General features: G+C 39.1%; 1 protein-coding gene and 1 pseudogene across 1 annotated transcript; both read right to left on the bottom strand.

The window, feature by feature from the left end:
- Positions 1 to 76606: 76606 nt before the first annotated feature.
- On the bottom strand, positions 76607 to 143308 carry LOC143656862 (uncharacterized). The gene is made up of 7 exons (XM_077128634.1): positions 143180 to 143308; positions 141932 to 142037; positions 129178 to 129219; positions 106032 to 106123; positions 86081 to 86263; positions 78476 to 78566; positions 76607 to 77632 (listed from the first exon to the last, which is right to left on the bottom strand). Exons 1-4 carry the CDS (start codon positions 143306 to 143308, stop codon positions 106053 to 106055), a joined length of 348 nt encoding a protein of 115 aa, XP_076984749.1. The 3' UTR covers positions 76607 to 77632; positions 78476 to 78566; positions 86081 to 86263; positions 106032 to 106052.
- Positions 85265 to 101414, bottom strand: LOC143656863 (DNA primase small subunit-like; annotated as a pseudogene).
- Positions 143309 to 144179: the final 871 nt, after the last annotated feature.

Raw genomic sequence — 144179 nt, 5'->3', positions numbered from 1 at the left:
TATTGGGTTTCCCTTGTATGTGATGGATTGTTTTTCTCTTGCTGCTTTCAAGATCCTCTCTTTCTCTTTGACCTCTGACATTCTAACTAGTAAGTGTCTTGGAGAACGCCTATTTGGGTCTAATCTCTTTGGGGTGCGCTGCACTTCTTGGATCTGTAAATTTAGGTCTTTCATAAGAGTTGGGAAATTTTCAGTGATAATTTCTTCCATTAGTTTTTCTCCTCCTTTTCCCTTCTCTTCTCCTTCTGGGACACCCACAACACGTATATTTGTGCGGTTCACATTGTCCTTGAGTTCCCTGATACCCTGTTCAAATTTTTCCATTCTTTTCCCGATAGTTTCTGTTTCTTTTTGGAATTCAGATGTTCCATCCTCCAAATCACTAATTCTATCTTCTGTCTCTTTAAATCTATCATTGTAGGTATCCATTGTTTTTTCCATCTTTTCTACTTTATCCTTCACTTCCATAAGTTCTGTGATTTGTTTTTTCAGTTTTTCTATTTCTTCTTTATGTTCAGCCCATGTCTTCTTCATGTCCTCCCTCAATTTATCGATTTCATTTTTGAAGAGGTTTTCCATTTCTGTTCGTATATTCAGCATTAGTTGTTCAGCTCTTGTATCTCATTTGAACTATTGGTTTGTTCCTTTGACTGGGCCATATTCTCAATCTTCTGAGTGTGGACCGTTATCTTCTGCTGCTGGCGTCTGGGCATTTAGTCAGATTTCCCTGGGTGTCGGACCCAACAAGGTTGTAAGATTTTTCTGTGAAATCTCTGGGTTCTGTTTTTCTTATCCTGCCCAGTAGGTGGCTCTCGTGGCACATGTTTGTCTCACATGTTTGGAAGGGATCCCCCCGGTCACCGATCTCCGCGGCCTGGGGATTTCCGATCCAATTCTCTCCATTGGTTCGGGGGGCCGCGCGTGGTGGGGGCGTCAGCCGCCCCCTCCATTTGAGGGGACCCTGTGGCTGGTCGCCGGCTGCAGCGGGCCCGGGGAATTTGCCACCGGACCAGGAAGTCACCCGCGGGGGAGGGGCGTCGGTCACTGGCCGCCACGGCCTGTGGAATTCCCCACCGGACCAGGAAGCCGCCCGTGGGGGAGGGCCACCGCGGCTTGGGTAGCGCTCTGATCCGAGACTCGTAGCCAGACCAGGAAGCCGCCCACAAAAGAGGGGCGCCAGCCACCTCGGCTTGGGAAACTTGCCTCTTCGAGACTCTCAGCCGGCCCGGGATGGAGGGAGGGAGGTGCTCCGGCCACCACAGCTGCCGCTCCCTACATTGGATTTTTATAGATTGATTTTGTTTCTAGAAATCTTGCTCAACTCCCTTGTTAATTCTGATTTCTTTTATAGATTGCAGTTGACTATATAGACATCATATCCACTGTAATTAGTGACAGTTTTGTTTTAAAATACTCTATCTCTATTCTTTAATTTATTTTCCTTATGCTGGCAAAGGATCTCCAGTCCAGGGTTGAATACAAAAGTTGATAGAGGAACCCTGTTGTTGTTTTTCTTTCTCTTCCGGACATAAAAGGAACCAAATTTGGTCATATGTTATTGTCTTCTTTTTTTTTTTTTTTGTCTATTGCTGAACTTTGTTTAGCATTTCTGTATATGTGTTTGTGACTGAAATTTGTTTTTAATTTTTGTTTCTCATATTATCCTTGTCATTTTTTATTATGAAGGATATGCCACCCTCATCAAAGGACTTTGGGAATATTCCCTTGTTCTTACCCTAGAATATTTATGTAGGATTAAAATATTTGTTCTTGAATGTTTGCTAGAAATCACTGGTAAAGTCACATAGGCCTGGTCCATTTTTGGAAAGATATTAAAAGTTTTATTCAATTTACTTTTTTTCTAGAAATTTGTGCATTTTATCTAAGTTTTCAAATGTATTGGCACTTTTTTTCATAATGTCCTCTAATTTTCTTTTAATGTCTAAAGCATCTGAAGTTATGCCTTCACTTTCATTCCTTAGATTTATCTATTTATTCTGTTTTCTTCCTTGATCAATCTAGTCAGTTTTGGTCTTGTTGATGCTTTTTATTATGTTTTATTTGCCTATGATCTATATTCACTATTGCTACCAATTCATTACATTTGATCTACAACTAAATCATGTATCCTCAATGAGATTATAAGGGGCATAGAATTGTTCTACTTTCTTATTCTTGTCTTTGAAAATTATTTTAAAATTTGCACTTTTGGTGTATAGCTTTATAAGTTTTGACAAAAACATAAAGCTGTGTAAATCTGCAACAATCAAAGATATGGAATATTTTTATCATTGCAAAAAACTTCCTCATGCCCTTCCTTCTTAGCCAAACACTCTGTGATGCTAATTTCATATGTCAACTTGGCTAGGTTATGGACTTCAGTTGTCTGGTCAAGCAAGCACTGGCCTAATTGTTACTTGGAGAGTATTTCATGGATTTGAGTCATTAATTAGTTGACTGTATCTATGGCTGATTACATCTACAATCAACAAAGGAGATTGTCTTCAACAATAGGAGAAGTCTCATTCAATCAGTTGAAGACCTTAAATGGAGAACTGATGATATCAGCAGTCAGAAAGCAAAATTTCCATCTCTATTTCAGCCAGCCACCTTCTCCTGAGGAATTCACCACCTTCATTGGAGTTCCCAACTTGCAGCCTACCCTACCGAGTTCAGATTTACCAATCACCATAGTCACATGAGCCAATTCTCCTTAATATAGTTACAGAAATATGCATCCTTTTGGTTCTGTTCTTCTGTTTCTCAGGAGAACCCTGACTAATACATCTTTCCCAGCCTCTAACCTCTGCTTTTACCACTGAAATGTTCTTTGTACTATGGCTTGCCTTTTCCAGAATGTGTTTATTTTAAATTATAACACTTGTAACATTTTGAGTTTTACTTCTTTCATTTAGCAAATTTTGATTTTATTGTATCTTCATTCTTTCTGATTTCTGACACAGTACTTTATTTGAAGCAGAAATCATTGCAGAAGAAATAAGCAGTTAATAACTTGCTACACTGTAGTCACAAAGACAATTTCCACAGTGTTTGCTTATCTTTCTCTCTAATATCTCCATACACTCTTATCAATGTTATTAGCAAGTTTCTTTTTCCAAACCATAAAGTCATGTGTACTCATAGTGACAATTTAAACAATTTTAAGGAACTCCCAATCCCTTAGTCCCACTCTCTAGAAGTTTATCTCTCTAGAACCACTGTTCATTTCTTGAGTGTTTCTGAGTACATTTATTATGCATATGTACATGACCTTTTCTTCAGACATAGGATCGTAGCATACAATCTCTTCTGCTCCTTATTTACTTATCAGAATAGACTGCATAGATGTTGATTATCTTATACCTATTCTCTACTTCTTCCTTCATAATAAATCCTCAGACTTTTAGCTGAGTACATACCTACCCAGAATAAAGATTATATTTCTCAGTCTCTCTTGCAGCAACACTTGGTCATGTGACTAAACTCTAGCCAATGAGATGTAAGCACAAGTACTATGTGGTCATTTCTGATATCCTCATTTAAAAGACAGCTGGTGTGTACTCTTTCCCCCCATCTTCATCTCCTCTCTTGCCCTGATGCCTGGGATGCAGATGTTCTATCTGGATTTCTTGCCACCATCTTAGACCATGAAGACAAGGGATTATAAGGGTCAACCAAGACATTGTAAGGATGATAGAGCACTGACCTGGGAGAATCTTGGTCCCTGAAAACTTTGTGGAGCAGAGTACTATATTAACCTAGCATCCAACCTCTAGACTACATGGGAGAGAAATAACCCTCTGTATTAATGAATCTACTGATATATAGGGTCTCGTCTACTTGCAGCCAAATGTAACCCTAAATGATACAATTTACCCATATATCTTGAACCTTTATCTGCCCATGGCATCGTGTCAATCTAGTTCATTCTTCTTTAATGGCAGTAGAGTATTCCATTATATGAATATAGCATGATTCATTTACCCATTCCCCTACTCATGAACAGTTAGGCCGTTGTCACTTTTTCACTATTACAAACAATATAACAAATTGTACCCCTGTATGTAGATTTTTGTGCGCTTGTACAAGTATTTCTGTAGGATGGATTCATCAAATAGAATTGCTCAGTTGAAATTTTTAAGTGTTGATATCATCAAATTTCTCTCCTAAATGTTTGCACTGCAGTGTTTGATAGTGCCAGTTTCCACACATCTAAGGTGTTTTCAATTCACATCATACATAGCTAGAGAGACAGTTTGTTTCTTTGCCAAATTTAGTACAAAGGAAAGAAATGTACTATTACTGGGACTGGAAGAAATGCCTAAGGCTCCAAACAGGGGCTTGTCTAACTATAACCGGTCAACCACTGGCTTTTAGAAGGAAAATGCTCTTGGTGAGTATCTGCTAATACTCCTCACCTCTGATTTATAGATGAAGACACTGTCTACCACACAGCTTCAAGTAGCCTGACAAAATAGGCAGCACATATCTGGATTGCAGTTCATTCATGTTCTGTTTGCATGAGCTGAACAAATCATATCTTCTTCAGTGTTTCTTTACCTATAAATAGAGATAGTTACTAAAATCTCATAGAGGCATTATGCATATTAAATCAGCTTAAAAATAGCCTTTCCCTCCCCCATGCTGCCAGCTCACCCACAATTTTACAGCATATGTCTTTCATGTGCTTCCCCCTTTAGCTGTTATTTGCTCGTAAATGGTCTTAAAGGATTGTTTGAAGGGTTGTTTGGCTCTTCAACTGTACTTCTAAACCTAGGATCAGATTTCGTTCATGTAATTCTGCAGAGTTAATTCTTAAGTAAGATCTCAGCAACTATGATAAACCTGTGATTGGGAATTAAGTTTGGCAATAACATGATAAAACAGATTTCATCAGCAGGTGCTTGAAGCCCAGTGTTTGGCTGAGTTTTCTCTGTTAATCTCTGGTTTCAAAGAAGGAAAATAATCTTTGCCTATTTATTTTGCCTGAATGGCCTGCTCAGGTCAGCAGAGTTTTTTCAGTTATTGAATAGGACAAATAATTGTTTTTTTGTTTTTTTTCTGAAGTTTCCTGCTCTGGTGAAACTCTGTATCTTAGAGGATTAGTTTAGATAGTTCCTGAATTGAAGTGGAGGATATGTCCAAATTTAGGCTGTATCGTGGATTTATAAGCTCAATCTACTGTAGTTTGTTACCTCTATGTATTGTCCATTTCCTTAATATCAGCTTTTCCTTGATGACCATTTCCTATGTTTCCAAATTATAATTCCTTTCAGGGCAGGCATCATATTGTTTGTTTTGTCCTCTACAAAATCCATGACAAGACCTTTGTTTGTAGCAGGTGCCAAATGTCTAAGTGAGTGAATAGAAGAATGAATTAACAAGCAAACAAGCTTTGCTCCAGTACTGTTTCTTATATTAAATATTCAAGCCTGTCATGAAACTAGGTCACAGGTCAGTGTTGAGAAGGCAAGTGGCTTAACCAAAGTAAGATGGATGCTGTTATAGTTTGCTAGCTGCTGGAATGCGATATGCCAGAAATGAAATGGCTTTTAAAAGGGGGAATTTAATAAGTTTCTAGTTCTAAGGGCATGGAAATGTCCAAATTGAAGCAAGTCTGTAGAAATGTCCAAATTAGGCACCAATAAGAAGTTACCTTCACTCAAATATGGCAGATGAAGTTCAGGGTTTCTCTCTCAACTGGAAAGGTACATGGCAAACATAGCATCATCTTCTAGCTTTTTCTCCAGGCTTCTTGTTTCACAGAGCTCCCCGTGGGGCATTTTCCTTCTTCATCTCCAAAGGTCTCTGACTGTTTGGGCTTCCATGGTTCTCATGGCTCTGTCATCATTCTAAAGCTTTCTCCAAAATGTTTCCTCTTTAAAAGGATTCCAGTAAACTAATAAAGACCACCTGGAATGGGTGGAGTCACATCTCCTTCTAAACAAAAAGTTAATACCCACAATTGGGTGCACTGCATCTCCATGGAGATAATCTAATCAAAAGATTCCAACCTACAATATTGAATAGGGATTAAAAGAAAGGTTGCTCCCACAAGATTAGATCAGGATTAAAATGTAGCTTTTCTAGCATACATAATCCTCTCAAACTAGTACAGATGCTGAGACAGCACACACAAAATTTTGAAAATTGTAACATTTACCTACCTTCATTTTCCAAAAAACCACCAGGCTCTATCCCACCTCAGTGCCTTTGCACATGATCTTGCTACTAAGATTTAGGAATCCTAGATTTGGCTCCTCCTCTGTCCCTGTGATATGTTCTAATAACATCTTTCACTTCCTCTTTGTAGCACCTACCACAATTTCACTGATAAGTTATTTGTGTTATTATTTGCTTCACATCTCTCTCTTCCACTAATCTTTAAGAAACATGGGTACAGGGACTTGTTTTGTTCACATCTATTTTCCTAGCACCTAACACAGCATTTGGGACACCTTAGGCACTTACAAAACCTTTGTTGAATAAATGAACTTTCTAACGGAATGCCCTCATTTTACAGATTAAGTATTCATTTAATCAGATACTCAAGGAATCTGGACTCTAATTTCTTTAATCAGTTGCTTAAAAATGAAGGTTTCAATTTATATTTCTGAAAAGTTCTTGCCTAATTTCTTGCCTTAGTAAAAATGGAGCATCAAATAACATTTATTCTTCCTTTTATGGTCAGGATCTTAATGTGTGTGAGGGTTAACATTATAACCATTGATCAGCATTGACCCAAATCACAGAAGCAGGGCGATAAAGTAATCTTGTGGGACACAGCCCAGAACCTGCTTTAAGCAAATGTGCTCAACACCAGCTTGTTTTCTTCTCAATTGCTTCTTTTTTCCCAAAGTAGAGTGCCAAAAATTCTAGCGATTGTGTTTCCCAGTTGATGGAGGATTTTTTTTATGTGGAATTGTCACCCTTGTTTTTAAAGAGAAAATAGCTTGTAAAAAGGTGTCAGCCACACGCTGGGGTTGTGAGTGACAGTCTCGTCTGAGTCCTACAATTCTGTTTTTAAAACAGCAGAGGAAAAAAAACACCAAACACCCAGTATTATTTCCTATTGCCCTGATTTTTAAATACCAGCTGCTAGAATCAACAAGGAGGGAAACCAGGAAGAAGGACACAGGTCTCTGGAATATCCTACAAATGCCAGCAATGGCCCAGAACCTTGCAGGATATCTTTGTTTGCAAGTTTAAGTTGTTTTGAAAGCTGTGAGTCCCGGTTTTGCTGAGATATGGGAATCTGAGGGACTGAGGAAACAAAATCTTTATATTCATCACATGTTCCTCAAACCACACATACTCTTCTTGGCATTTGTTCAAGAGTTTAATTTAATAAGGCATGTCTGCACCTTTAAAGGTTTAATTTAAAAATGTTTTTAAAAAATTCACAGTAACTAAAAATGAATATTTTCTTTCCAAGCACTTAGTGTACTATTTCCCTGTTATGTATTTCACCAAGGTCAAGGCTCCTTCTCCACCCAGCCCCTCCCTGCCATGTTGTCAACATTGGCAAATCTGGCCTTTGCAATATAGCAGAATTAACAAATCATGGGGCTCAAAGTAGGAAATGAAAGGGTGTGGAGAAAAAATATATGATAGTGAGAAATTTTAATTAGAACTGAAAAGCCAGTGCTATTCCGAAGCTGTTCCCCAACTAATTTGTCTTCTAGAGAAATTTAGCCATTAAAGTCTAAAAACTAACCAGGAGTAAAGACTAAACCTTTACCCATTTAAAAATGCTACTTCAGTGTATTTCAGCAATTAACACTTCAGATGGGATTGGCATAGTTTAAAATATACCTCTCTCTCTTCCATCAGCTGAAGGAAATGCCTGTGAATCTAATCTTAGTAGCTTTACCGGAGATTTGAATGATAGGTTTTAGAGCAAGGTAGCTGTCAGTCAAATGAATGTTCTGGCTACTTGATATTCAGTATGATAGGATCAAATAGGAATGCAATCAATCAAACAGGGCTAGAGCTGAGGGTCGGGGAGAGGAGTGGGAATAAGTGTTACCCAGGGTGATGACAGGATTCAGGTAGGTTCTGGGCTACAGTGTTCCTGCCCAGTGGGGAAATCTATTTTCAGCTTGGATGCCAATCAGGAAGCAAGTCTCCCTGTCACATGGATGTTAAATCGTCCCCCATTTTGCCTTGACTTCACGGCAGATGCCTCCCAAATGGAGGCAGAGTGCTTCCAGTAGAAAAGAGAGAGCCTGTCATGGAGCTGCTCTTCCTGGGGCATTAGGTAAAGGAGGCAGCCAGCATTTTCGGCATGAAAAACTTATCAAGGAAAGCAAAACTTCTTTAGCAACACTATAATGAAGGCTCAATTCCTTTCCACACACCGAAATGAGGAAGCAGTTTGGGGGTATGGGGAGGGGGTGGGTGAGGGCAGAGCATGGAGCACCCAAAAGAAAACCAGCCCACCTTGGAAACAGAGAAGGGTGGTTTTTAGCAGGGCACTCAAAGTGTGGTCTGCAGGCTGTTGGCTACTGGTCTCCAATGAGAGAAATACAGAAATTTAAAGAAAGTGTTTAGAACTGTTTAGAGGAACTTGATATTGCCTCAATATACATGTACAGTCCTGGATTCTTGTAGTTTATCTTGTGCTACACCTATGTGTTTGTTTGGATTGAAAACAACAAGAAAACATGAGCGATATAAGCCTAAGATTTCTCAAGCCATGCAGAAAGCTATGAGTCTATTGAGTGAGGCACTTGATTGAATTTAGGGCTTAAGCTAAGGAGCCTGAGGGAGCAGAGACAGGTGGAAAAAAGAAACAGAGGGCTTGTATCATTGAGCAGGGTATAGACCAGCTTGGAAGTTGTCAAATTCATTTGGTAAATCCTGTGTAGAGTGATATTTTCAGGTTAGTTTGTCAGTTTTAACCCATGCATGTATACAATCCAGAATCCATTTTTTTTTTTTTTTTTTTTTTTTTTTTAAAGGAAAGACAGAGAGAAGGAAGGAAGGATAGAAGGAAGGAAGGAAGGAAGAAAGGGAAACATTTTTAAACATTTTCTTGTTTTATTGTATTCTGTTTCTCCGTTTTTGTTACATGGGCTAGGGCCGGGAATCGAACCGAGGTCCTCCGGCATAGCAGGCAAGCACTTTGCCCGCTGAGCCACCGCGGCCCGCCCTAGAATCCATTTTTTAAATAAAAAAATATTATGAATTTAATTACCTCTTGGAAGAACTAACTACAGATGAATTATGATGGGATGACAAAAGTTGTTGAGTGTAAGAGTGCTTCTCAGTATTAATCAGCCACATTCACACTTCCATGAAATATGGGTACAGCTTTTATAATCTTTTCTTTCATTCCTTGAAAATATTTGTCTTAGACAGCTATCTAGACCATGTGGTCCCATTTGGCTTTTTCAAACAAGATGCTCTTGCTTGGAATGGCCACAGCTGGATGTGTCAAACCTTTCTGGAATATTTCTTTAACTGATGAGACCTAATTCCACCCGGGTCTGCTACAGATAAATCTTCCTACTCCTTTGCACTTGGAAGGCATAAATTTCCGCCTTGATAAATTACAGCTTATAAAAAACAACCACCTACATTATCAAAATTTATGGCTTTGGTCCTGGATTCTTGAAATTTATTTTGTAGTAGAGCCATATGTTTGTTTGGGTTGAAGGCAACAAGGAAAACATGAATGATATACCTGGAATTATGCAAGCCATGCAGAAAGCTGTGAATCTATTGAGTGAGAAGTTGTCTGAATGGGTGCATATTTAGGTGTTAAACTAAGCTCAGGCCTGAAGGAGCCCAAGGGAGAGAGATGAGTAGAAAAAACACTAGAGTTGAAGTCAGAAGATATGAATTTGAGTCTTGACTCTGCCTCTTAACCATCTGTGTAATCTTAAACAAGTCACTTACCCTCTCCATGATTCAATTTCCTCATCCATAAAATGGGGAAGACTTCATAACTCTGATAAGTTGCTGTGAAGTCTAAATGAAGGAGTGTATATGAGAGGACATTGTAACTATATATAATGCAAGAGTTAGGAATTGGGGGATAATGGAATCAGCAACAGCCTTGAACGGGACAAATTTTTCCATAGACAGCCAGATAGTAAATATTTTTGGTTTTGTGGGTCACATGCCATCTCTGTTGCTTCAACTCTGTCACTGTAGCTTGAAAGACATGATAGACAATATGTAAATGAATGAGCATGGCTGTGTTCTAGTGAAACTTTATTTACAAAATCAGGAGGTGGACCAAATTTGGCCCATAGGTCATGCTTTGTGAACCACTAGGCTAGATGCCTGTGACCTGAATTCTAGTCTTTGATTTCATCCAGCTAGGTGACCATGTGTGTTATTTGTTACTTCTGAGCCTCAGTTTCTCTGTTGCCATTTGACTCTCCCAGATATCCTCAACTCTATGACATGGAAAAGAGTGAGGAGAAGACAAAGAATGTTCCAAAAGTGAAAGGATTGTAACAAACAACATTTTGATCAAAAACCAAATTATAACAACATGTGACATAAGATGAAGCATTAACTGAGGTGTAAGTGCAACATCCGTACAAATAGGAAGATAGTATAAAATTTGAACTGAATTTGAATTGAACAAAGATTTGTGTAGCTTCCTTTGTACTAAAATAGATGAGTGAAGTCATACAGGGTTGACCTCAACCTCCCTGCCAAAAGGAAATCTCCCTTAGCCCAAGACCACATAGTGTTCTGGCACTTAGAGGCCTGATACTTTCTGTCCCTGTGCCACATGAGCAGGGTGTAGGGCCTAACTGGGAGGGAACCTGGAGCAGATACTATGGGTGCTGACCCATAACCTCTCAGCACTTACCTTATCCATAGGTGGTTGGCTTCATGCCCCAAGTACCCATGACTCTATTTTCTTTGGCCATGAGTGCTTCCATTGTCTATACATGGAATAGGCCAGAAATTCTGGGAATTAACCTCTCCAACCAATGAGAGAGGGCAGTTGTTGGATAAATACCCCAGCTCTCTCACTCCTTGGATGGACCAACTCCAAGGTGTTTTCTACAATATTTCCCAGGAGCCCCAGTTTCAACTTCAATAGCAGTAAACTCCTCACTAACAGACCATTTACTGGCTTCTTTCCCTTTCCTGTCTCACTTTCCATCTCCAGTACCAGTGCTTCCTGGGATCACCTCTCCAATAATCTACTTGTGTCCAAATCTTTGTCATAGAGTCTGTTTCTTGGAGACCTCGAAAGAAGACAAGGCCCTTTAGATATACAGTTGTTAGGAGGTAGTTAAAAGTTCAAAAATTGTGGAATTGCTTCAGTATTTAGGAAAACAGGAAAGTTCCCATCAGTCTGACCATCCTAGAGCACGGGGTCTTGTAGAGGAAAACTGAAATTTGCCCATGTGCCAAGGGAAATGATAAGTGTGCGGTATGTGCTAAGCTACTTCTCTGTAAAAGCAAGCTAGTTCTCTGTGGTCATCAAGATAAGAAAACCATAGCCCTAACTGGCTAGGCAGTTTGGTCCTCTCAGAATGGCAAGTACCGTTTTCAGCTAACACAACCCTTTTCAGTTCTAATAGCGATAGATCTTCCTCGGAGTTGTTCACACTTGTTTGTGGTTCAGCCTATGGCCCCATAGAACATCTCTCAGTTTCCAAAACTCTTTCAGCTTTTCTTTATCTCTGGGTCTTTGATAAAGACCACTCATCCCTGCCTACTTTGCCTGGCTGCTGCTCACACTTAAAGTTTCAAGCTCTATAGCATTTCCTATGGGAAATCTTTCCTGATCTGCTCTTGCCATGGTCCCACTGTGCCCTGTGCCTCACCATCACTGCACATATCGAACCCTATGTGATTGCTTGTTTGGATTATGAGAGGTCAGGGTCACATCTCATTTATACCTGTAACTCCAGTACCTAGCACAGGGCCTAGGGTGCTTAATAAATATTAGTTGACTGAATTAACCATGTACTTAATAGATAGAGAACCATCCTAGGGTTCCACAGTGATTTCCAAAGCAATTCCAGGAAATGTAAGTTGATACAGAAATGACTACTAATAAAGGTTCAATTTTCTTTCTACCCCTCACCTACCTAACTTCAGAGGCTCTGGGCCAAAGTTTCTAAGTACCAGAATAGCAAGCTCATGTTTGTGTGGCAGCCTTGCCAGTCTTCAGGAAGCCAAAAGGAATTGTTACCCAGCCAGCCAGCCTGACAGCCATCCCTTTTATCTACCCATTCATCATTGAGTTTCTGCTTTCTTTCAAACATCATGTTAATCACTAGAGACATAAGGATATCTGATCCCTGCCTTTTAGAAGTTAAACTGTAGTTCAATTGAACAAATAATTAAAACTGCTGCAATAAATGGATCAATAGAGCTATTATTAACTATTTGGACAGCATAGGGCAGGAACAGCTACTTTGCGCTGGGTACCTTTATCCTTATTATCCAACAGTGTATAAGTTGTACCATAAATATGGCCCCAGGTTTTGAGGTTACCTCTCTCTCATGGCTAAATGCTCGGCTGAGGTGGCACATACTTCCCACATGTCTTTCATTCTTATGCCTTCCTGCCTTCATCTTTATTAGAAATTTATTCTTAGAGCTACAAAATCTAATATGTGACTGAAAGTCAGAGTACAGTGGATGGAGTAGTGAGAGTTCATCTTGCACCAATACCAGGATGACCCAGTTGTACCTCTACTAGCCATATTAGGATACTTTATTTCCTTGTCTTGACTTTCAGCTACCCACATGCTATTAGATTGGAAAGGTAGGAATGCACTGATGATTATACGTATCATCTGCATGATATTCTATAGTTTTCTAAGAACTTCCTTATAGAATTTCAGGATTGAAAGGAACATTAAAGGTCATCCTCTAGTGTAGCCATCCATCCTGTGTTCAAATATCTTCTATAGCAGATACTTAAACTGTCCCACTGCTTCCAAGACAGCTTCTTCTGCCTCACTGATCTGGAGCCACTCCTTGCTGCAAGGCAGGCTGCTGTTTTTTTTGTTTGTTTGTTTGTTTTTAATTTTTTTTTTAATAATCAAAAAAAAGAAAACAAATTAACACAACATTTAGAAATCATTCCATTCTACACATGTACTCAGTAATTCTTAGTATCATCACACAGATGTATGATCATCATCTCCCAGTACATTTGCATCAATCCAGGAAAAGAACTAGCAAAACAGCAGAAAAAGATATAGAATGTTAACATAGAGAAGAGAATTAAAATAATAATACTAATAAAAAATGTATATATATATATATATATATATATATATATATATATATATATATAAAGGAAAAAGAAAAAAACAAAAACAAAAGATACAAACAAACAAACAAACAAAAAACTATATTTCAGGTGCAGCTTCATTCAGTGTTCCAACATAGTTACACTACACTTAGGTATTATTGTGCTGTCCATTTTTGAGCTTTTGTATCTAGTCCTGTTGCACAGTCTGTATCCCTTCAGCTCCAATTACCCATTATCTTACCCTGTTTCTAACTCCCGCTGGTCTCTGTTACCAATGACGTATTCCAAGCTGATTCTCGAATGTCGGTTCACATCAGTGGGACCATACAGTATTTGTCCTTTAGTTTTTGGCTAGACTCACTCAGCATAATGTTCTCTAGGTCCATCCATGTTATTACATGCTTCATAAGTTTAGTCTGTCTTAAAGCTGCATAATATTCCATCGTAGGTATATGTCACAGTTTGTTTAGCCACTCGTCTGTTGATGGACATTTTGGCTGTTTCCATCTCCTTGCAATTGCAGATAATGCTGCTATAAACACTGGTGTGCAAATGTCCATCTGTGTCTTTGCCCTTAAGTCCTTTGAGTAGATACCTAGCAGTGGTATTGCTGGGTCATAATCCATTCTGCCATTCTATGTCTTTTGATTGGGAAATTCAGTCCATTAACTTTTAGTGTTATTACTGTTTGGATAATATTTTCCTCTACCATTTTGGCTTTTGTATTATATATATCATATCTGATTTTCCTTCTTTCTACACTTTACTCCATACCTCTCTCTTCTGTCTTTTCGTATCTGACTAGTGCTCCCTTTAGTATTTCTTGCAGAGCTGGTCTCTTGGTCACAAATTCTCTCAGTGACTTTTTGTCTATAAATGTTTTAATTTCTCCTTCATTTTTGAAGGACAATTTTGCTGGATATAGAAGTCTTGGTTGGCAGTTTTTCTCTTTTAGTAATTTAAATATATCATCCCACTGTCTTCTAGCTTCCATGGTTTCTGCTGAGAAATCTACACATAGTCTTATTGGGTTTCCCTTGTATGTGATGGATTGTTTTTCTCTTGCTGCTTTCAAGATCCTCTCTTTCTCTTTGACCTCTGACATTCTAACTAGTAAATGTCTTGGAGAACGCCTATTTGGGTTTATTCTTTTTGGGGTGCGCTGCACTTCTTGGATCTGTAAATTTAGGTCTTTCATAAGAGTTGGGAAATTTTCAGTGATAATTTCTTCCATTAGTTTTTCTCCTCCTTTTCCCTTCTCTTCTCCTTCTGGGACACCCACAACACGTATATTTGTGCGCTTCATATTGTCATTCAGTTCCCTGATCCCCTGCTCAAGTTTTTCCATTCTTTTCCCTATAGTTTCTGTTTCTTTTTGGAATTCAGATGTTCCATCCTCCAGTTCACTAATTGTAGCTTCTGTCTCTTTAGATCTACCATTGTAGGTATCCATTGTTTTTTCCATTTTTTCTTCTTTGTCCTTCACTCCCATAAGTTCTGTGATTTGTTTTTTCAGATTTTCTATTTCTTCTTTTTGTTCAGCCCATGTCTTCTTCATGTCCTCCCTCAATTTATTGATTTGGTTTTTGAAGAGTTTTTCCATTTCCGTTCGTATATTCAGCATTAGTTGTCTCAGCTCCTGTATCTCATTTGAACTATTGGTTTGTTCCTTTGACTGGGCCATATCTTCAATTTTCTGAGCGTCATCCATTATTTTCTGCTGGTGTCTGGGCATTTGATCAGATTTCCCTGGGTGTGGGACCCGGCTGGTTGAAAGGTTTTTCTGTGAAATCTCTGGGCTCTGTTTTTCTTTTCCTGCCCAGTAGGTGGCGCTCGTGGCGCTCGTCTGTCTGCGGGTCCCACCAGTAAAAGATGCTGTGGCTCCTTTAACTTGCCAATCCGAATCTCGCAGTCGGCCCGGGAAACCGCGCGTGGAGGGGGGGTCGCCAGCTGCCGCAGCTTGGGGGAGTGCCGGTCCAAATTGCCCAGCTGGCCCGAGATGCCAAGCGTGGCGGGAGGGCCCCACTATCCAACGTTCCCAGTCAGACCGGGGAGCCACGTGCGTGGAGGGGACCCCACTCGCCAGCCGCCCTGGCTGGGAAAACGTGCGCCCCTCGGGTATCTCACCGCAGCAGATTCTCCCTGCCCGTTCAGCCGTTCCAGAATGGGGTACGCTGTCTTTTTGGTCTCTGTCGTGGCTCTGGGAGCTGTTTCATATTGTTTCTGTTTCTTTAGTTGCTGTTCTGGAGGAGGAACTAAGACCCGTGCGTCTTACTAAGCCGGCATCTTCTCTCAACTCTCCAGTTTGACGCTTTTATGGCTGCTGTTTTTTAATGCCCCCTTATTGCATGTCTAGGGTTCTCAGGTTCTCAGATTTAGTTCCTGAATTGTCTGATTCAATCTGCTGCATACCATGATCCTTACTTTGCTCTCCCAGTGCCCCTGCCCATCTCTGGATACCCCTTCACTCCATCCCTCCAGTCCAATGCATCATTCAAACTCCTTCTCCCTTTCTTTTGGCCAGCAAGAGGCATGGGCACAATAGTCCTCAGGTAAGTCTCCATTGTTCCAGTGAATTCGATTGCTGTAACGAAGTACTTCAAAATATAGTAGCATAAAAACAATCACTTATCATGCTCACAGATTCGGTGGGTCAAGATTTCAGACAGAACTCAAAAGACCCCCTATTGCATGAATCCATGTCTATGAAAGGTCCAGAAGAGGCAAATCCATAGAGACAGAAAAATCATATTGCAAGCACCTATGGAATAGGATATATATTGATGAGGCGGTCTTTGGAAAATATAGTCTGCCACATCTTCCTAGTATCCAAGCGCTCTCCTTCCATGCTCTGCCCCAAGGAAAGAAAGCCCTATGACCCAGACAACATCATGGACCCAGTTCTGTAGTAGAGTCAATATTCAATTGGAATGAAAGAAATTCCTCTTCATGGAACTGCTACACTTTGGTTTTAGTTCTCTGCATTTGGGGTCACACAAGACTGTTTTATTAATTCTAGTGTATTTAAGTAATGTATTCAGTCCTCTGAGAGTTTTTTGGTCCAAGTTTGGGTCTTCTTTACATTATGGACATCTTTTTAATGCAGAAGTTAGTTGTGTTTTAGCACTTTTAAATTGTTGGGACCTTCAAATGAATACATATCTAAGACATGGGTCCTCCATTTCAGATTAGAGAAGAATGAACACCTCTCTCTAGCTGGACTCCTTTTAATCATCCCAAGGTTGCTTTGGCTTATTATTATTATTATTTGGTAGCCAAGTGGTCCTGTTGAGTCATACCCAGGCTACAGTCAATAAAATTAAAACTACCAAATCCTTTCCCATGTGTTGCTACTAATTCATGTTCCTCATTCTGTACTTGGGTTGTTTTTGTCAGGCCAAAGTTCAAAATTTTTCATGTTTTCTGTTAATTGCCATATCATTAGATTTATCCCATCATTCCAGTCAGTTAAACCTTTTGGATATTGAGTATTATCTGATATATTAACTCTCCCTCCAAAGCTGCATATAGCCTAAAACTTCTTTTATACTATGAGGGTTCACATTGAGTCATGAATAAAAATACTGAATAAACATATGATTTTTCATTTAATGTACACATCAGCTATCAGGAGTAGGCAAGCAGGTAAAATCATCCCTGCTTTCAAGATGAGGGAACCAGGATTCAGAGAGATCCAGGGATCTGTTTAAGTTACATTAGTAATAAATGTGGCAAAAAAAAAAAAACAACACTTGATTTCTGATCTTTCTGTTATACTGAGATACTCAACCATTTGGTTTGGGGGGCTGGGGAAGAGCAAACAAAATGCAAGCCATGACTGAATGCAGTGAGAAGGATAAAAATGATAGCTCTAACAGTGAGCTGTGGAAAAGACAGAATGGGACATTTGTTCCTTAATCTTCCTTTTCTATGATAGTGCCTTTTCTTTTCCTTACTTGTAAGTACCTATATTTACCAAAACCAGTCTCAGAAGGCTCTTTCCTATCCCATTTCCTTGAACTACACACCTGTGTTAATACAAATCTCCTACAAGAAGACACCAGAATGCAAAAATGGCAAGAACCTGATGTGTTTGTTAAGAATGGAGCTAAGTAGGTAGGGTGACCAACTTATTCATTTGCTTGAATTATCCTGATTTTTGCCCTGATTTCTTGGGAAATCCCTTAGTCTCATGCAAACCAGGATTGTGAGTAGGACAGTGTTCCACTCTATTCTCCAGTCTCCTCTTTAATACTATAGCAGGTTAAAGATGGCCACAAATTCTTTGACAATCCTTCCATTGCGAATTGTGAGGGGAATTTGGAAAATCCCCTCCCCTTGAACATGGGCAGCTCTGTGACTGTATAGAATGCAGGAGAACTGAGGTTGTGCCAGTTTCTTGGCTCAGTTCTTAAGGCACTGTCAGCTTACATTTCCTACCTCTTGGAACACTTTCCCTTGGAGCCCTGGGCCACCAAGTAAGAAGTCCAATTAGGCTGAGACCACCATGCTAGTGGTGGGCATGTGGGCGTTCCTATCACCAGTCCTGACTGAGGCTCCATCATGGTATCAGATTTGTGAGTGAATCTGTCCTGGATCCTCATTTCCAGCCTGTTCACTAACCTGATACTACCACTGAGACCACCAAGTGGAGACTATGCAGAATAAGGAAATTGGCTGGCTGAGTCATACTCAAACTCCTGGCCCCCAAAAATTCTAGTTTAAATTTTTTTATTATGTTGTTGCTTTAAATTGAAAGCTCCTTACTGGTCCTGCTTCCACTTAAGTGGCTGAGGGGAAAAGGGAAGGGAACTGCCTGGCATGGGATGGGGTCATCTCTACCATAGTCCATTTATCACAGAACTAAGTAGACATAGTCACTATTGCAGTCAAACATTGCAGCGTGGGAAGGAGAGAAGGAACTATGGGGAGTAGGGGGTGTTGAAATAACATGTTCCTCCCTCCAAAAACCTGCTAGGTGTGGGATAGTTTGTTATTCAGCAAGATATTTATGGAACAAATGCTTAAACTGGCCTAAACAAAACTTACTAATCTTTCTACCCAATTATAAATACTAGCTCATCTTCAAATACATGTTCTGCATGAGCTCTATCTCATCTTTTGCACAACCTTTGCAAAGCCTCTTCTGGGTGGGCAAAAGGCACAATGTGAGTTGAGATATTGGCTTTGACTGCCTTCATCCCTTCTTCCTGCATCACTTTGGCAAGCCATCTTGGCACATTTCCTTCCCTACGAGCTGGCTCATCTCTGTGCCGTGTGCTCCAAAAACTCCTTCTTGATGGTATTTCCATCTTTCATTCCAGTCTTTGGCATATTTTTGGCAATAAAAGACTCAACCCCTCTAGGCTACAGTCTCTGTGGAGTGAAATCGCTTGCAGGTCTCATATTTATCTAAAGCAGCAAACACTTGACTCCTTCTTTCCAATTTGACTCCGTGATTGAAAATCTGATTCATGAAACTATAGATTCCTGGAGGGCAAGGGCTGTGTACTAAATGTCCTTGAGCCCCCCAATAGCTTATCTTTGGATGAATGAATACATTCTTAACCACTGTAGCAGTAGTTGTCAGCTTTGCTTCTGCTACTTCTCTTGCATAAAACTTTCTCTTAAGCTCTCTCAGCCTCTCCTTGTTCCTAGGAAATTTATGTCCTACAAACGAGCAGAGTCTAATGTTTCTACTTTAAAATAGAAAAGGAAAAAAAGGATTTTCCATCATTTTGAGACTTTTCAGGACTTAGTTCTCACTAAATAATTTGCTTCTGATTCTCTTCTTGCTTGAAACCTTTAGAAGGTACCTGGGCAGTGGGAAGATTGCACAAATATCTTTTTGTGATACATTGAGATAGCAGGAGGAGATGTCAAGGAAAAGCTTCACAGAATCAGCTGATAGGTACCAGCTATATGGAAAAACATTGGAGAATCTTGGAATATTGGAGCTGTAAAGGAATTGATGAAGAAAAGAAGTATAATAGCATGGTGTCATAGATGGTGATGGAGTTACCTCCAACCTCCCAGTCAAGTGCCTTTGACATTGTAGTATGTTTTTAAAAAGTAGATTTCTAGATCAAGAAGCCCCATGGATTTGACTCCTCATCCTTTTTCCAAATCCTGTTGAGATTATGGCACAAAAGTTCCAGAGGAAATAAACCTCCAGCAGAATGGAGAGTGGGAGCAGACTTATCATCACATGAGAGTTATTAATGAATGTCTGGATAGCAGTCAGTGAATGGAAACATATGGACAGGTAAACAGACAGAAGCATCCACCACTGCCAGAATGAAGACTGCAGCTCAGCAGGAGCCCATTTCCCCCAGGAACCCCAGGAATTCTGGAAGCCTGTAGTCACCAGATAGAGCTAATGTAGGAGGTGGGATAGTAAGCTCTGCCAACCTCTTCACATGTATAAACACTCCCCTCACATTCAATAGCAGTCTTGGCTTCATCCACAGGCAAAAACTGGGAGTACTGTCCCTTAAAGACATCATTGGGTGAGAGTGAGGGCTTCCAAAGTGGAGGACTGGGTTCCCAGGGCAAAGCCCTCCTGATTCTGGCACTTTGTTGGGGGATGTCAGTAGTGGCCAGCTCCCCAGTCTTACATCCTACAGTGAAGCCTGCTATCAGAAACACATGCCTGGAGATACCAGTGCACCCTCACTTTCAGGGAGAAGCTTCAGGAAGAAAAGACTCACACACTGAAGAGGAAATCAACAGCCATCTGTATTAACCAGCATGATCCTTTATTATTTTTAACATGAATGGACAGCCAAGGACGCTCAGCTGCTTGTAGGAAACCATATGTACAAGAAAGACAGACCAAGAAGAGCAGACAGAAAAACTGACCTTGGACAAGAAGGGAACATTTAAGGATTGCTGTTTCAACCAATGAGAACACTTACAGAAAGAAAAAGCAGTAGGGGTAAGAGAGAGTTCTTAGAAATAAAAATGTTTGCCATGCATCAAAGTAAATGATAGTAATAAATAATGCATTATAGCCCATAGAATAAAATAGGAATCCATAAACCTGTATGGACCTTAAACAAACAGAAGTAGAGATAGAGATAGAGATGCAACAGGGATAGAGAGAGATAGAAAGTTATAGGGATGAGAGAGAGAAAGCTTTCTCTAAAGTAGAATGCTTGTTAATAATTAGAAGAAATGTTGAAATTAGAAAATCACTACATACATTATAGTACTAGTTCAGATAAGAATTATTTATGAAAGCTAAAACTTTTATGTGAGAGTGTAATGAGGAACAGGATATGTACATTGTTCAAGGTATTTCCCGGAAATTACTTGTTAATTACAAAGGGAAGATTGTACTTGGCAGTGGAGAAACCTCATAGTTACCAGTTGAACAGGTGATCAAAGTGAATGTTAAAAATACTGGGACAATACCATGTGCCTCCTACTGTGCTGATATCATTTCTGTGATATTGCTGCCCCCAATATGTCATCTGAATCTCAGCACGAGGACTCCTTAGACAAGCTCATACTGAAAGTCACTCTACGAAACGAATGGCTTATGTTTCTCAAAAATGTCCATGTCCTGAAAAACGAAGAAAACCTGCAGAACTGTCCTAGATTCAGGAAGACGAAAGAAACAACAAAGACTAAATACAAAGCATGTAAAATTCCAATAGAAAAATAGGCAAAGGTCATGAATAGTTCACAGAAAAAGATATTCCAATGGCCCTTAAATGTTTGAAAGGATGTTCAGCTTCATTAATAATAAGAGAAATGAAAAATGGAAACCATACTGAGATACCGTTTTCCACCTATCAGATTAGCAAAAGTTTTAATTAACTTTGCAGTCTGTTGACAAGGTTATAGAAAATCAGTACTTACGTGTACTGTTGTTGGAACTGCAAGGTAATACAGCCCCTATTGAAGAGAACTTGACAGTATCTGGCAAAACCACTGTAATTATTGCATTTAAACTTGGACCCCAAAATTCCACTTACAAGCATTTATCCTGAGAATACAACTCTAAACATCTGAAACCAAATTTGTACAAAATATTAATTATAGCATTGTTTATAATAGTGAAACATGTTGGGACCACCTAAATGCCCATTCACAGGAGAGAGGTTGAGAAGATCATGGGTTGACCAAATGCAGGAGTGCCAGGCAGCTGTAAAAAGCTGTGGGGAAACTCTCTCTGGACTGACATGAGGTGATTTCTAAGATACAGTCTTAACTAATAAAAACAACGTAAGAATTACTATATATGTTATCTAGGAAAGAAGGAGAAAAAAGTATATGCTTATCTATGCTCACATGCAGTACAATTTCTGAATTTTCCCTGAATATGGAGTTTTTTAGCATCCAAATTAAGTAATTGACCTCTAATATAGGGCAGCCATTCTTTACCTTTAGGTCTTCCTAATTCATGAATCAACGGATTACCATACTTGCTACAGTTTAACTGAACTTGACTTGAACTGTGAGTCCTCTTAGGACTTAAGTTCTAATTAACCCAGACTGTATTGCTTTAAAATCCTTCTAATTAGTTGTCACTGCTGCAAAATCATATATATTAGTATTTTTTTAAATAACTTGAGAATTTAACTTGTCAGATAAAGACAAGTTTTTTTTTTTTGCATGGGCAGGCACCGGGAATCAAACCCAGGTCTTCAGCATGGCAGGCAAGAACTGTGCAGGCTAAACCACCATGACCTGTCCTGTTGGATGAGATTTTTATAGCCACAAGTCACCTATATTTGGAGAGCAATGGTTTTCTGGAACCTTCAATGAAGAAGTTAGTTTATATGTAGATTTCAAGCCTTGAAAAATAATAAATAGACAAAACACACTCAATGTACCTCTAATTTGATATAGAGTGTATAGTTAATTTTAATTCTGAAAACTGCAAATTATATTGATCATTGTTCATTTTTTGTTCTTGTGTTTTAAGAAACTAAAGCAAGAAAGAGTACACCAGTGACGAAACCTGTTAAAATGGTGGCATTAAATTGAAATGGGCATATTTTTATTGGATTTTCAAAGATTAAAACAGTTGTTTAGATGTTATAGATGAGTCAGTATCTTAGAATTCAAATTAAAAAACTGAAAATAAATGACAGCTTTCCTATAAAAGAAGTAGGCAAAAATTCCCATTTATAAAAATTTTCTATGGTGCTAGTCAAATTGTAACTGTGTAAAGCATTTAATTATTAGTAGGGTTATTGACTCTGAACATAGTCTCTCTGGAGACTAAGGACATAATTTAGATGTCTACACATGAAACTTTGGTTCCTGATACATTCTCAGGCCTAAGGATGAAATGGAGTGAATCATCCAAATCATATTTTGAAAACATATAGACATGACCATAGCGCCAAGACACTCTTGCAAAAATTCTTTAGGCAATAGGTTTCATGGAGCAAGACCATTATTATCTAGAATAATTATTTAGAAAATGCCTAAAATTCTCATTTATAGTTGAAATAATATGTAAAAAAATAACCGAGATCAGCAATCTCATATAGAATTCCAAATTCCAAACATTGGCAATGGTATGAGGTGATTTTCTCCCTGCATCATTCCCTGGACTTTCTTGAACCCAATGGATCCTTAGGGAATTACAGATATACCCCAGGGGACCCTGAAAGGAGGTGAAAGAGAAGACTCCAGTCAGAGCCATATCAAGTTCCTGCTGCTAAAGGAAAAAAAAGTTTGAAAACTTCTAGTCTCTTACATATGTCTTCAGCTGTAGGCTTAGTTAGGATTTTTGAAATCTGTCCCTTAAGTCTCATACATAGCTTTTGTGTATGATTTAGGAGAGCTTTAGGCTGCAGGTAAAAGACAACTCAGCTACAAATGGCTTAAACAAATGGAGGCGTTTTTGTGGGGGTTTTTTGTTTGTTTGTTTCTGGTCTTTTGTTTTGTAACAAACATTGCAAATTGCTTAATGTACACAGGCTCTTCCTATCTTTCCACTTTGTTGATGTGCTGTCTCATAGTTGCAAAATGTCTGCTGTAGCTCCAGGCAACATGTTAGCATTTAATTCATAAAAAAAGAGATGGATAAGTGACACCTAATCTGTCCCTTTTTAACAGAAAAGCAAAAGTCTTCTTAGAACCTCTAGCTTTTCCTTCTATCTCATTGACTAGGACTAGTTACATGGCATCACTTAACTGCAGGGGGTGAGTAGTGATGGAGGCAGAATTGTCATGGTTGGCTTAAACCAATCAAGATTCAACATCAGTGAGCACATTGCCACTGCACATGAGGTTGTGTCTTTAGCAAGAAGAAAGGAATGGGGTTTAGGAAGGCCACTAACATTTTGCCATAATTCTAAAGAAGGGAAGTGAGAGAATATTCTTTTCTGAGCACAATTCCATCTTTACTTATCTCTGCCTGTCACCTTCCTTTTCTTTACATCTTACCTTTTTTAGTTAGCCAGTGAACCACTTCTAATCCCTCTTAGCTCTATCCTCCCAGTAAGCATTTCTAAGGACTTTCTTCTCAGTAAGTCCTGCAATAATTTTGCCCTTTTTACCCAAATCCAGCTGTACAGTATATTTGTATTACATAGCTGATTCCCTTGAGTTTCTATAGTAGGAGCATAAGGACAACTTGAAGGTAACCAAGAAAACAACAAAATAGTGGGAAAAAAATTTTAATTTAAAAACAAATTTTAAAATTCCTCCTCACAAAACAAAACAATGTCAGAGCTGTAACCAACATGGAAAGATTGACTGGTGAGTGTTGTCTAAGTCTGAGCTTTTCCCCAGGAGACTCTGGGAAGAGGAATTGAGTAGAAGTAGTGTATTTGGGAGATGATCCCAGGAGACAAGTATAGAAGAGTGGAGAAGTGGAAGAAGGAAGGAAAGACTCTGAAGACAGGTACAACATCAAGCCAGTGGGCAACTAGAAGTTAACTCCCCTGGGGAGCCTTCTAGGAGTTGGTATAGAACATGCACCTTAGAGTTGCTCCAACTGAAGGGAGAAAGAACAGGGATATTTATCCTTCAATGATCTTCTGTCATTGGCTGAGAACTGCAGAAGAGTGGGCATTAATTATCTTCCATAAGACCTCATGGGCTGAGTGGGCTCCAACCACCCAAGTAAACCCTTAAGTAGTTGATTGTTAGGCAGTTGTGTACTACAAAATAAGGCCAACGATGAATGTCAGGGCATTGACAGCTATAGGTATACTCTTCTATAATTCTCAAGTCCAGTTGTTCATGGAACTGATAGTTAAAAAAAAAACAAAAACAAGACATGAGCAGCTATTGAGAGGATTAAGAAAGCAGAATCTGGCAGCAGAATCATTGAGCATTGGCTGTTAGGTTGAGATGTTTAGAGTCTCATAATATCCCAAGGCTAGAGGAGGGTATTGTTCAATACCCACCACAGGTAGGGAACCAGTTCCTGGGGAGTCACCTGGCACAAACATCCAAACATGGAATTGGATGAGAGCTGCAAATCCAGCCAAGATAAAATTAATCTGCACCAAATAGACATCTTTATCTCTGGTATGCTACAGAAGACAATGCTTGTTAGCTAAGAAGCCGAAGACTTTGTACCATAATATAGTTGGCTTACCTAAGCCAGTAAAAGAGGCAAAGTGTGTCTGGAATCCTGGGTTCATGTTTGACTTAAAAAGCCAATCAAAAATCTTTTATGTTGGTGCATATTCTGTTTAATGACTCCAAGGCTTTGACTACTCACATGGTATGTGGTAGCCTAAGGGAAACAGGTTTTGACAAAGGGTTTTATGGTTCTTAAATAAATTTTATTCTGCAATAAAGTTACACTTTTCATCTTTTAACCCACTCTGAATGCAAAGCTCTACTTGTGTTGTCCCTCACTCACCTCTCAAGTGCTTGTCTGCTGCCTCTGTCCTCTGCAAACTCGGCATTCCAGAGACATTGGCATATTCCAGATTTGATATATCCCCCAAACCCTCATGCCTTTTCTTTTTTGTGTTTCTGTTAAGTCTATTCCATCTCCCCACCTGGGGAACTCTCAATTGAACTTCAAAGCCTATTTCAAATGTCACCTCTTTTCTGCAACTTTCTGCTTTCTCCCACTTTTCCTTCTCCGTGTCCAATATCTTAAAGTTTGAGTGCCTTCAAAAGCAGAGCTTGCAACAAGGATTTCGACACGGTTTATTTAGGACAAGTGAGAGAATGGGGAGTATGAGATGGGGAAGAGAGAAAAACAATGAAGCCTCTGTCAGTCAATGGGTTACTGCTGTGGACAACAGGGATTCAGTCCTGCTGGGGACCCTCTGGGGACCGTGTAGAATGTGCCCTGGAATTGTCCTACTGAAGGACAGTGAGGCTGGCTATTTACCTGCGGACTCTGTCCCTCATTAGTTGAGGGTTGCCTCTGGGGACAGTTGATCCCCATTATTTTCAGGCTACCTGTCTGAAGTACAGCCTATGTAAGACCCAACCTGGTACCAGAGAAAGCGCTCCCTCAGGAATAAAAAGCAGAAAGTCTCAGGAACTTTAGGAGGGAAGCTGTCAGAGTGCATAGAAATGTCCGCTGTAACTTCAGGTGAACTCTAGATGGACTGAAGGGATATGGGGCTGAAAGAATGTTTAGCATATCCTATACCTGCCATCCCCTAGTTAATTCTTCCCCTATAGTGACATTTTACAATGTCATGACAGGCTAGATTAACCTGCATTAGAGACATTTTGTTTGTTTAGCATGTATTAAATACATTCTATGTTTCTGTTTTACCTTTAACCCTCACGACAACTCAAGGGCAGATACTATAAATTAATCATGTTTAATAAATGATAAAACCGAGTCACAGAGAGATTTTTTTTTTATTTATATGCGTATCCCCCCTTCCAGACTGTGAGTACCTGAAGGGCACAATCTTTGTGTTATTGCTGTTTGTATACTCATATCACAACACGTTGACTAACATACAGTGGGTACTCAATAAATTTATCACTTGAATTGGATTATTCAGAAGATTCAAGCTCACTGTGGAAGAAATGCTTGGCACTGAACAATGTCATTTTTAGAATTTCAGCCACCAGATCAATCTCATGGTAATCAGGGGTTCTAATAACACTTCTAGTAACCAGTACGAAAGATTTGTTGAAAAAAATGGAATGACTTAACAGGTTAACTCAAAAAATGGGGGGAAAGGACAATATTTAAAAATTTTAATTTATTCTTTGTTTTGTTGATTTCAAAATGTTTTATCCTATCTCAGTTGTGGATTTATCTTGCAGCCAGTGCCCAAAGCATTGCCAAAAACAGATATTGATTGATGTTATCAGACAAGATAGGCTATGATGTATTGTGGTAACAAGCAACACCCAAATTTCAGTGGCTTCAAAGAACAAAGATTGACTTTTCGGTCACATTCTATGTCGATTTGTGGTTCACTGGGGGCTCTGGTATTGTGTGGGACCCTGATTGATGGGTTATTGCCAGTAGTGTTAATGACTGCTGTTTTAGTTTGCTAAAGCTGCCAGAACGCAATATACCAGAAATAGAACAGTTTTTAAAAGGGGGAATTTATTAAGCTTCAAGTTTACAGTTCTAGGGACATAAAAAATGTCCAAACTAAGGCATCCAGGGAAAGATACTTTGATTCAATAAAGGCTGATGGGTTCAGTACACCTCTGTCAGTTGGGAAGATACATAGTGATGTCTGCTAGCTTTCTCTCCTGGCTTCTCCTGTCATGAGGATTCCCTGGGGAGGGAAGGGCGTTCTCCTTCTGCATCACCAAAGGTCTCTGGCTGTGTGGCTCTGTTGGCTCTTTCCAAAATGGTTCCCTCTTAAAGGGCTCCAGTAAGCAACCCCACCTTGAATGGGTGGAGACACATCTCCAAGGAAACCATCTAATCAAAAGTTACCACCCAGTATGTAGCAATAAATTACCATAGTTTTAATTCAGATTTGCCTAATTATGAATGGGGTTGAGCACATTCATATGTATATTGGGAAATTAAATATTCTCTTCTGCAAAGTGTCTGTTCAGTACTCTTGCTCATTTTTCTACTGCGTTGTCAAGCTGTTTCTTATCGATTTGTAGAAATTCTTTATATATTCTGATTATGAATCCTTTATTAGTTCTATGTGTGCTGCAAATACTTTCCCTTCCTCTGTAGTGTGCTTTTTCATTTTCTTAACAGAGTTTTTTAATGAATGGAAGTTCTTAATTATAATATAGTTCAACTTATGAATCTTTTCTTTTATGACAAGTGATTTTTATATCCTGTTTAAAATTCTTTCCCTCCCTTGTATTACTTCTAAAAGCATGATTGTTCTGGTTTACAAATTCAAATTTTGGTCTACAATTTACCTGGAATTCATTTTTATGAAGGGATGAATCAAAAAGTTGGGATAAGCCAAAAAGTTGACTTTTTCTGGCATCATTTATTAAAAAGGCCATCTTTTTCCCACTCCCCACAAGCACCACTTTTGCCCTTAATTGTATATATATATATACACGTCTGTTTCTGGACTCTTTCAACTGATTTAATTGTCTATCCTTGTGTCAATATCACACTGTCTTAATTACTATTAATGAATAAAAGTCTTGATATCTGATAGAGTACATCTTCCCACCTTGTTCTTCTTTAAGCTTTCTTGTCTATTCTTTGCCCTTAGAAATTTAAATTTGGATGATCAAATTCCATGGGGAAAAAATCCTGCTGGGATTTTTATTGGGATTGCTTTATATCTATAGACCAGTCTGGAAAGAAATGACATTTTTGTAATATTGAGTCTTTCAATCCATGAATATGAGATATCTCCCCTCATACTTAGACCTTTTTAAATTATTCTCAACAATTTACTATAGTTCTCTGAATAGAAGACTTCAGCATCTTTTGTTAGGTATTTGATTTTTTTAATATCTTATAAATGGAATATTAAAAAATTTCTTCCTGTTCAACTGTTTGTATTCTGTTACATGGAAATAGACTTGATTTTTTTTTTTTTTTTTTTTTTTTTGTATATTGGGAAAAAAAAGTTACCACCCACAGTTGGGTGGGTCATATCTCCATGGAAACAATAAAAAAGGTCCTGCCTAGCAATATTGAATGACGATTAAAGGAGATGGCTTTTCTCGGGCCCATAATAACTTCAAACTGGCACAGCTGCCAAGGCAGAGGGAAAGAAAACACCATGGAGGACATCACACTGGCAATTAAATATTCAACTTGGAAGTGAGAGACCTCACTTCTGCTCACAATTCATTTGCTAGAATGAGTCACATGGCAACGCTAAACCATAAAGGAGCCCAAAAGTGCAATTTTGCTGTCTGTCCCAAAGAAGAGGGATATTGGACATGGATTTAACAGAACTGATGCTTACCACAAGCATCCATTTTCATCAGTATCAACCTGACACCTTCTGGCTGGTTTTCAAAAACTCTTCCCTGTCATCCACCCTCCTCACAGCAACCAGCATGATATTTCTCAAATACATTAGACCTTAACAGACAGACAGACAGAACACCCTTGATGTATCTTAATTGCTGCCAGGGGTAAAATCTGCCCTCATGTTGACCTGGCCCCCGCTGACTGTCCTGCCCACTCTCACACATCTGTCTCTCTGTATGTTCTGTTCACCCTGCTTGAATGAAGTACAAGTCTCCCGTTTCTCTGCCTCCTTGTTCTGCCTTGCACAGTCTCAGGGGATTAATTCTGTACCTTGCCTAAAATAGCTAGTGCTCAGCCTGTTTGGCTTCGATTGGCACATCTGACTGCAACTTGGCTTTGAGGGAGAGGAATGAAGAAGAGGAAGGGGGAGGAATAAGATGGCATGAGGTCTCTTAGTATGAAAATCGAAAGAGGCACCCAGGCCAAGCCAGGACACCTTGGAATACTTGAATCATGCGCACATATAAAGTACAGTAAAAAAAAATCGTTTGTAAGACATGATGCTCATAAAGGTCCACTATAGATCACTGTGTTAAAATGTTTCAATTTCCAGAATCCAGCTTGTCTCTCTTAAGACTTGTTTCAGGAAATAAATCCATTCTTCATCATCTGCTTTCAGATGAGTCCTGAGTCCAAGTCTACCTCATGTTTGGTTTAATATTTGCTATTATTTTAGGGATTCAACAAGGATATCTCCTCCATTCTAGGGTTACCTCTGACTCAACACAAAATGTAAGGGGGTTTCTATGGTCTGGAAGTGGTGGAACCTCCATTTCCTCAGCAGCTATCTCAAATTCCTCTTGAAGAGGAAGTGAAGGTTAACTCCCAGTTTTCTGAGCACAAGAAGACAACTGATTGGAGAAAAAAAAAAGGATAATATTCAAGAATGCCTTAGAAAACAGAAATACTGAGCACTTACTCTGCAACATTTATTTAGCACTTCCCTTGTGCCCGGCACAGTCTGAATGATCAGATTGGGCAAAGGGGGTCTGCCAAAGGACAGATAATCAGACAACTGGAGTATCAGAGAGGAAAACCATGTCATTGACCACACATATCCAAATATCTGCTTTTTCTTGTCTTGGGATCGGCCATGAGTTTTAATAACTATGTTTGTGCTTGCACTTTTTGAAATAATTACAAACAGAATTAATCTTCAGTACTTACCCTTTGATGCAATACTAAGTTTCTGCTTGGAACACAATTTAGTCTCAGCCCAGTGTGTATTGAAAATAGCCCAAAGTAGCTGTCAAGGCATAAACAACTCGGGAGGAAAGCATTGCTGTGGTTTTACTGAACAGATGGTCCAATGACGTCGGTGTCTCCAAATTACCTGCAGCCAAAGCAGATGGAAAAATTAACATTACAGCCCAAGCTTGATGGCAAGCAGGGAGTCACAGAGAACTTCAGGGGAGAAAAGTCACATGACGTGCTTTCTTTGTTTTGTTTTCAGTTTCTGTAGAGGATCCTTTCCTCCTAGCAAATTCCTCGAATAAAATAGCAATAATTATTATAGTTGATCCCACAAACAACACTCCCGAAGAAGGACTGGAAGACATGGCATTCAGTAATGCCACTGCCACTAAAAAACGGGACTGATTTTTAAAAGAGCTTATTTGATGTGAAAAAGAAGTATATAGATGGAGAGGAAAACCTCAACTCTATAGTTGAATATGATGGTTCTTTGAAAAATCATCATAACGGCTACATATTTAATTCCAGGTCCTTCGTAGTTTATGAGATTTACCTTCCTCTTGCTCCAAGAGTCTGCCCTGTATTTAACATTTTCACCTGGCTGACTGCACTCCCCTTTTTCTCTTTCTATCTATTTCCTTTTTTTAACATTATGCTTTATCTTTTTCCTGCCTGTGGGTGCTCTGGGCCTTTATTTCCTTTATGCAAGTTGTCAGCTGCATAAAGTGACATGTACCAGCCCTATCCATGGCTCAGTCAATCTGTGCTGGATTACCTTGAGCCCAAGATCTGAAATCCCAGAGTCAAAATCAGCTTTCTCTTTGCAAAGGAAGGAGGAAGGCTCTGGAGGCACCACACTTGCCTGAGGGCAGGGTGGGGAAGTAACTGAAAGCTGAACAAGAGCCCCAACCTACTCTATAAAGCCCCAAGCCCTTCACGGTTCTACAGACCCTCAGTGTCCCGAAACTTTTCTCTAAAAAGGCACAGACCTTGTGATAACTGGCTTATACTCTTTGAACTCAAAGGAAAACCACTAGCACCTGAAAAACAATTTTAAAATATACTTTCTAGAACACTCTGATCCATTTTCATGACAGCATAGTATGTGCGAAGTTATCTTGGTTTACGTTCCAGGAAACAAACCTTGAGATAAGAATTTGAGTACAAAGAGTTGAGGGGAGGTGATACCAGGAACCACAGGTAGGGGAGAGAGGAAATGAGACAGAGAAGAGGGAAAAAATGTAACTTAGACACCTAGGGCAGTATGTAAGATTCTACAAAGGTTTCATGCACTAAGGTAACTTTTCAGAAACCTGCAAATTCCACATGGGTCCCTGGACCAGGTAAGTCCTGAAATGCAGACGGGCCAGCCTCTCCAGAACATCAACTAGTTCCATCCCCCTACTCCATGGTATCGACAGCCCATTCCAGCATGAAAAAGTTAGAATAGGTATAGTCCAAACACCCTTAAAGAGTGGGAAAAAGATCAAAGGTGATGGTGGAGTTGTACAGAGAAGGTAGGGTTTAACAAGTATGATTGCTGAATCATTATATTGATATTTCTTTTAGTCTCCAATATCTTAGAGCAGCTAGAAGTAAAAACCTAAAATTGTAGAATTGTAACCTATACCAAACTCTGAAATCTGTTCTACAATTAATTGTTGTGATGTGCTTTAGAAATTTACTGATTTTTTTGTATATATGTTATTTTTTCACGAAAAAGCATAAAATATGTAACTGTAACAGCCAAAACAAACAAACAAAAAATCAAGGTGTTTTTTTTCAAATTACCGGTTGCCAAGGCTTAAGGATAGTGGAGGGTGAAGGGGAAAAAGATAGCACAAGGGAGATCTTTATGGTGATGGAATCATTCTGTATTTTTTTAAGCTGATAGTTACAGGAATCTGCATAGGTTATAAAGTGACACAAATACACATACACGGTGTACCAATGTCAGTTTCCTGCATTTGATATTGTAGTATAGTCATGGAAGATGTGACCCTTGAGGTAGTCTGGGGTGAAGGGTACACGGGACGTCTCTGTACAATCTTCTGTGAATCTGTAACTGTTTCAGAATAAAAAGTTTTAAAATAAACAAACAAACAACAACAGCAAAAATGTAACTTGGAGTCATCCCCAACAATAGGTGAGGGTATGTGAATGCTCCAGCTTCCATCTGTCATTATCTCAGGGCTGCTTTCGGGGGGGGGGGGGGGTGTGCCAGTTTGAAAGGATTTATATACCCCAGAAAAGCCATGTTTTAATCCCAATCAATCTTGTGGGAACAACAATTTCTTCTAATCCCTATTCAGTACTTTAAGTTGGGAACTTGATTAGGTTATCTCCACAGAGATGTGACTCAATCATTTGTGGATATTAAACTTAATTAGATGGAGCCTTGTCTCCACCTATTCTACGTGGGTCTTGATTAGTTTACTGGAATCCTTTTAAAGAAGCAGCATTTCAGAGAAAACTTCAGAATGCTGCAGAACCATGAAGCAGAGAGTCCACCAACCAGCAACCTTTGGAGATGAAGAAGGAAAATGCCTCCCAGGGAGCTTCATGAAGCAAGAGACCTGGAGAGGAAGCTAGCAGATGCCGTGTTTGCCATGTGCTTTTCCAGATGAGAAACTCGGACCGTGTTCGCCATATGCCTTTCCACTTCAGAGAGAAACCCTGAACTTCATCGGCCTTGTTGAATCAAGGTATCTTTCCCTGGATGCCTTACATGGGACATTTCTAAAGACTTGCTTTAATTGGGACATTTTCATGGCCTTAGAACTGTAAACTTGTAACTTATTAAATTCCCTTTTAAAAAAGCCATTCCATTTTTTGTATATTGCACTTTGGTAGCTGGCAAACTAGAACAAGGGGCATTAACTCCTTGGTACTTATGGTACTACTTGCCTGCCCCACTGGGGTGAGAGAAAGCTCTGAGATGGAGTGTAATAGATGCTCGCGCTAGGGGTAGGGGTTGGGGGGAAGGGGGGAGTAAGGGTGGCATTTGCTGTCGTCAAAGTTGAGTTCAAATCCTGCCTCCCCTGACTTGCTGGATAACTTCCCACAAGCTCCTTCCCCTCACAAATCTTCAGTTTCCTTGTCTATAAAATAGGGGGAACAATACTTACCTCATGCGATGTCTCAGAATTATTCATAGAATTTAGATCTCGAAAGAATGACGAATTATTATCATGTCCTAGTAAAGCAGGATAGAATAAGACAACTGCAGTCCCCTAGTTTTCTGTCCAGTTCTGAAAGAGTTAATAGACAACTGCAGGCCCCTTGTTTCTTATCTAGTTCAAAGGAATTAATGCAAACTGCAAATTTCAGCTGCAAACTTCCTGGGACAAAAATTTCCCTTAAAGCCCTTGAAACCTCCCCAAACCATAAAAGCGTATAAAATCCTGAGCCTTAAGCAGAGTCTTAGTTAATGACAGAGAACATGGGGTCACAAAGATTGTTAAGCATCTGCCCAAAGGCCAATTTTAGTACATGATAGAACTCCACAAGCTCCGATAACTATCTCCTCCTGAAGAAGACATCTGGCGTTCAAAGGTCGAGATGGAAATCACTGAGAAGTCTTCCCTTTTAACAAGCTAGCCCCTTGCACCCAGTACATGTTCGTCCCTTGAACACATCTGGGTTAAATTCTTTGACATGTACTTTCCCTCTCTCTCTTTCATAAACTTTACAACTTACTCCTACTGGCCCCTCTTGTCTCTGAATTCTTTGTGCGACGAGAGTCATGAACCTGGAACAGGACTCAGCTGGCACTATTGCCACAGGGCACTGGTTACACTAGGATAGCAAATAGATTTTTTTTCTCACAACTTTGATAAATTAGTGGTGGCTGCTTGTGGGTCTAAGTTAAGGATTCTGTGATGATTCTGTGCCTAACAAAAAGTGTGATTGATTAGTAATGTCTGCCACTGGCCTGGGAGAACACAGTCTTGTATATGCTGATCCAGTTAGTATTGAATTAATTGAGAAAGTTGACTGTTGGACTTAGAGTTGGCACCAAGGGAATAGATAACCATTTTGTTTGTTTTATTGTAATAACAATGCATAGTCACTGTAGAAAAATTTTAGAGGTATAAATGAGAAAAAAAAAGTATCTCCAAGGTGCAGCACAGAAGAGAACTGATCTCTGAAACAGACTCTAAATTTCCAAACTCGGAATTAGAAGACTTGGGGATGAGAAAGGAGACTGAAAAGAGAAATTAATTGAGGGTCTGTATACGGAGTCATCTATTCCCCATATCTGAATGCAGAAGGGCAGGCAGCCAGGAACTCAAGTCCATGACCAGAAAGAAAGAGAGAGAGAACAAGCACATGAGAGCACAAAGTCAAATCTTGCCAAGTTGAACTATAGATTCAGTGCAATTCCAATTGAAACCTCACAAAATTAGGAGGCTAATTCTAAAATTTATCTGGAAAAGTAAAGGTGTCATGGATATCTAAGAAACTTCTGAAGAAGGAGAATACAAAGGGGAGACTTGCCTTACAGGTAATGTTACTTATTGTGAAACTGTAATAATTAAGACAGCATGGTATTGGCAGAGCAACAGATAAAGTGACCAGAGTTTTGAAACAGACCTATGTCTGTATGTAACTTTGATATATGATACGGGTGGCTTGGCAGTGAGAAAAAGAGGGACTCTAGGATAAATGGAGCTAAAAATCTCAAATGGGTAAAAGGAAATTGGATCCCTACCTCACATCGTAACCCATGATAACTCCAGCTGAATTAATAGATTTAATTACAAAAGCAAAACTTTAAAATTATTAGTAGAATATATAAATATTTTTCTGACCTGGAAGAAGGAAAGGATTTCTTAAATAAGTTACAAATAGTACTGCTCGGAGAAAATCTCAGCCAGACTGATGGGGAACCCCAGAAGGGAAATCCTGGTCTAGTACCCCCGCCATGCTCAGTTAGTGCCTGGGAGCAGCACCCCTGTGAACACTGTGGTGGACCCCAGATGTGTTGGAGGTAGAGGCTGTTAGCTAACTGCTCTCCTCCCAGTAGGCTCTCTCTTAAGGGGAGATATGAGTGACCCATTCCCATGGCTACCATATGCCAGGTTTGAGATAAGCTGGTTTCATCTGCTAAATTATCTGAGTAAACTGACAAAACTGCTCTCGTTCTATAAATGTTCCAGTGAGGCTTTTCATTGCAAATGATAGCATACAATTTAAACTAGTTTAAGCAGAAATGGAAATTATTACAGGACATATAGGTAGCTCACAGAATCTCTATGACAGCTAGAGAATAGAACTCAGGCCATGAAGCCAGAATAATTTCCAAATGATCTCACAAGACTGCTACAGTGGAAATCACATGGGCACAGATGCCATAGACCACTCCACTGAGTAGAATCTCCTGCAGGCTCTGGAAACTGGGTATCTCTGCTCTACCAAAAAGGATTCTGTGTGGTACCCCCTCCTTTGCAGCACTAGTTTACAACTTGAAGTCTCAGGAGGGAGTTTCTGATTGCAAAGTCTAGGCTCATGCTTGGACCCTGGCTTGAAAGGAGGCCGGGAAAGCATATTTCTGCTTTCTTGGGTATGTTCTGGTTTTTATTTTTAAAGGCTTTCATGGCAGTTTAAATCCCCAAATTTATAGATTATTTTTCAATAATCACGTATTTTAGGCTGATTATTTCTGATACCAGTAGGACTGCATGGCTCCATAAGTAAATCAATTCTAAAGCCCCATGTTCAGATTATTTTGGGAAAACAGATGGCCCCAAATATGAAACATGGGTCCTTGTTAACTTCTTTCTTGAAAAATGGCTCTTTCCAGATTTGTTCCTGGATTTTGCAACTCCCTTACTTCAGGGCACAAGCTCTTAGTCTACTGACTGACTACATGATTCTCCATCTGCCACTGGCCACAAGGAAGCTGTTTTTATTTCGTGAAATGATTTAATGATCTGTGAGGTGGTAGTGAAGGATTGGGAAAGCATAATCCAAGAAAAAGTGTAAGAACGTGTCCCTTTCCAGTGTGCATGGCCCTTTGCATGTTCTTCCATTCACAAATGAGGTTTATCTCTACACCCTCCTGAAACTGGGCTGGCCTGTGACTTGTTTTGACCAATGGAATGTGGTGGACATAAGCCTCATCCTCAAGAGGCCTTCAGCTTCTGCCTTTGCTCACTGGGAGCACCAGCTGGGGTTACTACACCAGGAAGGAGCCCAGAATGAAAGAACTACATGGAGAGGGAGGCTAAGCCACTTCAACTGTGCCAACAGGGGCCTAGTTCCCAGCCAACCTTTCATGAGCAAAGCCAGGGGAGGCCAGCAAAAGACAATGTTCCATTTGACCCACAGAATGATGAGAAATAATAAATTCTTGTTATTTTGAGCCACTAAGTTTTGGAGTGGTTTTTCATACAGTAATAGATGACTGAAACATATATTCAAGTTCTGCACCCTGTTGGTAGAAGAGTAGAGTAGCTACAATTAAGTAGAGAGTTTGTCTTTCTAACAAGCGCTTTGTGTGTATATCTCGGGTAATCTCCCAGACAGCCTTAGGAAGTAGGTATTCCCATACAGAGGGAAATTGAGACAGATGGGTGAAATAGCTTGCCCAAGGTCACACAGCTAGTAAGTAGTTTGAACTGGTACCTGCCCAATGCTGAAGTCCCTGCTCATGGCCACGGCATTACTCTGCCACTGGCCATTTATAATGGGCCAATTTGAGAATAGTAAAGGAGAATAGAGAAAGGGAAAGAACACTCAAGTTTTATCAATCTTGCTTTCAGCATTTATTTCAATAGCTAAAGATGACTTTCTACAAGGAGAGAAGAAGAATTTTGGAAATGATAACCTGCGTTCCTATTTAGCCTCATTCCCATTTCAAGAATTCCTTCTTTGTGCTATAAATGTATAAAAAATGGATTTTTCTGAGACTGACTGGGTTCATGAGAAATATAAAGATGGGAAGATTAAAACACACTTGTGAAAAATCAACAGGCTTGCATTTACTAATAATTCTTATCAAGGCAGAATGCCTTCTAAACCACTCACTGACATCGCTCATTCGTTCAGCAGAGATACGCTGAGCAATAGTGCCCTGCAGATATGGAGACAAATATGATATGCTTTTCAGTGCTCAAGTGCTGTGTAGTCTAATTAGAATAGAATATTAAACAGAAGTCCAGCACATGAATTTTCTAAGTATTCCTGCTAAATTTAAGGAAAAATCCAAGATTTTTTAAAAGTTGTTAAGAGTTCATTTTCTGATTAAAGTGATAAGAGCTGTATATCTCCTATATAACCAACGACTATCAGGTTATTGCCACATGTTTATTTCATTTCCAGTAAATACTAACTACTCTCCCAAATGTATAAATCTGGACATGGTAAGAATTTGTTTCTTTACTGAACAGTAAAAAAAAAAAAATTCAAATTATAGATGAATCTAAAAGAAAATAAGTCAGACATTCCTGGAAGGCAATAAAGTTTACTTCTACCTCTCTTTTTTTTCTCTTGGATTGCATATAAGCCATTACCTTAGAATTGTATCCATCTTTTATGACTATCATTTTTTAAGTGGAATCATATTAGAAAATTGGCCTCAGTGGGCTGTTCCGTAGTAGTGGGCAAAGAATGTTCTAGCACCTGCTGAGGGATATTGCACATGTTCCTTGCTTTCTCTGAGCTTTGGTTCCTTCATCTGTAAAGTAAGGCCATTGGATCAGATGACCTCTGGGATTTTTTCTAGACGTAAAATGATATGGTCCTTTAAAAGATGTTTTTAAATGAACTTCTTATTTTGAAATAACTTCAAATTTACAGGTCAGTTGCAAAAATAATGCAAAATCCATACCCCCTGCCATGGCTTTCTGGACAGCAAGAGCCACCAACCTTAACATTTTGCCACATTTGCTGCATCATTCTATCTATGTATCTATGTTTCTATCTAATCTCTCTGTCTCTGTCTCTCTCTCTCTCTGCCCCTCACTCTCTTTCTCTCTCTCTCTAATAGATGCTTTTCAATTGCTCTTGTTAGTTATTGGCTTGCTTTCTCTATGAATTTGGAGACAGAGTTCCTCAGGATTCTTGGTATAAGCATGACTTCACACTCCTCTCTTGACCTTCACCTGGAGTTTAGAAAGTTTTTTGAAGCTAAGTTTCCTATATTATTTTCAAGGATGAGGAATGTAGGTTGTGTATGTGTTGAGTTGTGTTGTAATTTCTTTCTTTTTTTTTTTTTACATTTTTTTATTGTAAAATATAACATATATACAAAGCAAAGAAATAAAATAGCAATAATTTTCAAACCACACTTCAATAAGTAGTTACAGACTAGATCCCAGAGTTCTCCATGGGCTACTCTTCTGCCATCTCAGATTTTTCCTTCTAGCTACTCCTAAACCCTGGAGGCTAGATGGATATTAATATAGTGATTCAGCAGCCATACGTGTTTGTCAAATTTTATTCTCTCTGTTATACCTCCTCCTTCTCTCTTGATCCCTCTCCCAATCCATACGGATCCCTGAGCAATGCCTGTTCTGACTTTTTCATATTGAAAAAGGGTGTCGGCCCTAAAGGATGGGGGATGTCATTAATTGATAATCTTAGAGAAGCTGGTCCCTCTGGGTTTCAGGATTTATCTGACCTAGGAATCTTCTGGGAATTATAGATTCCAGGAAAGAAAACTTCATGCATGAAACCTTTATAGAGTCTTAGTTAGAGCCTTAGGTGTTCACAAGAGTCAACAGGAGTGGTGTTGGTCAGGGTTTAGCAAACCATGGCTGTCAGCACTGTCTAATTGAAGTTTGCATAACAGTTGCCTCCAGAATAGCTTTTCAACTCCACTCAATCTCTCTTGGCCACTGATGCCTCACCTTATTAGGCATCTTTTAATGCCTCTTTTCCTCCCCTTGGACTGGAAGGTGTTGTCAATTCCATGGTGCCAGGACCAGACTCATCCCTGGGAGCCATGCCCCATGCTGCTAGGAAAGCATTCACACCTGAATGTCATGTCCCATGCTGTGGGGGGCGGGGGCGGGGGGCAATAACTTTCCTTATAGAGTTGGGCCTAGAGAGAGAGAGAGGCCACATCTGGGCCACAAAGAGGCAACCTGGAAAGAACTCCCAGGCCTTGCCACGGGCAGTCTTAGCTTCTCCCTCACAGAAACAAGTTTCATAAGGGCATCAAAATCAAGGGCCTGGCCCATTTTCCTGGGAGTCCCCAGTGGTTGAGAGTGTACACAGGATTTCCCACATGGGAAAGTTCAATAGTTTTTTTCCTTCAGACCTTCAAGGGACTCCACCAACACCTCCCACTTATCAGCCCACCACAGTCTGAGATGTGTCCCAGCATTACAACAAGCTACACGGAATTACGAGTCCTCGTTCCCACTATGGACTCTAGGAGGCTGGGTCACGCGAATGAGCTACCCAGACAGATTGATTTAGATTGTGTGTTACAGGAAATTTAGGTTCTATACGTAATGAACCTCTCTGCCTTTGGTCCCATACAGTAGGTATACACCATCAGCTTTTACCTGCATTCTGATTTACCTTAGACCCAGCCAGACTGGCTTAGTTTTTAACACTGATTGAGGCCTGATCTCCCCTTTGGTTACTTTAGGTGTTATTATGCATAGCTGTGCCAGTCTGCAGGGCTGCAGCACTCCATCTCTGGGTCTTAGGTGTCACAGAGTTACTCAAAATCCCAGGGAAATATGAACTGACACACATATAGCTCAGCCTCTCAGCATCCAGAAATACATTTATGACTTCAGACTAAATGTGGCTGCTATCAGGACTTAGAATCTAGGCTCTAGTTTTCTTATAAATATTTTCTGAAACAGACCTTAGCATATTTGTTCTTTTGTTTCTGGGTTATTTTCATAACCCATTGTCCCCAAGGTTAATTTAGTTTGTTGCATGCCTCTCAACAACCTTCCTTTTCGTATCCACACAATAGCCTAACATATATATATATATATATATGCATATATCTCACAGTTCACCCTTCTGCTTCTCAGTCATTGTACCTTTCGGCTCCATTCATCTAATGGGCATCAAGAATAATGCCCAAAATAAACAATCCATGTCTTACAGTATCCTCACTTGGTTGTACAGTCAGCAACACAATCAAGTTTAGGATAATTTTCATTGGTCTTTAGTAGAGTCATAATGGCAGAATCATGCAGTCTCTATCCTTTTGTATCTGGCTTATTTCATTCAGCATTATGTCCTCAAGGTTCATACACATTGTCATATGCTTCGGAACCTCATTTCTTCTTACTGCTGCTTACTATTCCATCATATGTATATACCACATTTTGTTTATCCACCCATCTGTTGATGGGTATTTGGATCGTTTCCATCTTTGGCAACTGTGGAAAGTGCCACATAAACATCAGTGTGCAAATGTCTGTTTGTGTCAGACATTTGAGCTTTCAGTCTCCTGGGTATATATATACCAAGTATTGGTATTGCTGTGTCATAGGACACCTAAATATTTAGTTTTCTAGGGAATCGTCAAACTGTCTTCCGCAGCATCTACATCATTTTATATTCCCACCAATAGTGAATAAGGGCCCCAATTTCTCCACATCCTCTCCAACATTTGTAGTTTCCTGTTTGTTTAATAGCAGCCATGCTTATAGGCGTGAGATGGTATCTTTTTGTCATCTTGATTTACATTTTCCTTATGGCTAATGAAAACGAGCATCTCTTCAAGTGCTTTTAAGGCACTTGTATTTGCTCTTCAGAAGAGTGTCTTTTCATATCCTCTGCACATTTTATAATTGGGTTGTTTGTGCTTTTGCTGTTGAGCTGTATCATTTCTTTAGGTACACAGGATATCAAGCCTTTATCCAATACATGGCTTCCAAATATTTTCTTCCATTGAGTTGGCTACCCCTGCAGTTGCCTTTTAAAAGTACAAGGGAAGATGGCACAGTTAACCATAATGAAATGACAAAGACTTACTAGGATTTAGGGATTTTGAACAACTGCTGGCTTCAGTGTAAGCCATCTGCTGGGCTTATAGAATCCACCTAACAATAAAACACTGGATTCTCCCATAAGTTCCTCTCTGTGCCCCTGAGCACAGGTGTAATGGGTCTGGAGTCCAGGTATCTGTGTCCCCATCCCCATTGAGCCCTCACTAGTTGTGTGATGGAGAATGGCTTCCTTATTGGGAGGCTCAGGTTCGTCCTCTGCAAAATGAGCTACATTGAAAGATCTTGTTTACCTAGAATGCCTGGGACCTCTTTAGGTACCTAAACGCCATTTTGGGAGTTTAGTTAAATTTAGTTTGAAATAGTACAATTAATCCCAAATGATTTTAGCACATAATAAACAAGTGCTCAATTGTACTTCGGTGGTTACAACAGCAGTTACCTGCCCAAACATGTGAATGATTGAGAACCATCACAACTCCTGTCTTGCCTGTAGGACCTCCATATTTCTGCAGCTGCTAATCATGCTCCATGTCCCCAACTCCGAATGCAAATGTGGGCCCCTGTGATATCATCTCTCCCCTTTCACATTTGCAGCCATAGCAGCTAATCCATCACCACAGCCCAGGAAAATCCCCTTTCAGTCATTAGAAGCAGAACGAAAGCTGAGATGGCATCTGTGGTTCTTCTTCATTAGCGCATTCTCCAGGAGTGAGCCCTTATACAACTTTTCAGGTGACAAGTTGAGCTGATAGTAGTTAGGACTTGCTGAAAAAATGTTCGAGGAAGAACTAGTGGAGCAGACATGCTAAGGTAGGATGTCCTACCCTTCACACTGACATTTTGGGTTGGATAATTCTTTGTTACTGATTTCTACCCACTAGATACTAGAAGCACACCCCTCCCCCTCAGCTGTGACAATCAAAATTTTCTCCAAACTTTCCCAAAGGTCCTCTGGGAGCAAAATTGCCCCCAGTTGAGAACTACTGTTCTGAGGTTCTCTGCTTTTTGATGTATTGTCTTTTCATGGTTGAAAGCAGTCCTTAAGGCAAGGACTTGGGTGCAGGTAGTTTATTTGGGAGGTGATCTCAGGAAGCATTGTGAGGGAGTAGGGAAATGAGACAGACATGGGAGGAAAGCCAGTAAGGGGGGCCTTAGTGGGCAGGTTAGAGCCGTGGGCAGTGAGGGGTCAGTCTCATTGAGGACCTGGACCCTGCAGAGCATACCTCAGGCTTGTCTCGGGGGTGGAAGCTGGATCATTTATCCTCCATTTGCCACTGCTCCATCATCCTGATTCACCCATCCCCAGAATTTTTCCTTTGGTTCAGAATCTTTCCAGTCTTATAACAATGCATGATGTTTTTTAAGTGGTTAATAAAAATATGCTTTTTGAGCAATTCTGATTTTTGCATGTGCAGATCCTCTAGTGTAGCTAGGCTAGACGATCTCCAAAGCCCTCCCCGGCAACAATAGTCAAGGACTCTAGGCAGCGATTTAAGGCCAACTCTGAGAATGCTATTGAATCAACAGGCAGAGCACTGCTTCTATCGCAGAAGTACCGGTGGGTGGAGAGACACTCATCCTTTATCTTGCAAATTGGATACTGAAATAATTGCAAGAGAATAGGTAAGCCTTCCCACATTGTCATTTTTCACTAAAGGCTCTTTTGTAACCATGACTTCACTTCTGAATTGACATTGCATTGGCTCCTCTGACAGCCTGAAAAAGATAACATCAAGACTTTGTCACATAAATTGAACAATTTAGACAGAGCTTAGGTGACAGTGGAATGAACTTCAGCTGGAAGGCAGTGGGGGCAGAGGGATGAATCCTCAGAAAACGAACTCAGCCAATTCAGTCTTCCTGCATCCCCTTTTCCTGCATCCCCTTTTCTCATAACCCACCTTAAACCTGCTATTGAACCATTTATCAGTTTGGAGCAAAAGGAAGAAATGTTGGGAAAATCAGTTTTTAGCAAAAGAAGATCGAAATAGCTGCCAATCATCCCAGCAAATGGTAGACTGGTAAGTCTCTCTCTCTCTCTCTCTCTCTCTTTTTGTTAAATAGCATTTGTTTTCTTAATATTAAACTGTTAAAGAAAAAAAATCCTTGGAACTCAAAAGGTTGCATTGCTTTCTAGCAAGGAAGCCTTCAATAAACAGTTAAGTTCAAAGCACTTTCACTTATGCAGTATCATCTTATTTAGCTTCTCAAAGTTGAGTTGAAAGAAGAGAGGGAGGATGGGCACATATATGGGTCTTTCTTTGACAAATGGGGATATTAAGGTGCAAAAGGTCAGCAGTGTGTCAAAAATTATCCAGAGTATCTGAGCGCGAGGACAGGAATCTCTCAGATCTTAGGCCCAGACACTCCACGGGTCCAGATGGTATCCCTGGTGGGATTTCCTCTTTAAGAAACCTGCATGTAGGCGGGCCGCGGTGGCTCAGCGGGCAAAGTGCTTGCCTGCTATGCCGGAGGACCTCGGTTCGATTCCCGGCCCCAGCCCATGTAACAAAAACGGAGAAACAGAATACAATAAAAACAAGAAAATGTTTAAAAGATGTTTCCCTTTCTTCCTTCCTTCCTTCCTTCTATCCTTCCTTCCTTCTCTCTGTCTTTCCTTTAAAAAAAAAAAAAAAAAAAAAAAAAGAAACCTGCATGTAGGGAACAAATGTCCAGGTTTCTGAAGCAGAAAGCTCTGCCTAGCAGTTTGAAAAGCCGTTCCTAAGCCAGATTTGAGGTGTTAAGCTTAATTCTCATCCTGATCAGAACAAAGAGGAAAGATTTAACACCGGCTGAAGTGTTTTGTTTTTTTTAATATCACAAAACAGGAAATAATCATCCCTTTTCCTGGCAAGCCTGGCAACACAAAGGCCGCCAAGCCCACCTTTCTTGAAAACCCATGATTTGCTTTTCCAAGGGGAAGATGAAAGCACCCGGAATAGACAATGGTTCTGAAGCACTGGCTTACTTTTGAATATTCATGAGTATTCTGATGCAAATGAATATTTCAAATTGAGCTTTTTTTGCAGAGGTACTGTTGGAAATGTATAGCTTATGAAATTGCTTTTCTGATTCTGCAGATCCCCAAGAACAACTTCCCTTTCGTATTTATAATTCTTTTAGAAGGTTTCCCACAAGTCAGCCTTGGGCAGGAGTTTCAGCTGGTTTCTTTTCACCAAAAAGTAGGGCTACGGTTCAGACTAACCCCCCGGGAAAGTCTGACTTTGTGCTTAATTGGAGCCTGGGTTTGTAGGGCCTCCTTGTTCTGCCAGCGGCCAACGGGGCTTATCACACATCAGATTGTTTTTCCTTTGAGGTAACCTCAAACCAAAGCTCACTGTTCCCTGAAGAACAAAGAGAGAGTGAGAACATTGAGCCAGGCTTGGGAGTGCTCAGATGGTCAGGAAGTCAGGAAGCCTGTTTGGACTCGCTGACTTTGTGCATCAGAGAGGTCTCACCCTGATGGCCAGTGGGTGTGATGGCTTTGCCAGGCCAAAGGCCCTTGAAGGGGATTCCTATATCCCATGTGTTAATGGAGACTTTAGAGACCTTCAAAGCGCAGTGAATGTTGACCTCCCTCTGGGACCTCCTTCCTTCTGGATGGATTCAGAAATAGTGATTGCTGTTCAGGCTCAGAAGGAAGATTGGGGGTGGGGATGGCAGATCATTGCTGGAAGAAGGAAATGAGTCATTGTGAAGCCAAGGGCAGTTTCTAAAGGGATAGGGTAGTCATTGACCTCTATCTAAGGCCAATGGAGGAAGCTGTCCTGGAACTTCCTGTGCCCTTCAGGGTGAGCCTCTGTATCTCAGACATCTGCTGGGACAGGCAGGGAAACCCTTGTCCCAGGCCGGCAGAGCTTTGGAGGAGAGGATGTTCTCTTCTAGGTCTTTTAGCTACCTGGTCCCCCTGCACAACTCTAGGAACCCTCCTCAAAGGTTCCATTCCTCTACAGGGCTCTGAAAGTGTGTTTATCTTCCTGCCTCCAATTCTTACTCTCTCCAATCCAGTTCTCCAACCACAAATGCTCCATGAGGCACTCTCCCTGTGCCCAGCTCTCAGGACCCTCCTTTCCCCACCATACTCTTTTTTCTTCAATGAGTACCTACTATATTCATGCCAGGCCCTGTGCTGGGGCTGGGGACATAAGGTAAATCCATGTCTGTCCAGTGCTTCTGGTCTACGGATTCAAACTTACTTTCCATCCCAACATCATATTCTTGTCTCTCTGTACCAGAATGAATCTCGCCACCATATCTTTTCCTGGGGTGTTTTATCTACCTAGAGTGCCCTCTCTTCCCAGCTCCAATTTTGCAAAACCTATGCTCACATCAGAAGCATGCAAGAGTTGCCTTTTCCATTCAGCCTCCCTTGTTTTTTCCCTTTCGTCTCAAATTCAGCAGCATATCTGTTCTGTGTAATATAGCACATATTTTATATGGCCTTACTTTGTCCAGTGATTATTTGGGATCTGTGAAGTAGTCTGGTCTCCTCAATAAACATATAAATTCCTTAGAGCTGTATTTTATACTAGAACTGTATTTTATATTTATTCCAAATCTCTTCTTAACCCTCCACTCCCATTCCAGTACTCAGCATAGAAGTGATAAAAATGTCCAGTAAATACTATTGATTGCTAGAATTAGAATGGTATCAAGCGAAGACATTGCACTGGCCTTGACAGCCCCCTAGAAAGAGTAGAGGTGGGTAGGAAGTGGGAGATGAGGAGCCTATCTGCAGCCCAAGTCTCTGGTTAGGTTGAGCAGCTCTGCCCTAAAGTAGAGTTGACTCTCAGTACAAGCAAAGATATTGGTAATGGATAACTACCAGATTGAGAACATATTTATTTATGAGTAGACCACACTCATTTTCTTCCAGAACAAGGGATATTTCTATTCCATAAAAAAAAGTTGCAGTTTTTTGAAGAGTATCCTCATGTGACCTTTGGCCAATTATTTAACCTTTCTGAGTCTCAATTCCCTCATCTATAAAATGGTAATAATAACAACACCTACTTGATAGGGTTGTTGGGAGAATTAAATGAGATACTACATATAAACTATTTAGCCCAGAATCTCGGAAAGAGTAGATATGCAATTAATGATTGTTATCATATGTATCATTGTTGTTATTGTCCCATTAAACCAGTATTTCATAAGTGCCTTACTGATGATACATAAGATAATTTTAGGCGGTACATTGACTGACTTTTAAAAAGTTTTAATGTGTACCTAAAGCATTATTATATCACATTTATCATTTCAGAGATACTATATTTTATTTACTTATTGCTGCATAGCAAGCAATCCCCAAACCTTGTGGCTTTAAACAATAATGACTTATTATTTCTTTTGATTTGCTATCTGGGCTGGGCTGCTGGGGCTAGAACATCCGAGATGGTTTCTTATGGACTTGTCTGGATCTTGAGCTGAGATGGCTGCAACACTTGGGGTTATCTGGGAATCTCTCTCCTATTACATCATCTCTTCAGCTGCGTAGCTGGGCTTCTTCACCTGGTGGCCCAGAGCTCCAAGAACAAGCATTCCAAGAGGACCAGTTCTAATGTATATGTGCTTATCAAGCCTTCACTTGCATCATACTTGCCAAAGCAGGTCATGTGCCGAAACCCAGGGTCATTGCGGGAGAGACTGCATAAGCGCGTGAAGACTGGGAGGTGTGATTTCCTGGGGGGCACCAATATAGCAATCTACCAAATCCTCACAACTATTATGCAGCCAAGCTGGGCTCTGGAACAATCTGGCTTCCAGATTTTTAGTCTTAATCACCTCACATGACACCTCATGTCATGTTTCAGTTGTCTACCCTAAACTTAGTGACTTAATTTTTATTATGCTCGTGAACTTTTTTGGGTTATACATTCAGATAAGGCGCAGCAGAGACAGCTCATCTGAACTTCACAGTTTCTAGGGCCCCAGTGAGATTGACTCAAGTTGTTGAGAGCTGGTTGAGATGGTTCAACTGGAGACACATGTCTGGACATTGTAACCAACTTGGATAATGTACTGTGAGTCTCCAGTAAAGACAGTCGTGATTCCTGTTTGAAGGTTTGGAATTGGTAAAATAATTTTTCAGACTCCTCTCTTTCATCTCAGCTCTTTCTGAGTGAAATTTGGTTGTTAATGTCTGCTAGGTTCCTCAGTTCTCTTCCATGTGACATCTCCACGTGGCTGGCTTGGGTTTCCTCACATCAAGGGCAGTCTCAGGTTACTCAGATTTTTTGCATGGTTGCTGGTTTCCCTTCAGAGAGCAAGACCCCCGTTCTCTTCAAGGCTAGACTCAGAACTGTCACAGCTTCTCTCCTGCTACATTCTATCGGTCAAAGCAAGTAACAAGTCTAACCTAGTGTCAAGGAAAGGGGAAAGAGATTCTGTCTCTTGATGAGAGAAGCAGCATAAACGTACAGGGAGGAAGGAATTGATGGTGGCCCTATTTGGAGGCTTTCTACCACCGTATGAGAGTGAGACTAAAATACTTAGCACTAACTTAAATTTAAGTTTTTAAAGTTATTAAATCTGAGGAAAAACTTCAAGTAAATAATATTAAGTTAAACCATGTGAAATTGCTGTTTTTATAAACCAAAAATGCTGAATATTGGAAGTTTTATATCCTTCAATTTAATGGTTACCTTAGGATTTAGCAAAGTTCTCAATAGTGATATGTAAATAACTAAAGTTTGGGAAATACCTTCTAAATTGAAGTATTTTACTTTCTATTGATGTGACCAAATCATGGAAGATGCTTATTTGGATAATTTGCTTTTTTGTTATTGTTGTTTTAGAAAGGGTCGATGTGGGCTACAGCATGTCAGGTGCCTATTGATTATTCTCATCCACCAGAATTTCCTTAAACCAAGGAAATTCCCAATTTACAGGTTTGCCAGCAACCAGACACCTGAGATGCTAGAAGCCCACTTAATCTTCCTGGTCAACTTGTCTTTGGTTATTTTTGATGCCCAATTGCTATAGTATTTCCCACATTTTCAGATATAGTAATAGAAAACCTACCAGCTTAATGGGATGTTAAAACTATTTTCTGGCAAGAGTTGATGTAAGACCTTGAAAAATCAATAATTTCAACATTTGGCTATAAGGAGTGTGGAAGATTGTTCTCCAGAACAAGCTGCCCCACAATTAAAGAGACACTTCTTAGACTGGATTCTTATAATGTAATCAGAACTCCAGATTTTGAGGGTTTGATTTAGACACTTGACAGAATTTTGCTTTGTGTTTAGTCTCCCACCACCACCCTGGTTGTTTTACAGCCTGACAGTCCACTGTAGTGGAAGGAAACATTGTAACCAAATTGGATAATGTGCTGTGAGTCTCCAGTGAAAATATTCATGATTCCTGTTTGAAGGTTTGGAATTGGTAAAATAATTTTCAGACTCCTTTCTTTCATCTCAGCTCTTTCTGATTGCAACTTGTGAGAGAAGAAAAAAATTTGGTCGAAAATAGTATCAAAAGCTTTTAATGTTCCAAATGGAGTCAGCACCAAGTGCAAAACACACCCAAAGAAAAAGGACTGAATGTCCCCGAGACGGCTTAAATCACACATCTCCCTTAAGCCTCAATAAACATACTTGCCTCACATCCTCAGTCTCTTCTCCAGCTATTCTGGCGGCTCAGTGCTGACAGTTAAATAAATGCTTGAAGAAGCTTCCTTATGTGTGTAAACACGTCTTCTTCAGTAAATCAGTGAAAGGCAGAGTAGAAGTTATTCAGGAGCCCAGGACAAAAAAAAAAAAAAGCTAATTCAATCCCTCAACAGGTCAAGGCTTGTGACCCAGCTGCAGCCTTTGTCAGACAAAGGCATAGTACAGCCTTCTGTGAACGCTTTTTCTGCACATAAAATCACACCTTCAAATAAGCAGGCATTGATTTCTCTTGCTCCAATTTGCATTTATCTTGATTTCTTTCTCTGGAGATAATGCAGAAATTGCATTGCCCCTGCCTGACCAGCTCTCTTACACATGTCTTTCTCCTGCAGCATTTCAATAACACGTACCAGACCACACTTTCTGTTACATACTTATTACTCAGCAATGATGTGTTGAATTTTGATATCACATCGTGTTTCTCTTACACTTACACTTGTATACATTGATGACTTTTGATAGTGTGTATTTTATCAGTTGAATTTTGGATCCAGTTATTCTTAATTTTTCTCATTCTTGATACAAGTTGTGTAAAGATGACAGGTTTTATTGTGATTCCTTAAACCGTCAAAATGGTTTTGAACTCAACAATTCCATCTAGAAGCTGTATACATATATATTTATTTAATAACCAAAGCAAGAGTATACAGAAAATAATAATGTTTCCTCAAAAATTACACATGGCTAATTTTTTTCCAGTAATGCCAATAGACCTAAAATAGCCTAGTGAGCAATGATTTCCCTGTGTTATAGTCTTAATTGCGAAATCTTGAAAACCGAGCAAAGGAGAATGAGATCTGAATTTTCTTATTATGAATACATAAGTGAGGTGAACTTGCATGCTAAATTTCCAATTAAGAGATGCAAATAAATAGCCACATCATGTTTCACAGGACAAGCCATCTGTTCCAAGAGCCTGCAGGTTACTTCTTCACTGCAAGAAATAGTTAAGTTAAGTGAAAGGGAGAGTCTAAAGCAGATTTCAGGTTTTATAGCCAGTATCAGATTAGAAACCATACTACATATGATATTTGTTTAATATTAAGGTTATTTAATATAATTTAATATTATATAAGGTAGAAAGTGAGAGACTGTAATTTTTCCCTCCCTATCCCTACCTCAAAGATAAACACAACCATACTCCTTGGCATACATGTATATATATAGATTTGTCATCCATTTGTGCTTCTTATGTGAATTTATTATTCCTCTCCTTTCTTCATTTGAACAGTTCAATTATTTTCCTTATTGATTTCTTAGAGCACTTTGTATATTATTTTTAACGTATATATGTTGGAACTATTTTCTCCAATCTGTCATTGGTCTTATAACCATTTTTTATGGTGGGTTTTTGGTGGTAGAATTATTTTTTTATTTTCTTGCCATACAAAAGTTTTTGTATAGCTTCTGAAGTCAAATCCAGTGATCTTTTCTTTTATGTTTTCTCATTTTTCATCTTAGTAAAAATCTTTCCTTTCCCAAGATTATAAAATAAGGATCCGGTTGTTCTTCATGGTTTTATTTTTATGGAAAAGGCATAAATATTTGGCATTAATTTATTGAATTAATGAGTAAATTTAACTATTGGATTCATCTGCTAGCTGCCTGAATGCAATATACCAGAAATGGAATGGTTTTTAAAAAGGGGAATTTAATAAGTTGCTATTTATAGTTCTAAGGCTGAGAAAATGTCCCAATTGAAACAAGTCTATAGAAATGTCCAATCTAAGGCATCCAGGGAAAGATACCTTGGTTCAAGAAGGCCGATAAAGCTCAGGGTTTCTCTCTCAAGTGAGATAGCACATGGTGAACACAGTCAGGGTTTCTCTCTCATCTGGAAAGGCACGTGGTGAGCATGGCGTCATCTGCTAGCTTTCTCTCCTGGCTTCCTGTTTCATGAAACTCCCTGGGAGGCACTTTCCTTCTTCATCTCCAAAGGTCGCTAGCTGGTGGACTCTGCTTCTTGCGGCTATGTCATTCTGCTCAGCTCTCTCTGAATCTCTTTCATTCTCCAAAATGTTTCCTCTTTTATAGGATTCCAGTAAACTAATCAAGACCCACCCAAATGGATGGAGACGAGCCTCCACCTAATCCAGTTTAACAACCACTCTTGATTAAATCACATCTCCAGGGAGATGATCTGATTACAGTTTCAAATATACAATACTGAATAGGGATTAGAAGAAAGGGCTGCCTTTACAAAATGGGATTAGTTAATCCTAATCCTAAAAACATGACTTTTCTAGGGTACATGCATCATTTCAAACCAGCACAAGTACATAGGATGCAACTTTAAAATTATTTTACCAAATAGCTACCAATACGCCTGAATTCAATTTATTAAATAATCTATCTTCCCCTGATTCAAAAATGTCATCTTCAATCTACTCAATTCCTATACAAATTTGGGAGGAAAATTTACTTTCCAATTTTTTACATTGATCTGTCTCTTCTGTGATAATATCCCAAAGTTTAAATTCCTGTAGCCTGATAATATGTGTCAAAATGTGCTAGGGAAAATACTTTCATATCAGTCATCTTTTTCAAAAATTTCCTGTTGGGATTTTAACTCAGAATGTATAGAATGTATGCATTAAGAAAGGGATATAATGCCTTTATAAATAATTTTATATCTATTTTATAATAATTGAATTGCCTTATTTAAAGGCATCTCTTTTGTCTTAATCAGCCTTCTTTTATATCTACCAGTACAGATATTCTTTATAACAGCTTTATTGAGATTTAAGTCACATACAAACAATTCACCCATTTAAAGTGCACAATTTAGTGTTTTAAGTATATTCGCAGACTTGTGCAACCCTCACGACACTCAATTCTAGAATATTTTGTCACCCCCAAAAAAGAAGCCTCATTTCTTTTAGCTGTGAATACCCATTTTCCTTCAACCTGCTCAGCAACCACTTTCTGTCTCTGTAGGTTTGCCTATTCTGGAATAAAACATGAATTGTTTTATTCACATAAATCCTGCACAACTTTTTTTAAAAAGCAACTTTACTAGAGTATAATTGACATGCAATAAAATAAACAGGTTTCAAGTGTGTACTTTGACAAGTTTTGACAAATGTAAACATTCAGGTAACCAAAACCACAATCAAGATATAAACTCTTTCCATCACCACATAAGTTTCACTCTAGCTGCTTGAACATTTCATCTCACTGAAATCAGACAGTATATACTGTTTTTTACCAGACTTTGTTGCTCAACATAATGTCTGAAAATCAATCCATGCTATTGCATGTATTTAGTAATTTGTTCCTTTTGATTGCTAAGTAATAATCCATTGTATTAATATACCATAAATTGTATATCCATTCACATGTTGATGGGTTTATTTGGGTTGTATCCACCTTGGGGTTATTATGAATAAAGTGGCTATGAACATTTGCTGACAAATCTTTTTGTGGAAATATGCTTTCATTTTTCTTGGAAAATACCTATGAATAGAATTATGGAATTATAAGGTAGGTATATGTTTACTATTACAAGAAAATGCCAAAGTGTTTTCCAAAGTGGTTGTACCAATTTATAGCTCTTCAATCAGTGTATGAGAGTTCTATTTATGTCACATCTTTTCCAACACTTGGTGTTGGAAATCTTTTTAATATTAGTCATATTCATGGATATAAAGTAGTATTTTTCTGTAGTTTTAATTTGCATTTGTCCAATGGTAAATTATATTAAGCATCTGTTCATGTGCTTATTGGCCATTAGTATGTTTTGTTGTTGTGAAGTATATTTCAAATGTTTTACCCATTTTTGAGTTGGATTGTTTGTTTTATATTATGGAGGTACAGACATTATTTATATCGCTTAGATACTAGTCATAAATGTTCACATATTTTAAATGTTTTCCCCCAATATATGTTTAGCCTGCACATTCTTTTTTTTTTTTAATTTATTTATTAATTAAAAAAATTACCAAACCAAATAAAACATCAACATATATAATCAGTAATTCACAATATCATCACTTAGTTGCATATTCATTATTTCTTAGAACATTTGCTTTAATTCAGAAAAAGAAATAAAAAGACAACAGAAAAAGAAATAAAAAGATAACAGAAAAGAAAAAAAAAGATTATACCTACTATACCCCTTACCCCTCGCTTTCATTACTCACTAGCATTTCAAACTAAATTTATTTTAGCATTTGTTCCCCTTATTATTTATTTTTATTCCATATGTTCTACTCGTCTGTTGACAAGATAGATAGAAGGAGCATCAGACACAAGGTTTTCACAATCACACAGTCACATTGTGAAAGCTGTATCATTATTCAATCATCCTCAAGAAACATGGCTACTGGAACACAGCTCTACATTTTCAGGCACTTCCCTCCAGCCTCTCCATTACATCTTGAATAACAAGGTGATATCTACTTAATGCATAAGAATAACCTCCGGGATAACCTCTCTACTCTGTTTGGAATCTCTCAGCCGTTGACACTTTGTCTCATTTCACTCTTCCCCCTTTTGGTCAAGAAGGTTTTCTCAATCCCTTGATGCTAAATCTCAGCTCATTCTAGAGTTTTTCTCAATCCCTTGATGTTGAGTCTCAGCTAACTCTAGGATGTCTGTCCCACGTTGCCAGGAAGGTCCACAGCCCTGGGAGTCATGTCCCACGTAGACGGGGGAGGGTGGTGAGTTTGTTTGTTGTGTTGGTTGGAGAGAGAGGCCACATCTGAGCAACAAAAGAGGCTCTCTTGGGGGTGACTCTTAGGCCTAAATTTTAAGTAGACTTGACCTATCCTTTCTGGGGTTGTTTCATATGAACAAATCCCAAGACTGGAGGCTCAGCCTATAGCTTTGGTTGTCCACACTGCTTGTGAGAATATCAAGAATTCAACTTGGGGAAGTTGAATTTCTCCCTGTTCTCATCATTCCCGAAAGGGGGCTTTGCAGATACTTTCCCACTCACTGATCGAATCATGCTGGGATTCATCGGGGCATCACTCTGGACAAACCAACAAAATCTCATGTCCTACCCAAGATTCCAAGTACTTACGGTATTCAGTCAAACTATCTACATAAGTTATATTAGGAAATGCACTAGTCAAAATATAAATTTTGTAACAAATAAACATTTTTTGCTTTAGTCTCACACATTAGGTGACATTTTAAAATATTAACTGCCATCTATTTTCAGCACCCTGCAATAATGACATTCCTCTATTCTTCCTCATGCAAAAGCATTTTTAAAATTTGTACATTTATTCACTATTATTACACACTCTAGGCATTCCTAGATTATATGATCTCAATCTTTAACATTTATCTTTCTTTCTGATTTCATTTATGTCCCCAGCCCTCCTCTCTCTATCATTCTCACATGCAGTTTCATTCAGTGTTTTAACATAATTGTATTACAGTTAGGTTTTTTTTTTTTTTAATTTTTATTATTTTCTTCTGTTGTAGATTGAATTTATTTTTTTACTTAAAAGTTTTTTTTTAATTTTTTTATTAATCAAAAAAAAGAAAAAAATTAACACAACATTTAGAAATCATTCCATTCTACAAATACACTCAGTAATTCTTAGTATCATCAGATAGATGTATGATCATCATTTCTTAGTACATTTGCATCGATTTAGGAAAAGAACTAGCAAAACAGCAGAAAAAGATATAGAATGTTAATATAGAGAAGAGAATTAAAATAATAATACTAATTATATATATATATAAAAAGGAAAAAGAAAAAAACAAAAACAAAAGATACAAACACACAAACAAACAAACAAAAAACCATATTTCAGGTGCAGCTTCATTCAGTGTTCCAACCTAGTTACATTACACTTAGGTATTATTGTGCTGTCCATTTTTGAGTTTTTGTATCTAGTCCTGTTGCACAGTCTGTATCCCTTCAGCTCCAATTACCCATTATCTTACCCTGTTTCTAACTCCTGCTGGTCTCTGTTACCAATGATATATTCCAAGCTGATTCTCGAATGTCGGTTCACATCAGTGGGACCTTACAGTATTTGTCCTTTAGTTTTTGGCTAGACTCACTCAGCATAATAACATGGTCCATCCATGTTATTACATGCTTCATAAGTTTAGTCTGTCTTAAAGCTGCATAATATTCCATCGTAGGTATACGCCACAGTTTGTTTAGCCACTCGTCTGTTGATGGACATTTTGGCTGTTTCCATCTCCTTGCAATTGCAGATAATGCTGCTATAAACACTGGTGTGCAAATGTCCATCTGTGTCTTTGCCCTTAAGTCCTTTGAGTAGATACCTAGCAGTGGTATTGCTGGGTCGTAATCCATTCTGCCATTCTATGTCTTTTGATTGGGAAATTCAGTCCATTAACTTTTAGTGTTATTACTGTTTGGATAATATTTTCCTCTACCATTTTGGCTTTTGTATTATATATATCATATCTGATTTTCCTTCTTTCTACACTTTACTCCATACCTCTCTCTTCTGTCTTTTCGTATCTGACTAGTGCTCCCTTTAGTATTTCTTGCAGAGCTGGTCTCTTGGTCACAAATTCTCTCAGTGACTTTTTGTCTATAAATGTTTTAATTTCTCCTTCATTTTTGAAGGACAATTTTGCTGGATATAGAAGTCTTGGTTGGCAGTTTTTCTCTTTTAGTAATTTAAATATATCATCCCACTGTCTTCTAGCTTCCATGGTTTCTGCTGAGAAATCTACACATAGTCTTATTGGGTTTCCCTTGTATGTGACAAATTGTTTTTCTCTTGCTGCTTTTAAGATCCTCTCTTTCTCTTTGACCTCTGACATTCTAACTAGTAAGTGTCTTGGAGAACGCCTATTTGGGTATAATCTCTTTGGGGTGCGCTGCACTTCTTGGATCTGTAAATTTAGGTCTTTCATAAGAGTTGGGAAATTTTCAGTGATAATTTCTTCCATTAGTTTTTCTCCTCCTTTTCCCTTCTCTTCTCCTTCTGGGGCACCCACAACACGTATATTTGTGCGCTTCATATTGTCATTCAGTTCCCTGATCCCCTGCTCAAGTTTTTCCATTCTTTTCCCGATAGTTTCTGTTTCTTTTTGGAATTCAGATGTTCCATCCTCCAGTTCACTAATCGTAGCTTCTGTCTCTTTAGATCTACCATTGTAGGTATCCATTGTTTTTTCCATTTTTTCTTCTTTGTCCTTCACTCCCATAAGTTCTGTGATTTGTTTTTTCAGATTTTCTATTTCTTCTTTTTGTTCAGCCCATGTCTTCTTCATGTCCTCCCTCAATTTATTGATTTGGTTTTTGAAGAGTTTTTCCATTTCTGTTCGTATATTCAGCATTAGTTGTCTCAGCTCCTGTATCTCATTTGAACTATTGGTTTGTTCCTTTGACTGGGCCATATCTTCAATTTTCCGAGCGTCATCCAATATTTTCTGCTGGTGTCTGGGCATTTGATCAGATTTCCCTGGGTGTGGGACCCAGCTGGTTGAAAGGTTTTTCTGTGAAATCTCTGGGCTCTGTTTTTCTTTTCCTGCCCAGTAGGTGGCGCTCGTGGCACTCGTCTCTCTGCATGGCAGTCGGCCCGGGAAACTGCGCGTGGAGGCGGGGGTCGCTGGCCGCCGCGGCTTGGGAGAGTGCTGGTCCTAATTGCCCAGCTGGCCCGAAACGCCAAGCGTGATGGGAGGGCCCCGCTATCCAACATTCCCAGTCAGACCGGGGAGCCACGTGCGTGGAGGGGACCCCAGTCGCCAGCCGCCCGGGCCGGGAAAACGTGCGCCCCTCGGGTATCTCACCGCAGCAGATTCTCCCTGCCCGTTCAGCTGTTCCAGAATGGGGTACGCTGTCTTTTTGGTCTCTGTCGTGACTCCGGGAGCTGTTTTGTATTGTTTCTGTTTCTTTAGTTGCTTTTCTGGAGAAGGAACTAAGACCCGCGCGTCTTACTAAGCCGCCATCTTCTCCGGAAGTACCTAGCCTGCACATTCTTAATGCTGTCTGTTGAAGAGCATAAGAATTACATTTTGTTACAGTCCAATTATCATTTTTTCCTTTATGATTTGTGCTTTTTTCCCCTCTTGTCCAAGGAATATTTAGCAACCACTATATTACCTGTGTTTACTTCTCTATGTTTTGTGGCACTAGCTTTTAAGGTTCATTCTATGACCTATCTCAAATTATTTCTGGGTAAGTATCGAGATTCAATTTCTTTTCCAAATGACATAAGGTAAGGGTCGAGATTCAATTTCTTTTCCAAACTGGTATCTAGTTATTCCACCACCGTTTTTCATTTCTTTATTAGAGCACTTGTGAGTTTACTGAACAATCATGCATAAAATACAGGATTCCTTACACCATCTTGCCACCACCACCTTGCATTGGTGTGGGTTTGTAACAACTGATAATACCATATTTTTATGATTTGACTATTAAGTAGGGTTCACAGATTAATTTAGGGTTCACTTTTTGTGTAGGGTAATTTCATGGATTTTTTAAAAAATTTTCTGTTACCATGTATATAATCTAACATTTTCTCTTTTAATCATATTCAGATATATATCTCAGTGCTGTTAATTGCATTCACAATGTTGTGCTACCGTCATCACTATCCATTATCAAAACATTTCCATCATTCCAAACAGGAACATTGTACATTTTAAGCCTTAGCTTCCCATTTCTAATCCCCACCCTATCCCCTGGTAACCTATATTCTAGCTTCTGATTTTATGAGCTTCCTTGTTGTAATGGTTTTGAATCAGTGAGATCATACAATATTTGTCCTTCTGTGCCTGGCTTATCTCATTCAACACCAGGTCTTCAAGGTTCAACCCTGGGTCACATGTACGAGGACTCCGTTCCATTTTATGCTGAATGATATTTCATTGAATGTATGTAGCAAATTATATTTATCCATTCAGGGCTTGATGGACGCTTGGATTGATTACATCTTTTGGCAGTTGGGAATAACCGCTACGAACATCTGTTAACAAATATCTGTTTGAGTCTCTGCTTTCATTTCGTTTGGGTATATATATCTAGTAGTGAGATAATCATGTTTTAGGGTAGTTCTGCACTTAGCTTTCTGAGGAATTGTCAAACTGTCTCCCACAGCAGCAGCACCGGTTTACATTGCCACCAGCAATGAATAATTGTCCTATTCTCCACATCCTCTCCAACACTTGCTATTTTCCATTTTTTTAATAGTAGCCATTTTAATGGATGTAAAATGGTATCTCATTGTGGATTTGATTTGCATTTCACTGACAGCTAATGAATGTTAAGCATCTTTTCATGTGCTCTCTGGCCATTTATATTTCTTCTTTAGAGAGTATTCTGTTCAAGTCTTTTGCCCACTTTTAAAATTGGATTGTTTGTCTTCTTGTTAAGTGAAAGGATTTTTTTTTTATATATTTTGGATATTAAACCTTCGACAAATATGTGGTTTCCAAATATTAACTCCCATTGTGTAGGTTGTCGTTTTACTTTCGTAATAAAGTCCTTCAAGGAACAAAAGTTTTTAATTTTTGAGATCCCATTTTTCTATTTTTGTGTGCTTTAAGTATAAAGTCTAAGAAATCAGTGCATGACAGAAGGTCCCGAAGATACTTCCCTGTTTTCTTGTAGGAGTTTGGTAGTTTTACCTCTTATATTAAGGTCTTCAATTCGTTTTGAGTTGACTTTTATATATGGTATAAAGTAGGGGTCCTCACTTTTTTTCCAAATGGAAATCCAGTTTTCCCAGCACCATTTGTTAAAGAGACTGTTCTTCCCCATTTGAGTGGCCTTTGCCACCTTGTCAAAAATCAGTTGACCATAAATGTGAGGGTTGATTTCTGAGCTCTCAGTTCAATTCCACTGGTCTATACGTCTGTCCTTCTGTCAGTATCATGTTACTTTAATTACTGTGGCTTTGAAATAAATTTTAAGATTGGGAAGTGTGAGTTCTCTAACTTTGTTCTTTCTCAAGATGGGTTTAGCTATTCAAGGTCTCTTACCTTTCCATATACATTTGGTGATTGGCTTTTCCATTTCTGCAAAGAAGGTTGTTGGAATTTTTATTGGGATTGCATTGAATCTACAAATTGTTTTGGGTAGTATTAACATTTTAGCAATATTTAGTCTTTCAATCCATGAGCGCAGAATATCATCCCATATATTTAGTTCTTCTTTAATCCCTTTTAACAATGTTTTCTAATTTTCTGTGTGTAAGTCCTTTATATCACTGATTAGATTTATACCTAGATATTTCATACTTTTAGTTGCTATTGTGAAGGGAATTTTTTCCTTGATTCCTTCTTCTGCCTGTATAGAGACATTACTGATCTGTATATAGAAACACTACCATTTTGCTGAATTCGCTTATTAGCTCTAGGAGCTTTGTTGTGGATGTTTCTGAATCATATCATATGCAAATAGGGTAAGTTTTTCTTCTTTCTTCCCAAATTGGGTGCCTTCTATTTCTTTTTCTTGCCTAACTGTTTTACCAAACATCTTTATTTCTTTATGCTTCTCTGAACACAGTCTAGTGTCCTTTCCTTTCAGTCTGAAGAAAGCATCACTTAGAGGGCAGGTCTAGTGGTGATAAACTCCTTCAGCTTTTGTTTATCTAAAACTGTCTTAATTTCTCCCTCATTTCTGAAAGATTCTCACTGGATATAAAAACTTGGCTGACAACTGTTTTCTTTTAGCGCTTTAAGTATTTCAACCCTGCCTTCTTGCCGCCATGGTTTCTGATAAGCAATCCACACTCGTTCTAATTGGGACTCCCTTGTATATAACATGCTGCTTTTCTCTTACAACTTTTAGAACTCTCTCCTTGTCTTTTGCATTCAATAATGTGATCATGTCTCCTTGGGCATTTTTAAGATTATTTTTTCTAAAATCTTTGTTCAGTTATGTTCATATTTTTGTGCTCTTCATTGGTGTTTTCTTTTCCTTTGGATGAGCCATCATTTCCTGTTTCTTTGTTTGTCTGGTACTATTTTGTGGCACACTGCATTTTAATATTTTATAATGTTAGCCTGGTATTTATTCCCTAAGCTGTTACTTGGTTTTGTAACCAGCTGGTGATTAGACAGAGATTTTCTTGACTTCAGTTCTCCTGTCAGGAAGGTCTACCCAAGGTGACTACAATATGCAGGGTTTCCCCTGTTTTTCTGGGCCTTGTCTTGTCCTGGGTTTTTGCCTGTTAGTTGTTTTAGAATTCCCCTGTTTACAGGAGTTTGGTTGTCCCCTCTGTTTCCCAGGAAACAGACTTTCCTCTCCTGTGTGTGTGCAGCCAGCAAGCCTTTGTATCAGACTGTCTGACTCTATAGATTTTTATACTCCATTCCTATCTCAAGATGCTTTTGCCTGGGGGGCTAAATATGGGATGAGAGGCACGTCAGTTTTCCCTGACCATCACAGTGTCTTGGGCCCACGAAGAAGGTGTTGATCAGTTCCAAAATGTCCTGGGAAGGGTTCAGGAAGAGTGCCCAAAGCTTTCCTGAACTCCCCCCAAATCTGAGCTCTCCTGACCTGAAATGCTGCCCAGAAAATGCAGCCTGTCATTTACCTGTCCCCTGGTGCCCTTAGGAAGCACAACATCTCTAAGTCTCTACCACCCCTCTCCGAGTTGGGTTGAAACAATGGCTATCACCCCCTTTGTCTAACTTTTGAAACAGTAGTTGCCCTCAGAGCCAGGCCCCCAAAGATCCAAATTGGTTAATCAAAAGCTGTGATCAATGATCAGCCATGCCCTCCTGTGTTCTATAGGGAAGAAGGTTTTTAATGTCCCTTTCTGTCACTAGTGACCTAGCAGGGGCCTGAACCCCTTGTCCCCTTGCTGCAAAAGAGGGGAAATGGGCCCCAGTAGCCACCGCACAAAGAGCAATTTACTCTTCTCTGCCATAATTTATGAACCTCTTCCCTGGGAGCTGTACAGTGTTCTTCTGGCCTCTAGAGTTTCCACATAGTTGTTTCAGACAGTTTCTGCCTGTTTAATAGTTGCTTTGATGGAGGGACTGTGCTCTCGAGCTCCCTACTCTACCATCTTCCCACAATCCTAACACACTGGTCTCTGAAAAATTCTCCTTTTCTTTTTGAATCAACTTGGTGTTTATTTCAAAAATAATTTGACCGTATATGTGTGGGTCTTTTTCTGTTTTCTCATTGAGTTCCACTTATCTATGTGTCTATCACTATATCCATTGCACATTATTCTGATGATCGTAGCTTTCTCATAAATCTTGAAATCACGTAATATGAGTCATTCAACTTCTTTTTTTCTTTTTTTCAATTTTTGAATGACATTCTGGGTCCTTTACATTTCTACCTAATCTTAGAAATCAGTTTTTCAGTTTTAAAAAAATTTGGAATATTGATTAATATTGCATTGAATTATGAGTCATTTAGGGGAGACATGATATATCAACAATATTGTCTTTCAAGCCATGAACATGATGTATCTCAGCATTTACTTAGATTCTCATTAATTTCTCTCTGCAATATTTTGTGGTTTTCAATGTAGAGGACTTGCACATCTTCTGTTAAATTTATTCTTAAATAATATATAATTTGAATCCTATTATAAATCATGTTGTTTTTAAATTTTTGTTTTCCAATTGTTTGTTGCTAATATGTAAATGATTTTTTATATTGACACTAAATCCTGCGACTTTGCTCATTTCATTTACTAACTCTAGTAATGTTTACTTTAAATTTGCTTGTTTGTAGTTTTTAAAATATGTTTCTTAAGGTTTTCAATGCAATCAATCATGCCAACTGCAAATAAAGATCATTTTAGTCATTCTCATATCTTTATGCCTGTTTTTTTTTCTTTATTGCATTGTCCAAGATCCCCAGTATCATTTTGGGTGGAAATGGTGAGAGTGGACATCTTTACCTTGATTTGATTTAGGATAGGAAGTGTGCAATATAGCACCACTTAGTAGGATGGACGGTGTAGGTCTTTCACAGGTGTCCCTTATTAGGCTGAGGCAGTTCCCATCTGTTCTTAGCTTACTGAGAGTTTTAATCATGGGTCGGTGTTATATTTTGTCAAATACTTTCTTTGCATCCACTGAGGTGGTCAAATGCTTCTTCTCCTTTATACTATTAATGTGATGAATTACAAAAACTGTGTTCCAAACTGTGAACCAACCTCTTATTCCTGGGTAAATCCCTTTTGGTCAAAATGGATTATCCTTTGTAAATACAGCTGCATTCAATTTGCAGATATTTTATTGAAGATACCGCATTGATATTCATGAGTGATACTCGCCTGTAATTTTATTTTCTCATAATGCTTGTGACAAGTTTTGTTTTCCGATTCTTGCTGGCCTAATAAAATTAGTTGGGAAATTTTCCACCTCTTCTATTTTCTATGTCTATTTAAGATTAGCATGATTTCTCCTTTGAATCATTAATAGAATTCACTAGTCAAGCCATTTGAATTTGGAGTTCTCTTTTGAAAAGTTTTCGATTAAAAATTTCACTTGTTTAGTATATCTAGGACTATTTAGACTTTACATTTCTTAGTGTATCTGATTTGGTAATTTGTGTTCATCAAGAATTTTTCTCATTCCATCTAGTTATCAACCTGTTAGTATAAAGTTATTGATAATATACTCTGCTGTACTTTTGATGTTTATATGATTTGTCTTCTTTTTCAATACTGTATTGGCAATTTGTGCTTTATCTCTTTTGTTCTGAGCCTAGATAGAGATTTATCAACTTTATTAATATTTTCAAAACAACTACCGCTTTTTAAATTTTCTCTATTTGTTTTCTATTTCTCTGATTTCTCCTGTCATGATTAGTATTCCCAACTTCTACTTTCTATGATTTCAATTTGCTCTTCCTTTTCTAGCTTCTTAAGGTAGGTGCTTACATTATTGATTTTAATCCTTTCTTCTTTTCTAATAGAAGCACTTAATATGTAAAATTCCCTTTGAGAACCGTTTTATTTGAACCTCGTTGCTTTTGATATGTTGTGTTCTCATTACCACTCTGGTGGCCAGAGTCCAAGAAGGCCATCCATCATTTTCACCTCTTGGATTCACACCCTCAAGTTATTCCATATCATATGGAATCAAGGCTTACTGATAAAATTCTGCAGAAGCCATGGGTGTGATTTCTAAGACTACATCATAAAGGGTTTTTAACTTTTGCTTTGTTCTCCTTTATTGCTTTCGCTGGGAGAGGCTGGCCTGCAAGCCTCAAGGACACTCAAACAGTTCTTTGGAGAGGCCCATGTGGAACAGGAATTGAACTGAGGTCTCTCAACATAGCTGGCACCATTTTGCTGCTTGTGTGAGTGTGTCACCTTGAGAGTGGGTCCTCTAGATTCTATTCGAGTCTCATAGGACAGCCAAAAGCAATCTCAAGCTCATTACAGATCCTGTGCTAAAACTGCTTCATCAGGAAGCTCCTGAATTCTTTTTTTTTCTTTTTTATGAAACATAACCACATACAAACACAAACATTCTTACCTATGATCATTCTATTCTTATTGTATAATCAATAACTTATAATATCATCACATAGTTGTATATTCATCATCGTGATAATTTCTTAGAAGATTTGCAAGGAGGCTTCTGAATTCTTGATCCACAGAAATAAGAGCACAAATTAATAAATTGTCAGACATAACTGTGAGTTTGACTATTTCTCCCTTCAGCTTTTGCTTCTTGTATTTTGAAACTCTATTAGATGTGCTTATATATTTAAAATTGTTTCATGACAAATTGACCCATTTATCAATTTCAAATGACCTATATTTTATTGTCTTAAAGTTTTGTAGTCTAATATTAATATAACTGTTTAAGCTTTTTTATTAGTTTTATAATTGTATATTTTCCATCTTTTTACTCTTATGTTATCGGTGACTTTATAATTAAAATAGGTTTCTTACAGAGAACATAAATTGGGTCTTGCTGTGCCTTGTAGGTTGTGTATTTAGGCCATTTATATCAAATGCTATCAATATAGGTGAGTTTTAATTAACTATCTTACTATTTGTTTTATATTTGTCCCACTTGTAATGTGTTTATTTTCTCCTTTAAGGGAATATTTTTTAATATTTCATTTTATTTTCACGATTGGTTTATTTGTAATACATCTTTATTTTTGTTGGTAGTAGCCTCCACATTTGTTCTACTAAAAATGCTCATTTTTAACTCAGCACAGTCAACCATCAAATAATATTATACTATTTCAACTGTAATATAAGTATCTTAAAACAGTATATTTTCATTTCCCCCCATTTTATACTTTGGGCCATTATGGTCATACATGTTAATTCTACATATTTTATAAGACCATTAATATGTTGTTATTATTTTTGCTTTAAATGGTCAATTATCTTGAAAAAACAAAATAAGAAAACAACTTTTATATTTAAACATGTTTTTACCATTTTTTGGTGTTCTTCATTCCTTTGTATAGATTGTTTTTTCTGGGATCATTTTCCTTCAGCCTGAAGACCTTTCTTTAATATTTCTTATAGTGTGGATCTACTGGCAATGAATTCTCTCACCTTTTTCCTTTATTTTGCTTTCTGTTTTTTTTTTTTTTTTGCTTTCATTTTTAAAGGTTATTTTCACCACATGTAGAATTCTAAATTGAGGTATTTGTTTTTGCTTTCAGCATTTAAAAAATGTTATTCCACAGCATGGTTTATGAAGAAGAGTTAGTTGCTATTCTTATCTATGTTCTCCTGGATATATTGCATATTCTCCTGGATATATATGGCTGTTTTTAAGATTCAATCTTTATCTTTGGTTATTCAATGTTATTATAATTATCCTTAAGTGGATATTTGTCTGTGCTGTTCCAATTTGAAATTTGTTGAACTTCCCTGAAAACTTTTGCTGATTAGTCTTCCAATATTTTTCTGCTCCATCTTCCCTTCCCAGACTCTAGTTACAAATAAGTTAGACTTCTTTATTTTGTTTCATACATTACGGGTACCTTTAATTTTATTTTCAGCTTTTTTTCTCTCTCTGCACTTCAGTTTGGATTATTTCTATCTCCCTGTCTTCAACTTCACTGGTACTTACTTCTGTAGTGTCTACCATGCAAAAAAATGTATCTAATGAATTTTTCATTGTGGATATTGTATTTTCTACTCTAAAATCATGATTTCTTTCTCCCCCCGATTCCATTTTTCTTCTCATTGCATTCATATGTACCTTTACATCTTTGAACATATTTATAATAGCTGTTTTAAAGTTCTTGTCTGCCCTATTCCATCTCTCTCGTTTTTTCATCTGTTTATAGTGCTTAGTTTTTCTTCTGCATGGGTCCCATTTTCTTGCTTCTTTAGATATCCTGTAATTTGTTATTTAAAGTTGGACATTGTGAATGTTACACAGTTGAGTGTCTGGATTTCATTATCTTCTTTATAGAAACATTGAGTTTGGTTTGGCCAGTTATTTGCAGCTCTGCTTAATTCTTACAGGCTTGGTTTGAAGATTTGTAAGAGTGGGTCTACAGTAGCTTTCACTCTGTTGCTAGTTTAGCCTTACTTCTGAGCTGTGTCTCCACTGAAGTGTGAGTCTCTCCACTTTAGTTGAAGTGAGATTTCTCTACTCTAGTTGGTCAGAACTTATATGTCTCACAACCCTGTGTGAGCTCTAGTAGATATTTAGTTTACAGCACTCATGTACTTGTTCTTTCCCTTATAATTCTCCTTCAGCCAACCTCAGAGGGTTTCAGTCTATGCATTCTAATACAGCTGAGTGTTCAGCCTAATATTCAATGGGACACCCATGCAAATTTCTAGAGCCCTTTCTCTGAGTTACCATCATAAAATTTCAGCTGCCTCAATCTCTCTTAACTTCAATCTCTATTTGTTGAACTTAGCAAAACTACTGGGATCTGCTTGGGTTCCTTCTCCCCATGACAGGGTCAAGTAAATACCTCTAGGAAGAAGGTTGGGTTGATCATCCACCTCTCTTCATTTCTTTCTTTTCAGAGATTACTTTCCTGAGCTGCCTGTGATCCAATATCTGAAAACAGTTGTTTTATATATTTTGTTTGGTTTTCTGATTATTCATGGCTGAAGAACTAGTCGGTACCATTCGTCTGTCATAGATAGAAATGGAAGTCCTCACTTTCATTTCTGAAAGATATTTTAACTGGATATAGAATTTTAGACAGATTACTTTCTTCTGTCAGCACTTTAAATATTTCCACTGTATATTGTGTTTTGACCTTCATTATGTCTGCTTTGAGGACACTTGCTACCTTTAATATTGTTCCCCTGTAGGTAATATGTCATTTTTCTCTGGATGTTTTAAATCTTTTTATCTTTATCCTTAGTTTTCAAAAGTTTGACTATAATATTCCAAAGAGTGGAGTTTTCAGTATTTATCCTTCTTGGGATTTGCTGATCTTCCTGGATCTGTGCATTGCTGTTTTGATTAAATGTGAATTCTTTTGCAAATACATTTCTGCCCCATTTCCTCTATTTTCTCCTTCTGAGATTCCCATTAACAAGTATTGGACATCTATATGCTCTTTGAAGAATCATTGATAAGTCTGTTGTTTTTGAAATTTTTTTTCTTTCTGTGCTTCAGTTGGATGCTTTTTATCACCTGTCTTCAGGTTCGCTGCTTATTTTGTTATTAATCTCATCGTATGGATTTTATTTCAAATTTTCTATTTCTCAGTTACAGAATTTTAATTTGGTTATTTTTTACAGTTTGAAAATCTCTACTGAAATTCACCATTAGTAGAGAATTTCAATATATCCATTTCCCCCCAGTGGATTATGTTATTTTTCATAATGATTTGAAATTACTTGTCTCATCATTTCAGCAACTGGTCAACTCTAGGTCTGTTTTTATCAAGTTATTTTTCCATTGACTACAAGTCACAGTCTACTGATTCATTGTATGTCTCATAAATTTTGGTCTTAAATGCCAGGCATTGTGTTACGAAGGACTTGACCCTTTAGTTCTTTTATAATTTTTATGTTCATAGCTGTCTGATCTGTTTAAGGAAAAGTATGATACGTTTTCATTTATCCAATTAGTTCTTGTATATTTTATTGATACTATTAAAGGTGTATTATTTCTTTCTACATTTTAGGAGTGAAGCCATTATATCTTTCTTAATTTTACCTCTACGTATTGTATATTTTTGTTGCTGATGTGAATGAACTACAGGAGTGCACCCAATTTTAAAAGTGATTACACAGTGCCTGGAAAAAAAACATGTTCTTATACAAATCCCTGGAGAATGGGAACTCAGTGATGGGATCATTTGCCTTAGAAAAGCAATGTTAATTTTTGCATCTGTGTTTTTTGTGGAATAAATTTGTACCTATTATCCAGTCGTCCGCATTATTCTTCCCCTGGTTCAAAGGAAAAACAGAGCTATTTGGTCACTTAACTCCTCTGAGTCTCGGCTTTCCTAACCAGAAAAAAAGTGGGGGCAGAGATAAGTTAGAACATATTTAAAATTCCTTTCTGCTTTAAGAATCTTTGGCTCCCTCTGGCCACTAATTCAAATGGTCTAATGGTCAAGTTGTGCCTATTCAATGAAAGGCATTACAGCCACACCCTTGATTCCATGGAATGCTTTGTTAAGTCTTAAGTTAATTGGAGTTGTAGGCCAGAGTGAGACTGAAGGCTATGAGCAGTAAACAAGCCCTGTGTATATAGAATCAGGAAAAACCCTCTACTAAGCAGCAATTTTTGTGCAACGTGGCTCATCTATGCTTCTTTCTGGAGCCCTTTGCCCTCATTGTTATGGAATGTTGTGGAGTGAGTTGCTACAACAGTGTGTCCTGGGAACACAGGTTCAGGACACAACAGAAACTTTCAGCAAAGGATCTACTTACTACTTGCACAATAAAAAGACTCCAGAAGAAAAATAATCTTTGTTGCTTACACAACACAAAGAATTCAAATGATCAGGGAAAGACATCCTCTGTCAGTCTCCCAGTGGCCCAAATTACCCAGGTCGGGGTGTAGATGGCAGCTCTGCATGCTCCATTTCACGATGGAGAAGAGAGACAAATCTGTGCAGTTTGTTTGACTTTTATCCACTTTAGGGAGAGGGGGTCCTGCCACTCAGAATTCTTGTTCTTATAAGCATCTGTGGCCGCTTGTTCCTGGTTTCCAGGTTTAAGATCTGGTTGGGCCTTTTCATTAGATTTAATATCTCTTCCCACTTTTGGAATGGCACATGACAGAAAAAGGAGGTGGGGAAAAGGCAGGAGGACAGCCACTATGCTGATGTGAAACTGTTTTGTACCCCAAAAAAGCCATGTACTTTTTAATCCAGTCTCGTAGGGACAGATTTATTGTGGGTGGGATCTTTTGATTAGGTTGTTTCCATGGAGATGTGATCTACCCAATTGTGGGTGGGATTTTTTTAGATTGTTTTCATGGAGCTATGACCCTGCACATTCAAGGTGGGTCTTAGACCTTTTATTGGAGATTGTTTCCATGGAGAGGTGATCCACCCAATTGTGGGTGGGACCTTTTATTTTGCCTTATTTTTTTATTTTAGTGTAATTATGTTGATATATATTACATATTCGCATACCATGTAATCATCCAAAGTGTACAAGCAATGGCTCATAGTATCATCATATAGCTGTGCATTCATCATCACGATTGAGTTTTTTTCTTCTTTTTTGTGAAAAATAGCATATATACAAAAAAGCAACAAATGTCAAAACACACTGCAACAATTAGTTGTAGAACAGATTTCAGAGTTTGGTATGGATTACAATTCTACAGATTTAGGTTTTTAACTACTAGCTGCTCCAAGACTGGAGACTAAAAGAAATATCAATGTAATGATTCAGCAGTCACACTCATTTGTGAAGCCCTACCTTCTCTGCACCATTTCCTTTGATCTTTCTCAGGTGGGACCTTTTGATTAGGTTGTTTCCAAAGAGATATGACCCCACCCATTCAAGGGGTCTGAATCTTTTTACTGGAGTCCTCTATGAAGAGGATAAAAGGCAGAAAGCATAGAGCTCAGAGCTGACAGAGAGCAGGGAAATGAAACCAAGACACAGATATTTGGAGATGCTAAGATAAGAAATGAAACCCAGAGTCAGCCCCAGAGAAGCTAAGTGAGGAACCACAACTGCTTCAAGTGAAAGCTGCTGGAAACAGGAGTTGAGATGGCTGTTTGAAACCAGAAGCCAAGAGAGAAAGACAGCAGACATCACCATGTGCCTTCCTGTATGACAGAGAAACCCCAGACACCATCAGCGTTTCATCAGAGTCAAGTTATCTTTATCTGGATACCTTAATTTGGACACTTTCTTGGCCTTAGGACTGTAAATAATAAATCTCCTTTGAAAAAGCCAATCCATTTCTGGTGTAATGAATTACGGCAGTTTTAACAAACTGAAATAGCCCCTGACTTGGTGATTTTCTCAGAGAAGAAGGTGGGGTAGGTGAGTTCTGGGTGATAGCCGCTTAACAGGTGGCTTTGTCTTCCTAACAGATGCCCTTTCAAAGAGCAGATACAATGAGTCCTCATTTCACTTTCATCCTGGATCAGTTGTTTTGGAGCATTGAAGTTTAGAATTGAATCATCTGCTAGCAGAAACTGTCCTCGTGGTTGTACATTATAAAAATAAATGCTCCCCCATCCAAGAGGAAGAGCATAACTGAAGGGTGGGCTGCACATAGTGACTTTCTTCCAAAAAGCACAGTATGGAAATGGGGGTGGGGGTCAGAATGGAACTCTGCAGTGGGGAAACCTGGAAAACATGAACTTAGCCCAGTGATCAAGGTCAACGTTAACAGTGATGTTACGTTGCTCGTATGTTACTCTTGATATGATGAGAATGATACTTTAGCTCCGTGATCTTCTTCCCCTAAACTGATAACCATGGTCTACATATGGGGGAAACATCCAGCAAACCCAAACTGCTGAGGGGCATTTCTACAAAACGCCTGATCAGGATGCCTTGAAACTGTCAAATTCATCAAAACTAAAGAAAAGCTAAGAAACTGTCACAATCTAACAGAGCCTCAAGGAGACATGGCAACCAAATGTAATGTGGTATCCTGGATGGGATTCTGAAACAGTAAAAGGACATTAGGTAAAAACTAAGGAAATTCAAATAAAATATGGAATTTAGTTAATAGCAATGTATCATTTTCGGCTCACTGGTTGTGACAAATGTACCACAGTACTGTAAGATGTTATCAGGAGAGAAAACAGAGTGTGGGGCATATGGGGACTCTCTGTACTATCCTTATAACTTTTCTTTAAATTTAAACTATTCTAAAATAATTTAAAAAATGAATGGAAAATATTTAAATTGGACCATTTCCCCCTTGAAGCCATCAAGTTCCCACCTGATTAGACTGGTTGTTTCTGGTTAGACTGGTGTTTCCCACCCACCCCTCCAGCAACCCATCCGAAACCTAAACCTGATTTGTCGGAAAGGAGCAGCAACAAAACCGTTTTTTTATTCCCCAACAATTCTAACATGACATTAGCTGGTTTTGGTGTTCTCTGGCCAGACAAATAAAAATACTTAACCAGTAGAGACTGTAAACATGTCTCTACTGAACTATTCCATTTTACAGTGAAGTAACTGAAGCCCAGAGAGAACAAGAGATTCACCTCATGTCCTGCAAACACAGCACTGGGACCCATTTCTTCTGTCTCATAATTCATTGCTCACACACTTCTTCTTAAATTTTCTGTTTAACACAAAAAGCCCTCTGGTTACTGCCATTCTTTTGGTTTTTGTCTTTTTTTCCCCCGGCTTTGTCCAAAGAGCAATAGGAGTAGCCACACTTCCTGAACATTGTGTAAAGTAAGTGGCAGAACCCATGAACTTTGGTGTCAGATTGAGCTAGTTCTGAATCCCAATTAATCTATTGTCTTTGGGCCTCAGTTACAGAATGGATCCAATAATACCTGGCTCACAGGATTAAGTGAGATCTCATACATAAAACCCAGAACAGAGCGTGGCCATAGTGGGCTCTCAATAAACGATAGTTTCTTTCCAGAAGACTGTGTTTTTCTGTATATCAAGGGCAGCACCCAGGAGTCATGGACCTTTAAATGACACAAATGCTTTGGGTAATAACTATATTTACCGAAGCTTTCTTTAACCAGGTCTTTCACAGAGCCAGTCATTTGCGGAAGCCACAAATTATTCTCCATTAGAGTCATACCTAGCAAGTGGAGAGAGACGGTACTTTTACGTGGCAAAATAGTTGACAGGATTCTGAAGAGGAGAAACTAGCCTGAATGAATCGTTATTAGGATAAATTTTTTAAATCATTGCAGACTGGATTGGAATTTGACTCCTTGAAATATTCAACTTGAATAGTTTGGGGGCCTGAATTGTCTCTTTACCCCAAAGCTGATAAAAACCAAGATCCATATTTCAGATGGCATTTGCCAAGGAAAATATCTGTTTTTCATTTGTACTCTAAAACAGAAAGCAGAGCCTGTGGGTGCTCTGTGGCCAGCCTTCGATGGCCAGCCCTAATCCCCTATCATGAAGGGGGCTAAGAAATTTGGAAAGACAAGCCACTGTTGGATAGGTTCCCAAAGGCTAAAAGATTGTTTTCAAAGTAATGACTTAGCAGCTTTCCTTGTGGGATTCTTGGAAGATTAGAACTATTTCATCTTAGTTTGCGTTCCTTCTAAAGTGCTCTGAGACCAGGACTTGGGTGTCATTTTTTCAATAAAAAAAAATGAATGGAAAATATTTAAATTGGACCATTTCCCCCTTGAAGCCATAAAGTTCCCACCTGATTAGACTGGTTGTTTCTGGTTAGACCGGTGTTTCCTGGGTGTGTGTAGTCAATTTGGGAGCTGGTGTCAGGAAGCAAAACTGAGGGAGTAGGGAAAGTTAGAAAGGGATGTGAGAGAGGCCAATGAGGGTGTGTGGATGAGTGGGTTATTGCTGAAGGTCTCCCTCTGGGACTTTCTAAGAAACTGTGTTAAACATGTTTCAGAATTTTCCCACCAGAGAACAGTGAGGCTGCAGCATTTGTCCCCTGGCTTCTGTCCTCCATTGTTGAAGATTGCTTCTGGAGACATTATCTCTCAGTCACATTTCTGCATCCCTGTACATGGCTGCACAGCCTTCATGCTCTTAAAGAAGGCAGCTCAGAGAGACACCTCAGCATGCCTTTAATATGAGACACTGTGTGTGGGCATGGAACTGTCCTCCTCAGCTGCACTGAAGTCAGGTGGAATGAACGGCTATGCTACCTTGGTACATTCTAGAACTTATGCTGTCCAGTACAATAGCTACTAGCTTCCCTTAAATTAATTAAAACAGCAAATGCATTTCTCAGTTGCATTAGTCACATTTCAAGAGCTCAATAACCACATATGGCTAGAGGCTATTGTTTTGAACAGAGCAGACAGACATGTCTATCTATTATTGCAGAAAGTTGTATTGAGCTGTTCTGGAGGATAGCTTCCTACGGCTCTAGTTTGGAGGTGCCTTACATACGTGTCTAGACTGAGTAACTATTAGTCAGGATAGGCTAAGTTTTGCTGCATAACAAATCCCCAAATCTCAGTGGCTTAAAACAGCAAAGCTTTATTTCTCACACATACTACATGTTCAACATAGGTTCCAGGTTGGCAGAGCACCTACCATCTGGAAAACTGCCAACCTCCATGGCAGAAGAAGGGATCTCTTAGGGTTTGTACTAGCAATTAAGTGCCCTGGACCAGAAGTAACATGTCATTTCCATTTACAACTCATTGGCCAGAACAAGTCATGCAAGTCCACCTGACCATTTGGGAACTAAGAATTTCAGAGGAAGGCAGATATCAGCACTGTTGACTACCTCTGTTGACAGGATCACTTGTTCATTTGCTCATTTATCTACTCAACATATATTTGAACATGTTCTGGGCTCTGTGGAGAGTCCTGGGGTCATAATGGTGAATAAGCAGGCAGGATTTTTGTCCTCATGTAGCTTACCATTTGGTGACTGGCCAGACCAAGAGCAATTACAGTGAAGAGGGATAAGTATTCTGATAAGGAAAGGCCAAGATGTTTTGGCATCACCAAAGCAAACAGTTTTCATGCATTTCAATGAGATAAATAGGACTATAAGTATTTGTCTGAATTAAGGAGTCCAGAGCAAGCACTCAGAAAGTGAGGGTCTCTGTTTATTCCTCCATTCCCCTCTATCTGCACATTTGCTGCATTTCTGAACAGCCCCCCAAAGAGGTGTTCAGCTAGCCCTGCCAAGTGGTGACCTCGATGCCACAGGCCTTGGGCAGGTACCTGGAGGATGTGAGGGCGTTTGTCTCTGTAGGCACAGTGGCTTGTGTCCACAGAATTCACTGTGACACTGAGAAGGAGGCTGTGCTCCTGTTCGCAGCACGGAGCCTGAGATGAGTGCAGCCCTGGGACCTGGCAGGCCCTTCTTGATTTCCTCCTGAGGAGGTCAGACCAGATCATCTGAGGGTCCAGGGTCACCTGAATAAGTCTCTGTGGCTTTGAGGGTGGGATACCCAGGTCGCTGTGGCAGGAAGAGGCTGCCTGGGATTTTTTTGCTCTTTTCCAGGTTCCCTGTGGCTGTTGGCACCCTCCTTCATCTCCTAACCAGCCTGTCCTCATAACAGAACCTGTGACTCGATGCCATGGTTCCCATCATCTAGTCGGGGGTGTCTACAAAACACAAGTTTATTAGCTTGTAGTATCCAGTGATAGGGTTCTTTCTTGTCTTCTTTTCCCCTTTAAATCCATTCATCCACAAAAGATGTGCTGGGAGGTGGCATGGGGCTTAAGAGCGTGTACTCTGGGACAGACCTGAGTTTGCATCCCAGCTCTAGAGCTGTGTGACTCTGGGCAAGCTACTGAGTCACTCAGAGCTTCAATTTCCTCATCTATGAAATGGAGGATAATAATTATACCTATTTCAAATGCTTGTTGTGAGGATTGTATTTGGTTAATAGATGTAAAATATTTAGAAAGGTGCCAGATGCAGAGAAGGCACTTAAGTAGCTGTTATTATTATGACTAATTTATTGTTTCTAAGCTCCTGCTGAAGTGCTAAGCAGCATACTTTCTTTGTGTTTGGGCTGGGAAAACAAAGTCAGTTAAGCAACATGTGGTATAGTGGGTTTGGTGTAACCTCTGTGTCAGCCAGACCTGGCTTCAAGCTAGGCTCTGCCACTCACTGGTTATATGCCTTTGGGTTATTTATGGACCTCTTTAGGCTTCCTCTCTAAAATAAGGATTGTAACTCCCAGGGCTTTCATGGGGAATGACTGAGCCGATACATATACCTGCATGGTTAGCCCCTAGTGAACACCTGACGTGGTCTGCCTATGGAAATAATTGCATGGGGAGAAGAAATCTAGTGGGTGATAGACAAGGGAAGACAGGCACATCATAGATGGCTGTGTTCGAACAGTGCTAGAGAGTGGTAGAGGCAAAGGGTCCCAATAAGGAAGCAGCGCCTTCTGAGGGGGTGATCAGAATAACTTCTTGCCAGAGGTGTCATGGAATCTGGCTTCAGGGGATGGTAGTGTTTGTTCAGGCAGAGAAGGAGGGAGGAAGAATTCCAGATAGACTAAGTGCCATGCCTTGAACTCCAAGCTAAGGTGGTCCCCTCTTATTGGGTAGGAGCTGGGGAGTCATTGACAAATTTTAAGGATTTTGAGAGTGATCTGATTTCTGGGGTGAAATTTATCTCAAATAGAAGAGATACAAATAGTATTATTGGTTTTTAAAGCAGAGATATTAGATGAAAACATTGGACTTCAGTGGCCAGCACTGGCCTAAACACCTTTTTTTGATCAATTCGCTTAATTGTCATAGTAACTCCATTGGACAGGTTCTCTTGTTACCTCAATTTACTGATGGCACAGAGAGGTTGAGTCAGTTACCCAAGATTAAACAGCCAAAAACCCAGGTCTAGAATTCAAACCCAGACAGCCTGGCCCTGAAACCAAACTCTGCCCAATAAGATGCCTACACTTTAGTGGGCATCAGGGAAAGAGAGGGATAAATGCAATATGCAAAAGTTAGGCGGTGTTGCTTCTCAAAGGCAAAGGAGGAATGATAGAAGTGATTTAAAGCACAGCTGAAATGCTTTCTTGGAAAACTTTGCTCCCTGAAACACAAGAGAAAGAGCAAGTATGAGTGGGTGGTGAGGGTAATGTGGTAAAGTGGGTGATTGAGGGATCTCCTGGGAAACAGCTTAGATGTTCTCACTAGCGGAGTAGCTGAGAGGGATGTGACAGAAGGGTGGGGCTTATTAGAGTCATGTAAAGGGGACTTAGGCTTTTGAAATAGTGTCCATAACCATATAATATTCCATTAGAGGTTTGTTGTACCTCCCTGAGAAGGCAGGATAGCTGGGACTGGCTGGATTCAAATCCAAGCTCTGCCAATTTCTACCCGAGTGACTTTGGACATATCACTTACCTTCTCTAGGCCTTATTTCAGTTTCCTCATTTGAAAAATGGGTCTAATAATGGTCCCTACTTCATAGGATTGTTGTGAGCAATGGGCCTGTTAGCTCATGGGGATGGCTTAGGGCTTAGGATAGTCACCATTATACAAGCATTAGCTCTTACTGTCTTCATTGTTTTCCATGTGATGCCAGAAATCTTGACAACCCAGGACTAGAGAAAGGAAATGGTGGTGGCTGGTGGTCAGAACAAGCCCCACAGCCATGGCTAAAGTACAGGGACATTCATGGTGCTTCAGCTTGGAGATGTAGGAAGAAAGAATCTATCTTTGGTCAACTAAGTTTCTCCTTTTTTTAGTGATAAATTCCAGAATTGCCACAGCAGCTTTGGATTCAAATTCCTATTATAAAAACAGAAGCCCCCAGTAGGGTGCTTACCAACAGGTGCCAAGCCCAAGGGAAGCAGGGAGGTTTATGAAAAAATACCAGAAACCATGCTAACAAAGGAACTTGGTGAATCTGTGCTTCAAAGCCCAGATGCTGCCACTCCCTCCTCAAGGTTTCAGTTGGTTTAGAAGCCTTCCTCAGAAAACTTCCCATTTCAGAGCAGACCTCCTGTCACATGGAAGTCTTACCCAACCCGGCCACATTTGTCCCCCTGTCTCTAGTGAGATCAGGATTTCTCATCACCAACAAAACTGAAGATGTTGGGACAGGTTACTTACAACAAGGCTTCTTTGATTGAGTAAAATAAAATTTATCTTGAGAGCATACTGGTTTTTTGTTTCTTTGTTTGTTTGGGTGGATATTCTGGGAATTGAACCCCAGCCTCCTGCATGGAAGGCAAGCATTCTACCACTAACTACCTGCATACCCTAAACTGTTTCATATTTGTAGGACATACACACCCAATTACTTTATCAGCAGTTTTCAAACTCAATTGTCAGCACCTCAAGACGCCTTTCAGAGGTACCAGCTTTGATGCTGGGGCACCACCCTAGAGGCCCTGTTCTTCCATTGTTCTTGGTCATTGGAATTGGCAAAGTATAAGGAGACAGAGGAGACATGCTCCCCCAACTCTCCAATATGCACCCCCCCCCCCATGCACACACATCTCACACACCTCCACAGGCACATTCCATTAATTAAAGATCATTTGGATTCATCAATCCCACTTTTCAAAATACATACCTATTACCCTTAATAGGCATCTTTCATTCCTGGCTGAATCTTTCACTTTCAGGGGCTGCCTGATTATCTTGAAGCTAGAGATGGAGGAGATGGGAAGTCTCAAAGAAATATGTCATCTTTGCAAATTTGTCCAATGTGGGCCTTCTGCTCTGAATGCTTCTAAAAGATGGCCATTTGGGGAATTTCACAAAAAGTTTACAAAATATGCGCATAAATGAAATTTTCTTAAAAATCAGTCACTCAAGAGAAACTATCATTTTATTTAATCAAATTTATAGCAGAGGTCTTCAGTCTTGGCTGCACATTAGAATCATCTGGGGAGTCTTAATACACTCCAATGCCCAGGCTGTACCTCTGACCAGTTAAACCAGAATCTCTGGGAGGATAAGACCCAACAATCAGTAAAATTTGAATGCTCCCCACGTAGTCCCAAGTTGCAGTTGATATCCATGGTGCTTTATAGATATTAACACATTTAAGCCTCACAAACAATCTTAGAAGAGAGGTGCAGATATTGTCTCCATTTGAAAGATGAGAAGATGGAGGCCCAGCAAAGTCCCCCACTTTGCCCAAGATCACACAGCTACTAAATTCCAAGAGGTGGATTTGAACCCAGGCAATCTGGCTCCAGAATCCAAGCTCTTGCCAACAGGTTCAGATCTTCTCATGACATGAGAAACAGGAGGTCTTGGGCAAAGTCCCATACAGTCAAGTAGCTGTGGAGCAGGGTGTGGTGTCCCTGTATCTGCTTTCTGGGAAGTTGAGTGAAACATCTTCCGGAGCAAATGCCACATTCATAATTAGTGACTTTAAAAAAGTATCTACCAGAAAGTGCAGACTTTGCCATTCCTCCCGCAAGCTGTCTGAGGGTAAAATTTCCAACCTTTCTTTTCCTTTCCCATATCCACCCAAAAAGGCAAGAGCTAGACTCCAGCTGGAATTAAGTGGAGAGTGGGTGTATCCTGTCAGCAGGATCATGGGCACTTCTTCTATTTGTAGCTAAGGTGCAGCCCAGCAGGTTGAAGGCTTACAGACACGTAGGGAAAACTAGTCATATGCTTGTCTAGAATTTGCTGCTTTTTTAGACTGACTGTAAGGCTGAGGAAAGAGGACAGGAGGGAAGTTGAACAATATCTGGTCCCTGTTCCTCCTCCAAACCATCCCTGTGACCCCTGGAGAGTGATATCACTTCCCTCTTCTAGAAAATGAAGAGAGTGGGTGTGATGTTAATGTCATGTGTCAGCTTGGCTAGGTTATGGTGTCCAGTTGTTTGGTATAACACTGGCCTCCCTGCTACTGTGAAGGCATTCTGTAGATGGGATTTGCACCAGTTGATTGCATCTACAATTACCAAAGGAGATTGTCCTCAGCAATGTGAGTCATCGCTTTATCCAATCAGTAGTAATCTCTATCTAATTATAAGCCAGAACTGAGGGTTTCAAAGGTCAGAATTTCTACTTCCACTTCAACGTTGGCTTTGCCATTATTTCCAGCCAGTGTGTGCTTCCCCTGGGGAATTTGGACAAAGGATTTCAGCATCACCTTTATTGGAGTTTCCAGCTGGTAAGATGAGCTGTTCATCATGAGCTGCATGTTGTCTGACCCACCAAGCCATATGGTGGACATGTCCAGCAGTACTCTGTCATCAAATGGAAATGGCACATACGAGACTGTGCTCAAGCAGGACCTAAAAGCACAAATAAGTTACACGAAGAAGTGACCCAAATGCTCATGACTCCAATGTCTGCTGCATTCCCTTCTCTCTCCCAGCCTGTAGCCATGGGCTCTAGGGGAGTTCCTTATGATCACTGACCGAGAAAGAGAAAACTCAGGCCTGGTTTACACATAATCTGCATGATATTCAGGGATCACCTGAAAGTGGACAGCTGCAACACTTCAGCCCATTTTGGGGACATCCCTAAGCACAGTGGTAAAGGGAAATTCTCCCATACAGCAGAACTTCAAACAGTCCACCTGGTTGTTCAATTTGCTCAGAAGGAGAAATGGCCAGAGGTGGGTTTGAATACTGATTTGTGGACTATGGCCAATGATTTGGCTGGATGGTCACAAACCTGGAGGGAACACGATTGCAAAACTGATGACAGTAAGTACTGAAGAAGAGCTATGTGGTTAGAACTTTCTAGGTGGGAAAACAAAAGGTGAAGATATTTGTGTCCTGAGTGACTGCTTACTTGAGGGTGACTTCAGCACTCACCCTCAAGGAGAAAGACTAGGTAGGAGGCAGAGGGCTATATGGCAGAGGCAGAGATTGAGTTATCAATTGCCAGCAAGTAACCACCAGAATGCTAGACTTCAGGTGACCCTGCTGACACCTTGATTTTGGGCTTTGAGCTTCCAAAACTGTGAGGCAATAAATTTCTGTTGTTTAAGCCAACTAGCCTGTGGTACGTTTTCACAGCAGCCCTGGCAAGCTAAGACAGCTGGATTCTATTCACGTTCACATCTCAGTTAACTTGAGACATGCCTTGTTTGGCCCTCTTACTCTTTAAAAAAATTTTTAATTACTTACCAACATTCAAAAATTGGGATCATTTACATAGAAATCTAGATTTCCAGCTGCTCTTGAGAAATTGAAAGAGACATTCTTGCCACACTGGGTCCTAGAAGGCAATAGTGGGCTGGAGTTAAGACGCAGTAGTTTTCTTTAGATGGGACATACTCTACCCAGATTCATTCCCCACCTGGCTAACGTCACTGTTTACTCATCTGCTTGGTCCCTCAATGGCCTGGAAATCAGATGATCTCCAAAGTTCCTCCCAGAGGTTGAGATTCCTTGGCCTAGGAGATCCTAAAATCCCTGAGGCAGGGATGACATTGCAGGGACTCAGGCTCAGTGAATATTTTCATAAAAAGATTGGGACAATCAAAGTAAAATTAATAAATGGCAATATTCTCTGCTAGTTACTTGCCTCTTTTATCTTTAAGCTTGACATACATAGTTTACAATGTTTGGCATACTCTATGTGCGTTTTTACGTTCCATCTCACTTTCTGACGACATAAGCAAAGACAAAACAAAACCCATAAAAGGTTATGGAGAAATTTCCATGGTCATGAAGAAAGGGGAGACCAGAATAATATGTTCTCAGAAGGACAGTCTGAAATTACAGGACTACCTGTTCTTCAAAACAAGATAATATGAAATAAATTCCAGGAAACAAATGTCATGGGTATTGAGTCTAATGTTGTTTTTATACAAATCACATTCAATAAAACTCTCTTCTCTGATGAGATATGAAATTTACAGGGACCTGGGTTATTTATTTAGGAACTTTTACATACCTACTTAGTCACTTGAGTTCTCACGTAAATTTAAGCATTAGTAACTCTGTGTTTAAGCCCTTCTGATGGGATATTAATAAAAACATTAATTTTATTTATTAATAATAAAATATTATTTTTTTATTCCACTTACATGAAATACCTAGAAGTAGCTAGCTGGATGCAGATGATAAATGATTATATTGCCCTCTAACCACTCACAACTTCTATGAATTTCCTTAATTTTTTATGAAACAGTTTATAAAATAAAAGTAAATTGTGCAAATATAAATTGTTCAGAAAGATATGAAATCAGACGGAATTGCCTCCTCTCCTTTATCTTAATAACTGCAATGTTAACCAGTTACATTCTTCTATATCCTTTCAGAAAAATAAATGCACATTTTTTACTATTTATACTAATGGGATCATACGTATGCATTTTCTGCATCTTCAAAAGTTTCTACTTCATCATTCACCACCTTTTTTTAATTATACATTTATTTATTTATTTTTCTTTGTGGTACTATATATAATAAAATTTATCATTTTAACCATTTAAGTGGCATTAATTTAGTAATCAAATAATTTAAGTATTTTAAATAACTTAACGTAAATACAATTCAGTGACATTAATTAAATTTACATTGTTCTGTCACAATCAACACCATATATCACCAAAACTTTTTCATCACTCAAAACAGAAACTCCCTACCCATGAAGCAGAAACTCCCCATTCCCCTCCCCCAAGCCACTGGTAATCTCTAATCTACTTTCTGTCTCTATGAATTTGTTTCTTCTAGATATTTCATGTAAGTGGAATCATAATATATTTGTCTTTTGTGTCTGGTTTATTTCACTTAGCATAATGTTGTCAAGGTTCATCCATGGCATAGCATCAGAACTTCACTCCTTTTTACTGATAAATAATTTTTCGTTGTATGGACAAACTTGTTTACCCATTTGTTTGCTGATAGTCACAGTTATTTTCTACCTCTTGGCTTTCAGGAATAATGCTGCTATGAACATGGGTGTACAGGTATCTGTTTGAGTCCCTGCTTTCAATTTTTGGATGCATATACCTAGGAGTGGAATTGCCAGGTCACATGGTACTTCCGTATATAACATTTTGAGAAACTGCCAAACAGTTTTCCATAGAAGCTGCACCATTTTACATTCCTTCCAGCAATACAAAAGGTTCCAGTGTTTTCTTATCCATACAGATACAGCTGGATGCAGATGACAACTGGATGCTAACACTTGTTATTTTCCATTTTTTAATAATAGCCATCCTAATCGGTGTGAAGTAGTATGTCATTATGGTTTTGATTTGCATTTCCCTAATGGCTAATGATGCTGAGCATCTTTTCATGTGTTTATCGTCCATTTGTATATCTTTGGAGAAATATCTGTTCAAGTCCTTTGTCCATTTTTTAACTGTTTTGTTCTTTTGTGTTTGAGTTGGAGGAGTCCTTCATATATTCTGCACATTAAACATTTATCAAATGTTTGATTTCCAAATATTTTCCCCATTTTGTAGGTTGTCCTTTCATTTTTTTGATAATGTCAAAGTTTTATGGTTTTAGTGCTTATATATTCAAATTGTTGCTCATATACCAATATTCCTTGTCTTTTTTAGTGCTGTAGGCTATTTTATAGATAGATCATTATTTACTTAACTAATCCTTTATTGATAAATCTTCATGTTCTCTTCAGATTTTGGCTATTGCCGCAAAGAAAAAAAATCCTTTAATGACCATATTTGTATGTATGTGTGTGTGTGTATAAGTCTATGTATGAGTATATCTTGTGAGTAAATTCTCAGCAGCCTATAAACCAAGACATTTGTTTGGTTGACAATTTTCTGTTTGAAAATGGACACTGTCTGCACACTTAGAGTTTTCAGATTGGGTAGGAAACATCATAAACGATAACAGCATAGCCAATAGATTCTCACTGTAAGCCAGACTCAAGTTAAATGGCCCAAGTCCAAATTTAAACTCTGTCAGATTAGATGTTAGGCTTTGAGCAATGTATTCACAATACGTCTTGCCTCCATCTCCTCATCTGCAAAATGGAATTAATAATTGTATCTTTCTCTGAGGATTATGTGAAGATTAAATGAATAGTACCTAGTGCTTATAAAACACTATGTGCATTGGCTAATATTTTAGATCTCTTCTCTTAATCATGGAATTTGAAGCTGACAACTTAAGCAGTATAGCTCACCGAGTATTTTTGATTTTAAAATTTTAAGATCACAACATTGTATTCTATAATTCAATTGCCAAAGCATCTGTACAATAGATCAAATCCATCAATATACAAAAATGATCTGATAGGTCTCCTCACATGTATTCAGTCCATTCTTGTTTTCCTCCACTTCCTTGGGCACAGTTTTCATTTCATCTTTCTTTTTCTTATAATTGGCATGGAGAGTTCATTTTCCCAGACTTATTCTAGAACAAATGAAGCTAGAGTCTTTGGAGAGAACAATTATATATCACACCTTAAATATCTGAAAATATCTCTCCTAAATTTGCTTGATAATCTTGACTTTGCTTTGTCGAATACATGAAAGGGCTCGTTTTCTTTTTCAAACGAGGATGTATTCAAAAGACTCCGTTTAACTTTCCTCTCCCTCAGTTGCCCTGACTTGGGTGTGTGGGAGAGAGGAGATGCAATTTAGGCAACAGCTCCTCTCCCCAGGCAGCCCCTTCCTTTGCATCATCAGGCCCGAACCACTCACTCTTCGTTCCTGACTACCTCTTCACTGGTTCTTCCATATCCATATGGAAGCCCCATCTTTCACTCTTCATTGCTCTGATTAGCAATCTTTTTTTTATACTAACAAAGGATGGTGCAGGTGAAGTGACAGAAACACTTGCCAGAGAGAGATTGTTGGCAGGAGGGAAGGAGATGGCATGTGGACAGGTCTTTGTGTGGTTTGGAGTATGTCCAATGCAATGACTGTGACAACTCTTCAATGTGTCCTCAACCCCGGGACTCTTGCCACAGTGTCATATTGTAAAGGCTCCTTATCTCCTGCCACTGTTTTGGTGTCCACAAGAGGTCCCTCTGCTCTAGGCTGTCAGGTGCTGGAAAAGATTCAATGACTAAGGACAGAGAAACAGGAAGGTATCTTGTAGACCCCCATCTTGGAGCCTTGGAATGCAGGTTGATTTGCTGTGAGTAGTTAGAGATGGCAAGGATTTTTTTTTTTTTTTTGCAAAGCCTTGTGCTGATTCCCAAGCATACGTGCCTCCTGTCCGTGGATCTGGATGCACTGAATGCTCCCACTCAGCTCTGGCCTCAGTCTTGGGCAGAGCTGGATGCTGGGAGCTTGCCAGGATCAGGGAGATATCCCTTTGGGGGATTTTGAGAGTTAGCAGAGAACCTAAGTATTTATTGATAGTTTACTGTGTGCCCTGCTCTCTTCTAGGCTCTGGGGAGGCAGTAAAGAGAATGAAGAAAGCTTGCATACTCTTAAGGGCAATTATGAACAGGTGAACATACAATATAGTGAGTAATGGTAAAAAGGCTAGGAAAAAAATAATGTGGGGTAAGAGATTAAGAGTGACAGGGGCAAAGTAATGAAATAAATGGCATCCACATTGGAAAAGTAAGAAGTACGACTGTCTCTATTCACAGATAACATCATCCTGTATATAGAAAGTCATGAAGAAACCACCAAAAAATTATTAGAACTGGTAAATGAGTTCATCAAGATTACAAGGTACAAGATCAACATACAAATATCAGTTGTAGGGGGTGCAAGGGTAGTTGAGTGGTAGAATTCTCACTAGGCCGTGCAGGAGACCCAGGTTAGATTCCTAGCCCGTGCAATTCCCAAAGCAAACAAACAAACAATCAAAAAAACAAACAAAAATTCAACAAATGGTGCTGGAAAAAGAATGAAATGTGACGCCCGCCATACAGTATACCAAAAAAAAAAAAAAAAATCAACTGTATTGCCATGCACTTGCAATGAACAGTCTGAAAATGAAATTAAGAAAGAATTCTATGTTCAATAATGTCAAAAAAGAATAAATTTAGCAAAAAAAATCAAAAACATATACTCAGAAAACTATAAAATATTTTTGAAAAAATTAAAGATCTAAATAAATGGAAAAACATCACTGTTCATGGATCAGAAGATCCTATTGTTTTGATGGTAATATTCACCAAATTGATCTAAGATGCATGCAGTGCAATCCTTATCAATCTCCCAGATGTTTTCTTTGTAGAAATTGGCAAACTGATCCTAAAATTTGTATGGAAATGCAAGGGACTCCAAATAGCAAAAACAATCTTGAAAAAGAAAAACAAAGTTGGAGGACTCACACTTCCAATTTCAAAATCTACTACAAAGCAACAGTAATCCAGACAGTGTGGCACTGACATAAAGATAAACTTACAATGGGTAGAATTGAGATCCCAGAAATAAATCCATGTATCTATAGTCCATTAATTTTCTGCAAGGATGCCAAGACCACTTAGTGGGGAAAGAATAGTCTTTTCAACAAATGGTGTTGCGATAACGGGATAGCCGCATGCAAAAAAAAATGTAGTTGACCCCTGACTCACACCATACATAAATTAACTCAAAATGGATCAGACAAATGTTAGAGCCAAAACTAGACAACTCTTAGAAGAAAGCACAGGGGCAAATCTTCTTGACGTTAGATTTGGCAATGGGTTTTTAGATATGAATCAAAGCACAAGCAAAAAAAGGAAAAACACGTTAATTGGACTTCATTAAAATAAAAAAACTTTTGTGCTTCAAAGGATATTATCAAGAAAGCGAAAGACATCCCACAGAAGGGGAGACAATATTTGCACATCATATATCTGATGAGAGGCTATATCTAGAATAAATAAAGAACTCTTACCACCCAACAATAAAAAGACAAATAATACAATTAAAAATAGGTAAGGTTTCTGAATATCATTCCTCCAAAGATGTCCAAATGGCCAGTGCACACATGAAAAGATGTTCAATATCATTAATATCAGGGAAATGCAAATCAAAACCACAATGAAATATCATTTCACACCCAAAAGGATGGTTGTAATAAAAAAGTCAGGTAAAAGCAAGTATTGAAAAGGATGTGGAAAAATTGGCAGTCTCATACAATGTCAGTGGGTATTTAAATGATGCAGCCACTTTGGAAAACAGTCTAGAAGTTCCTCAAAAAGTTAAACATAAAATTACCATCTGACCTAGCAATTCCACTCTTAGGTATATATCCAAGAGAAATGAAAGCGAATGTCCACACAAAAATATTTTCATAGTAGCATTATTTCTATTAGCCCAAAACTGGAAGCAATCTAAATGTCCAACAACTGATGAGTGGATGAATAAAATGTGGTATATCCATACAATGGAATATTATTAGGCTATTGAAAGCAATGAAGTGCTAGCATGCTACAACACTGGATGAACCTTGAAAACATGCTAAGTGACAGAATCCAATCACAAAAGACTGCTTATTATGTGATGTCATATATTATATAAAATATCCAGAATAAGCAAAATGTGTGTGTGTGTGTTTATACATATATATGCAGGTAGATTACTGGTTGCTTAAGATTGGCCTTAGGGCAGGGGCTAGTTGGGGGTATTCAGAAGTGATAGCTACCTGGTACAGGATTTCTTTCTGAGATGAAATGTTTTAAAATTGATTGTGGTAATGGTTGCATAACTCTGTGAATATACTAAAAAACATTGAATTGTACCCTTTCAATGTTTAAATTGTATGATATAAGAATTTTATCTCAGTAAAGCTGTTACAAAAGAAAAAAGAAAAAGAAAGGAAGGAAGGAAGAGAAAGAGAGAAAGAAAGGAGGAAGGAGGGAAGGAAGGAAGGAAGGGAGGGAGGAAGGAAGGAAGGGAAGAAGGAAAGAAAGTATCAAAATTTGCAGAAAGGGCCAAGAACTTGGAAGAAAAAAAAAGTTACTGGGATGGAGAAGAGGGGGGCTATTTCATAGGCTGGGTATCCTTTCCAATAGAGTGACATTAATTTCAGTTGAAACTTTCAGGCAGCGAGGGAGCAAACCAGGGGGCTGATAGGGGAAAGAGAGTCCAGGCAGGCAAAACAGCAAGTGCAGAGGCCCCAAGCAGGCATGTCTTTGATGCGTTTGAAGAGCTGCAGGGAGGCCCTGGGAGCAGAAGCAGAGTGAGTGAGTGGGGAGAGGAGCAAGGGGATGATGTCTGAGGAGTAGACGGGCCAGATCAGGTAAAGCCTTGCAGATCACAGTAAGGACATATTTGTACTCTGAATGAAATGGAGAACCATTATAGTGTTTGAGCAGATAACTTCCAATTTACAAAAATCACTCTGGCTGCTGCGTGGTGAGCAGACTGTGAGTTCAGGGGTGGGGTATAACAGACTGAGCAAGGTCAGGTAGGATGCCGTTGTATCAGTCCAGGTGACAGATGTTTTTGTTTCTCTGTTCTTTACTTTCTCTCTTCTAATTACAGTGATGTGACCCCATGGTATCAAAATTGCACATATCATTTAAAATCAGAATTTCCTAAAAAAAAATCTGGACAAATAACCCAGGGTGAATAAAACTGCTTGCTTCCAATTTCACTTTCCATGCAAGATCAATGAAATGTGTTTGTTATCTATCACACCATCAGACTGGAAACAACATGGAGATCAGAGCCAGGTCCCTCATGTCCTCTGCTAGAGAACATGCTCAGTTCCCTGCTTCAGAACAGGGCCCAACACAAAGCAGGTTCTCAGAAAATACTCATTGAATGAACCAATGCCTGAATTGCTCTCTTCCATCATCTTCTCTCTACTGGTTTCTATGGGTGGTAAAGACTGTAGGAGAATATCAAATACCTGTGCTGTCCTCTATGTTTCCCAGCCTGCTTTGCAATAAGTTGTCGTTGTATGGCTGGTGTTGCCAGTGAAAACTGAGCAGAAATAGAAGGTACCAAAGCAGTTGATGGCTGGAATATGTACTCCATCACTCTCTTCTCCTGCTGAGATGCCGTCGAAGGCCAGAGATTCCAGATGGCAGAGCTACAGGAAGGAATAGGACCACCTGATCTATGTAAAATTTTATGAGGGTAAGAAATACCCTAATGTTAAGCCAATGAGATTTATCTTTTGCAACAACAAGTTTTATTACTCTGACATTTTTTTTTTTACAAGTACAGAGCTACACAGTACATACCACAGTGTTAGAACATTTTGGATAATAACAGTTGGAGATTGATCCCCGAGTTTAATTTTCCTTGACATTGTCTCCTTCTTACAGGGAAAGACAGTTTAAACTTTTTCAAATATTCCCCTTGCAGCTGGAATCATGATAGTAGCAAAGTGGCATAATTCATAATTTCAAGAAAGTACTCAGTATAGCTGGGCCCAAGGTCTCCTGATAATAATAGAGGCCAATCTAGTCAAGTTTTAACAAATGGGGCTTTTAACAAAAGTTTTAGCCTTCTCCCATAATTTTTCCAGTAATTGGGGGCAAAAAATGTGAAATCTCCAATCATCAGGGAAAAGGGGATGGCATCTGTTTGGAAGAGACAAGCCTTGGTTTAGATCCGTCTACAGTGTTTCTGGCTTTATTAGTTTACTTCATCTCTTTAATTCTGCCCACCAGACTCCACTCTCAATTTCTTGCTAGCCAGAACTAGTTGGTGAGGGCTCAAAATAAAATGGGAAAATGATTGAGACCATTAAGAAAATATTTTATTTTTAGCACCAAGCCTGAGAATCCACTGTTTTTACCCATTGTGTCCTAATCATAAGAAACCATTTAGAAGATCAATTCAGTAACCCAAAAGGAAAATGAAATCCCACTCAAAATTCAGTTCCTGAGAATATCTATAAAACTCTACATAACTCTTCTCATCTACTGTTTACCCAGTATGGACTCGAGAACTGTGCAAGACTTTTTAAGTAATAAGAGTAGCTAACATTTTTGAAAATGGATCGGCTTCTTTCCCACCACCTAATTCAGATCCTCCTCCTTGGAGTGAAATCAGCTGCCCGATTCATTCCTAAAAGACAAATGTTTGCTGGAGTCGGTTGAATGTGGAGGTAGTAGCCAAGAACTACCACCTCGGCACAAAGGTCGCCCAGGCTGCTTAGGCACTGCACACTTCAGCCTTTCTCTGGGTTGCTGTCTGTTCTCTCATTTTGGGAGGATGCTTGGAAGGGTCCCAAGTAAGTGAGGAACCCTGAAGTTCAGGCTTCATTAGATTCAAGGTAACCCCACTGCCCTTGGCACATACTATAATCCAGAGAGGTAGCTATTTTTAAGATCAATTTATAAATAAGGAAACTAAGGATCATAAAGTGGAAATTCTTTGCCCAGGATTTACAGATAGTGGTAGAATGGTGGGAGATTCCCACCAGCTACTGCCCCTCCCACATGTTAGTGTTCGGAGCCTCTATTTCCATCACTTTGGTGTCTTTGGCTTCTAAGAGGGCGTGGGATGCAGAGGGGATGCTTTGGCAAGGTTTGAAGAACATTGGTAGTTCCTCTTCATGGCTTCCTTCCCATCGATTGAAGGGTCTACTCTTCTCCACATGCATATCTATTTGTCCTTTATGAGTTTTTCCCCTTTGATGAGGTCCTTGGTACAAAATTTTCTTCCTTTGCTCACATGAAATTGTTTGGGGTAAGTGTCCAGTGTGATTTAGCCTATTGTCCACCCCCAGGAACGGGCTTGGGTCCTGTACCCACAACTCTATGCCTCATCATGATTTCGTTTGCTCATTCTTTCTTTTGTTCAACAAATATGCATTTGTTGTCAACTTTGTGCCTAGCACTATGTTAAGAACAGCTGGGGATGTTGTAAAGCTCCCTCAGTGTGGTCCGAAGGGAATACAGTACTATGCCTCTCTGTGATGCTCAGTTTTATGTGTCAACTTGGCTAGTCTATACCCCAGTTATTCAATCAAACACTAGTCTAGGTATTGCTGTGAAGGCATTTTGCAGATGTGATTAAAGTCAACTATCAGTTAACATTGAGTAAGGGAGATTATCCTCAATAATCTGGGTGGACATGATTCAATCAATTGAAAGGCCTTAAGAGCAGAGCTCAGTCTTCCCCAAGGCACAAGAAATCCCAGCAGTGAACAACAGCTTCTTCATCCTGTGCTGAAGAGTTCCTTCCAGCACTCTGGATTTCACACTTGCCTAGCCATTCCCCACAATAGTGGGGAATAAGCCAACTCCTTGCAATGAATCCCTTAATATATGCCTCCTGCTGGTTCTGCTTCTCTGGCTGATATGCCCTCTTTGCTACCTAAGAAGGAACTCCTTTTAGTCAGACTCATGTTGTCAGCCTTCTTCTTGCAGAGAAAGACAAGAGAAGCACCAGGTTAGCAAAGCAACTTGGTTGCTCTCAGTGGTGAGCCCACCCCCAGTAAAATTTGAGTCCAGAGTAACAATTTTAGGTGACTTCAAAGTTTCTCAGAATGAGTAGAAAATGAGAATGGAGCTCAAAATGGTAAAATCAGGTCCCCTACCACTGCCAGCCCTGGCTTGAAAAACCAAGAGACCTGTGGGGCCTGGAATAGCAACTCCAGAGAAGTCATTTCCCCCATCAACAAAGCAAAGTGGGAAGCACAAAGTGCAGATTACAACCAGGAAGGCCCATCTACTTTGTGGTGACCAGCATTTCTCCATTCTCGACGTCAGGTGGTGCCTGACTCGTATACCATTTCGGCCTCCAAGGACAATAATTGAGGAATGGTATGTTAATGTCTGTTCTGGGTTCTAAAAACTCACTGGCATTTCTGGGTATAAAATTTGAGGAGTGGACTCTCACAAGGTTCTACCATTCTCTCGATACGTATAACAGCTTACACTACCGATTAGAATGGTCTTCCTATAAAAATAGATAATGGGGGGAACAAATGGTAAAATAAATTTAGATGGAAATGCTAGTGATCAATGAAAGGGAGGGGTAAGGGGTATGGTATGTATGAATTTTTTTCCGTTGTCTTTTTCTTTCTTTTTCTGAATTGATGCAAATGTTCTAAGACATGATCATGATGATGAATATGCAACTATGTGATGATATTGTGAATTACTGATTATATATGTAGAACGAAATGATCAAAGGTTAAGAATGTTTGCATGTGTTTGTTGTTACTTTTTTTAAAAAATTGAAAAATTAATAAAAAAAAATAAAAAGGATGGTCTTCCAAGGAAAAAAATGTTTGATGGTGGGTTTGGGTGGGCTCTCCTCAGAGAATCTGAACTGTGGGAAATCAGCTTTATCACTTTTCCTTATCGGCCCCCTAGCACTTTACAAATCTACCTTCTGAGAGAGGATTTGCACTATTATGGGAATTCTTCTGAAACCAACATCTTTGCCAGCTACTGTTTATCACAGTTTCTCGGTTTGCTTTTCGAGTACCAGATTGTGTGAGGAATACCTTCACTGCTGAGATGACATTGGTTTTCTCAGACTCTCAGTGAGTGAGCAGTGACCTAAGACCTGGGGTCAATATGTACAGAACCTCCTAGAAAAGGAAGATCTGTGTTAGGGAAAGGATAAAAAGGATCCCTTAAATTTTGATTGAGATTCGTTTGATTGAATAATGAAAAGCAACCAAGAAACATGATAAAGAAAGTCTTTTACAAATTCCTCCTTGGAGATAAATATCAAAAAGGGATATCAGTGCTTCTAAAATCAGGGAAAGTGGCGCTGCCACAGAGAGTGGTTTCAAACCTCTGCTATCACCGTTGTCCCAGAGGCGCGTAGTGCAGCTTCTAATCAAGTGGCTGGCTCCAAAGCCAGCATCACATGACCAAATGTTCTGCCTGTGCTTTCTACTTCCAAGGGGACCTCAATCCATCCATAAGTCTGAAAAATTAACTTGCTTCACCGATTTTTGGTATGACTTGTTCTCGAAAATATATAGACGATATTGTATGGAACAAAATACGAGCGACTTCTAAAAACTGTATTGAATTCCTACTGGCTTGCGGTCTTTCCATGACAGGAGTCCTCAGGACCATTTTTCATTTTGAAAGTGGGTCCACTGATCACAAAGGCTGAACTCACTGGCCCGCTCTTCCCAGACCTCTGCACCTGCCTTGGCAGAGGGAGGCAGAGGAGGCTTAGTGATGTCAGGTGGTGCCCGGCAGGCCTGCCCTCAGCTTCATGGAGTCCTGCCAAGCCCACAGTTGCTGATGCTGTCCACACACCCCCCGCTCCAGTTGTCAGCAGTGAATCTCATCCCCAGCTGTCCTGGTGTGAGTAGCTGCAGAGGGAGCTCCCTGAGCCTGTCTGTGTGTGTCTTGACCTCTGAATGTATGGCCCTGAGACATGACTTGGGCAGTTTTATTTAAATTTCTCCGGAGCTTGAACTCAGCTATGTTCTTTTCTTTTCTTTTTTGAATTCCACCTGGTTGCTCTTTCCTTTCTTGCTGGGCTATATTTGCATCCCCTTGAGAATGTGTGGCTCCCATCTCATCCATCACATCCAAGGTAATCTCAGTTTTGGATCTAAAAATGCATTTCCTGCTTCTTCCCTAGACCCTGCCTTGTGTTGTTCGACTATGTGATATTTAGTAAAATAACACATGGAGATTCTCTTCCTGGTGCTCTATTTTTAGGACTACCCAGTTCAAATCTGAGTCAACAAAACACTGCTTTCTCGTCTGTCAGTCATTAGCTCTAACGTGAGATCCAATAAATGGATTGACACACATTACATGAAACAGAATGGTGGGCTATTGGATGGTGGGTTTTTTGCCTCTATATTTTTTGTTACGGGAAAAGTGTGACACTGGATTTCAAATACACACTCTAATTTTCTTAAGTAAACTGACAGTTGACATCTCTCAAACCCAGGGGACTTCAAACACTGTTACTTTGTGCTTTCCATGTGACTACACATATAATCTAAAATTCTCCTAGCCTTTCATTTTATAAAAGCACCCATCACTTCCTGCTGAGGACACCTCAATGTTGGAATGATTTATTATTCTTAGTTTTTTAAATGTTTTTCCATTCTCAAGTTATCCTGAAACAAGCTCAATACATAAAGCTGGTTATATTGCTTTCCAATGGATTCCCTGAATTGCTGGTACATTAAGCACTTTACTCTCTTTTCTTCATACCAGCTCCTATTTATAGCCAACAGATGATCAGAAGCCAGGGTCAAGGGCAGTTGTTGTTTGGTCAAGCCCGGCTGTTGAATGCTGAGTAGTAATTGGCAAGGTGTGGCAAGTGCCATCCGGCTGTGCCAGGGTCCTGACAGCATTGCCAGCGTTTGTTTAAGCCAGACAAAAGCAGTTAACTACAGCTCATTCTGCAGAAGCAAATCCAATTGACTGCTTTAGACATTCCAGCCAGTCAAGCTGGTTCACAAATCTTTAGATGCAACCAGAAAATTAAAACAGCGCTGTCTGAAGACATCAGGGTCTACCGTGACACATTTTGCCATTTCTCCTGGTTTAGGATTCAGACACAGAAGAATAATGATCTCAATCCCTTTCTGACAAATAGCATTGAGTATTTTTATAGCACATAAATGAGAAAACCGATTTCTATAGCACAGAGGGATTGATATTCTTAGAGCTTTCCAAGCACTAGAAGAGAGATGTATTAAATGAATCATATATTAAAATGGCATCATAGATTGGAAACTCCCAGAAATTAGGTCAACCCTAAAAAAAAAAATCAGACTGTGACTAAGTTAAAAATATATTTCAAGGGGAAATAGAGCTCATCATCTTTTTTTAAGGGTGGATTATAGGTAATGTCATTGAATGTCCCTGGCACTGTAGACTGGTGGGGGAAAAAAGCCTGCTTTGAAGGTTAAAACTTTGTTGGGTTTGATATTCAGAATTTTTGGCCAGACTTAAGCAGATGCTTCTTTGTAGCTGCAAATTGATTTTATGATCATTCCAATCATCGTTAATCAGCAGGCATGGTGTGAGAGACAGACACTATAGAATCGCTAGGAAACAGTCCTTAGTCCCTAGTATTCCCCAATTTCCCCATCCAAGGACCCACAAAAGCCTAGCATCTGCACCACCTTTCTGAGAAAGTGAACTCTGACATCTGCTTCTCTCTCTCAATCTCTTATTTATTTATTTATTTATTTGCACAATATCCTTTAATATTTTTTCTTAAAAACTTACAAAAGAGAAAGGAATGCAAGGTATTTCAGCACATTGACTGCATTAAAGGGGGTTTTATATAAACCAAAAAATGAAATTTAAAAAGACTATAGAGGAGCCAATGTTAAAGGAAGTACAAAGGAAGGAAAAATTTTAAGTCACAGGAAAGCACTGGCCTAATAGCTTGTTTCTTAATGTCTCTTAAAAGATTGAATGTAAATTAGAACGACAGCTTTGGTTAGAGTGCTTGTGCAACCAGGCAAGCGAAATCTGACACTTTATATTCTATCACATAAAACCAAACATGGAAGAAATGAAACTTTACGTATTCTATGTAAAGATATAAAAAGTTTTTTTTTTAACAAAAAAAGCATGTTTTCTGTTGGTGATGGTTGTTTTTCTAAGCTGCTTCTTTATGATTCGCCCAATTGTTCTCGGAGGGATAAGAACTGTACGAGCTACAATTGCAACAGTTGTAAAAAACACTATATGAAGTCCCAATATTGTTACTAGTAATTGATATTTTTTTAATTGAAGTTTTGATAAGTTTAGATGCCTTGTTTAAAATGATTTTTAAAATATGGGCAGTGGGGTGTGGCCCAACCAATAAGAACATTAATGAGCAAAATAAGAAGTGGCTGGATATACGCTCCAGGTAAAATTAATTTAAGAGACTAAGCGTTAAGGGCAAAACTCTCACTCATCCAGAAATTGGAGGTTACAGTTTGCTGAGAGGAGTCTTGGATATATTACTTGCTTACTCTATTTAAAGCACGTGGTTGAATGGAGTATTTCCATCAGAAATCTTAGAATTATCTTTGCATATTATTAACTTTTATAAATCTTATCTGAAATCCAACTATCATTTATTCCTCCGTTTAGTGCTCTTCCAGGAACCCTGACAGTGGTTCCATCAGTGGTCTCAAGGAATCTTTTCAGCATAATTATTTCTCAAGAAAAGGAAATTTTACTTTGAGCATTAAGGCACATGCATGGTTCTGCCATATTTATTAAATGGCTCTTGAAGTATTTGATCTTTGGTTGAAGGTAGAAGGGAGCCATACTGGTTCGAGGGGAGTTGTTATCTTTAGAAATCTTTCTGAAAAATCACTCTTCTTGAGAAGCTCTCGTTTTTGGTATTTATCCAGTTTTTCAAGAAGTTGTTCAAAAATTTTCACAGGAGGAGCTAGACCAGTCTTCTTGTAATCTCTGGTGCTACGTTTAACATCAGACTCAGCTCTATTCTCTTCTTCCTCTTTGTTAGTGGAAATGGTATCCAGTTCATGGCAGATGGAGCTTATGGTTGGAACAGCAGATGAATCAGACTGATCCACATTCTGCAAATCAATAGGAGCAGAAAGGCGCCATGTTTCGTATGAGGGCTTTCAGTGAATGATTGAGTTCTTTGCTAACATTGATATGCAAGCCGTGGAAAACAGTACTGGAGCATGATCTCTATTCTAGCCAGGGCCCACATTTGTCATCTTTGATATTCTGGCACCCGCTGCCTACTTTCTTCAAATGCTCCCAACACTGAAGTGAACTGTGATGCTTTTGGAAACCTTGCTGAAGTTCACTGTGAATTGTTTCAGGAACAAGGGCTAAGATCTTAACCCAACTTGCTTTATCTTTTAGAATGTCTTGATTGACCAAGGCATATTCTTCAAAGTATTTTTTATTATGTTTATAGACCTTCTGACAAAAGGGTGAATTTTTTCACTGAGGTGAACTTTCTTTTTAACTTCTTGACCACCCTTTAAAAGACTCAAATATTCAACTCTCCCAGAACATACCGTGGAGGACAATTTTCTAACCGATTCATCACAGACCCAACAATGAATGCCTCTCTTTCCAGAATATACCCTGAGATTCAGCTTAGATCCCAAATCCTCCTTCAACACTTGGTCAATGATGTATATAGCCATTGTCAGGAGGGTGCAACACTTAGAACATATGTCTGCAGAAAACAACTCCTCACATCGGCATAGTCTGTCATATCAATGTCAAACACCAGCTCCTTTTCCTGAGCCTGGAAAGCTCCCAGCTTCACAGTTTTGTATTGACTAGGTCTGTGGGAATACTTCACCTATGTCAATCTTGTATGGATTCATTTTCTGCATCTCCTTTTCCACATCACCCTGGTTGTTGAAGGATTGGTAGTGAATGTAAATATCATCTTTCAATGTGAATGAGAATTCATGGTGTTCAAAATAATTCTTTATCACTCCATCATAGATGAGGAAGCGATAGTACTGGGTATAAGGCGACATCTGTTTCTCTCTTATGCCAGGATCTAATGGTTTAAATAGCAACCCATCATTCCCTCAAGGAGTTAACGTGGAGATGGGGCTTCTTGCAGGGAAAGAGCTATTTTACTTTCTTTGGAAAAGCGTTATTTGAGGGTCCCAACTTAATTAGAGAATTTGTGGGTTTGCAGAACAATCATGCATAAAATACAGGGTTCCCATGTATCATCCTATTATTAACACTTTGCATTGGTGTGGTACACTTGTTAAAATTGATGAAAGCATGGTTTACAATTGCACTATCAACTATGGTTTAACCTAGGGTTCACAGTTTGCGTTGTGCAGTTCCATGGATTTATAAAAAAATTTATCCTAGTATTGATATCAATCAAAAGTGGCGGGATCTCTGCTTGATGCACTCAAATTACCAATTCCTGAGACACCAGGCTTTCAAAGAGAGAAAGAGTTTATTACTAAAAAAAGCAGACCAGACAGCCTTATGACCTAAAAATCTTTATCCCTGAACTGCAATATCTCTGATAATTTTATAGTATCAAAAGACAGGCAGGTTTTAAGATAATGAGCACAATGGCTCTATATGATGTAATTAGAGATGATCTAATTATTAAGCATGCACACACTGATTATATGCTTAGTCACAGAATGTATATAAGAAAATGTCAGTCTTAATATGATGATGGGCTGATGTGTAGTATTATAATAAGGTATAGTAAATTATAGGTTAAAGTCTAAGCTACTGCACAGGGCAGGCAGGCCCATTTTGGTTAGTTACAGCTTCTTTCATCAAGATAGCCTTGGACTTGAGGTGGGTTAGTTCTGGGCTGACCCAGGGTAATTCATTAATAAACATTAGGGGAGGTCTTTTGTGATCATAAGACTGTAAAGTTGAATAATGGGTAAAAGTGAGGGTTAATCATAATCATCCCTTAAATCCTAACTTCTGGTTTACAATACCATGCAACCTAAAATTTCTCCTTTTAACGACATCAGATAAATAATTCAATTCTGCTAATTGCTTTTACAGTATTGTGCTACCATCACCACCACCCATGGCCAAAACTTTTCCCTTATCCCAAATAGGAATCCTGTACATTTTTAAGACTTTACTTCCTGTGAAATACCTCCACTTCATCCCCCAGTAACCTATATTCTAAATTCTGAGTCTTTGAGTTTTCTTATTCTAATGACTTCATATCAGTGAGGTCATACAATATTGTCCTTTTGTGTCTAGCTTATTTCACTCAACATCCTGTCTTCAAGGTTCATCCCTGTTGTCACATGTATCAGAACTTCATTTCTTTTTAATGTTGAGTAATATTCCATTGTGTGTATACACTACATTGTGTCTATCCATTCGTTGGTTGATGGGCAGTTGGGTTACTTCCAATTTTTGGTAATTAAGAATAATGCCGCTATGAACAACATTGTGCAAACATCTTTTTGATATTCAGTTCTTTTGGGTATATACCTAGAAATGGGATTGTCGGGTCATATGTTAATTCTAACCTTAAGTTTCTGAGGAACTGCCAAACTGTCTTCCACAGTGGCTGCACCATTTTACATTCCCACCAGTAATGAATGAGTGTTTTTACTTCTCCACATCCTCCCCAATACTTGTAATTTTCTATTTATAATAGTAGCCATTATAGTGGATATGAAACAGTATCTCATGGTTTTGATTTGTATTTCCCAAATGGCTTACAATGTTGAGCATCTTTTCATGGCTGTTGGGCCATTTATATATCTCCTTTGGAGAAACGCTATTCCAATGTTTGCACATTTTAAAATTGGGTTTTCTGTCTTTTTGTTGCTGAGTTGAAAGATTTCTCTATATATTCTAGATAATAAACCCTTATCACATAATATGGTTTCCAAATCTTTTCTCCCATTGTATATGGTATCATTTTACTTTCATGACAAAGTCCTTTGATACACAATTTTTTTTTATTTTAATGAGTTCCACTATATCCATTTTTTTCTTTTACTGCTTGTGCTTTGGGTGTAAAGTCTAAGAAACTGTTGCCTAACACAAGGTTAAAGATGCTTCCCTACATTTTCTTCTAGAAAGAAATGTTTATAGTTCTAGTTTTTATATTTAGTTCTTTGATCCATTTTTAGTTGATTTTTGTATATGCTATGAGGTAGGACTCCATGCAAATAGAGAACCTGTTTTCCCAGCACTGTCTGAGAAAAAGAATATTTTTTTCCCAATTGAGTGGACTTGGCACCCTTGTCAAAAATCAACTGGTCATAAATATGAGGATTGATTTCTGTGTTCTCAATTTGGTTCTATTGGTCTATATATCTGTCCTTATGTCAGTTTCACATTGTTTTGATTACTATGGCTTTGTAATAAGTTTTAAGATTGGGAAGTATGAGTCATCCAACTTTGTTCTTCTTTTTCAAGATGGCTTTGGCTATTTGGGTCCCCTTATCTTTCCATATAAATTTGATGATTGGCTTTTCCATTTCTACGAAGAAGGTTGTTAGAATTTTTATTGGGATTGTGTCGAACTTGTAAATTGCTTTGGGTAGAACTGACATCTTGACAGTATTCTTCCAATCTATGAACACAGAATGTCCTTTCATCTATTTAGGTCTTCTTTAACTTCTTTTAGCAATATTTTGTAATTTTCTATGTGCAATCCTTTACATCATTGGTTAGATTTATTCCTAGATATTTGATTCTTTTAGTTACTGTCATAAATGGAATTTTTATGTCTTTTCCCAATTGCTCAATACTAGTGTACAGAAACACTGATTTGGTCTGTTGATCCTGTACCCTGCCATTTGCTAAACTTATTTATTAGCTCAAGGAGCTTTGTTGTGGAGTTTTCAGGATTTTCTGTGTATACAATCATGTCCTCTACAAATTGAGAAAGTTTTACTTCTTCCTTTCCAATTTGGATACATTTCATTTCTTTTTCTGGCCTAATTGCTCTAGCAAGAACATCCAGAACAATGTTGAATAACAGTGGTCACAGTGGACATCCTTGCCTTTTTCCTGATTGTAGAGGGAAAACTCTCAATGTTTCACCATTATGATGTTAGCTGTGTGCCTTTCATATGTGTCATTTAAATCATGTGTCATTAAATCAGTTTTCTTCTATTCCTAGTTTTCTAAGTGTTTTTATCATGAAGCGGTGCTGAAGTTTGTCAAATACCTCTTCTGAGATGATCATGTGTTTTTCCCCTTCATTCTGTTAATGTGGTGCATTACGTTATTTGATTCTCTTACATTGAATCTCCCTTGCATACTGAGATAAATCGCATTTGATCATTGTGTATAATTCTATAAATATACTGTGGATTCAATTTGCTAGTATTTTGCTAAGGATTTTTGCATCTATATTTATAAGAGATTTTGGCCTGTAATTTTCTTTTCATATGGTATCTTCATCTGGTTTTGGTATGGGGGTTGATGTTGGCCTCATAGACTGAATTAGGGAGCAATCCCTCCTTTTCAGGTTTTTGGAAGAGTTCGAGCAGAATCGGAGTTAAGACTTCTTGAAATGTCTGATAGAATTCCTCTGTAAAGCCAAGTGGTCCTGATTTTTCTTTTTTGGGAGATTTTCAGATTACTAATTCAATATCTTTACTAGTGATTTGCTTGTTTAGATCTACTATTTCTTCTTGAGAGAATATAGGTAGTTTATGTGTTTTTAGGAATTTGCCCATTTCTTCTAGGTTATCTAATTGCTGGAATATATTTGTTCATAGTATCCCCCTATAATCCTTTATTCCCCTATAATCCTTTTAATTTAATTGATAGTAATGTCCCCCTTTTCAATTCTGATTTTAGTTATTTGCCCCCCTCTTTTTTCTTTGTCGGTCTAGGTCCAGATTTGCTGAATTCATTGATCTTTTCAAAGAACCGACTTTTGTTGATTAATTCTGTTAATTCCCTCCATTGTTTTTTTTTAATTCTCAATTTCATTTATTTCTGCTCTAATCTTTGCTGTTTCTTTCCTTCTGCTTGCTTTGTGCTTATTTCACGCTGCTTTTTCCAATTCTTTCTGTTTTTAAGTTAGTGTGTTAGTTAGATTCAGTTGTCAACTTGGCCAGGTGAGCATATCTAGTCTTGTTGCTGCGGACATAAGCCAACGGTACGTGAACCTCATCTGTTGCCAATTACATCTGCAGCCGGCTAGGAGGCGTGTCTGCTGCAATGAGTGACATTTGACTTAATTGGCTGGTGCTTAAATGAGAGAGCACAACGTTGCACAGCTTAAGCAGCTCGGCATTCCTCATCTCAGCACTTGCAGCTCAGCCCAGGCCTTTGGAGATGCAGAAAGAAGTCACCCCTGGGAAAGTTGTCGGAACCCAGGGGCTTGGAGAGAAGACCAGCAGAGACCATCCTGTGCCTTCCACGTAAGAAAGAACCTCAGTGGAAAGTTAGCTGCCGTTCCTCTGAAGAACCAACAAAATAAATCCCCTTTTATTAAAAGCCAATCCGTCTCTGGTGTGGTGCATTCTGGCAGCTAGCAAACTAGAACAGTTAGGTCTCTGTGTTGAAGTCTTTCTTCCTTTTTAATGTAAACATTTAGAGATATAAATTTCACTTTCAGCACTGCCTTTGCTGCAGCCATAAGTTTGGTGTGCTGTATTTCATTTTCATTCACCTCAAGATATTTCCTAGTTTCTCTTGTGATTTCCTCTTCAACCCATTGGTTGTTTAAGAATATGTTGCTTTTATTTTCACACATTTGTGAATTCTCCATTTCTCACTGTGTTACTGATTCCTAGCTTCCTTCTTTTGTGGTCAGAAAAGGTACATGGTATGATTTCATTATTTTTTAGTTTATTAAGATTTGTTTTGTGACCATGGATATGGTCCTTCCTAGCAGTAACAAGGCCAGGGACTCACAAAGGGAATGAATGCCTGTCAGCTTCAGACTGCCCTGGGAAGGAGATAAGTGAGGGGCAAAGAAGGCTCCAGGAGCATTTTCCATAGCTCCCCAAAGCTGTGCCTTCTTGAATGGCCCCTGCCCTGCCAGTGCTGCCCTTCTGGTGTCCTCTGCAGCTCTGAGGAAGTGTACTGTGTTTAACTCTCCTCTTCCACCTTTGTCCTGAATGGGTCAGAATAATGGCCCCCCTCAGAGCCACGCCCCTAACAATCTGAGATTGTTAAACAGAAGCAGTGATCAGAGATGCCTGGGTCTCACCCCAAGTGTGGGGGATGGGCGCCAGCAACTATGGGTAGTGAGAGCAATTTACCGGTATTTACTGTAGTTTATCAGCCTCCTTCCTTCCTCCCTTCCCTGGACACTGTACAGTGTTCTACTGGACTCCGGAACTTTGAAATAGTTGATTCAGACAGTTCCCGCCTATCTGGTGGACGGACTGATTCCTGGCGCTTACCCCTCTGCCATCTCCCACAATTTTTCTCCAGAATGTAAACTTTTGACATCTGGGGGCCCTTGAACCAAGAATCAGAACTCCTGTTCACAGACTCTATTTTAGGGGAAACTTATTCAAGCTCAAGGTTGAATCCTAACTCTGCCACTTACCCTGTGATCTCGGGAAACTTCTTTAACTTTATCTAGCCTCAGTTTCCTCATCTATAACATAGGGATGCAGAGAGGTGCGTTTCTGTATTTTCCTAGTGCTCTACATTAAGCATGTACAAGTGTTGTATAAAAATAAATGGCTTCAGGAGGGCCACGGTGGCTCAGCAGGCAGAGTTTTCGCCTGCCATGCTGGAGACCCGGGTTCGATTCCCGGTGCCTGCCCATGCAGAAAACAATAAATAATAAATAAATGGCTCCTAAAAAGTTAAAAAGAATTTGTTTTACTAATTGTTTTTATTAGTAGGCAATTCCCTCTTCTTTCTTTACTGTCCCGTTTAGTTCTGGCAGCCCCAAAATTCAAGCAGCAAAGAGAAAAGGCAAGAAAGATGTGTGTTTCCCTTCCCTCTTGGCCGTGGTGAGAGAGCTAGGTGGCACCTGAGGCAGAATTTGTGGTCACATATGTTACAAGTGAAAAAAAAATCACAATGAAGTTGGGAGCGCCTTGGGCATTACCAACGTCATGTGGTGACTGAAAATGCTTAAATACACACGTACTCTCAGCACAACACACATGCAACCAAAAAAAAAAAAAGCCCCGTTCAGTATTCTCCAGGAACAGAGATGCTCCCCCAAATCAGCATGCAAGGCTAATTAGAAGAAAAAAGGAGTGGGCTCAGTGCCTCCTTCTGCTGTTTGCAGGATCTTTCACTCTTCGAAGGTAAAACTGGAGGTTTAATTTTTTTTTTCCATGGGCAGGCACCGGAAAATGAACCCAGGTCTTTGGCATGGCAGGCAAGAATTCTGCCACTGAGCCACTGTCGCACCACCCTGGAGGTTTAATTTTGAGTCTGGCCCAGCATCTGTTGACTCTGAGGTTCTGAAGCTGCACCCCACCCTGTGCAGGGTGTGCCTTCAGCTCCTTCAGAAACCTAAGCAAGCAAGGGAAGGACCTTAGGGTCCTAAGTGCCTGGGAAAACACCGGTGGGTCAAGACATACCAGACCCAGTCTTGGGTGCCACAGGAAGCACCCAGCTTTTGTTGAGGTGGCTGTTCAGAGCTGCAGGGGGCCCGCCCTTGTTTGCTGGGGCTTTCCAGCTAGGTGGCTGCAAGCAGAAACCCCAACCCTGGCTCCGGCTTGAAGGTTGAACTGAGGTGCATATAGTGACATTGTTCTCCCATCCAAGGGAGTGGTTAGAGTAGCTCTGAGAGCGAATGCCAAGTACAGGATTCCAGATGGATTCCTGGCAGCATGATGCTAACTTTTCAGAGCGCTTTAACATTTCCTCAAAGCCACTCATACATTCGTTCAACAGATATTTATTCAGGCTCAGGAAAACCATGAGAATTAAGACACTACAGCTGCCTCCCAGGAACTGGGAATCTAGAGAGGAGGCAGAGTTCTCAATAAGCCTGTTTCAGCATAGTGACTGTGACGGTGGGTGCAAATCCAAGGGATCAGGGACACTTCCTGGAGAAGAAGCTCAGTCAGGCCAGAAGACTCAAGGAAGCAACAAAGCCCGAGATGTGTCCTTCCTGGAGTGCTGCTCAGATTTTAGTGGGCATCAGAATCACCTGGGGATCTTATTAAACTGATGCAGTAGGGCTGGGATAGAGCCGGAAATTCTGCACTTTTAACGAGCTCCCAATAATGCCGATGCTGCGGGTCTGATGTCCACTTTTGAGTGGCAAAGTCTTAAGAGATATCGAAGAAGGAATTGGCCACGGAGAGCAGTGGGAAACAATGGGAATTTATGAGCTCACAGTTTTGGGGTTAAGAAAAGCCCAAGCCAAGGTGTCATCAAGGTGATGCTTTCTTCACAAAGACTGGTGTTCTGAGGCTGGCTGCTGGCGAGCCTTGATTCTTATCTCGTCGCACAACAAGGCACATGGCGGTGTCTCCTGGCTTCTCCCTTCTCTTCTGGGTTCCACTGCTGTTTTGCTTCTGGCTCTTCCCTCTGTGACTGCCTCTCTGTGTCTTAGTTGCGTTCTGCTTATAGAGGAATCCAACAATAAAACCCACCCGACCGAGGCAGAACACACCTTAACTAAAGTAACCTCAACCAAAGGTCCTATTTACAGTGGGTTCCTACCCACAAAAAAGGATTAAGTTTGAAAACATGTTTTTCTGGGGTTCATGGCTCCAAGCCATCACATGGAGTTGGAACTTCCTTTTCAGGCAAAAGGGTGTTCCTAAGCATTCTTGACAAGCTGAAAGTGGTGCATGAAACAACTTTGTCTGACAGCAATACACAGGGCAAGGCACAGAAGGGAGAACTAGATGGAAGGCACCCAAGAAATAGGCTATGGCCATCAGTTCAGAGTGCTACAGCCTAGCCTGGAGTGAATTCTAGCTTTAGTTAGCATGTTGAACTTGAGTACTATTACACTAATTTTCTCATGTTTATGAAAATTGGTCACATCACATAGAAAGGGCTGCATCATTCCCTCCTGGAAATTTTTCTTTAATAATATGATGTATCTTACCCTCAGATGGCCTCCGGACAATAGTCCCCTTCCTGAAGAATAATAAAGGCAGGAACAAATGAGGTCCTTGAAAACTCCCTATGGTTTGTACCCTCCCTGACTTCTGCCCTATTGAGCAAAAATGTCCTTTAACAATTCTGTCTGAAGTGATCTGGAATAACCCCAGAACTTCTGTCATTTTATGGCATTTTACTCATTCTTCAAGATGCAGCCAAGACCCACTTCTTCCATGAAGCCCTTTCTGATTGCTTAAGGTTTGTGGACATGTCATTTCTCTCTGGACTCATGTTGCACTTATTTACAATGCCAAAGACTCTACCACCCTCTAATCGGGTCTGGTTTCTTACTTGTGTTTGTCCAACAGATTGACATTAGAGATTATGTCTTGCCTTCGAATCACATCATCAAGATTGAGGGTGAGAGCTCAGGGACACTTAACAATCCTAACACTTGTTCGGTGTTTTCAAAGTGCCATTAGAGCTTTGCCCAAGGAGTCCATGCGTCCATCTTCTCCCTCCTTCCCCCTACCTACTCCCTATCTTGATTTCTATCAGAGAAGCCCAATTTTAAATGCTTTACATATTGAGTGCCAGAGTTAACTTGTTTTGAAGAAAGGGTTCCTTAGTTGAAGTTTGAGAATTAGTTGAAGTTTGAGAAAGGATTCCTCAGTTGAAGTTTGAGCCCTTGAAGACACAGGAGTAAGCAGATCAGTTATGATGGTGAGGAGTATTATAGAAGAACTCATACTCCTTCATAAGTATCTGAAAGCAGAATTACTGGGTGGTGGGGGGAAGTACAGGATGGAATTCAACCCTTCAGAGATCCCTTCTCCCCCACCCTCCGTTGAAAAAGTAACTTTCTCTTTATAGTGAACTTAGAAAGCCCAGGGAAGCATAAAGAAAATAAAAGGTCATCTCTGATCCCAACCACCCAGAAAGAAATATTGTTAATCTTGGTATACCTTCCAGTTTTTTAATGCCTACATACTCACATTAATATAATTAGTCACAGTTGAGATCATACCATATGTTGAATTTGATAGCTTCCTTTTCTTACATACAATTATACCATGACCATTAAAAGTTCTCTTAAATATATCTGTGATGGCTCATTGTTGCAAGTTGGTTTCCCAGAAAGCGGACTGTGAGATGAAGTTTAGCAAGTAAGATATTTATTAGGGAGTGCCCTTGGGTTTGACATCTAGTAAAAAGGAAGAGAAGGAAGTAGGATTGGGCCAAAGGACAAGCTGAGCTTTAATACAGGGCTAATGAAGGCCATAGCCATGTCCATGGGGAACTCTGGATCTAGGGTGGCCCTTCTGAGCTGGAGTGAGACTCGGGTCTTTATACACCCACACAGATCAGTCATTGGTTTCATTTGCCCCTGGAAGAATACATGATCTGAGACAGTGTACTTCAGCCAAAGGAATCACTAAAGAGGGATGACAGCTAAATGCTGTCTTGGGGCAGCCAGCAGCTGGGAGAATAATTCCTTCATTCTTGAAGGGGGATCTGTGTGGCACATCACATTCTCCGTGACACTTGTAAAACTGTGCTGTATTTTAGCAATAATAATAGTTGGCACTGAGTACCTGCCAGAGGATGCCTTCTGCTGGGTGATTTCATTTAGACCCCACATCTGCCAATACAGTGATTGCTAATGGTATCTATACTTGTTTTATCGGTGAGACAATAAACCCAGATACTAAGTGGGCCCCACATCTGGCAAGTAGGGGATGTGAACCCCAAGCCCTTACCTGCTTTGTTTATTGTGGTAGGTACCTAAAAGAGTGTTTCTGGTAAAAATTAAATTTTCAGACAAGAATCTTACTACATTTTGAAATGGAAAGAGGTATGCTGCACTTTCCTTTCATCTCCAATGTTGGCTAGAAGGATGGTTTTCAGAAATGGTAAAAATGTGCATTGCTAACCCCAGGAATTAGGTGAATTAGAAACAGCTAAATAGTTTGATGCGAGCACAGTTTTCAGAAGTTGTGACTAAGGGATAATAGAGACAGTGAGGATTTACTTATGTAAATAAGTATGACTTACGTCAAGTATGACATGTTTGACTTAAACTCTTTTATTAAAAAAAGAAAGAAAAAAACAACTTATGACTACCTCCATGTTGACGTAAAGCCTCAAATCTGCTCTTTTTCTCTCCCATGCGTGTGCACTCTTATTTCTACTCCACGTGGTAAAGGAAGGTAATGCTCGGAGTGTATGTGGCTGCTCCATATCCTTTCATCTATACCACATTTAAAGTTATTTACTATTTTTAGAAAGCTTTTCCAATCGAGGGACAATAAAAATCAGCATTTTATGCTTTCTATTATGACAGATTATAGGATTTTTTTGGTTAAATTTACCATGACATCCTTATCTTCATACAACCACTTCATTAATTTTTTCCAAAAGTCTACCCAGATTTTTCATACTTTTTCTCACAATTAAAATATTTCTAAATAAGACATTCCTAAAAAAGAGAAAGATTTACCCATATTCCTTTTGCATTGCCCTATTTGCCACCTTATAATCATCCACATAATGCTGCTTATTAGTCAAAATGACTACTGTTCCAGAGTGATTGCATTTATTTATTTATTTTCCCACCTAAACATCAGCACAAAAATTAAAATTCGAGGTCAGGTATTGCTGGGGAGTGTTCTCAGCGAGGCAATGTGGTTGCCAGGCAACCTGTGGGCGGGCGTTAGAGAGAGGAAGAGAAAGCCCCATCAGCCAGCACTTCAATAGCAGCCTTGGCTTTCATTTCAAACGTGCTAAATAATAGGGCCCTGCAATTGCCTCTTTAGCCCCAGTTGCTTACATTTCCTCTTGAATGGAAAATTAATCTGGTTTAGTGCCGGGGAGCATTTGCAACAGTACTTCTTCTGCCAGGCACGTAAAAAAGCAAACAAAAAAAAAAGGTGTTTCTCACTTTGGGAAATAAAGTTTTGTTCTTTCTTTATGTTTTATGGCATTTCTTTTCTATTTCTTTTTTTTGAACACATCGTTTATAGTCTGTTAACCCAGGAACGAGGCTGGAGGTGGAAGAACTCAGGAGAAAGAATTCAGTACAGCCCTTTGTGAACCATACACGAATGCCTCATGCATCTTCTAGAAAGCCGTGTTAAATAGTCTAATTTGCTGCCTGTTATTCTGGAGCTGCTGAAACACATACACACACACATGATGAGGAATCAGAATTTCTGCCAGTATCGTATGTCTCAAGAATAAGAGGGAGGTTCTGGGTTGTGGGGTAAGGATGGGGTGAAATACAGGAGTCCCCCCAGGGCCCGAGGACAAGTGAAGAGAATTGCCGTGTGTGTGTGTGTGGGGGGGGGAGCTGGGGAAACTGGCCAGCGGCAAAAGGGGACACATTTTCCACTGTGGGCTCCGGGCCAGCACATCCCATTCTTGACCCCCACTCACATGTAAGGCTGGACCCGGACCTCACAGAGCCGACCTGGAGTAGGTGCTCAGCGCACATTTGCTGACAGCGAACAAATCTTCATGTACTGAGCCTGGAAACAGGAAATTCTATCAGAACAGCTGTGCTCAGTCATAAAGTTGTAAGGGAGCATATTTTGGGCCTCACGTAATTTCCTGTCTTAGGGATGGAGAAAAGGGACTAGCAGCCAAGGCTGGCAAGCTGTTCCTGGCTGAATGTGAACCAGGTTTCAGCTCGGTATCACCAAAGACTCCCTTGTGCCGTGTTTCCCCTTTTAGCGATTTAATTCTCATCTGCCTGCTTTGAGTTTTCTAGAGCTATTGAGAGTAGACCAGGTCACCTTCAGAACAGAGTTAACCGAACTCCGCTGAGTGCATATGGGGCTGAGCAGACACTGACCAGGGCCAGAGACACTGTGGGACCCAGAGTCCCTATTCCTCTCCCTGTGCCTCCCACTTCTGACATTTCCCTCCCCTTTTCCTCTCTCGGGTGTCTTATGTCTCTTTCTCTTCTTCCTGAGCTAATCAATCAATCTATCTATATATCCTCTCTCTCTCTTCCTCCCTCTCCTTCCTTATTATCTCCCTTTCTTCTCTTGCCTTAAAAGTGTTTTGCAAATGTTGAAATTGGTGGATCTGGGAAGTGGGGTGGGGAGTAGGAGAATGTTGGAGTTCTCTGTATGAGACTTACGTTATTTTTGCAACTGTCCTGTAAGCTTGAAATCATTTTAAAATCAAAGTTTAAGGGGAAAAAAGTGCTTTTTCAAGCTGTAGGTCTTGACGTATTAAGATGTTGTGAAATCAGTATATAATGAACATTTTAAAGACACCAAAATAGAATATATAAAATATACCAAAACAGAAAACATTCAAATGCATCTTAGGATAAGAATAAACATTTGTTTCAGTTCTCTGTTTGCATAAGATTATTTTCATACTGTAGATGACAGTCAAGAAAAGCTTGAAGGCCATTGGGATATAATTTACAACTGAAGAAATCTCATCATTATTTGGTATAGTTAATAGTGTTTTTCTGACAAGGAATTTTAAGCAGATCGTGCTGATAAGACTACATTTCTATCACAATTTCTAACCCAAATAAAAATAATCCTTAATTGTTAAGTTACCTTTACCTGAAACGTATTTCTCCTTGTGGATTAGCATCACTGGGAAGGCAAAATGTTCTCTAATTGAAAACTTCTTAAAGCCAGAGTTCACGTGAAATACTGACTTCTGTTAAACCTATAGGCACTATTCATTTGCTGGATGTCAACAATTCAGATGGTTAGCGTGCTGGTTCAGAGAGAATGAGTCCTATTTACCACACTGTTGGATGCAGTTATAGCAGGTGACGGGACTGGGAGACGTGTAATTAATTATATTTTTCTATAAAACATGGCAGGCATCGCCCAGGATTAGGAAGACCTAAGTAGAGAGATGCCTCTTTTGAGAAACTTCCCTCCTCAACCATAAACCTCTTCTGCCCATCAGAAGGCATTTGGTTGACTTGACATATACTAGTTCACTAAACATTAAAATTATCAGTCTTTCTGATAATTTCCCCATGATTTTTATCTTTACGGTTTTATACGTTACAAAAGCAATTCATGTGTGTGGAATCAAAGTCCAACAATGCAGGTGTAAAAAGGAAAAACTCAAAGTGCTCTTCGCATTGTATCTCTCAGCATCCCCTGTCCTCACAGTTCACTTCTTCAGAGATAACTCAGTAACTCTTTGGCTGGTATCCTTCCAGATTCAGGACAGTGCTATGGACACACGAGTGCCCTGGGATCCTGTTCCGTGCAGGTCCTGATTCAGCCGCTGTGGGGTAGGGCCTGAGGCTTCTCACCTGCTCCCGAGGGCCTTGCGGGGGCGGCTGGTCCAGGGACCACACTTGGAGTAACAAGGGGCTTTACGGCTGCACTGCCCAACAGCGTCGTCGCTCACTGGTTGTGGCCTTCTAAATCTAAATTGTAATTAATTACAATGAAATAAAATCTAAAATTCAGTTCCTCAGTGGCAGCGGCCACATTGCCAATGCCCGCTAGCCATACGTAAGGGGCTACTGTAATGGACAGATAAAGAATATTTTCATCATCATCAAAAAGAAAGAAAGTTCTTTTAGACAGCAGCAGGCTACAGCTTTCTATAGAGTGATGCGAAAATATATGTACATCTTGTGTTGTTTTAAAGGGGTAACTGAATCGGGTGGGAGCTCATTCTCCTCCACCCAGAGAGGTAGAGTGAGTTTTGAATAAAGACAGGTCATTTCAGAAGTACAGCAAGTCCCTCCCTGTAGACAAAGGGGCAAAACCAGTCCTGGGCAGGGAAGGGGTTGGCATGGGTGAGACTTAAGAGGACAGCAGGCAGGCAGAGACCAGACCAATCCAACCTCAGGACAGTGGCTCTTCAAGTTACCACCAGTTTCTCACCAGTCTAATTACTCAGTTAATTAGACCTGTGATGGAGGGATAAAGCAGACGCTCCTTCTATACGTATAGGAATAATAACTTGTTAGGAAAATTTGTGAGCACAACAATTCATTGCAGTGAAATTATAACAGTGAAGCTAGCTGCCATGGCCTAAATGTTCAATAAGAGGTACTCGGTAAAACAAAATCATGGTACTATGCAACCATTGAAAAACATTCATGTTTTCTAAGAATATTTAATTATATGAGCATACATAAATGAAAAATGTAAAACATATATCCAAAATCATGTATTTTTTTTCAGGGTGATGGGGTTATGGGTGATTTTTGTGTTCTTTTAAACTTTCCTATATTTTCCACATTGTTTATAATAAAAAGATTAGTATCTTTGTCTCTTTATCTCTAAGTATTTAAGCAGGTATTATTAAAAACTGAACTATTAACCATAGTCCATGGTTCACATTAGGTTTCTCTGTTTGTGTTGTACAGTCCCATATTTTTTTAATTTTATTTTTGTTCTGTTGACATATATACAACCTAAAATTTCCCCTTTTACTCACAGTCAAATATATATTGATTTTTTTTGAGACCAATGACATCCTCTTACACAACCACAGTAAAATTACTGAAATAGGAAATTTAACATCGTTATCCAGTACACAGTCCATCTTGAAATTTGTATAATTGTTACGCACACCTCTTTCCCCCGTCCGCCATCAAATTCATAATTACATGCAATAAATTTTTTAAATGCATTACTTTTTTAATGCATTACATTTTAATCAGAAAAATAACAAATTCTTTTAATCAGAATGCATTTAAGTATAAACATTCTCCAGGGCAAGAGAGAGAGAGAGAGTATTCTTACAGGCTGCTTTTGATTTTTCTTGCCCAAATTAAATATATATTACCTTTGATTACCCTCAAATGTTTCTTTTACAATGGTTGAAGGATGAGGACACCTGCTCTGACCCAGACAAAACACAATCCTTGAAATCAGACTATTTTCAAATTAATTGGGAGCTCAAACTATGTAGCCCATCGCAGTGTGGATAAAACTACCCATAAACCATCTTCGATCAATAATCAACTATCCTTTGTTTAAAACACAACACAGCGTGCACGCACACATGGGAAGAGATTCCATCATCTTAACACAATGGATTTGGTTTAAATCCATACAATTTTAGCTAGGTTAAATCCTACATCCCAAGAGAGAAAAAAAAGACTTGCTGTTACAGTTGCTTCTATGAAAGGAATATTCTTGCTTTGATTTGGAAAGTGGTGACGTTTTTATTTTTAGAAAGCATATAAGTATTTTTTTAATTTATGATTAATAAACTTTATTGAGGCATAATTTACATACAGTAAAATATACAGATCTTCAAGTACACACTTTGAGGAGTTTTGACCAAATATACCTATGCATCCATGATACAATCATGAGTAGAATATTCCTGTCATCCAATATAATTCCATCCTGTTGGTTTACAGTCAAGCACATCTCCCATTCCTTCTCAACCCCCACCCTCGGCAATCATTGTTCTGATTTCTATCACCCCAGATAAGTTTTGCAGGTTCTAGGGCTTTATGTAAATGAAACCACAAGGTATATGCTCTTTTCTGCATTTTCAGCATAGTAGTTTTGAGACTCATCCATGTTGTGAGGTATCAGTACTTTGCTCCTTTTTATTGCTGAATAATATTCCATTGTATAAATTTACTAAATTTGTTTATCCACTCATCTTTGATGAACATTTGGGTTGTTTCCACTTTGGGGCTATTGTGAATAAAGCTGTTACGCACATTCACACCCTGTCCTTTGTGTGGACATGTGTTCTTATTTCTCTTGAGCAAATACCTACAAGTGTGACTGCCGAGTCACACATTGTATACACATAACTTAGGTAAGAAACGGCCACATCTTTTTCCACAATAGTTGTACCATCTGACGTACCAATGGCAGTGCATGAGAGGTCCATTTTCTCCACATCCTCATGAACATATACTATTGTCAGTCTTTTTAATTTTATCATTCTAGCGAATGTATAGTGGTATCTCATTGTGGTTTTAATGGGCATCTCATTGATCATCAATGATGTTAAGTACTTTTTTTTCTGAGCTCATATAGATTCTTTCTGAAGTGGTCATTTTGGTCTTTAGATAATTTTTTCCTCCATTGGGTTATTTTCTTACTATTGAGTTGTACGAGTTCTTTGCATATTTTGAATGCAATATCTTTCTCAAATATATGTATTACTGTTTTTGCTCAGTCTGTTGCTTGTCATTACATTTTCTTCATGGTGTCTTTTGAGAAGCATAAGTTCTTAATTTTGATGGAATCTAGTTTATTACTTTCTTATTTTATAGTTAGAGCTTTCTGTTATTTAAGAAATCTCTGTCTACCCCAGTTGCAAGTTTCTATGTTTTCTTCTGACATTCTATAGTTTTAGTTTTTATATTTAGATACATGATCCATTTTGAGTTAATTTTTTCTGGATAGTGGGAGAAAAGTGTTGAAATTCAGTTCCTTCAATATAGATATCCTGTTATTCTAGCACATTTGTTAAAAAGACTCTCTTTTCCCCATTGAATTATCTTCATACCATTGTAAAACAATTAGTTGGTTTTATATGTGTGGCATAATAGTTATATTTAAGCATTGACGTATTTAATCACAGATATATTTTTGCCTTTTTTCCAGCCTAAATTTATAACAACATCAAAAAACTGAATCATGACCTGTTATTTTACTAGCCAAAGGTTATTGAAGTGAAAACCTTGGACATGACTTGGCTCAAATTTAAGAGGCTAATCCTGAATGTTTGTGAGATAGATTTATTGCTCTGATAGGAAGAAATAGATATATTCCCAACATGTCACTTAATTGTTTTTATTATTTATATGCTTATATATTGGTTCTGGGAATTTTTTTTTTAATCAGAGCTACAATATATATATATATGTTTAATTTAAGCTATTCTTGTTTTTCCCTTAAAATATAAAATTAGCCAAGTCATCAGGAAAGACGTAGACAGGGATTGTTTTGGTGTTTTGGCTTATGCTTTGGATACAAGCAGGCCTGTGTGGGCCCGAGGAGGTGGCTGTCAGGCGGTATGTGCAGGCTCGCAGCACGCAGTTCCTAACAAGGCTCTCCCTTCATGAAGCTTCCTGATGTTTCTTCATGGACATTCCACAACAAGCACCTACCCCCGGAGGTCCAGTGAGTGTGACTTCCTGGAGCCCTGGGGTCCCATCCCCTTGCTTCTCACCCCAACCAGGCCCCAAGCCACATCCTTTTTTTTTTACATGGGCAGGCACTGGGAATCGAACCTGGGTCCTCTGTCATGGCAGGCGAGCACTCTGCCTGCTGAGCCACCATGGCCTGCCCCCCATGCCGCATCTTAAGAGCACTGGAAGAGAGGACTCACCAGGCTTTGAGGCAGTGCATGAAAGAAGCCTTCCGGGTGGCTCTCTGTGAAGCCAAGGGGGACTCCAAGAGGCAGGGGAGAGGGCTATATTTGAACACTGCTCTGGAGCAAGCCATGATTAGTGAGGTTGTAGGTCATGATTACTTGCCTCAGTTGCTTAAAATTCTCACTGATTTTATTCACTAAGGAAAATTGATCCAAATTTATGAAGAGCCCAAAACTTGGGTTGGAGACCCACTCTCACTTACTGGTGTGTAATCATAAATAGTGGGAATAGTATCAGAGTTGTTGTGAATATCAAGTCAGAGCACTCTGCAAACTGTGCTATTCAAATGATATTTATTTAAAGTGTTTTTCTTTCATTAGCTCCCAGAGTTGATGTTATTCAAATCCGGGTCATTACTTAACTCTACTCTGTTGGGTTCAAGTGCATAAGTGACTTTTCGTTCACTCTAATAGCTCAAATGTTTGCTGAATGATTTTCCTGTAACCTTGAAATACATTAGAGTTAGTTCTAAAAAGGATAAATTGCTAGGAACCTGGGTCATACATAGTCAATTTGTCGTTTTTTAAGGATTAATCGATTTGCTGAGTAAGCACTGAAAATGTTAACTAGCTGGAAATAGTATACTTTATGGTTTTAAATTTTTATTGTGGTAACATATATGCAATACAGTGTATACTTTCATGTGTACAATTCAGTCTTATTCATTCACATTCACTGAAAATAATGTATTTTTGTTTATGAATATAAACAAAAGCAAAAATAAAATCCTTCTCCTCAAGCTACATAAATACTTTACTTCTAGTACTAGACAAATAGAAATTATTACATTTTTTACATGATATGAGTTCATTTTAATAAATATTTTGTTAGTAACCTTTTTACCCAGTTACAATAGTAATGCAAAATTATTATAGGAAACTTAAACTACAGAATTGTTTAAAATTGAAACAAAAATTATCTACAGTATCTGCTCTCAGAGATAACCATTAATGTTTTAATGAGTGTTTGCCAGTTTTATACTCACATATGTATATCGTTTTAGAAAATTTATAAAGTATTCTCAATATAGTTTTGTATTTTTTTCCACTTGATGATATATATCATAAACAGATGCTAATGTCAATAAATTTTCTCAGAAAAAAATAACTTTGAAGGCTGCCTAATATTTTATATAAATTTAGCATATCTAAAAATTATTTACAAATATTTCCAAATTCTCAAAAAAATAAATTTTATGTACTTAACTTTGACAATGTTAAATTCAAGTTACTGAAAGAATTATAAATTCTGTTTACAGTAAGGAAATAAAATATGTACACTCCAGCACACACATGAATTGCAAAAGTAGACAATATATCCTCAGTGGGGGCTACATTACCCCCAGGAGGGTAAAATTGATTCTTGGGAGTGAAAAAAATCTATGCTGCACATACAGTACTTAACCAGCCACACTATATTTCTGTGGTACACCTGTTTTCCAAAATTATGACACCATTTACAATCCCACTAGCAAATTATGAGGATCGCAATTTCCTCACATCCCCTCCATGCATGTTATTGTCTGTCTTTCTTATTTTGGCTCTCCTGGTGAGGGTGAAGTAGTGTCCCATTGTGGTGTTGATATGCATTTCCCCAATGAATAATGATTGTTGAGCATCTTTTCATGTGTTTACTGGCCTTTTGTATGTCCTCTTTGAAGAAATATTTATCCAAATCTTGTTCTCATGTTTAAATTGATTTGATTAGCTTTTATTATTTACAAAGAACAATAAAAAGAGTTCTTTACATATTTCGAGTTGTTAGAGTTCTTTACATATTTTGGATGCATATTTTCTTAGCGTTCTCTACATATTTTGGATGCAAGTTCCTTATCAGATATATGATTTGCAAATATTTTTTCCATTCTTTGGGTTGACTTTTCATTTTCTTGATAGTGTCTTTTGAAGCACGAAAATCTTTGATTTTGATGAAGTCCCATTTATCTATTTTTTTCTTTTAATGTTTGCGCTTTTGATGTCCTCTCTAAGAATACATTACTTAATCCAAGATCAAATTAACTCATATTTTCTTATGAGTTTTATCTCTTACATTAAGATTTTGATCCATTTTTTGTTCATTTTGTATGTGGTGTGAGAGGTAGATATTCAACTTCATTCTTTTGCATGTGGCTATTCAGTTGTCATAGTACCATTTTTTGAATGATTTGGATTTTGAATCTAGATACGATCGCGGGTGATGAAAGGGTTAAGATTTTTGTTTAGAACATCTTTTCTTTTTGCTATCCTATCACCCTCCTTTCTCTATTTGTAAAATACCATTTATCATAATGATAACATTTGGAAGTCATTATCTTTTTATTATTTTCTGTGGTTGGGGAATGGATGTTATGACCGGTTATTTCCTCATTTATAAAATGCAAGAGTTGTACTAGATTTCCCTAAAAACCCTGAGGGCCTAAGGGTCTTTGCTTTCACAGGAAAAAAAATCTGATTAAGACTGATTTACCATGTACCACAGAGATTTTTACTTTAGCATGCATAAAATATTTGTAGCATTAATATTGGCCTCAAGTAATACAATGGGCTAGATTGTATTAAAGGACTGGATTGGGAATTGGGAAGAGCATTTAACTAGGAATAGGGTTTGGTGAGGGAGGGTTTTTTAAAGGAGGGGTTGATGAACCCTGTCAAGTGCAACAGAGAATGAGCTCCAGTAAAGGGTCTCTGGATTGGGCAGCCAGGATATTATTGGTGATCTTTGGTGGAAATCCCAACAGTTGGTGAGGAAGCCAAGTGGAGAACTGAATGAGGTAATGAAACTGTGTTTGCTGGCACTCCATTGAGAAGTTTGCCTGGGAAATAGAAGGGAGACCAGAGAGCAGCAAAGTGTTTTGCTGACAGAGATGCGTCTTGTATTTATTTGAGAGGGCTTTGCTAACCAGTTTAATCTAACAAACAAAGCAGTGAATTTAGATACTCTATAAAGTGGCTCTTTATTTTACATTTAATAAAGCTTCCTACCATAAATGGGCTAAACTTTAAAAAATTCTCTGCTTTTTGTGATTATGCATCAGAGTAGTTTAATCTTATAGTCTGATGGTATAATTTTAGGGTCTGGACTCCCATTAAAGTCTTTCTCAGGTGCACAGGTGGTTCAGTGGTAGAATGCTCGCCTGCCATGCGGGATATCCAGGTTCAATTCCCAGACCACACACACACACACACACACACACACACACACACACACACACACACACACACAAAAGGCTTTCCCTTTCACCAAGTGCCAGCCACTGGAATTTCAGGTTGAGGATAAAAAGACTCAATCACCTTCCATAACATTTGTCTTAGAGATCCTACTTTGTCATGTGTTGGCAAACATCATAGAAGAAACTCACAAAGACAAAAACTAAAAGTTATTATTTGTGAGCTAGCCGTGGCACAACACAAGTTCATTATAAAAGAATGAAGAAATTACATTCTTTATATAATGTGAAGAATAAAAGTTTACTCTTAATTGATAATGCCAAGGAAGCAGAGATTTCACTTTCATATCTAAGCCCACAATATACCAGTCTTTTCACTGCATATTAGAGTATAAAAATTTGCATTCTAAACTACATGCTTTAAAGAAAAAAAAATAAAAGGCTCAGTTTACTTTGGTGTAGATCTACACATTGTATTCTGCCAACAAGGTAATAAATGTTGACACCATTTGATTAAATGCCTTCTATCTCCAATTACACACCTGCTGATTGCAACCTAGGACCATGTACTTTGTTAATGAGTGTCAGGTTTACTGGGCTATTAAAAATATGTACTTAATAAGCCAATGAAACTGCTTTCTGAGTGTTGTGATGGAGCTTTGTTCTGGAAGAACTGCAAGAAGATAATATGCAAGCATCCCCACCTAGGTTTTCTTGAGCACAGTGACTTCCTATTCTTTTGATATCTTAGATACTATTGTGTCGTGCTCAATTCTCACCAGGAGAACAGTTGTCATGGAAGACTATCATAATACTATGTACATAGATCTTCAACTGATTGTGAAGTTTTGCAGAAAGCAACCACTAATATGCTTTTGTTATTTATTTACAAGTTATCATTCATAGTAAACTAGGGTCTGTATTTTATATAAAAACTCATTTTTGTGGGCAATATCACATAAGTCACTGGTGTGTACAAATAGCTAGCTAAGAGGTTACTGTTACTTTGGTTACAGGTGTAACCAAAGCAGATCTTAATGATCTCCAAATTTATCCTTTGAGAGAGCAAGGAAAACAAGGAGTACAAATGGAAAAGACCTTTAGAATGGCTGGCCTCCACTGGCATGGTTAGATTAAATAGACTTTGACACACTTAAATTTTGCTGGTGCTTGGTGTATTTTAATTGAGGCAATCCTATGGGAATAATTAATATGAACTAACCCAAAAAGTTATATTGATATATATATTTTTTTATTTCTCATAAGAGAAGGGAAGAGATTTTAAAGTTCTTGACTATAAGGATTCTGGCCTACTTGTATCTTTATTGTCATTAATCCCTTAGGGATTGGCCCATGACAGGCATTCAAAAATGTTTGGTGAATATGTTAAATCAATCAATCAGTCAGTCAATTGATTGGAGTCATTGGTTAAGGAATATTCATTCTGACCTAGTATTGCCACTAATAAGCAGTAGCAATAAGTAGTCTATAGTAAGTAGTCTATATTATAGACTGTTGACTTCAACTATATATTTGAATGTACTCTGTTGACTCAGAGATCAAATTAAAATAAAATCTGATAGAAAATTAGAAGTCTGTTATGAAGTGGTATGAACTAATTTAGGGAAGAATTCCGAGTTAAGTATTAAAGGAAAGAAAACTCAACAGCTGTATTCGATCACCCTCCTCACAGTGACACATGGGAAGATTAGAAACTGTGAGCTAAGTTTTCTGTTGAGGAAGATCACATTTCTGTCATTCAGTAGACCAAATATTATGCTTTCGTGGCCAACCCACTCATTTTCTAACTTTGCAAGGAGCAGATATCATTATGGATGCATTCTGGTTTTCTGTAAAATTATCCAACTTTCAACAATCTTTTTTCCAGTGTTATCTCTCTCCTCAATCCTAGTTCCCAGAAGTGGATAGTTCACAGCACATTAATAGAACCGGCACATTTTATGGATTTTATAAAAGACTAAATATTTCAAGATGAGGTCTGGTTGGCTTTTCATTTAGCACTTTTATTTAGACAAATTATCATATGCAGCTGCTTAATTATTAGCCATAGCAAGCCTAAAAGTATAAGCCTGCTTGAGGTGCTTTTGTCCAGGAGCTGTTCCATTTCTGTTGTCAACCCATAAAAGCAATATTTGAATAATCATGATGCATTTCTAGTACACCTAAGCTAATCTGTAGTACTTTTAGTACACAAAGCAAATCTGTAGTAAAACTGACTCCACTTCTAGAAAAAGAGCATTTTTATTTGGTCCTTTCATTCAAATAGTAAGGACACCAGACATGCATGGCTAAAATCAAAAGAAGAGAAAAAGTATGAGAAATAGTCCTGCCTTTAAGGACTTAACCACTAATTGGTTGAATTTTTCTTACATGCTGAGAAACTAGGCTGGCCCCATTAATGATAGTTTATCTTGACAAACGCTACCAAAAGAAGCATAATTCATATCTGAGAATATAATTTTAAAAGGGAATCAGGAATAATTTAAAAATATTAGCTCTCATTGCTAATTCACAGTGTTCTGGAAGTCTTAGCCAATGTAACAAGGTAAGAAAAAAGTTAGAATTATACAATTAAAAAATAAACATGAAAATAGAACTGTATCTATATCTCTGGAAGTGGAGAGAAAACTAAAGTGTTTTGGGATGGCCTAACAGAGCGGCAGAAGTAGTGGAGCGAGGGATGTGGCACCACCATGGGAGCCCGACTGAGCATTTTTGGGCTATGTCATGATTTTCCCAATCTAGTTCCTCTACTCCCTGCTCATGAAGCAATTCCATGTCTCAGGGGCTACACAGTGGCAGTATGGGGACCTGGAGCCATGTCTCACCATGTCTCACCATGGACAGAGACTGTAGACCAAATCACAGCAGTGAGTTAGAACTCTATGCATAGCTAGGCACAGGATCCTAAGTCTGCAGAAACCCAGGGCAGAACACAAGCTGCGGAGGTGTACTGCAAACAAAAGGGCTCTCAAGGTAAAAAAAAAAAGAGAGAGAGAGAAAAAACACCATAGAAAGGCTGATAGAACTGTTGTGACCAATCTAGTTTCAGTCTGGACCACCTAAAGGCAATATGGACTTTTCTGAAGTGACCCACCATTCTGGATTGACCTCATCAGGCTTCCCTGGGTTGGAAACCATAAAAGGGTTGAAAATAGAGGCAGGAAAGACTTACAGAGAAAGTAAGGTGTGGGGAAAGGAGTGTGAACTGAAGTTTTGTAAGATAGGACAGGTCCTAGAACTGAGAAGTGTAAGGAAAACAGGGCACTGTGTGAGGGAGAGAATTTAAACAAATCATAGGAGCTGGGGAGAAAAGTCTGTAATCAATCAATCAATCAATAAACAAACAGAACAGATTAAGATTCCCAGAGAAGGAACAGAGGTAAGGAAGCTTTTTCCTGGAGGTGAGACAATTGCACAAAAAGTGCAATTTTTTTAAATTGCACTCATATCCAGGGCAAGTATCAGATAAAGAAGAGCTGAGAAAATCTGAACGGTTAAACATGGCTTATTCTAAAGTCCTGAATGAGTTAGACCAAGTATATTAGTCAGGGTTCTGTAGGGAAACAGAACCAACAGGAGATATCTTTAAATAATATGATATATTTTATAAAAATATCTCATGAACTGTGGGGATACATGAGTCCAAATTCCATAGGGCAGGCTGCAAGCTGACACTCGATGAAGATCTTTGATGAGTTCCCTGGAGAGGCTTGCTGGCTGAAGTACAGATGAAAGTTCTCTCTTTTAACTGCTGAAGCTATCACCTCCCCTTTAAAGTCTTCAACTGATTAGATAAAATATCTCTCATTGCAGAAGACACTTCCCTTAGCCAACTGCAGACATAATCAGCCATAGATGCAATCAATGTACTGCTGATTTAAGTCTATGAAATGTCCTCACAGCAACTGATAGGCCAATGCTTGCTTGACGAGACAACCAGGAACCATCACCTGGCCATGTTGACACATGATCCCAACCATCACAGTCCACCACTTGTCAACTTGGCAGCTATACACATCACCTGAAACCTGCTCAATCTCTAAATAAAAAGAAATAACAGAAATATTTTTCATCTAACAATGCTCAGCTGTCCTGCATACAATAAGAAACACACTAAATCTCTCCAGAATAGGGTGTATATTCCTTCTTAAACTTGATATTCTATAACTTAAATGCTGTAACATGATAAGGGGAAAAGATAGAGATTATCCTCAGATGCACCTCAACTGAACATGGTTCTTTGCCTGTTGGGGAGACCCAGACTTTCATTCCTGAAGTTTCTGGGCCATTGGTAGTCCTTCCTGGATTGAGTTGTTGCTGTTTTCCATTGACTTCACAGAGCATGGTAGTACTAGGAGACGTCCAAGGGATCCCCTGTATTCCAGGAAAACTCTTCTTTACCTCCTTTGTGTAGTTGCAGTCCTAGTTCCCCTTAATAGTCAGGATCAATCACCCCAGCCAGTACAGTAATCCCCTTCCTTACCAGTTAATTCAAAGGCACGAGAAGCCCAAAGTGGCCAGGTGGCAGTCTTAATTTCCAGTTCAAAGAATCATTGTTGTGTTTCTTTGTGGGAGTACTCCTCCTTTTGGAGCTGAGACCTCTCTACTTGCAGAGCTTAAGGTTGCAGAGACAGGAAGCAAAAATTTTTCTAGTGGATCACTAGAGGTCATAGTGTGTGGTACTACTCTCATTTCCACTCCATGATTCCTGGACCCATGGATCCTGGCTATGGGAGAAACAGCACCATAGAGTGGATGCTGGTTCATAGCATACACAGCCTCCTGGAGAACATTACCCCAGCCCTGCAAGGTACTGCCACCTAGTTAGCACCATAATTGGGTCTTCAAAAGGACATTCCACCATTCTATCAACCCAGCTGCCTCTGGATAGAACAAAACATAGCAAGACCAGAGAATTCTGTGAGGACATGCCCGTTCCCACACTTCATTTGCTATGAAGTGGTTTCCTTGATCAGAAGCAAGGCTGTGTAGAATACCATCAAAGTAGATGAAGTATTCCATAAGTCCATGGATGGCACTTTTGGTGGAAATATTGTATTCAGGGAAGGCAAACCCATTGGACTATGTGCCTATTCCAGTTAGAACAAATTGCTTTCCCTTCCATGATGGAAGAGGTCCAGTGAAATCAACCTGCTACCAGGTACCAAGATGTTCACTTCAGGGAATGGTCTATATCAAGGACTGAATGTGTGTCCCTGCTGTTGGCAAACTGAGCACACAACAGTGACTGTGACCAGGTCAGCCTTGGTGAGTGGAAGTCCATGTTACCGAGCCAATGCATAACCTCCTTCCCTACCACCATGACCATTTTGTTCATGAGCCCATTGGGCAATGACAGGAGTGGCTGGGTAGGAAGGACAACTGGTATCCATGGAGCGGTCATCTTATCCACTTTATTTTTAAACCTTCCTCTGCTGAAGTTACCCTCTGGTGAGCATTCACATGGGACATACTATCTTCATGTTTTTTGCCCACGCAGAAAGGTCTATCTGCATACCTCTTCCCCAGACTTCTATGTCGCCAATTTTCCAATCATTCTCCTTCCAAGTTACTGACCATGCAACCATACCATTAGCAGCAGCCTTGAGTCAATATACAAATGCACCTCTGGTCAGTTCCCCTTTCAAGCAAAACAAACAGTCAGGGGGTCAAAGTTCCACCCACTGGGAGGATTTCCCCTCACCACTGTCCTTCAGGGACATCTCAGAGAGGGACTGCAGTGCTGCACCTGTCCACTTTTGGGTCATGCCTGCATATCATGCAGAACCATCTGTAAACTAGGCCTAAGTTTTCTCTTCCTCAGTCAACTGACTGTAAGGAACACCCCAAAAGGCCATAACCCTGGGCTGGGAAAGAGAAGGTAATGTGGCAGGAGTGGGGACCATGGGCATTTGGGCCACTTCCTCATCTAGCTTCCTTATGCCTTCAGTACCCACTTGAGCCCTATCTCCTATATACCATTTCCACTTTATGATGGAGTGCTGCTGTGCACGCCCAAATTTATGGCTTGGTGGGTCAGACAACACCCAGCTTATGATGGGCAATTCAGGTCTCAAGATAACTTAGTGGCTCATAGTTAAGTGTTCAGTCTCTACTAAGGCTCAGTAGCAGGCCAAAAGCTGTTTCTTAAAGGGAAAGTAGTTATCAGCAGGGGATGATGGTAAGGTTTCGCTCCAAAATCCTAAAGACCTGTATTGTGATTCTCTTATGGGGCTACCAGAGGCTCCAGACAGCAACTCTATTTGCCACTGACACTTCCAGTACCATTGTTTCTGCTGGATCATATGGCCCAAGTGGCAGAGCAGCTGGCAGAGCAGCCTGGACCTGTCACAGAGCCTCTTCTTATTCCGGTCCCCACTCAAAACTAGTAGCTTTTCTGGTCGCTCAGTAAATGGGTCAGAGTAGCACAATCCAAATGAGGAATATGTGGTCCCCAAAATCCAAAGAGGTCTAGTTGGCCTCTTTGGTCATAGGAAGGGCCAGATTGAACAGCTTATCCTTCACTTTAGAAAGGATATCTTGACATGCCCCACACCACTGGTCGCCTAAAAATTTCACTGAGGTGGAGGTCCCCTCTATTTTTGTTGGATTTGTCTCCCATCATCTGACATGCAAATCCCTTATCAATAATCCCTTCTTGCTCACTAGGTCCAATCAACATGATATCACCAATAAAATGGACAAGTGTGAGATCTTGTGGGAGGAAGAAATGATCAAGGTGTCTGTGGAAAATATCATGGCACAGGGTTAGAAAGTTGATGTATCCCTGAGGTAAGACAGTAAATGTATACCGCTGGCTTTGCCAGCTAAAAGCAGTCTGTTCTTGTGGTCCTTACTAACAGCTATTGAGAAAAAAGCATTTTTCAGATCAATAGCTGCATACCAGTTATCAGGGTTGATTTGCTCAAGCAATGATACCATATCTGGAACAGCAGCTGCAGTTGAAGTCACCACCTGATTAAGTTTACAATAATCCACTGTCATTCTTCCAGACCCATCAGTTTCTGCACAGGCCAAATAGGAGAGTTGAGTGGGGATGTGGTAGGAATTACCACACCTGCATCCTTCAAGTCCGTAGGAGTGGCTCTAATCTTGCAATCCCTCCAGGAATCCAGTATTGCTTCTGATTGACTGTTTTGCTAGGTAGGGGCAGTTCTAGTGGCTTGCACTTGGCCTTTCCTACCATAATGACCCTCACTCAGTAAAGCAATGTATAGATTCTTCCAGTTACTGAGTATGTGTGTTCCAATTTTGCATTTTGGAACTGGGAAAATGACCACAGAATAGGTCCAAGGACCCACTGGACACACTGTGAGACAGACCTGAGCTAAAACTTTATTGATCACCTGATCTCCATAAGCCCCTACTCTGACTGGTGGACCAGAGTGACATTTTTGGTCTCCTGGTATTAAGGTCACTTCTGAGCCAGTGTCTAATAATTCCCAAAATATCTGACCATTTCCTTTTCCCCAGTGTACAGCTAACCCCGGCAAAAGGCCTTGGGTCTCCTTAGGGAAAGCTAGGAGGAAGATTTAAAGTGTACATTTTTGGCAGTGTAACAGGATCCTTCACCAAGGGTATTTGGCCTTCCCCTCATTCGGGGGGCTCTGGGTCTGTAAACTGTGTCACATCTGAGAGTTGATTAAGGGATTATGACTCTCTGTTTTCATAATTCAAGTTAGACTTTTGTTCACTTGACCTAGAACTTTTCTGCTTATACAGATCAAACAAGAATTAGTAGACTGCCCATCTGTTTTACTTCTAGATACTTCATTATCTACTAGTCAATGCCACAAGTCTCTGCAAGTCAGATTATTTTGACTCCTGCTTTGAGTCTGCTGTCCATTATGGTGGCCATACCCACCTTGTCTATGGTGATTAACTGTCACCACGTGGTTTCTGGTAACTCGGAATCCAATCATCCCCAAAGTGTTTAAGGATTCCAGCTCAGTGACAGCAGTTCACACAGTAGTATCTGACCTACAGAAAAGGCAACTACAGAGCTCTTCAGGGATGATGGTGCTAGTCTCACAAATTTATTCCTCACAATCCTGGTAAAAGGTAAGCCCTCTAGACATTCCTGGGGTGTATGAGCAGGTCTTCCATGATAAATCCACTCTAACATTCCAGTTTCTCTAAGGCTTTGGACCCCCTTACCTACATTATACCAGGGCAATTCAGGCATCTCAGCCTCAGGTAATATTGGCCACCTTTTGATCCATTTGCCAGCCAACCACCCAAACAAACTGTTAATGCCCTTTCTAGCCCTTCAAGCTACAACACTGAATCCAGAATCTATGCTTAGTGGGCCCATGTCAATAAATTCAGCTTGATCCAGTTTTAAATTCCTTCCACTATTATCCCACACCCTTAATACCCATTCTCATATATATTCCCCTGATTTATGTCCATATAAATTAGAAAACTCGTGAAGTTCTTTTGGAATATAGCCTCCTCATGGGTCATACTTTGAACCTCATCTTTTGGGGCTTGCTGGGGATTTAGTCTAGTTATAGGCCCGGAAGAAAGAGAGTGGTAGGGGTGAGTCATGAAAATAATTAGAAAGGGATTATAATTGTCTTTCAAGCCAATTACCTCAGAATTAATGTCTCTAGACAGGGGAGAGAGAATTGTTTCCCCAGGGGAGATGGCTACAGGTTTAGCAAGTATTGAAGGGTTAATCTCTTCAGATGGAGGTTGGATAGCAAATTTCTCAGGATAGACTGGAAGTCCAGAAACTGTTCCCTCAAGGCAGGCTGAAGGTTGGGTAGCTGTCTCCCAGGGAAGGCATGTGATCGGGTGGCTGTTTCCTGTGGGCAAGCTGGAGGTGGGAGACTGTTTTCTCAGGACAGATCACTATAGGTTTATCATAGTAGAGACTCAGCAGAATTTAGGGTTTCAGTGTCCCCACTGCCATCATTATCAACTCATATATCCCCATCCCGCTTTACAGGATCCCATTTCCTTCCAATCAATGTCTTCACTTCAACAGCAGCCACCTGCAAGGTTGACAATTTAGTTTATGTTGTAAATCTGCTACTTGCACAATGAAATTCAGAGTCTGGTTTTCAGAGACCTCCGTCTGCAACCACAGGAATTAAGATTTTTCTTTCAGGACACATATAGAAACTTTAACATCGTTCATATAGTGCTTAAGCCTCAAATTTGAAGCCTTCAGCTCTTCTCTTTCCTTTATAACTTTATCCAGCTTTTCTAGGAACAATCAACCAACATCATACCTTTCAACTCTATAGAACTCTGTTAAGGTGTCAAAAACAGTCAGCCAGAACCTTGCCTCCTATAAGCAAATGATTAGCAGAATCAAATAGCAATATTTTGCATTTCTCTGACTCGTGCCATTGACTGTCAGTGTCATTTTCATTATTGGAAATAGAGTGATTAGTGCCTTTGAAGCTAATAAGAGCAGAAAATCCAACTGGAATGGAAACATCCAAAATGTCCATCAACAGACGAGTGGCTAAACAAACTGTGGTATATACATACGATGGAATATTATGCAGCTTTAAGACAGAATAAACTTATGAAGCATGTAATAACATGGATGGACCTAGAGAACATTATGCTGAGTGAGTCTAGCCAAAAACTAAAGGACAAATACTGTATGGTCCCACTGATGTGAACCGACATTCGAGAATAAACTTGGAATTTGTCTTTGGTAACAAAGACCAGCAGGAGTTAGAAACAGGGTAAGATAATGGGTAATTGGAGCTGAAGGGATACAGACTGTGCAACAGGACTAGATACAAAAACTCAAAAATGGACAGCACAATACTACCTAATTGTAATGTAATTTTGTTAAAACACTGAATGAAGCTGCATCTGAGCTATAGTTTTTTTTTTGTTTGTTTGTTTGTGTTTTTTCCTTTTTATATATATTTTATTTATTATTATTATTATTATTTGTTTCTCTATATTATCATTCTATATCTTTTTCTGTTTTTTGCTAGTTCTTTTCCTAAATCGATGCAAATGTACTAAGAAATGATGATCATACATCTATGTGATGATATTAAGAATTACTGATTGCATATGTAGAATGGAATGATTTCTAAATGTTGTGTTAATTTTTTTTATTAATAAAAAATAAATAAATAAATAAATAAATAATAGGGGGAACAAAAGTTAAAAATAAATTTAGTTTGAAGTGCTAATGGTAAATGAAAGCGAGGGGTAAGGGGTATGGCATGTATAATCTTTTTTTTCTCTGTTATCGTTTTATTTCTTTTTCTGTTGTCTTTTTTATTTTTTTCTAAATCGATGCAAGTGTTCTAGAAATGATGAATATGCAACTGTGTGATGATATTAAGAATTACTGATTGTTTATGTAGAATGGAATGATATCTTAATGTTTTGTTTGTTAATTTTTTTTAATTAATAAAAAAATTAAAAAAAAAAAAGAAAATCCAATTGGAAAAACCCATTTTTAAGATTCTGTTTCTTATGAACCATCCCACTCTCAGTAAAAACAAACAAACAAACAGAAAACCTGCATTTTTTAAGGGCTCTGTAGGGAAACAGAACCAACAGGAGCTATCTTTAGATAGTATGATATTTTATAAAAGTGTCTCACACAACTGTGGGAATCCACAGGTTCAAATTCTATAGGGAAGGCTACAAGCTGGCACTCTGATGAAGGTTTGTGACAAATTCCCCAGGAGAGGCTGGTTGGCCAAAGTAGTGACAAAACGTGTCTCTTCTGACTGTTGAAGTGATCACCTGCCCTTAAAAGTATTACTGCTGAAGATACTCCCATTAGCTGACTTCAGCTATAATCAGCCATAGATGCAATCAATATACTAATGACTTCAGTCCACAAAATGTCCTCACAGCAACAGATGGGAGGTGCTTGCTTGACCAGACAATTAGGCACCATCACCTGGCCAAGCTAACACATGGACCTTACTATCACACCAAGCATAAAAGAAGAGCCTTAACACAAAGTCAATCAACAATAAAACTGTAGATAAGAGGGTGAAATGAACCTTCAAAGTTAACCCATTGTGCCAGTTTGAAAGTATAAGTATTTTGTACACCAGAAAAACCATGTTTTAATCCTGATCCTTTATCTTGTGGGAGCATCCCTTTCTTTTAATCCTGACCCGATATTGTAGAAACTTTGATTAGATTATCTCCATGAGATGTGGCACACCCAATTGTGAGTGTGACCTTTTCATTAGATGAAGCTGTGACTCCACTCATTCCAGGTGGGTATGCATTAATTTACTGGAATCTGTAAAAGAAGAAATATTTTGGAGAGAGCAAAAAATGACAGAAGCTTAGAGCTGATGCAGATGCCAACCCTTGGAGAACAGAGACAACAGATGTTTGGACATGCTTGGAGCACAGCAGATGTTGCCATGGGATGTTAAGCAAACCAGAATCTGGAGAGAGCCAAGGGAAGCCAAGAGATGAAAACCAGCCCTGGAGAAGGAAAGTGAAGAACCCCCACAGGAACAGAGGCTGAAAGCAATGGAGCCCAGGAGCAAGGGACCAGCAGAAGCCATCCACATGACTATCCAACTGACAGAAGTTTTCCTGACCCAATGGATGAAAATGGATAAAAGACCTCAATACTTCAGGTGACCCATGCCATCAGGAAGGACCCGAATGATCACACCATGTGCACCTACTCTTCACTAATTAGATGGAGAAAGGCATCCTGCTGCAGCTTGAGCTGGAGGAACTGAGGAATGAACATTCCATTAGTTTCAAGCTCTGCCACATGGTGTCCAAATCCCCTGACACCTGGGTCTACAGCCAGGGCTTCATGAATGAGGAAATGAACCAGGACCCACCTTCTACCCAGAAGAGGAGCATGGTGCTGATTTGTGGCCCCTGCCCATGATCAAGCATGCCTGCCTGCCCAACCTGGAGCAGGTAGACCACTCCAAGGAGTGCCGCTTTGCCTTCTGACAGCCCTGGCGCCAGCAACCCACCTGCCTGCCCACACATTGACCATACCTGTCCATATCCACTCCTCCTTGTTCCTTAATTTCCCCTTCCCCAGATCTCCCTGCATCTCATGCTAAGCCTGGGTCCAGTCTGGCCTGCCAGCAGCCTGGATGGTTGTCCAGCTAACTTATCACCCAAGGGCCCCTGCTGGGAGAAGTGTTCTGGTTTAGGTGGGCCACAGCTGGCCACTTTTAGGGTAGATTACCATCTGGCCCCACCAGCGATGCCCACAGGTCTGAGGCTTCCAGCACCGACCCCTTTCTCCCACCACTGAGCCAAAGTCTAGAAGCAAACACAACCTATGGGCCACCCCAGCCACTGTTCTGCTGACTCTTGCTGCTTCCCCTCACTGCCAGCCATAGGGTCCCAGGGGCCCTGGGCCACACCAGGCCATGGGGGGACCTCAGCACTGACACTATGTGAGACACCATCTTAGAGAGAGAGAGGCCTGCGGGGCAGGGGGAGCATGTATGTGAGGCTGCCCCACCCCACCCCATCAACCCCAGGGTTCAGGCAAGCCCTTGTCAGGCCAACAGGGAGCGTGGCACTCCGTGAGGCTGGAGTACCAAAAGGGGGTGCTGGCCAAGGCCTCCTCCTGCTGATACAGGGTCCCTCCTGAAATTCGAGGCCTGGTCTAACCCCCCACACACCTATAACCAGGCTGCCTTGGGAACTCTGCATGTCTGCTAGGCAGAGGCCAGTGCACGGCCTCGGAGCCTCTGGCCAGGCCAGGCTGCCCGCCCTGATAGCAGAGCCAAGACGATGGTTACTTATTCCTCTGTCCCAGGCATCCGCCCTTGCCCACCCCCTGCCCCCGACCCAAACCTCTCCCCGTGGGGGGAGATTTCTAGCAGTATCTCTTGTTCAAGACCCAAATACCCAGAGGTCTCAATGTTGCCTTTAGACAACAACTGTATTAGCCTCTTGCATTTTGTCCTTTTCAGAGTAACTTACGAGCAGAAAAAAAATTAAACTGCCAATTAAAAAAAAAGGGTTTTGAGAAGTGACATTGTGAAGTGGAGAGGAAGCTGTCTTTTATTTTTTTCTCTATATACTCCTGTGTAGCCTGATTTTTTTTTTTGCAACAAATAGGCATTAATTTGTTAAATTTTTACATTAAAAAATCAAGGGAATCAGCACAATCATAAAACAGGAATCTCAGAATGTTAGAAAGAAAAACCAAATGGGTTATCAAAACAACCATCAGGTCAGAAGCAGATTTTAAGAGCTGGAGGGTAGAGTCATTAAGATAGGAGATCCAGGAGGTGAGAGCAGGAAATGATGAATCACAGACGAATGGCGGGGCTGACTGTGGCGCCCTCCTGACCAGGCTGTGGCAGCGGGTCTTCGCGCGCTCCTTGAGGTCTGGTGTGTCCATGTGTTTAAAGGGTCAGAATTAGGGCTGACAATTTGAATACACACAAGTGCTGTTTTAGTGTTTAAGCAAGAAAAAACTACAATCTGGCTTAAATTTGTCCCCTTTTGTTTTATTAAAAAATTTTCAACTTTATAGAAAAATTGAAAAAACGGTCGAACAAACATATATATGCTATTCATCTAATTTCACCGTTGTTAACATTTTATGCATTCTCTCTCTCTCTCTCTCTCTCTCTCTCTCTCTCCCTCTCTCTTTCCATGCATATGTATTTTCCCCTGAACCATTTGAAAGTAAGTTGCAGACATTATGACACATAAAACTGTCAAATTATAATAATAGCTATTACTTTTAGAGCTCTTAACATGTGCCTGGTCCAGTGCTAAATGCTTTGAACAAACGAGCTCATTATCCTTACAACAAACCTTGGAGGAAGGTATAATTACTCCATTCTATTGATGAAGACCAAGATATGATTAAAGCCTCTCTCTCTGACTGACTCCAAAGCTCACGTTTAAAAATGCAAGACAGGGATACTTAAGGGGCAAGGTGGCAGAAACACCAGTAAGTCCCCACTGAACTTCAGATGAAGGAAGTTAAAGGCAGACTAGAGTGGATTAGAAACATCTACCAGAAATTGATGTCTTTGAACTGGACTTACAAGGCAGCTCTCTGTCTTCTACTGTTGTTGAGAGGATATGTCCTTAAAAAAAAAAAAAAAAACACTGGCATTCGTAAATCTACTTTTGCTTTTTTATTTTCAGAGTTAAAACTAGCTGCATGTAAACATTTACTTCTCACAAGTTTTTCTTTATGCACAATTGCAATGGTATACTGTCAAGTTAAGGGTCTTACTATATATATATGTTATATTACATTTATTTTAATTTGATGGCATTGTGTATTTTCTTAAGTGGAAAGTAATAGGTTACTAGAAAAGAAATTTCCATGAGTAGCTGTATAGAGAATTTTTAAGTCATAGGAACTGTCATAGCAGATCTATTTCTAACATATATAGGGATGTTATGTGTGCAAATATATCATTTAGAATGTACAAGATCGAAAGTGTGAAACTAAACACAGATCATAACTCAACCAAACAAGAGTGAAGTTGTGCCAAAACAACTTTGCTCTTCATATTTCCTATGCAGCAACATTTAAAGAAGATTATTTCTGAAAATGTGCATGAGTCAGAAGCAGGGAATGAGTAACACAGTGCTTTGGACTTTATGAATGTGTTACAGCTGAAGGGGCATCATCTAGTTTTTTCAATAAAGTGGCGAGTTACCACTTCATCCTTGGATTCCCAACTGGCTTCTTGGGAAAGACTTGAAGGTAATTTGAAAACCGAGTTACGGGTATTCTCTGAATTTAGCACTGCATTTTCTTAAAATGTCTTAAGTTCGCGAACAATGCTTAAACCTCAGCTATACCTAGATGGAAGTGACTCGTGGGGGCTACAATAACCGTAGAATAGAGCAACAGCTTTCTTCAGCAAGTGGAAAGTGAGGGTAGGTTGACTCATTCAAAGTCAGAAGACACATGATAAGTATATTAGATGATTTTGTTGACATTTCAAAGTTTCCATGGATTTAAAAAATCTATCATGATGTAAAGGTCAATGAGAAATATTCATGAGGCCCATAATGGGGATGAATTTTATGTCATAAATTTTATTTTTGTGTATTCCTAGTTCCCATTCCTAGATCTCTTCTCCCGAGTATAATATTTTTGGCTCTATGTCATGAATTAATCAATGAATTAAAGAAAAGGGCCACTTTGAGTTTCCATATTTTAAGTCGGTAGGGCCATGCTATCTTAATTTCTCAGTTGGCCACTTTTTACTGAGTGTCAATTGTGGTTCAAAAGCACTGAAATTGGATAAGTGAGCACAAATCATCTATCCTTTCCCTCTTTGATCTCGTAAATGAACCTTGTCTTTGTTTTAGTTTTTTTTCCCATTTGATCCAGGTTTCAGTACAGTGATGCTGGCATACACATAGCAATGAAAAGAATGATCATGATATTTTCCAGGGAGATCCCCACTTTCAAACTGCTTAAAGGGACAAGGATAAAAACCCACATGAAGATTTTCATGTAAGAATAAGAGGAACACCCTAAATTACATAGAGGGCAAAATTTAATCTATAACATCACTGTGCCATTTTGCATAGGAAAGGACTAAATAATCAAAAAACCCTTCTTTTTAGAGTTGTGTTAAGAGCAGAATGTGTTCAACATGTGAAAGCTGAAGTGGAACAGCCGCTACATTCTGGCTTTTGGAAAGAATCAATAAAACATTAATGAATGATAGTTTTCTTTCCCTTTTGTTAGTTCAAGATATAGCTCTTATCTTCAGCGGGTTCAGAGCATGGATTCAAGAATAAAGATCAATCTGAAATATAAAATGGGGAAATCCAAATAAAATAATTACACACTCACATTCCTCATCACAGTAGAACCTCTTCTTTAAAGCAAATACTGACCCTTAATAGTGCAACTCACTGTTCTGCTATAAAAAATGAATGCATGGAGTGGCAAAATTTTCAACAATGCCAAGATGAAGAGATGATTGGACTTTCTATAGCAGCACTATAGGGATGATACTTGCTGCCTTGACATGGGCCTGGAAGGACGCAGGTAGAGAAATGTTATAAAGATCTATCTTGGCCATCAATTTTATCAACAATTTATTTGAAGACATAAAATTATCCCTTTTTACATACATAGCACAAATTTGAGACAGGAATAGCTAAGATCACAAGTAACAGAATGAGGATAAGACCATATTATGAGAGCCAGAACTTTATAGGGAGAAATGTCTTCAATTTCAAAAACTCAGTAGCACAAGCAAAGGGTGAAGAACACTTAGGTTGGCTAAAACACCATGATAGATTGGAGGGTGTGCTGGTTTGAAACTGTAATGTACCCCCAGAAAAGCTGTGTTCTTTTCATCCAGTCTTCCGGGGGCAGACCTATTATTGGGTGGGACCTTTGATTAGGTTGTTTCCATGTAGACGTGACCCACCGAATTGGGGGTGGAACTTTTATTAAGTTGTTTCCATGGAGATGTGACCCCACTCATTCAAGGTAGGTCTTAATTGGCTTATTGTAGACCTTTAAGAGAGAAATATTTTGGAGAAGCCAAGAGACACAGATGCATTTGGTGATGCAGACAGAAATTCCCCAAGAGATGCTAAGTTAAGAAACGAAATCCAGAGTTTCCCCAGAAGAAGCTAAAAAAAGGACCCTCAGATGCTTGGAGAAAGAAAGCCACTGTAATCAGAAGCTGAAAGTAATGAACCAGGAGAAAGGACCAGTAGATGCCAGCCAGGTGCCTTCCCAGCTGACAGAAGTGCTCCAGATGCCAGCTGCCTTTCCTCCAAGAAAGTATCTTCTTATTGGTGCCTTAATATGGACATTTTCATAGCCTTAAAATTGTAACTCATGACTTAATAAATCCCCCTTATGAAAGCCAATCCATTTCTGGTATATTGCATTTGGTAGCTTTAGCAAACTGAAACAGGGGGAGATCACTACACTGATGAAGGTTCTGAAAAATATTTTATATTCATTCAATTATTCATTCATTTATTCATTTACTCATCTACTGAGTTTTAGTATGGCAAGTGTACAAAGATGAATAGATCAGAATACCCTGCTTTTTAAAGCCTCACATTCTGTTTTGGAATGTAATTATCACAACTGATAATTACTGAACAATGAGATAAATGGTAAAAGAGGGGGTTGGGCAATTCTGCAGAAACACAAAGAAGGGAACAACTTCTTTGGGGTTACCTTCATGGAGAGGCTGGCTTTTGAACTGGATTTTAAAGATTAAGTAGGTGTTCATTAGAGGGACAAAAGAGAGCAGGTGTGCTAGGAATGGGGTAGAATGTGCAAAGAGCCGAGAGTGTTTGATTATAGGGTGCACAAGGGAGGTGGTGGGAGATGAGGCCCAAATTATAGGCAGGAAAGCTCCTGGGGGGCATTCCAGCCCATGTTAGGCACTGGGATCTTGAAGTCAGACAAATTGCAGTGTGGGAAGTGAGACGAGTCTACCAGATTTGCATTTTTAAAAATGACTCTAACCACAGCCTGGAATGAAATGGAGGATTGGAGGTCAATTAGGGGCCAATTGGAATCAACAAAGTAAGCACTGTCAAGCAGTGATAGTGAAATAAAGACAGAGGAAAACCTAGGGAGATACTTAAAAGATAGAATCCTGTGAAATGGAATCAGAGTAACAGAGCATATTTAACCTGGAGTGGAGAAGACTAAGGGAATTGGATGCTTTCAAATATCTGAAGGACTATCGCTATTTGGTAGTACTCAAGAGAGCAGACCAAGGATGAATGGGTGAAGGTCATTAGGAATAACTGAAGTTATCCAACTATGGAATAGGCTTGCCCCTTTCTTTACATGGTGTCACTGGAAGCATGCAAGCAGAGGCTGAGTCACCACGTGTCTGCGATGCTATGGAAAGAATTCCAACTTTGGGAAACAGTTCATACTAGATGATCATCTCTTCTGGATCTAAATCTCTTCTGGATCTAAAATTCCATGATTCCTTGATTCGATAAAAGGTCAGACTGTCCAAACAAACGTTAAGAGACACAGGTTAGTATGCTTTTTAAAAGGAAATCCGAAATGGAGAAAGGGAAAACAAATTGGCTTTGATGTCAAACAAGAATGATTGGTTCTTGGTGCTTTTTAAGTCAAAGATTTTTCAATTTGCCCTTATTATGGAGTGGAGATTTCTTATTCTGGACACTGGATAATCCTCAATAGTTAGAATCATACCTTTTTCTTAGTCATGTCCCTCATGTCAATGCCTAGCATGTAGTTGATGCTCAACAAATACTTATTCAAGGAATATCATAACTGCTATGACGCATCCCTCAGACCTACCTTGAGGACTGAAGGGCTTATTCCCTCAGCTGTTGGGAGTGCTGCTGGCAGATGGCCCTCAGGCCTTTTCAGAATTTCCCTTGGGTTGAGATGACTACCTCACCCAAGGTCATTCCCCCTTTCCAGGGCAACCACATCTAATAACTGGTTAATGGACGGATATAAAGGCTTGGCTGACTCACCCCAACTTGGGACAACTTCAAAGGGCCATCTCAGATCTAGAGTTCCCCATGGGTTTGGCTTAGACCTTTGTTGTGACTGCAACATATCCTAACCACTTTTCTGCCCAATCTTGCATCTTTACCCTCCTTTTTATAGGTGCTGATCCTAAGAAGACTTCTAATAAACCTCCTACTTGCTAAGCTCCATTTCACAGTCAGCTGCTCAGGGAACCAACCCCGGAGATCGATCATATGAATGAAAATTAAATTTTAAACATAACTTTGTAGAACATTGAACAAGAGTTACTTGGCCATCAATTGCTTTGATAAGAACCTCTTCACTCAACTTTTTGCAATGAGCATTTCCATTTTATTTGGCTGATTGAATGAAAGTCTCTTCATTAAATGATGCCATCAACCACCCCCTCCAGTTTTCTTGGCATTTTTCAAAACACTGAATACTGTTTGATGTACGATCCAAGGCTGAATCTTCAGAGTATGTGATGATTTGGGGGTTGATTTATTGCTCTTTAGCCTTGGTTTGTTTCCGTTTGATTTTGGATCATCATAAATCTTCCTGGGAAAGCTTCCAGGGACTGATGGTGCACTAGTCCATTCCCTGGTATAAGCAGAATTATGCAGATGTTCATGTATCATTCCTCTTCTGACAATCTTTATCCTGTTAAAGTCCTCAAATATGGCAGTATTAGAGGGAGAAAGAGAATATTGGAGTGCAAAGACACAATTGTTTGAACTTTACTAAAGAGAAATAACTGGGGCCCCTTGATGAGCCCCTGGCTTGATGAGATGGCAGAGGGTGCTGAGCTTTGGTTTATCAGCAGATGATGACCCAAGGGTGGGTGAAGACACTTCACATAGGACTCTGAGACCAGTCAGCATCGAGCCCCTCCCTCACAGCCTGTGGAACCACCAGTCTGCTGATGTGTAGACCCTAGAACTTTATAGTGCCTCTGCTACTCTCCAGATTTCATCCCTGTATACTCTCTTATATCAAGAAATTACTTTAGACTTGGGTCACCCTGGGAATCTGAATAGGTAAGTGTGGCCCCCTTATGCTGAGTTTTGGGGAACAGCAGTTCACAGTGGTTAAGTGCACATATTCTCACGCAGACTCTGGATTCAAAACCCTGGTTCTGCCATTTGTTGGCCATGGGATCTCTCTGTGCCTCAATTTCCTTATTTAAAAAATAAGTACTATAAAAATACTATCTAATTCTATAGTACATAGGACAGTACCTAGAACATATTAACCTCTTTGCTAGAAAAATAATACAATTATATAGGAATGAGAAAATGATGCAACAAGAGGAACGTTTGATATGGAGATGAGGCCATGGAACTGGCTCTATCAATAGGTCCAGAATTCTCTGCCAACAAATTAGGACATCAAAATATGCGGCCAGCAAGTAGTATGTGGATCTAAACACTGAGAAGCTCTTCTGTTAGTTGCATGTATAACAAAAATTATTGAGTTGAATAAAGAATTCTGGTGGATACATGAAGCATACTAATTTTGGCAAAATGGCCACATTTATGTGGTACTGAAGTTGAACTTCAAGAGCTAGGAAATTTAATGAAACCAAAGAAAATGTGAATTTTCTTCAACACATTGTTGAAGGCCACATTTCATTTGGCCTTCAACAACATAAGGCCAAATGATGAATTTTAGTGTATCTCAAACTTGTTTGCATCAATAACCTTCTACTCATGTAAATGTCATGATTAGGCATGATTAGGTATCATAGTATAAACCACTTACCACTGACATAAGTGAATCCCATTGATAAACATGACTTGGACAATTATTTTAATATACGTACGATCTTTAGGTTTTCAGACACTGGGAGGAAAATGGAGCACACTTATTTCCCATAATAGGGCAGCTTTTAAGCATAAACCCTAAATATTCAAAGTGGAGTCCAGTTTTACAAGGTGTGAACACGGCAGGAAATGTCAGATAATACACTTTTCCAAAAACGAATCCTAAGAAGGACTTTTCTTTGCTTTACACTCCCCCCACCACCCCCTTGCTTGGTGAAAGAGTTGCAGTTTAAATTCTAATGGCAGGCACAATGAATACCGCTTCTAATTGTGTTAAACCTTGAAGAGACACAGGTCCTGACCACTAATAGAAAAAAAAATATGTTCAGAATTGTTTAGATACCTATTTTTATGAAACAAAAGATCAAGGAGAACTGAATTTCTGTTACAAACAGCTCTCGTGCATTATGTGTTCCAAAGCGTGTTAAATATTTGCTTACAGTCATTGCTTACCATGAATTCACAAGTTTAAGTAAAACCAGTACAAAAGAAATAGTTGAATGGATAAATGACTTTGAGATTATAGTCACTATTAAAATGTAAATAAAATGTGAAATGTGTTCTAAAAATAAATTAATAACAGGTCTCTTATGTTAAGTCATTTAAGATTTCCAAATGCCCTAGAGAGTAATTGTGGGGCCTCACTCCTCACCTTATTAACAATATTAAATGCACAACCATAAGTGTGAAAATGATCATCATTTCATTTATCCCTTTTCATATTTTTGAACCTATGTACATACATATATATACACACACACACACATATGCATACAAATACATATATATGTGTGTGTATTTTTTGTCTGAAACATTCTGTAGCCTCCGAAGTCTAAGGAATAATACATCCTAGTCTTTCAGATTTGGGGATCTCAGTTTCCCCATCTGTGAAGGAAGTGCTCCCCAAACCGATATATATAAAGCAGGTTTGTTGGAGTCTAAATTTTTTACCTTGTACTCCAGTCCGAAGGACAGGTGGAGGTGCGAACCAGTCGAAATGGAATTGTAGCTTCTGAGAGGGTGAGGGGTGCAGAATTTGCCTTTGGTGAAATCACTATCTCTAGGTCTCTTCTGTGGCCAAGGTTTTCCTGAAAGTTTTCCAGGAACTTGGCTCTGTACCAGGTGAGTGTCTGTAGGTGCACCCTTTAAACAAGCCCTGGAGCCTTGATGGCCAATAGGTAGCAAATAGCCTCACATAGCTATTTAAATGCAAAGTAATTAAAATTAAAGAGTTTCCTGGAGCCTGCCCATGCAAAAAAAAAAAAAAATTTAAATAAAAAACTAGCACTAGCCAAATTTCAAACGGTGAACATGTGGCCAGCAGCTATGGGATTGGGGAGTGCAGTCGTGGAACCGTTCCATCACTGCAGAAAGTTTGATAGGATAGGGCTGTTTTATGGCCTTGGTGCCTGGTTTTGTCTCAAAGGGAACCACTGGCTCTTCCAATAGTCAAATTCTTTTTTTTTTTTTTTAAAAACAGCTTTATTGAGGCATACTTTACATACCATCAGACTGATCCATTTTCACTGTACAATTCAACAATTTCTAGTAGATTTACCATGATTCCCCAACTGAACCACAGAACACAGAAAATAACTGGAATGACTATTTTCTCAATTCTCCCAAGGATAGTAACGTAGCTAACTCAATTCCAGATGCTTTAGAAAAGAAGTTAATCCATTATATACTCTGAATGGATGGCTAAGGGCAGTGGGACTTAATTCTCTCCTACAATCCAGGAAAGAAAGAGAAAACATAACTTGGCAGCATTTGAAATTACATCAAAAAGAGAGATATAAATTTCATATAGTGAAATTTCCTTAAGTCAAATATGTGGTGCAACTGTACTGTATAATCAAAATTTGGTAACTCTTGTGGGCATGTTGCAATGCGGCATAGTATGTTGTTTCCTTCCTTCAGAAGCAGAAGTATCTCTATAAGGAAGACCTTAACATTCATTGAAATATGATATACGTAAAGCTGCTTTAAACATTTTCACACACTGTACAATTATGGCGATATTAATATGACTGCATTCCTCACAATTAGGGTATTTTTCTTTGTCGTGGCACAAAAACACTTGTTCATATCGTTGTATGGAATGTTACTTTTAGTTTTTGGTTTTAGCCCTTGTTCTCATCATGAATTTTAACACATGTGTTTTGTGCATTGACAGTATGTATTATTATGGAATATGTTGTTTTGTTGATTTAACACTATTTTCTAAGTCTGGCCCGTAAGTAGTGCTATTTGGATGGTTTCCAAAATACTGATATTACAAATAATGCTACAAAGAAATACTTGTATTCAGTTTTTTCTTTAGAGCCATTTTATTTAGTTAATATCTAGGACCCCAAGATAGAACTATAAAGAGAGATAGCATGTTTTAAAGCTCCTATCGTATATAAACAGATCACTCTCAGAAAGACTGCTCCATTTTATATTATTACCAGAAGTGTGGAAGTTTATCAGTTCCCCAGAGAAACTGTGAATTTTATCATCTTCCTTATTTTTAGCTAGATGTAGAGGTACTTTATAATGGTTTTGATCTGGGTTTCTTGAATGCTGGTACTTGCTGATTAACCTTATGAATTTTCTCATCTGTAAAGAAAAAGTTCATCTTCCATGACCCGTTGATAAAGTGTATCTTGGGTTCCTAAAATATATTTGTATCAATTTCTTTTACATATTTTTAAATTGTCTTTAATATAAATTTATGTCTTAAATGATTTCCTCTATTTCTTCAAAAATGAGAAATTTAGCATTTGGCTGCTGTTAATAGTCTATTCTTTTTTCTTTAGGTTTTCCAACAGATTTTTTGTTGTTGTTTGCATGCTGTATGGCAGGGTCACAGTTCGTTCTTTTTCCATGTGAGTGTCCCGTTATTGCAGCACCATTTGTTGAATTTTTGTTTGTTTGTTTTTTTCTTTCTTTTGTTTTTGGAAAGTGCACAGGTCAGGAATCTAACCTGGTCTCCCAAATGGTAGGCAAGAATTCTACCACTGAACTACCCTTGCATTCCCCAATAAATTTTTAAAATGTTTGCCTTCGACCTATTTATTGTAGTTTATGGTCTAAATATTCGTCTACAAATATCCACTTAGTTCAATATATAGGAAATACACATTTGTTTTCTCATTATAGTTCATAGTTATCTATAAATGTGCACAGCTAAATACATATATATTGATATATATTTCAATATATAAATATAGACAAATATATGAATACTTGTCAAATATCATCATTATATAATGTAGTATTGTCCAAAATCTAGCAACTAACCACATATGGCTATGGGCTCTTGAAATGTGTGTAATATGATTTGAAATGTGCTGTAGGTGTAAAATACACGCTGCATTTTGAAGACATAGTATGAACAAATGAATATAAAATATATTGGTAATAATTTATTTTGAAAACATGTTGAACTAATATTTTGAAGTTAAATAAAACATGCTAAAATTAGTTTCACCTGCTTCTTTCTACTTTTTAAATGTGGCTATTAGAAAATTTAAAGTTACAAGTGCGACTCATGGTTTTAGATTGCACTAATCTAATCTAATGCTTTCATGTTTTTTCTAAATTTTCTATTCCATTGTTTAATGTTTCCTAATTGTTTATGCCTAATGTATGTTTGATAATTATTTTAATAATTTGAAATGTAGTATTTGGAATTATTAATTTCTGGATGTATCCAGATCATGTGTAGCATCAGTTTAAAGTTCTATATAAATATATAGAGGAACTTGACTTTGTAGTACAGTTAATCTTTTTTTTTAACTTAAAAATACTATCATCTTTTCTAATTTTAAACTTCCCAAATGCCCAGTTCCTATTTTATTTGGTCAGTATTGCTTTATTCTTCTATCTTTGTTATGTAGATGTTGTTTGTTTGTTTTTTACATCGAACCCGGGTCTCTGGCATGGCAAGCGAGAACTCTGCCTGCTCAGCCACCATGGCCCGCCTTATCTTTGTTATATAGTTTTTGAAAAGCCTATTCTGTGTTCACTTCATTAACTTTTTTCATTGTTTTATTGGGAACTCTTCATATTTTCTACTGGTGCATCATCAGTATACAAGAATGCCATTGAAGTTTGTGATTTGTTTAAAATCCTCTGATCTTTTTGAATTTCTTATATATCTCTAATAGTTCTGTGACTTGTTTGTTCCTAGTTTCTTTACAGAGCTGCATTAACTGGCCCAAAGTAGAATTTCAAATTTCATTCTTCCCTTTATTTGCATACATTTTTTTCTTGAATATATTGTGCTAGCATTGTGCTTACTTTTGTGATTGATTTTATGACGTATTTTTCTATAATATACCAACCTTACATTTTCTGGATAAATCTTGTTTTCTCCACATTGGTCAATTTTTTAATCTATTATATTTTTTTCTTAGGGTTTTTTTTTGTATGCTATATTATGGGATCGCATTTCATCCTTTTTCCATATGAGTAGCCGTTATTGCAGCACCATTTGTTGAATTTTTTGTTTGTTTGTTTGGGAAGTGCATTAATCTATTGCATTTTGTTTGCTAATATTTTGCTTAAATCTTTGCATCTTTAATGAGATTGCCTAACCCTAACAAATTTGAGGCTCTATATTTTGTTAGGAAATATTGTTCCTTAAAGAAACATACCATACTTTAAAAAAATATATTTTTGGAGCAATGTAAGCTGCATAAGGAGTTATTTATTCTTCAAAAGCTTAGAAAATTCTCCAGTTAATGCGTCAGAGTCAGAATGCATAACTTTTCCTATTTATATGTAAGTGATATTTTCTATTTCTTGTTGCATATACTTTGTTTTATTTTACATCCGTGAACTTATCAAATCAGTCATACATTTACAGCTAAGAATAATGCTCGTTAACATTTAACAAAATCTATGCTATTTTAATTGTTTTCTCCATGATTCTATTAATTTGCAACTTTTCTTTTTCAATGAGTCAATGGTTTTTCCATTTTGCCCATTTTGTCAAAATTAAAACTACTGCTCAGTTGATTCATTTCTATTGTCCCTCCTTTATTTTGAAAATTGCTGTTGTATTTTTATTTTCCTACTTTGCTTAGGCCCATTGCATTATTCCATTTTTAAGTTCTTTAGGTACAGAATTAAGTAATGATATCTCTATTTTCATTTTTATTAATATATATGTTTAGAGAGATTAATTTCCTTCTTAGTATACTTTTGCCAGCATTTCATTGATTATATGTTGTACTTATATGCTTGCCACTTAAAATTTTGTTCGTTACATTAGATTTTCTCTATGCAAACTAAAGTTGTGTTTAGGATTTTAATATTCCCATGTAATTTGTTTCTGTAGAATTCTGTTTTTCCTATTTAATTATAATTACGTTACTGTGCTGGTATCAAAATATAATTTCATGGGTTTTTTTTTTTTTGCATTTAGCGCATTTTTCTGTCCTTATATATGATTAATTTGTATAACTAAAAAGAATTGCTACACTCCCTTGCCCTGTGATCCCATACTTTCCCTGCGTCTATTAGCTCCACTTTGTCATTTTTCAGCTATCTCATTTCTCTTGTCTTTGCCATATTCCTTTAGTCCTGAGATCTACAATTATACTACTACTTCGAGTTTCTTCTTGCACTTGGCCAGTTTCTCCCTTGCCTGCCTTGACCCCAGGACCGGCGTCATGGGCATCTGGCCCGCACAGCTGCTCAGGACCCTGCTCTTAGAAGGACCCTGTCCTTGGATTAATGCTCTGCTGTCACCATCGTGAAATTTCAACACATTTTCATCTTGCAGTGGGCGCTGCAAATTGTATGGCTAATCCTGCTTCTTCCTTTTACTCTATGACTTTGATGAAGTCATTTTCTAACAAGAGTGGGCATGATTTGTCATATTTTCTAGATGTTGTTCCAGCATCTAAGTGGGCAGACCTCTGGGAAGGTCCTCTGGTTAGCTCTTTCTCTTCCCCCATCCCCAGAGTGAAATCACTGCTCAAAGTTCTCTCCTTGTGTCTCCTTCACGTAATATCAAGTGATCCTTTATTACTTCCAGAGGGGCTCGTGGCCAGGTGGCCAACAAATGGGACTCAGCTCGGGCCCCACCGAGTCTTTGCCTGGGTAGCAGTGGAAGAAAAAGTAAGCTCTGGCCCCACCTCCCTTCTACACAGTCCCAGACAAGAGACCCAAATGTCCCCAACCCTATGACACAAAGGGGACTGAACTAATTCCTGAGCACTTGGGATTTTAGATTTAAGATTTTATTTTGCCGTATTCTCTCTGACTTAGCCATATACTCTCACCATCCTGGACAGGCAGAGCTCACTTTACTTCAAGCATAGTCCCTTTCTTGAGGAGTAAAGGTTGCAGTTTAACCTCAGTGTGTCCTGGGAAATAAAATAGACAGGACAGGGTTAAAATACACAGTAGAGCCTCCCATGGCTTGGATTTGAGGTTGGCTTGTTCTTGCCTATGGTTTGACTTTGGGCAAGTTACTGAACTTTTGTTGGGACTCGGCAGCCTTACCTGTAAATGAGGACATCGTGTCCATTCTGCTACTACTCCTTGTCTCACCATGGGCTTCTCCTTCCTTCTTGCTCGTGGAGGCTCTTCTATCCCACCCTCCTGTTGGCTGGAAAGGAGATGAAGATGTTCTGCTATCTCCAACAGACCTCTTGTTTCCCTTACCGCCTCTCTTTCCTCAACATCGACCTCGGGGGTTTATATGGCAGCTGCTGCGTGGGTTAAAATGACCCTCACAGGGATCCCATTTCCAGATGCTGGAGTCAGAGACTTGCTGAAATAAATCCATAAAGCCTCAATCTCAGAATGGTCCAAGTTCAGTGCCTCTGTGAATTCACTCTTGAAAGGCCTGTGTTCAGGCCTGGCTAGGGACATGGAAGGCCTCGCAGATGTTCTACTCACCCATTCCTCATTATGAGGTATGGAATTATATGGACTGACTTAGGAAAACCGTGTTGTTTTTTTTTTTAACTTTTTTTTATTGTATAATATAACACATACACATAGCAAAGAAGGAAAAAAGCAGTAATTCTCAGAGCACTCTTCAACAAATAGTTACAGGGCAGATCTCAGATTTTGTCTTGGGCTACCATATGATCCTCTGAGATTTTTCCTTCTAGCTGCTGCAGAATATAGGAGGCTAGAAGGAATAAATGTTTTTTTATCACCAAAATCAACTTTTTTTGCGTGTGAAAAATAATGCGTATACAAGAAAGCAATAAATTTCAAAGCACAGCCCCACAATTAGTTGTAGAACATATTTCAGATTTTGGTATGGGTTACAATTCTACGATTTTAGGTTTTTACTTCTATCTGCTCTAAGATACTAGAGACTAATATCAATTTATTGATTCAGCAATCATATTCGTATGTTAAATCCTACCTTCTCTGTATAACTCCACCATCACCTTTGATCTTTCTATCCTACTCATTAGGGGCATTTGAGCTATGGCCATTCTAACTTTTTCATGTTGGAAGGGGCTGTCGATAATATGGGGTAGGGAGATGGAACTAGCTGATGTTGTGGAGAGGCTGGGCCCTCTAGGTTTCAGGATTTATCTGATCCAGGGACCCATCTGAAGGTTGGAGGGGAAACCGTGATTTATTTTTTTCAAGAATTTGGTTCTTGCTTCTTATTCCACTCATACCAGAACCAAATAGGGCTCTCAAGCCTAGATCCTCTAGGGCTTTCTTTAATTTTGACACCTAGGAATATGCCCCTTTGAATGCATTAGCCCCTTACTTGCTCACCTTCCCAAACTGGTGAGTGGTTTTCCCCCCTGCAGTCTGGTTACTGAACCAGCCTCGCTCTTTCCTTTTGATGAGGTCACACAGTCTTAGGTTCTGCTCTGTCAGTGTTTTATGTTTCTTTCTCAGCATAATTATCAGCTTATGAGATGCTCTAAGAAGACTGAAAGTCTTCTAACACTCTGCTGAGGGGTGAGTGGGTGGGCAGTTGAGCAGCCTGAGTCAACATAATTTACAGGAATCTGTTAATAGCACACAAAGGGAGCATAACCTCTATGTCCCCTGTGATTGAGCAGAAAGTTTGTTGTATTCAAACTAGAAATAAGGGGCTACTGGTTAGGACTCTAGAATTTGGAGACGTGGAAATTTTTAATATGAAATATTCATTGGACCCCAAAATCACTTTTATGGGAACCAGTGGGAAGGAAGGACATTAAATATAGATGAGGCCGAGACTTCTTCTGTGTACCAGAGAATTTTTGTGGATATAATTAACCTTTGGGGGAAATAATTTGTCAGATGTAGTTGCTAACTTTTGAATCAGCATTCGTAATGGTCTTTAAAGCTTGCAAATGTTGGTCTACATCCACCTGGGAGGCATATTGGGAGGTAGGTCAGCATTTTTATCTCTGTGTGGCCAAGGAGGAAAATGAAGTTCTGGAGGTTTTAAGGGATTTGTCTGTGTCAAGCAGTGACCAAAAAGTGAAAATTCTGCTCTGCTCTTCCAGCCATAGCATCTTGGTATGGAGGCTGAGTCATCCAGCCAGACTGCTTCTTAACATCTCAAATTAGACAGAAGGTTTGAATTTCCCTAAAAGTAAGAGCGAGAGCAGTAGACTGTTGGAATGAGGTATTTACACACCACTGCAGAGAAAAGGATTTTTGAAAGACTTAAAATTTAAGCTGTGTGTTTAAAGGGAAAAGAGAGGCAAGAGCGGAGGGGGGTGGGATCATTTTTATGGCTGAAATGTCAAGATAGACTTAATATGGTCTTTGTAGGGAA

Source organism: Tamandua tetradactyla, chromosome 15 (assembly GCF_023851605.1).
Source record: "Tamandua tetradactyla isolate mTamTet1 chromosome 15, mTamTet1.pri, whole genome shotgun sequence".
NCBI lineage: Eukaryota > Metazoa > Chordata > Mammalia > Pilosa > Myrmecophagidae > Tamandua > Tamandua tetradactyla.
The sequence above is the reverse complement of the archived record's forward strand: the minus strand, read 5'-3'. Positions and strand labels throughout refer to the sequence as shown.

Coding starts and splice junctions, on each gene's coding strand:
- LOC143656862 (XM_077128634.1), bottom strand. CDS start 143,308: ATGCTGAGAAAGAAACATAAAACACTGACAGAGCAGAACCTAAGACTG. Junction 142,038..143,179: donor CCACTCACCAGTTTGGGAAG/GTGAGCAAGTAA, acceptor TCTCCTTTCCAG/CCAACAGGAGGGTGGGATAG. Junction 129,220..141,931: donor CACGATGTCCTCATTTACAG/GTAAGGCTGCCG, acceptor TTTTTTTTTAAG/GACATATCCTCTCAACAACA.